This window comes from Watersipora subatra, chromosome 10, assembly GCF_963576615.1.
Source record: "Watersipora subatra chromosome 10, tzWatSuba1.1, whole genome shotgun sequence".
In the NCBI taxonomy this organism is placed as follows: domain Eukaryota; kingdom Metazoa; phylum Bryozoa; class Gymnolaemata; order Cheilostomatida; family Watersiporidae; genus Watersipora; species Watersipora subatra.
This window is the reverse complement of record NC_088717.1, coordinates 27,098,201-27,242,379: the sequence shown is the minus strand read 5'-3', so window position 1 is coordinate 27,242,379 and position 144,179 is coordinate 27,098,201. Positions and strand designations below refer to the sequence as shown.

General features: G+C 36.3%; 1 protein-coding gene and 1 long non-coding RNA gene across 2 annotated transcripts; one reads left to right on the top strand and one right to left on the bottom strand.

Moving 5' to 3' along the window:
- Positions 1-77,129: 77,129 nt before the first annotated feature.
- Positions 77,130-79,754, bottom strand: LOC137405616 (uncharacterized). Its single transcript, XR_010979786.1, has 3 exons — positions 79,644-79,754; positions 79,166-79,304; positions 77,130-77,224 (listed from the first exon to the last, which is right to left on the bottom strand). It is a non-coding gene; the product is annotated as an uncharacterized lncRNA (long non-coding RNA).
- Positions 79,755-81,941: 2,187 nt separating this feature from the next.
- On the top strand, positions 81,942-142,170 carry LOC137406931 (HORMA domain-containing protein 2-like). Its single transcript, XM_068093533.1, has 11 exons — positions 81,942-82,050; positions 96,334-96,484; positions 99,926-100,136; positions 106,524-106,666; positions 115,398-115,515; positions 116,476-116,653; positions 124,821-124,958; positions 130,683-130,820; positions 132,584-132,759; positions 138,551-138,663; positions 142,004-142,170. Exons 1-11 carry the CDS (start codon positions 82,009-82,011, stop codon positions 142,168-142,170), a joined length of 1,575 nt encoding a protein of 524 aa, XP_067949634.1. The 5' UTR covers positions 81,942-82,008.
- Positions 142,171-144,179: the final 2,009 nt, after the last annotated feature.

The following is a 144,179-nucleotide window of genomic DNA, read 5'->3' as shown; positions in this document are numbered from 1 at the left end:
TCGGCTACGTTTAGTACTTCTGCCTAGCGGTTATTTTCGCGATGACGGCATTCTGCATATCTTGTGACAACCTCGAATAATTTTGTAAATAAATGTGATGCATTGGCAATGGTGTTAGCTCAAAGCTCAGGCAATGATTTTAAAAATGTTTTTGAACTCAATTACGTTTAGTATTTACCTTAAACACTAGGCTAGCGACTAGTTTTCAACTTGATGCAGTAGTTATTCTCTCTTGTGATTAAAAATAGAACTAATTATTCACTGAATTTAATAATTCGCGGAATTGACTGTTCGCGAAATCGCCAATTTTTATGACCAACGAATATTTTCATCCTGTAGGGTAACTACCCGCTGGAACGTGAGCTTTTTAAAAGGGCCTCATTCAAACGCATATATCTCTGGACAGGGTTGGTCTACAAAGACAAAATGGCCTCAAATTGTAGCTGATGTTTTAGCCTTTTATGGGTCTTAATTTCATTAAATCGAATTTTTTGACGCAACCACATCATTAAGCACAGCATGTACCACACCCTTCACACATAAAAAATATCCCAAGCACTAGTAATTCTTTATGTTCAGTTAGACAGAGCTGTTTAGCAATTGTATTGCTCTTTTATGAAACCACCTACGAAGGCCTACACACACACCGTCAAAATACATTGCTGAAGCGCAATGTAGATATTTGCTGTGGTTACACACACTGACTACACAAATTGGCCTCAGCTGAGCGAAGGTCATGAGTTTCTTGCTATAGATCTTCTTATAGGGCCTACTAGGGTATTGAAGCATCGTCAGCAGTTGCGATAGCAATAACATACGAAAAACCTTAATTTTATTTATTTGAATGCGATAGCACTCTATTTTTCAACCCTTCTCCTATAATAGCGATTTATTAGAGGTGAAGTTCACATAAAAGGTGGTGTTGTATCTTTTGAATAGCTGGTCAGAAGTTGGGGAATATAAATTCAAAGAATACTCGCAACAAAATTCACGTTATACAGTCATTTGGTATCAAAATGTTCACCGTGTTTTACTCTGCTGCGTTGAACGTTCGAAATATGTAGAAATGTGATTACAAGCTCTTAAAAGCTAAAAAACGAACATTTAATCGCAGCCATCACGAAAACGCCGTAGTTTGGAATCTCTTTATTTCAATGATGTTCTCAAGCATCGTTGTTATTGTTTTGACACGTGATGATCTCACGTGAAATGAAAGGACAATAAAAGGCTCAATAAAAAGCGTCTCATAGGCCTAGCTTATGACAAACACTTCGGGGTTTTACCGAAAAGCCTATATCAAATATAGATGCTCGCTACTTTACAGTTTTGTTTCGGCTTGGTCTAATCATCTAGTTGTAATCTGATCATGTAACCCATACTTTTTGCCAAACAGCGCAAACCATTTCTGCGGCACTTTTCAACTTTCACAGATTACCAACAGGCTCATCATGTGTATCAGAGAATGATATGCACTCCTTCGAAGTAAAGTTAAAAAAGTAAGCAAATTTTTACAGTAAGTTTTGAGATAACAGTGCTCAAAGTGACAGCATTACGATGATGAAATAGGTGCATAATATGAATAGACATGGTTTTATTGAATGCGCAAAGTACATTTTTAAAAATATTTCGACGAATGAGGTTGCATGAAAGTGTGAACAAAAGCCATCGTATTCAAATACGCCTCATTTGAACCCGTTTTGGAAAGGATCATAATCTACAGCGTTTTTGTGATGGCTGCGATTAACTGTTCGTTTTTGAGCTCATAAGAGCTTGTAATCACATTTCCACATATGTTGCACCAACGACACAGCAGAGCACACGGTGAATCTTTTGATGCCAAATAACTGTAATGCGAAATTTGTTGCAAGTCAACCTTTAACCTTTTTATGGGTGAAGCAAATGTCGCCTATATTATGCACTCGCCGTCGGGCAGAGCAACATTAATCCTCTTTGATGCTAGGAATCTGCTAAAATTCCTCTCCAACTTGCGGTATGCTTCTAACTGAATATGCCTTGAGAAGCTGATGAATATCTTTACCAGTTGATATATATATATACAGTCAAACATGGATAACTCGTCCACGGATAGCTCGAACACATGGTTAATTCGAACATTTTCTTTGGTTCGTTCCCACGTAATGATAAATTGCTATAGATAACTCGAACTCAACACTGTTAATTCGAACTGTTTTTTTTGCCCAACGGCTACCGAAATGGTTGTTATCGCTTTAGAAAATCACTTTATTCAAAGCCATAGAGGTAAACTTCATCTTTTCGTAATTCATAAGCGTCGTTATTACCACCATCGGCAAAATATTTTTGTCAACGACTTTTCTAAAGGTTTGGTGAAATTCGATTTATACTGCTATACGATGAATAGCATGGGCTAGCCGGGTCACGCACGCAAGGATTTTCGCCACGCACATACAAAACAAAAATCGCATGTTGTTTCTGTTTTGTATGTGCGTGGCAAAAATCCTTGAGTGGTAGCCCGGCTACCGTGATGAATAGTTTTCCGACGTTGAATCCGTGTTGAATCAACGTCAGAATGTTGAATGTTTAAAACGTCTTAAAAATTGTTGTAATTAAACGTATACATTGTCTGAGCTACAAAAAACTATTCATCGTTTGACCTAAACACAGAATACGTGTGTACATTCAATAAGTATCTATTAAAAAGCGTGAGTGATATAGAATGTACCGTAAAACCTCGTAAAACTTCTAATTGAACTACCTCGGAGTGTTGCTCTTAACGAATCCCAGGTAAAGTAAGGTAATCTTTGTATAAACTTCAAGAAAAAACGGCAAAATTGATCGTGGGTAAAACCCCAAAAGAAAAAAATGTCTTTTCTTTTGAGCATTTCAACAACGATCAAGTTTTGCCAATGTCAATCTGAAAGACGTCCTGGCAATAATATCACCTCAAACAACAAACCAATCTCAAGTGATAGAAAAATCTCTATACTTTTTCATAAAAACGTTTTAAACTTTACATTAGAAGCATTTAATTTGAAACAAGCCATTTGTGCTTTTGATTTATATTATAGTTTGTATATGTACATGTATCTACTAATAAATAAGTAAATATATGGACTTGTGACAGTGCTCTGATAACTTGAACGCTCTGATAATTCGAACACTTTTGCTCGGTCCTGAAGTTCAAGTTATCCATGTTTGCCTGTATATATATATATATGTATATACATGTATACATGTATATATATATATATATAAAATTGTTTCCTCACCCCGGATACCCCGTATGGGTGGTAATTTCTGCTCTAACTCGGGTCTCCTACCAGAGACCTGGGAGTTTGAGGACTTGCCTCAAGATCTTAGGAAGTTTTATATATATAAATATATATAAATATACATTGTATATATATATATGTGTGTGTATATTGTTTGCAATTAACCTGCAATGGTCTTATAGCCTGCGTTGAAGTTTGTTGGAGCTTTCATTTTTTACTTCAATGATTATTTTAAATTTAACATATACAGTCAAACATGGATAACTCGAACTTCAAGGGACCGAGCAAAAGTGTTCGAATTATCAGAGCGTTCAAGTTATCAGAGCACTGTCACAAGTCCATATATTTACTTATTTATTAGTAGATACATATACAAACTATAATATAAATCAAAAGCACAAATGGCTTGTTTCAAATTAAATGCTTCTAATGTAAAGTTTAAAACGTTTTCATGAAAAAGTATAGAGATTTTTCTATCACTTGAGATTGGTTTGTTGTTTGAGGTGATGTTATTGCCAGGACGTTTTTCAGATTGACATTGGCAAAACTTGATCGTTGTTGAAATGCTCAAAAGAAAAGACATTTTTTTCTTTTGGGGTTTTACCCACGATCAATTTTGCCGTTTTTTCTTGAAGTTTATGCAGATTACCTTACTTTACCTGGGATTCGTTAAGAGCAACAATCCGAGGCAGTTCAATTAGAAGTTTTACGAGGTTTTACGGTACATTCTATATCACTCACGCTTTTTTAATAGATACTTATTGAATGTACACACGTATTCTGTGTTTAGGTCAAACGATGAATAGTTTTTTGTAGCTCAGACAACGTATTACAACAATTTTAAGACGTTTTACACATTCAACATTCCGACGTTGATTCAACACGGAATCAACGTCGGAAAACTATTCATCACGGGCTAGCGGGGTCACGCACTCAAGGATTTTTGCCACGCACATACAAAACAATGTGCGATTTTTGTTTTGTATGTGCGTGGCGAAAATCCTTGCGCGCGTGACCCGGCTAGCTCGTGCTATTCATCGTATTGCAGTATAAATCAAATTTCACCAAACTTTCAGAAAAGTCGTTGACAAAAATATTTTGCCGATGGTGGTAATAACGACGCTTATGAATTACGAAAAGATGAAGTTTACCTCTATGGCTTTGAATAAAGTGATTTTCTAAAGCGATAACAATCGTTTCGGTAGCCGTTGGGCAAAAAAACAGTTCGAATTAACAGTATTGAGTTCGAGTTATCTATAGCAATTTATCATTACGTGGGAACGAACCAAAGGAAATGTTCGAATTAACCATGTGTTCGAGCTATCCGTGGACGAGTTATCCATGTTTGACTGTATTTTTATTTCATAACATTATTGAATGTTGCATAAAAGCTCTTTGTACTTATTGATATGTTTGCAGCCAAAACTGGCGTTTTACATGTAATAGAAAATGAGCTATAATTGTTGATCTATCGAAAGCTGAGTTTAGATAGCGGCAACGATGCTATCAAAGAATAGGTAATCATCAGAAATCCATTGATCTACAATTTGGAAAATCGGCGTATCTTTCAGCCCGAGAGTATTTATTAGCTTTGCCAGAAGTATTTATCTTTCTCAGTTCCAAACTGTACCTACACGACTTTGGTGCATTGTAGTCTGGGTTTGGTCGACGTTAGCCCCAGAAAACTATATATCAACATGATCTAGACACTTCAAGCTATAACAACAGCTTATGTGTTTTTTATTGTGTCATTAGTTTAGTTTCTAACATTAGATGAAACTTACACATGTTTTACCGACAAGCTGCCCAGCACATATTTTTTGTTATTTATCTATCAACAAAAAATAGAAATATACTGATTCTCACCAATTTCTGGCTATGCACTTATTGAGAAATGTGTTGCCTATGTGCATGCAAATTTTAGCTGCTGTAAACCTTTTACTTCTAGAGATAAGTTGCCTTTATTGCACTGATGTTGATATATGAAAATCAGTAGAAAACAAAGTAAAAAAAACAGTCAAACAATTTGATCAGCATCTTATTTCTTGTAATCGGTGGAATGGTACAGGCCAAAGCAGCATTTAGGATGCAAATACACCTGACATGACAAACAAACAAAGTTAGTTCTCTTCCTCTCCTGTGGAGTGCTGCACACCTCACAGTTCCGTGCTTCTGACCGATGAGCCACCAGATGAGGTTTGTGAGAGAGTCATTCCATCAGATGTACAGAAGGTCTTCCTGATCTTCTTGCTGGTTCTTCAGCAGCCCCAATGTCAGCGGCAGCCTCACACAGTTGATCAACAAGTCAGTTCTTGAACTGAAGCAAGGTTAGTTTTGCATCTGGATGTGATAGGCAGTAAATGATGTAGCTCTTTGCCTGGGCTACTTCTAAAATCCATGTGAAAACCCTATTCCACCACTTGATGGTTTTGCGTGTATACTGCCCATAGTATGACAGAATTTGGTCCATCTTGTCACAGCCGCCCATAAAACTGTGGTAGTTGGCAACGACAGAAGGCATGATGACAGTTTCTCGACGCCGTTGAACCTCCGTCTGCCCAGCGTGATGAGCAGTTGTTACTAGGGTGCAGTACTTTTTCGCCTTTTTATCTCTCCAAGCGACACATAGGATGGACTTGTCTTCACTGAGGTAGTTTCTGTGCTCTCTGTGCTGCAGCTATAGCGGTTTTTTTTATCTTTACAGAAAAACCAACTCGGCTGACCTTGAGGGTGCCGATGTAATGCATGGAGTGGCTTTTCAAAAAGGTGATCAGTTTCAAAGATGTATAATATCTATCAGCGTAGATATGGTGTCCAGGGCCCATTGTCTTGATAAGATAGTCGAACATTCTAACAGCAGAATTTTTGTGAGCAGAATATTTCAGTTTGTGGCTTGTTATGACCACCCCAACTAAATGTAAACTACATACAAACTTGGGCAATCTTCCAGCACAGCCTCAAACCAAAACATTATAGCCTCAAACAAAATATTAATTAACTAACATCTCTATGGTAACACAAAGCCACTGACAGTGGCCTGCCGGCATTATTGATAAAACATCAAGCCACTGTGAGTGGCTTGCCGGGCTGAATGGGTTAATGCGTATGATAATCGTGAGGAAGAAATAGCTAAAAACGTTATTTTGCGAAGCAAAACAAAGGTCAGCGTGAGATGCAAACATGTTTCCATTGGCTCAATGCAAGCAGATGGTTGTTTCTTTTCGATTAAGCAGAAACACTATAGGCTCCTTTGGCAACTGCTAACAAATCAAAAATGTTTAGAACTGAGCCAGGAAACCTCCCTCCATTTCCACAACATTTTGATTTGATAGGTATGTACGGCGTGTTGCAATTTAAAGGGTTGCCTTATATGCAAATTTTTATGAATTCCCTGATTTCAGGTTTTTTTTTAAGGTCGACGTATATGCAAGATAGGCTTATAGCATGAGGTGACATACGGTAGTTTGAGAAATGATTTTTTGGGCAACTCAGTTCAAGAACTTGTGTTTCATGAAATTCTATTTGACAAACTTACTTGAAATCATTTAAATGAGAATAGAAGTTGAACTAGATAGAACACAAGAACTGCCTGCAATAAATGTGAAAGAGCGGCCATTCGCCTTGTACTAGACCAGAGGTCGACAACCTTTAACACCAAAAGAGCCATTTGAACCTGAGTTCCAAGAAAAAGAAAACCTGGAAGTCGCAAAAACCTTTTGATATCTTCTACAAAGGGGAAAAATGCATTTATTAAAAAACTATGAATACATTTATTAGTGTTTTAACTACCCTTTTGAAGATAGACAGCCAATGTCAACAAATATATAAAAAAAAAGTGTTTTAGTTCTTCGAGGTAAATCCCTAAAAAATTCCTGTGGTTTTAAAAACTCGAAAAATCTTTGCATTAGCATCATATTTGTCGAGCACATGTTCATCATTGTTTCATGACTCAAAATAATATGAAAAATTATTGTTAGTAGCATATATATAACTCTTCATCTGCCTCACAATCATCTGTGAAATACCAAAAAATGAGTCACATCAATTTTTTTCGTGATATCGCTCATTAAATTATTATTATAACGAAGAAAGTAGATAATGATATTTGAAAACGGTTCAAAATGGAAGTAAAATTTCAAGTTTAATGCTCTGTGCAAGAGTAAATTTGATTGGCTTACGCTGTTACTTAGAAATGGCACTCGTAAACAGAGCCATGTAGATTGCCAGTATTCTTGCCGTCAGGGTCTCTGACACGCCCTATACAATGCCAGAATACTGGTCCTCAGGGTTCATAGAGTTAAAAGTAATTTATTTTCCCAAGTTACTTAGAGCAACAGTGTAATAAGGATGAAGCAGTTGTATAAGGATAAAAGAGCAGCAGGATGCTCGCTCCTGTACTAAACAAATGGATGGACCACTAGATGTAAGAAGAAGAAGAAGCAATACATACCCCCGATATCATGGTCAACAAATGCTTTATCCGGGAGTAATCTTCTCCAGAAGAGAATATTGGAGATGAATAAAAGGAGTAGCCTCTTCATGAATTTTTGAGATTTACTACTTGAATGCTGCACTTCATTAAATAGTGTTGCCCAAATAGCCTACAACATTAACTTTTCAATATCTAACAGATGAAAAAGCTTTAGACAAATGTGATACACATTTATTTCCTGCCACCAAATGTTTTACCATTAGGCTAGAAAGTGTTGCCTAAGAAGGTAGAGTTACGATCTGTACGTAACTATTCAATTGTAAAATGATTATGAAAACATAAAAACTATCAATAAAGATTGACAAGAAATTAATCTTTGTCTTAGTAAAACATATTCATAGCTATTTTTAAAACAATTAAGAAGAAATACATAACTTTTCAAAGATGCTCATGTTGAATGTGATGAAAATATCTTACAGATAGACCAAATACTGTGATATTACAAAATGTGCATTTTAGTTAGAATTTATCTCAACAAAATACTAGAAAGTAGTACAATACATAATGAAAACGAATTTAGAAATGGTGCGAACATATGATAAAACATATTTAGAATTAGATAGGAATGCATACTGAAATATATTTATAAATAAATATGAATACATAATAAAACATATTTAGACATTGATACAAATAGATAATGAAACAGGTTTAAAAATGAATTCAAATATATAAAGAAACATATTTAGAAATAGATACAAATACATGCTGAAACATATTTAGAAATAGATATGAATACATACTGAAACATATTTAGAAATAGATATGAATACATACTGAAACATATTTAGAAATAGATATGAATACATACTGAAACATATTTAGAAATAGATATGAATACATACTGAAACATATTTATAAATAGATATGAATACATACTGAAACATATTTATAAATAGATATGAATACATACTGAAACATATTTTGAAATAGATATGAATACATACTGAAACATATTTAAAAATAGACATTAATACATAATGAAAAATTCAGAAATAAAATACCAATACAAAATAAAGCATTTAAAAACAGATACGAATAAGTGATGAAACCTATTTAGAAATAGATGCAAATGCATAATTAAACGAATATTAGAAATAAATACGAATACCTACTAAAAAATATCTAGAAATAGATAAGAATACACAATAAAATAATCAGAAATAAAATACGAATACATACTGAAATATATTTAGAAATAGATACGAATACATACTAAAACATACAGTAGAGGGTATCTGTAAAGCTTTTGCTTCATACAACGTACAAATTTCCAAATAATATAAAGTGTCAAGTTGGTGCAAATTCTCAAATTCAATTTAAACCAGAATCTCGTAGTTAGCCCTAATATATCGATATCTCTCGCCGCGCTTAAAAAAGAAAACGACAAACGTAAAGGCTCTCTCTGTTATATACACTACTGCCTTAGAAATCTAGTTTGACATTAGACATCGCCAAGTGTGTCAACGTAGCACAAAAAATAAGTAGCCACGCCATTATTCATAAATAAATTATTTACCAATAGATTCTAACAGCTGATCTATTGGTCCAGGCGTCTGAGTGTCAATACACCAAGAAGAATGCTACGAAAAGTAGTTTCATCGAAAGCTATCTTTTCTCCTAACCTCGAACCCTGGCGACGAATAGTCAGACAGACACCCCTCCTAATACAAATAGCAAAGCCATATTTTTGTATTAGGCTAATTCTAGACGCATAAAACATTTTGCAATATTTCTCCTCAGCAGAATAGACAGTGCTGTCTACAAAAATGACATGAACCTGACATATAAACTGACATAGAAGGCGTACGGTACCCATAGTTTTTGGAAGGTCTTAGAACGGATTAGGCAACTTTGGTGTACTTTGCTGTTTTACTGTTTTACTTTCAAGACAGACGTATGTGTAACATAAACATTGAATTCATGTTAAATCAGTTTAGCTTACTAAACACACACTTAATGCTAAGTTTTAGTATGCATTTTCAACTATTTTACTGAATTTAAACTTTTAATTACTAAAATCTTATCACCTATTAGTTTCTGGCTTCATTTTCAATATAATTTTAGTGATCTCATTAACTCTTTCGCTACCACAAGCCTATGTATCGGTTTTCACGATAATATAAGCACAGACCGTAAGCCGATGTATCGACTTACCAAAAGGGTTTCACTTTTATTTTCATTACGAAGCTTATGCATTAGCTAGAGTGATCAAATTTTGCCTCCAACGAAAGATCCTTGTTGCCAATCACGTACAACCAATAGGAAATTTTTGGCTCAGCAATTCCATTTTCAATTATTTTTCAAAACACACCAAACCAGATCTTTATCATCATGGCAATAAGAAACACACCGCGTTAGTTCAACGCAACCAAAGTGTGAGAAAAAATTGTGAGAGAGAGATTTACTAAACAATTTTACACTTATCTTGTAAAGAATTTTTTGTCTAATAAGATGTGTTTTATAGTAAAATGATATACTTTTTATTCTCGAGATATTGCTTAAATACTAGTGGTATATCAGTTTTTCAAAAATCTGCTTGAATTAATTTGGGTAGGATAATCGTTCGGTCAGAATTTAAAGCGGTAGCGAAGGAGTTAAAACCTTTTTCAACCTAATTGGGCAAGAAAACTCAAATAATACTGTTTTCGCAATGAAATGGATTTTTGTTAACAGGTAAAAAGAAGTTGTCTGACCACTGACCTTCTGTTTGAAAGGATCACAACTCCAACTTTGCTATTAGTTTTTGGGGAAAAGATTATCGTTTTATACAGGAGAATTGCTGAACTGAGAGAAATCTTTTTCAGGCGCTGGGAAAGTTTTTTCGACGAGTAGCATTTTGGCGTCTTTGTTATTTTGATGTACATAATAAGCACACCGACTGCCAAATTTGAATTCAAATGGGTAAAAAGCTTGTTGAGTTTGTGTGGTGAAATAAAATTCATAAGGTAAGGGGAAAAATTATCATGTTCCAATTCGTAAGGCGAAAAAATCGTATATTATGGTAATCGTATCCTGAGGATTCGCTGTACATGAAAATGTCTCCGCGTTGTTTTCACATTACTGATATCTAGTTAAACGAAACACATTGGCAGATGGCAGTAGTTATAAGGTAGCTCACTTATTGCTGTACTATAAAGCCAAAATCCATCGCCAGATCAAGTTAGACATACAAAAGATAAGATGTGAAAGCATGAAATTATTCAGTTATAGTATCTAAAAAGAGAAAAAAATGTCTTTTGTGCAAAACTACAAAAGAAAACCCAATGTTTATCCACAACTAGCTGTACTACCCGGCGTTGCCCGGGTAATAAAAAAGTCTTTGGTCAGAAAATTGATTTGTATTTAACATATCCCCTACAGGATGAACATATTCGCGGAATTAAGTTTCGCAAAAATTACCTTTTCCATGCATATTCGCAAACCAATTTATTCGTGAATGAACACAATCACTCTCAATTAAGGGTTAACTCTATTGCGGCTAGCAATAGAGTTAACCCTAAACCTTCGCTTTCTTCTCATAAATTTGTATTTTGAAAAGACTGTGTTTAGATAATCCAGATTAAAAAGCACACAATTTCAATGATTATTGTGGATCACAGCTTTTTCAGGTCAATATTTTGCAAATATCGTCAACCTTTTCATGTATTTTGGCAACTTGAAAAAGTTGCTAGAAACTAGTATTTGGTAAAAATTAGCCAAAAGCATTATCGACACTCATTTGGTACTATTATGTGCATCAATTTTTTAGATGGTCAGTTAACCTGTAAATAATGGCCATCAACATGAAACATATCTGAAAGATACATAGTGACGATTATGTTGAGTTAAGTAGCTACAACCACATTTGTATATGCCATAGAAAAGCTGCTTTCACAGACATTATTTTGAGACCTAGACCTTTTCAAGTGTGATGTATTTTTGCGTTATTAGTAATGAAATAAACAAAATATAATTTATACCAACGATTGATGAAGACAAGGATGTCAAAATTGAGCCAAGGAGACACTACGTATTCCAAAGTTCCAGAGCACTCACTCACAAGCTAATCTGATTAACTTCTCCGAGGGGGTAAAGTTGGGTGCAAATATGCAAGGCCAAAGAATTGCGACAGGAAGTTGAATTTGACTAGGCCAACGCTTAAGCGGCTAGCTAATCCACTATTAGCTCTGTATCAATCGGTTACTGCGTTTTGAGCCAGTGAAAAAAAACATATGGGCATGTAAGATCCTAAACCGATGACGTTTTGTCTGGCAGCAATTATCAAAAATTCTTAAATAAGAATACACAAAAACCACAAGGTCATAATTCACATCAACCGCTAACCCAAATTACTGTTTCCATAAAAACTTTCTGATATTTAAAAAAAGTTGATTTTGGCATGTCTTAACACTACAAACATGTTCTGCAGCAGAGAATTTGACAAGGAATGTGTATAGACCACAGGTGTGCTTTAGTGGGAATGCCGAAACAGAGGCTGAGCCGTTGTTGCATTATGAGATTTGTTAGGCTCAGGCTATATTGATGTCTGAGCTCAAGGCAGTACAGGTGGTCTTGGTAATTACGGTGAGTGCATAAAGCTGGATAAAGCGAGTCGGTAAAGCTAGTAGATTAGGTAGTATAAATCAAGTCAAATCAATTAATCGCATTCGGCCCATAATGGGGCATTAGAGCAATATCTTTATTAGGTAACATGAGTAGATAACTCTTAGTTTGGGTTTCTTCCTTCCTATTTTTATTTTTTTATTGTGATTTTTAAGTTTGGATAGGGCAATGTTGTTATTAAAGCGGAGGGTAGGGATTAGGCGGGGACAAAAACTTTTAATAAATATTGAAGGTTCTTAGTATGGTTGCGCAAAAAAAAGAAAAAGAAAAAAAGGGGCTAGCTGTTAAGGGTTCGCACAAAAAGAGTATTTTTTAACATTGGTGTTGATTGCACCTTTAGTGCTTGTGTGGCGTGTATTGTGTAAGTGGGCATTTGAGAAAAAATGGGTTGGTATTGCAAGTTCTTCCCTTCTTATTATGTTTTTTAGATTTTGATCATCCGTCCTCTGACGCTCTGCAAGAGTGGCTCATGACCACTCAGACATGAGGTGAGGTCAGAAACCCTTTCATTTTTTTAAGTTTAAACACCCACCTAAAAGCTTTTCTGTTTACAGACTTGAGGGAGTCTATGTGCTTGGATAAATATGGAGACCAGACAGTGGATGAATATTCAAGAACTGGGCGGCAGATGTTTTAAAAGAAAAGGTTTTTGTTTTGGGTGAGCAACTTCTGAGGGACCTCATGAGCATGTAGAGTGTGGATAAAGATTTGGTTATAGTCTTTTCTATGTGAAGGTTAAAGTTGAGTTTATTGTCTATAATGTCTCTGAGGTATTTAAAGTGATTGACATAAGTTAGTTGTTGGCCTTTTATGAGATTTTTGTGAGAAAAGGGGCTCTCATGACACCTAAAAAAATAAGTTTTCTCACATTTTGTGAGGTTAAATTCCATCTGCTATTTATCAGCCCAGTCTATGAGCATATCAAGATCTGCTTGAAGATTTGCACAGTCACTGGCTGACTCAATCTGGGAATATAGGAGAGCATCACCAGCAAAAAGTCTGAGTCTAGAGGTCTTGATAGCCGCTGGCATATCATTTATAAAAATCAAAAAGAGGAGGACGCCTAAAACAGATCTCTGGGACACACCAAAGGAAACTGGACATGGTTTGGAGTATGTTTCATTTATAAAAATGGTTCGCGAGCGATCCTTCAACCCCCAGGGCTAATACTCCCCCCTAAAAAGCTGATTAGGTTCGGCCCAAAATCACGTTTTAGGGGGTTTTTAGACCATGGGGCACTGTCAGTGAATTTGCTATTTTAGGGGGGGGGGGGGTTTCTATAACCAAGCCAGTAAAAGGGCCCATGCTCATTAAGTTTTTATTCAGCCAAAGTAATATCAAGAAATTGCACCGAAATTCCAGTCTTCATTTTAATGCAGATTGCGGTTGCTTGCTTGCTGACAGGAAAGTAAGGGAAAAGAGACAGTCGACACTGCATCATCTTAGCAACCCTTTAGCAATATACTCAGAATGAATGATATATTTATTTCATTGATATTCATTGTGTTTTCCTTTGTAAATGAAAATGATGGTCTGATAGTTGATGTTTGGAATCAGTTTTATTAACCCTTTTGCAGGCATGGCGACATTTTGTTGTTTTGCGATACAGGCGTTAGTGGGCAGAGCGACTTTTTTATAGAGCGACGGTTTTTATAAGTTGGTTTATGGTTAGCTAATTGTCTTTTTATGTTTAATTTTTTACCCCAGTAAACTACAATATATTAGTCTCTGTTAGTAACAAAAAATGAGCCGTTTGCAGAAGAAAAACGATCGTTTTTTCAATACTAAACAAACAAAAAATCCGAAATAAAAATGTATTTAAAGAAAAATGGGAATTTTGTTTGTAGTTTTTTCTGCTTTATTAATTCATGAACCATATTGGATGTTTATCGGGACGTGGAACCTGGGCGCCCTCTAGGGAACTCCCAGTGTTTAGGGGGTGTATTTTAAATTGACCAACAAGGTGATTGGGGGTACAATATCCAAATTCAAATTGATCAACCAGGTGATTGGGGGGTACAATATCCAAGTCTGGGCCTATCCAGGTAGGTGCTTCTTTCAGAGTATCAGCCCTGGGCTTCAACCAATCCTCGACCCAGGCGATAATTGTTCTATCTAGATTAGTTTGGATAAGTTTGAATAAAATGAATATAAGGCAGTATGAGGAGGATATAAGGAAGTGTAATAAAAGACAGACGCTCTTCTTCATCTTAACATCAATACATGTAATTGTACACATTGAAGTAAATTCTGATCGTTGAGGATAGCCAACTCTCAACTCAAGAGCGAGTCCACGCAAACTTAATGAGTTGATGAACAGACTCGTGGGCGAGTCGATAAACAGACTCGTGGGTGAGCCGATAAACAGACTCGTGGGTGAGCCGATAAACAGACTCGATGGTGAGCCGATAAACAGACTCGATGGCGAGCCGATAAACAGACTCGAGGGCGAGCCGATAAACAGACTCGAGGGCGAGCCGATAAACAGACTCGATGGTGAGCCGATAAGCAGACTCGATGGTGAGCCGATGAACAGACTCGATGGCGAGCCGATAAACAGACTCGTGGGTGAGCCGATAAACAGACTCGGGAGTGAGCCGATAAACAGACTCGATGGTGAGCCGATAAACAGACTCGATGGTGAGCCGATAAACAGACTCGATAGTGAGCCGATAAACAGACTCGATGGCGAGCCGATAAACAGACTCGTGGGTGAGCCGATAAACAGACTCGGGAGTGAGCCGATAAACAGACTCGATGGTGAGCCGATAAACAGACTCGCTGGTGACTTCTCTCAATTGTTACACCCTAGCAAGCCAAGCGCAATAATTCTTGATGTTCGGTCAATAGCATTTATAGTGAAAGCAGCTATGATACGCTGGCTAATATCACAATGCTGAAGGCAGAAACAGTGACAAGAATTTTATACCCTATTTGCTTTTGAAAATCAAACAGAGCTTATTATAAAGAACGCAGTATCTTTATTGGTGTTATATCTCTCAGTACCAAGCAGTAACACACCAGCAATGATAAAACTGACAGGTTATATAGCAATTCCAAGAAAAATCTACAGTTGATTGGCTGCACAGTAATTAGGTCAACCAATTCCACAATAACATATTTCGAATACAAAAACGGTAACATTTGTCCCTAACTAATCACGCAATACGGGTATTAATAATTTTTAGTGTTTGTATAGTAACATACAAATTTTAGAACAATATGGTAATAAATGATTAACATAAAAAAAAACTGCTAGTATAACCCATACATATACACTACATTGGACAAGTGTTAAGCGTGTGCCTTATAAATGACTATTCAAATTTGTCTGAATTGCGACGAACGTAATATAGATCCATTGAGTCAGCAATTTGAAGCTGCCGGATTATAGGCTTGGAAAAGACGTCATCAACTCTCTTACGCATGCTGACTGTCTATAAATACGGGTACACACTGATTTACAGTTCATTCGCTTTTACAAGCATGAAGCACTCGTGCACCTTTTGCGATTTTTCTTGCCACAAGGAGCGTGACCTACAGAGGCACGCTCGTGTACACAGACACCGTTGCTCCTCCTGTGATGAGGTATTCACCACTCAGCCTCTCCTGCATGCGCACGTCTCTGCTGAGCACCGGAGAACACAGTCTACCCAGACTGAATCCCAGAGACCGAGGGCGCGTTCACCTCGTCGCCAACACCATCACCATCACCGAGGGCAACGCTACCAAAGGCCACGGCGGGACCGAAGGCCGTACTGGAGGCCAGCCCGTGATGCTTGCCCTACTCCACGGCATGAAGTGGAGTCCAAGATCGTCCGCCCATCGGTAGACTCCATCGGGGATGATAGTGACCCTCTCGGGCTACTGGACTCACCAGTCAAAATTGACTTCTGAGTGCCAGTAGTCCCACCAACCACCTCGGCCCTTCTCAGGGCCACCATTTCCATTTTAAGGGTTTTGTTCTGCGTCAACAATGGCGGAAACTCAGTGTCGTACTTATCATCCATTTTTTTATTACAACATTTATACAACAAATACCGTTGGTATATTCTATTAAATAATCCGCTAAACTAGTAAATCGAACTAGATTTGTTCGGGTGTTCAAAACTCGAAGAGAAACCTCGAATGAATGCAACTAGAGATCAAAATTATAACACTCTTATTCGTTCCAAATTACTTCACCTGAGAAATGGTTGGTACTACGCCTAAACCAATAGCTGACATGATAAATCCTTAGAACCGTACAACAGCGTTAAAATAGGTTCAATATGCTTGAAAATGTCTGCTGCTCCAAATGCGTAGTTTCGATAGTTTTGATAGCAATAGCAACGATAAAAAACCCTCATGTGGGGGTTTTATATTATTGGTAGTAGTAAGTGGATGAGGCCTTTTTTATTGATTTATAAAAATATTTTGCAAGTTTTTTGAACATTTATTATAATATTCAAACTAAAAACAGAAATTTTGCTTGATCCTGGTTGCGAGTGGCAAAAGTGGTGTCAAAAAACTCTCGTGGCAGGAGGCACAAAAGCGCGATTGTCCGATATCCCGATATCAAAGGCAAAGTTTGTAGTAGTACATGTACGGTGTTAAAAAAACTCTCGTGGCAGGAGGCACAAAAGTGTGATTGTCCGATATCCCGATATCAAAGGCCAGGTTTGTAGTAGTACAGCTAAGCCCATCGCTAGATTGGCATGCGCTATCGACGGTAGGCTTTGGTTGGTTCTCAAATCATGGTGATGATGATGATTATGAACTCTTTATTGACAAAATAAAATATGATATACAACCATGAAACAGAAGCCTCCAAGAACGTTGTGTCCAATGGGACAAGGGTGACATTGGAAAGACTTTTCCAAGATGGACATTGTACAATGTCGGCACTTGTGATGGAAACGTATGTTGCCATCTCCTTTTTTTCTTTATATCATTTGGAGTTGTACTCTCTTTTTCATTTATGTAACCACGCCCCTAAAGGAGGCTGGCCCTTGCTACCTTATTTGCATATTCAGCTGTATTTAAGGCAGAGCCTCGGCTCATTTACGTTGTTCAATATATGCCTTGCATTTGGAACCATACTCTTCTGTTACTTGCGCAATAGCAGAACCACACCGAGCACTTACTTTACTCCAAGACTCAGTCTATGGACTGTGCTTTGGGAGTAAAGCCACAGAAACACTGTCGACCCCGTCGACCTCAGGTCGACCTTGTCGAACTAGTATAGTACCACTCAGGGAGACATTCCTGTTGTAAGGTGGTTGATGTGGACCGGTGGTGTAAGTCGACCTAGTCGCCTCCGCGTGTTGGTCACGGGCAACCCTTACACAGCCCCTGTGAAGAGTGAATGCAGACCGGTAGAGTAAGCCGACCTAGTCGCCTCTACGTGTTGGTCGCAGGATCCAACACACTGGTGGCAGCGGTGGGATTTGACCACGGACTTCTAAGATAACCCTTGTAACCATGCCAAGCAGCCGACGGAGTGCTACCAGAGATCTGGCTGAGGCAGAGTTACACCATGTCGACCAGATTGGTCAACTGACAGAGGCTATTACTAGAGCCTTACAAATACCTAAGAAGGAAGCTAGCTTCAAGCCACCGAAGTTCGATGGGAGTGAAGATGTAGAGTTGTTCATCTCCCAGTTCGAGGAGGTTGCGGAAGCTAATGAGTGGAGTGAGAAGGCCACTCTCCTCCACCTGCGTGAGACATTGAAGGAGGGAGCCAGAAGCTGTAGTCGAGGAGACTCGCCTGCCTCCATCTTCTCGGCTTTACGCACAAAGTACGGGCTCTCCCCGAGAGAGGCTAAGAGTAGGCTCCATCTCAAGAGGGAACCAAAGACGAGCCTCCAAGAACACGCAACAGAAATGGAGCGTCTGGTGAAAATAGCATACGCTGACCTTCCAGACTCCTACCAATCCAGTATGGCCATGGATGCGTTTTCCCTGACCCTGGGAAACACGCCCCTCCAACGCCATCTTTTGGCAATGAAGGCCCAGAGCTTGGAGGAAGCAGTGCAGGCAGGGAATGAGTTCCTGCAAATTCAGCCCACTCTTCCTCGGCCTGGTGCCCGACCCATAATAATGACAGTGGAGGAGGAGGAGGCTACCCCTGCTACAGTCGCCCCCGTTCACTCGGAACCCCCATCAGCCACCCTGAATGACGTCCTGATGGTTATAAAAGGATTAGCGGATGGACTAAGGGAAGGAAATCTGTTGGGACAACGGGGAGTGGAGAAAAGGGGACCGAATTGTTGGGGTTGCGGCCAGACAGGGCACACCCAACGCCGGTGCCCTCAAGTCTCCCAAGGACGATTACCTCAAGCCACGAGGTCGGGAAACGGTTCCCATCCACAGCAGTAGGGGGAAGTACTGACTGTGGATCGAATATACCCCTGCAAGGCCAGTGGCAACGGCCACGACGGACTAGGCGACACAGGCTCCCCCCCTGCTCGCCACCGGTCCCCTTGCATAACCAGTATCAACCCTTACCTGAGTGTGCAGGTCTCCCACCCTCAGAAGCCAAGGAAGAAACGTACGTCTGGCCAAAGCCGTCTCGGCCTTCCAAAAAAGGCCCCCAGAGAATGAGCAAAGCCAGACGAACTCACGGAGACGAATCATGGAAGCCGCATAATAGCAGCTATTTCTTGCCAGGTCGCATCGGAGGTCAGCCCGTCCTGTTTCTCGTGGACACCGGATGCACCTCTAATCTGTTGGGACGACATGTCTTTGAGCGCTTACCCAAGGATGTCAAAAGCCAATTAGAGGTTCGGGAAGACTATGGACGGATGGCAGATGGTACCCGGCTGCAGTTTCACGGACTCATCACTCTCCCAGTCAGAGTCAGGAGTGTCCAGGTTACTGTATCTCTCGTGGTGTGTGCCTTGAAGGAGGACGCCATCCTGGGCATGCCCTTCTTGGTCGACCACCACTGTGAGATGAACTTTCAGCAACCCACGTTGGTGTTAAATGGGCAGAAGTTGACTTGCACTGACCGAGAGGGTCGACCTCTGACAAGTAGAGTTCAAATAATGCGAGCCACAACGCTTCCCCCTCGAACTGAGGTCCTGGTTGCCGGACGTCTCACGTCCTCATCCTATCAACCAGTCGGGTTAATCGAGGGAATAAGAAACGGTTATATGGTGGCCGCCAGCCTACATCAACCCGGTGAGAAGGGGAGAGTGGCCATCCGCTGCATGAATCCCACCGACCATCCAGTCAGCGTGACGGCAGGGACGGTCGTGGGACAATACACTGGAGTCGGGCCGGACGAAATAGGGGTCCCCTGGACAGCGAGAGGAGAGGCCGAGATTTCTAAGGAACCTCCCCCTTCTGCTTCCAGCGTACCTCCCCACATGCTGGACTTGCTCCAACAGGCGGCGCCCCATTGCTCGTCCCCTACCGAGCACCGAAGGATGGAAGACCTTTTGGTCCGCTATGCGGATGTATTCAGCCAAGGAAGCGAGGACGTGGGGCGTACCACCCTGGTACAGCACGAGATCCCCCTCCTTCCAGAGGCGCAACCCATCCGTCAACACCCATATCGAGTAGGACACGAGAAAGAAGCCGAAATCGAGCGACAGGTTTCGGCCCTGGAGAAACAAGGCATGATTGAGCCCGCTCACGGGGCCTGGAGCTCTCCGGTGGTCTTGGTGAGGAAGAAGGACGGGGCGTGGCGATTGTGTGTAGACTATAGAAAACTCAATAGTGTCACTCGCCAGGACGCCTACCCCCTCCCCCGGATTGATGAGAGTTTGGACGCCTTGTCCGGCAGCAGGTTTTTCAGTACCTTGGACATGATGAGCGGATACTGGCAGGTACCCCTCTCCGCCGAGGCCCAGGAACGGTCAGCGTTCGCCACACGCAGTGGGTTATGGAGGTGGAAGGTGCTCCCCTTTGGACTGACCTCCGCCCCGGCTACCTTCCAGCGGCTAATGGAACGCGTCCTCCAAGAGCTACACTGGAAAACCTTGCTGTTGTACCTGGACGACATCATCGTCATGTCGGCAGACTTCTCTAGTCATGTAACTAGGCTGGCAGAGGTGTTGGAGCAATTGAGACAGGCCGGGCTGAAACTAAAGCCCTCTAAATGCAGTCTGTTCCAGACCCAAGTTAAGTACCTGGGCTACATAGTCAGCGACACTGGAGTGGCTACCGACCCTGAGAAGATTCAGGCCATCAGTGGATGGGCAGCACCCCAGGATGTGACGCAGTTAAGGTCATACTTGGGTACCACTGGGTACTATCACCGATACGTACCTGACTACGCCTCGATCGCCAAACCTCTCACCTTGTTGACAAGCGAAGGGGTCCCCTGGAAGTGGGAAGAAGAGGAACAGGAAGCTATCCTTAGGCTCAAGTGGTCACTGACGCACGCTCCAGTACTGGCATATCCCGATCCCTCCTTGCCCTATGTGCTCGATACCGATGCTAGTAACGTAGGGACCGGGGCTGTGCTATCCCAGGTCTAGCAAAGCAAGGAGCGACCTATAGCCTACTATAGCAAGACCCTCTCCTCCGCCGAACGCCACTACTGCGTGACTAGAAGAGAGCTGCTGGCAGTTGTGCTGGCTGTCCGACATTTCCGGCCCTACCTATATGGCAGAGAATTTACGATCCGGACCGATCATGCCTCCTTGGTTTGGTTGCACCGGAGGAAGGAACCCTCTTGCCAGGTGGCCCGGTGGCTGGAGAGCCTGGCCGAGCACAAGTACCGAATTATCCATCGAAAAGGTGTTAAGCACGGTAACGCCGATGGATTGAGTCGACGACAGTGCATCGACTGCCGGCAGTGGGCTGCCATTGAGAAGCGGGATCAGGGGCCAACTAGGTCACAAGTGTGTGACTCTCTAGTAACCCCAGGAACAAATTGGGAAACTACTGTACCGGTGGACCAGGTTCCGGTACAGCCACCAAGAGGTACAGGAACACCCAGTCCCAACGCCCGCCAGTTGGATGAAGACAAATGGCCTCGACTACCCAGCAGCGGACATGCCTCAAGGCCCGGCCTCCCGATTCCCACACCAGCCAGCCCAGTTCCAGTACGGCTGCCAGGCGGTGCGGGGTCACCAGGAGTGTTGGACGACCCTCCCAGAAGGCTTCAAGACCCTCGGTCACGGGTCATCCAGATGGCAGGTGAAACTGGAGTCGTTGAGGGAGCTGGTGAAAGCACGGTCCCAAAGGTCCCAGAACGGTTGACAGTGGTGCAGACTTCGCTAGATGAAGTACGGGCATTACAACAGAGACCCGCTACCGACCTAGGGATAATTTACCAGGCCGTCAGGAACCGGAAGAGAATAGAAGAGGCCGTGCTGCAAGTAGGCAGCCCCGAGCTGCAGCGATTGGCCCGGATGTTCCACCAGCTCCAGCTCGACGAGTCAGGTGTATTGACCCTTCATCTCATTCAGAATGGGCGAGAAAGGGTGGTGGTGGTATGCCCGCAAACGCTGAGACAGGAAATCCTGTGGAAAGCCCACGAACAAACGCACTGCGGTGTGGAGAGGACCCTGAAACGCGTCCAACTGGACTGGTACTGGCCGGGCATGGCTGGAGATATCCGGAGGGCAGTTCTCTCTTGTGAAGTTTGCCAGAGGGCCAAGACGGGAAAAGGCCGGACCTCCGGGAACAGACAACGGCTGTACACCGGGAGGCCATGGCAACGCCTAGCCGTAGACTTGGTGGGACCCCTACCTCAGACCCCTCGAGGAAATAGCTGGGTGTTGGTGCTCACTGACCATTTCACTCGGTGGTCAGATGCCTTAGCCATCCCCGACGCTACAGCCCCAACGGTAGCTCAGGTCTTGGACGAGAGAATATTCAGCTACTTCGGTCTGCCCGAAATTATCCACACCGACCAGGGGAGCCAATTCGAGTCTTCTTTATTCCAAGAGCTATGTGACTTGTGGGGAGTCGACAAATCTAGGACCACTCCGTACCACCCCGAAGGGAATGGTGTGGTTGAAAGAAATAATCGTGTACTGGGTGACTCCCTACGAGCCCTCTTACTGGGCAGAGGACAAGAAGATTGGGATCAGTTACTGCCACAAATCATGCGGACGCTGCGAGGTTTACCGCACTCCGCCACTAAGGAAACACCCAATTACTTGATGTTGGGTCGAGAGCTTCGTCTTCCTGACCAGTTGCTGTATGGAAACAGGCTGGAATCATTTACAAGCATACACGAGTATGTCCAGACTGTTCACGACCGGTTGATGCAAGCCCATACTCTCCTCCGAGATAGACAGAAGGAAATTGTGTCAACCGATGTGAGAGAGCCTCCGCTATTCAATGAGGGTGACCTCGTATGGTTACTAAGCAAGCGGCGGAGAAAAGGGGAAAATCCAAAATTAGCGGCCAAGTATGTGGGACCCTATCGCGTACTAAGGAGTCACGAAAATCATACTTACGAAATAGAAAGGTATGGACAGCGATCCACTCAAGCTGAAGGAAGGTTAAGGCTCTGTCGCCCTAGTCCGGTGCAACAAGGACGAGCCCCAGTTGAAGTCGAGCCTGCCCGACGTCCTAACATGAGAGGTCACCCCCGGAGACGAGTCTCACGAGGAAACAATAATCCGGATGCCGTTATTCTAGAATCACTCCTGCCTAGCCGACTAATGGAGTTACCAATACTCCAATCGCCGGGAAGATTAGAATCACTTCGGTTTCCCGGCGAAGATTCCTTGGTCTCTCCAGGGGAACGCAACCCTAACTCGAGGGCTGACCCCGACCCTGGCTGCGGATTGACGACCGAGGAGGTAAGAACCACGGGAAATATAGGAGCCCAGACTAGTAACACCGGGGCTGGGAACACATCACGGCCCCAACGAATAAGAAAGCCTCCTGCGTATTTAGCCGACTATGATACCAGCGCCGTCCAATCAGGAGAAGCCACCAGAGGTCAAGGTCAGAGGGCGGCCATCTTGGACACCAGAGAGAGCGCGCTCATTGCTTGCTGTCAACTCGAAGCGTATACATCTGCACCTCCTCTAACTATGGAAGTAACGAAAGAGACAGTAAAGAAGGCTTCTCCAATCATCGGAGCCTTGCCGCTATTATCCGAATTGATCATTCCACTGGAGCTGCACCCAGCTCACTCTATACTTTTTATCCCACTGTTTCTAAATTTTCTTTTTACGTCTAACTTTATTTTTTTCAAACAGTTCATAGTCTATATCACTTTCATATGGGAAGCCCAAGTTTGATCTAATGGCTTGACCAAAAATCAGATCATTTGGCGTATATCCTGAAGCCAAAGGTGTAGTCCTATACACAGACAAAGCCACATCTATATCTCGACTTTTTTCCCATAATCCTTTAACAAATTTTTCGGCGCTTTATGCTAAACCATTAGAACAAGGATACTGGGGACTACTAGTAGTTAGAATGAAACCCATTTTCTCTCCAAAGTTTCTAAATTATTTACTAGCATAACAAGTTCTATTATCAGACCTGATAACGTTAGGTATACCAAATCGAGAAAACAGATACTTGAGTACTCGAATTATCTCTCTAGCAGTTTGAGATTCTATATGCAGACATTCTATCCTTTTCGAATAATAGTCTATAGCTATCAGGTAATATTTGTTATCAAACACAAATTTATCCCAACCTATCACCTCCCATGGTTTAGAAAGCATTTCTGCTTCATACATGGGCTGGTGTATGACTTGACTATGCATAATGCAAACATTACATCTATTTATATAATCTGCAATCTCCTTACTATAACCAGGCCACCAAAAATGACTCTGAGCTCGTCTACAACATTTTGTTATGCCTTGATGACCTTCATGACAAATTTTCAAATACTGTGGTCTTAATGACTTAGGAATATACAGCCTAGAGTCATATAACAATATATTATTATAAATACTTAATCTCTCTCTAGATCCATATAAGCCTATCAGTTCTTTACTAAAACCATCCAATTCAGATGGCCAACCAGAATACAAATACTCTATACACTTGAGAGCATCTGAATCTTTACTAACCTCTTCTCTTAGTTTCTCTTCTTTAACATCCCTATGTGCAGAAGTGGAAACTATCGAGTTGACATAAGCTTCTACCTTATTACAAACAGCTTTACTTACCTCATCACAAACAGCACCACTGTTCGGACGGCTAAGCAAATCAGCAATGAACATATCTTTTTCAGGAGTGTGGAAAATATCATAATCGTGTCTCATTAGTTTTAACTTAAAACGTTGTACTCTTACAGGTAGCTTAGACAAATCCTTTTCACCTAAAATCGCAATTAAAGGCTTATGGTCCGCTTTTATTTCAAATTTTCTACTAACTAAATAGTAATCAAACTTTCACATGCCCATGTCGTAGCTAAAGCTTCCTTTTAGACTATGGCATATCTACCTTCAGTTTCAGTCATTTTCCTAGAGGCGTATTCTACAGGTTGCCACGCACCTTCTTCGTTATACTGTAGCAAAACTGTGCCTAGTGCATTTCTACTAGCATCAGCGGAAACTCTATGTTTAGCATTTATCTCGAAAGTACATAATACTGGACTATTAGAAATTTCTTTCTTAACAAATTCAAAAGCTTCTTGTTAGTCAGGAACCTAAAACCATTCCGATTTACTACCCGTTACTCCATAAATCACAGTACATAAACCAGCTAACCTTTTATTAAACTTCATTAAATAATTAACCATTCCGGTAAATCTCCTGGCCTCCTTTTTGCTCCTCGGAGGCTTCATTTCAACTATAGCTTTTATTTTACCTGGGCCTGGTTTAATACCAGAACTGCTAACCAAATGTCCTAAAAACTTCACCTCGGTACATCCAAATTCACATTTTTCTTTCCTCAAAGTCATTCCAGACTTCTCAATTCTATTTAAAACTTTATGTAAACGTTGCTAATGTTCGGTTACAGTTTTCTCGTAAACTAAAATATCATCCATCCAACATACAATTCCGTCTAAACCTTTCAATATCTTTTCCATTTTTCTCTGAAAAAATTCAGGGGCTGAAGATATCCCAAAAGACATTCTCTTAAAGCAAAATCTACCCCATGGGGTTACAAAAGTCATCAATTCCTTGCATTTCTTATCAAGTCTAACTTGCAAAAGTCCAGAGCTAGCATCAATTTTGGAAAACATACCGCCTTTTGCCAATTTACTCAACATATCTGATATCCTAGGTAAAGGATATACTTCCCTCCTAACACATTTATTCAAATTGGTCAAGTCTTCACACATTCTAATCTTACCACCTTGTTTTGGAGCAATGGTAAGACCAGAACACCAATCAGTTGCTTTTTCTATAGGTTTTATAACCTTACTTTCCAACATTTTATCAATTTCTTTTTTAGCTTTTTCATGCAAGCCTGCTGCAATAAGCTTAGGTGCGTACAATTTAACAGGTTCAGCATTCCTATTTAAGTCAATACTGAAAATACCAGGCATTGTTCCTAGTCAGTCGAAAGTCTTAGGAAATTCTTTCAAGGGGTCAAATTCGTTAGCACACAATGCATTAATAACTGCTAACAAATTCAACTTCTTAATCTCGGGCATACCTAAAAGATTTCTTCTAGAACCTTCAAGTATGTAAACAGAAGTTTCAATAGCTCTGTAAGTACTTTTAATAGCTACATCAGCTACTCCTAAAATATTCAATCTATTTCCATCAGCTCCATTCAAAATTTGCTCGGGTTCTTTTAAATTCAAACCAAGCTTTCTACTAGCTTTTTCAGTCAGAGTGGACACATCGGCTCCTGTGTCAAAAGTAAACTCCATATCTTTACCATTTACAGATAAATTTCTGACAAATTTCTCGTCTAGTCAGCTGTTATTGCTAGACTCAGAAAACCTTACTCTAGGAGTAGGACTTCTTCTACCTTCACTACTTCCACTACTTTTGTACCTATCTCTCCTTTGACTCTTAGGTACCTTGCAGTCCTTAATTTTGTGCCCTTTGATAGCACAAAAAAGCATCTTACCTCTGAACAAAGTTTGATTCCATGTCCTTTCACTCTACAACCATAGCATTTATCTGCCCCTGGAGATGCATACCGTCTAGAATTCTTGCTAGATCTATCATCATATCTCCTCGGGGAATACCTGTCTCTACTTCTCCTACGCCTCCTACTTCTCCTAAGTGGTCTTTCTCTAACAGAATCCCTAGATGAACTACTATAGTCTCTAGAGCTTCTATCTTTACTATAGTTTTTATCATATTTACTTGACTTCCTATCCTTACCATACCCTCTAGATTTATATTTATCTCTAGAAGAGACTCTATTCCTTTTTTTCTCATTCTCCAAATCAGAGTCAATTTTAAATCGATTATCCTTGCTCTCTGATTTGTTTTCTACTGCATCTACTTCCAATTTTACATTAAAATTGCCTGCTTTAACGGTTTCCATAACTCTTTCTGAATCTCTAGCTATTTTTTAGCTCTCAAAATACCTGAAAACTTAGTCCAATTCAAGTCATTTTGTTGCATCAGCTGGGATCAAAGAGAAGATTCTCTCAACCCATTAACTGCAATAGCTAAAGCAAATTCTTGTCTCAAAGCATCATGTTCAGTTTCAAAAGTCATTTTTCTACTTAAATCTTCTATGCCTAATAAATAATCATTTTCATTTTCTCCTATAGCCTGACTAGCAGTTACAAATTTCATTGTTTTAACATAAACAGTTTCTTCAGATTCATAAACAGTTTTCAAAAATTTCATGGCTCCCTCGTATGTAGAAGTTGCACTTTTTTGATCAAAACCTAGAGATGTCAAAGCTGCTCTACCTGCCTTACCCACGGCATCCAACAAAGATACTAATTTCATTCTACGTCTAAATACATCAACAGTTTCTTCCTCGCCATCCATTGTAACTTGTTCTTCACCTAATCTCAGTGTGATCATTTCAACGTTTAAATCAAACTCATTTAACCAATTTTTCTATGATCCACCAACATCGTCGCTATTAATTACTAGTTTCGGAAAATCATTAAAATTCAAATTTTTAGCCATATTCAAAATAGCTTAAACTTACTTCCAAACACCCTTCGGAACCTCTAGAACATTGGGTAATCACCACTCACCTTGTATAGTGTCACCCACTTATCACAGAAAATACACCACAAAAAATCACTAACCACTGTATCACCACTATCGATCGCCGATATCACTAGTTATTCACCACTACACCACAATATAATAAAGCATCATTGATCACAATTCTCCCCGAACAATCCTGCCTTACGACGCCATGTTATATTGCTCAGGGGAGCAATTAAGCACTCACCGTGAACTCCAGATCACAAGAGGTCGTCAGCTTGGTCTCCAGTCACTATACATGTATATCGATGGGGGGGTCACGTGTCTCCTAGACGTCTAAGCCATAGCCTAATAGCCGTCTAAGCCATAGCTTTCGGTAGCTATAACTTTTAGTAGTCTATTTAGCCTGTGGTTCTTTATTCCTGAGCGTGTTACAGGATGAATATATAACACATGTGCATGTTGGTGTAAATGTTAAATTGAGTTTGTATAAGTGATATTGTAAGGTTGTGTGGCCTGTGAAAAGCCCAGTTAAAATTGCTATTTGTCTCTTTGGTAATATAAGTGGAATAGGGCTTTTCTCCAGATGATCTGATTCTAGATCCTTTAATAAACCAGTGGAATAGTGTCCTGTAATGAGATGAGTTTTCCATCGGCATTATCGATCATTAACTAGTTGCTTTTGAATAGTGGTTTGGAGGCTAATAGAAATGCAAATAGACATACAAATGCTATACAGGAACAATTACACTGTAGATTGTATTTATACACTCTCAAATATTAACCTTTCATCTTGGCCCGCAAAAAGTGTTTTTTTTTATTTTGTGTTATTTTTAATCAATAAGGAGTTCATCATCGTCATAATATTATATTTCATATTAATATTATTTCAATAAAGATTAACTAAGTAATTTGGTGGCTAAAGAACTTGGGAGCGTTTTTAATAAGTAAAAGCTAGTTCCCATCAGAAAAGTCGGGCGCTCTCGGCATGCGGTATATACTATATACGGTATAGTAGTTTTACTTTCTCATCATATTATATACCCTACATCGCTTTTTCGTTTTACTGATTTAGCCTGTGTTGACAAACAATTGTTTTTTCTTTTTTGCGGAGTTGTCCTTCCGTTAAGCGGGCAAGTAAAACGATCTAACTCGCGCAACTAGCAAAACTTGCCCGCTCGACGAGGGGGGGGGGCAACTCCTCAAAAACAACAGTGTGTCAAGATAAGCTACGTTTTACTGTGTATGCCGAATTAGATCAAACCCACAAACACATTCCTTTCTCATCTCCACGCGACAAGAACTTGGTTGAGAAAAAGTAAATAACGATCATTTATTGAGAATACATAGTGCTGTTATGTGTGGTTGTAGAGAAATTATGTTATGCATAACTAATCCGAATCCACACACAACATCAGTGTTGAATTTGCTTGTCATATTGTTCTATTTTGACTGTTTAGTTTAGCACGTTTGTTTGTTTGGCTCGGTCCATGCGGCTGTGAGTTTCGATAGTCATATGGAGAGTCATGGCAGTCATTATACATGTATGTAGAAGCTTGGTAGTTGAGATAGTGGGGTAGAAGAGGCTCAGCTGATGAAAGAGAATGAGGCCTCTATAGGTAAAGAGAAGAGAGAGGGAGGCTCCAGATGGGGGGAGGGTAATACAGTGCATCACCTTCACTAACGTGTTAATTTTCAACCTTAGATGAGGCCATCCACATGTGCTGGAATGTCTGAAAACCAATTTCAAATATGTCCTTCCTAAAGAATCGGCCTACAGATCGTGACATTGCCAATCACACGCATTATGCGTTCTCTTCCAATTATGTATATTCCATTGTGAGCAGGCCTGGGACAGACAATTGAAAAGAAGAAAAAACAAAATTGGTGAGCATACTTGCATCACTAACGAAAATTGCAGAGTCTAGGTTTGTCTCTTTAAGTACTACATACTGTTGTGGAAGTCAGCACTGACTAGCCACTTGCAAGTGGGTTCTGCGTACAAGTTGTCTTACACCGAATGAGTAATAGCTCTCATGCGCAACTGTAATTGTTTCAAGCACGATGACTGCTGAATGAGTGGTTCTGTATTATTGCGGAGTTGTGGCAATTGCGGCGAGCAAAATAACTGTCATCTGGGACAACTCGGCAAAAACAACAGTTTGTCAAGACAGGCTAAAACAACAGTTTGTCAAGACAGGCTAAAACAACAGTTTGTCAAGACAGGCTAAAACAACAGTTTGTCAAGACAGGCTAAAACAACAGTTTGTCAAGACAGGCTAAAACAACAGTTTGTCAAGACAGGCTAAAACAACAGTTTGTCAAGACAGGCTAAAACAACAGTTTGTCAAGACAGGCTAAAACAACAGTTTGTCAAGACAGGCTAAAACAACAGTTTGTCAAGACAGGCTAAAACAACAGTTTGTCAAGACAGGCTAAAACAACAGTTTGTCAAGACAGGCTAAAACAACAGTTTGTCAAGACAGGCTAAAACAACAGTTTGTCAAGACAGGCTAAAACAACAGTTTGTCAAGACAGGCTAAAACAACAGTTTGTCAAGACAGGCTAAAACAACAGTTTGTCAAGACAGGCTAAAACAACAGTTTGTCAAGACAGGCTAAAACAACAGTTTGTCAAGACAGGCAAAAACAACAGTTTGTCAAGACAGGCAAAAACAACAGTTTGTCAAGACAGGCTAAAACAACAGTTTGTCAAGACAGGCTAAAACAACAGTTTGTCAAGACAGGCTAAAACAACAGTTTGTCAAGACAGGCTAAAACAACAGTTTGTCAAGACAGGCTAAAACAACAGTTTGTCAAGACAGGCTAAAACAACAGTTTGTCAAGACAGGCTAAAACAACAGTTTGTCAAGACAGGCTAAAACAACAGTTTGTCAAGACAGGCTAAAACAACAGTTTGTCAAGACAGGCTAAAACAACAGTTTGTCAAGACAGGCTAAAACAACAGTTTGTCAAGACAGGCTAAAACAACAGTTTGTCAAGACAGGCTAAAACAACAGTTTGTCAAGACAGGCTAAAACAACAGTTTGTCAAGACAGGCTAAAACAACAGTTTGTCAAGACAGGCTAAAACAACAGTTTGTCAAGACAGGCTAAAACAACAGTTTGTCAAGACAGGCTAAAACAACAGTTTGTCAAGACAGGCTAAAACAACAGTTTGTCAAGACAGGCTAAAACATGTTCTATAAGCATGAAAAGACAGAACAATCAGACACAGTTCAATAGAATCAAGCGTAATGCTGATTTGTGTTCACAAATAAATACCAAAACAGTTACTCTTGTGAATGTAAGAATGTCAAGATATATATGTATACACAAAGCTGCACAGAAATAAGTTACCACGCTGTTCTTAATGATTCATGACTCTTCGTAATTCTTAGTCCCTCGTTTTGTCATTCGTTTTGTCATTCGTAGTCTGTATCACTTGCTCTGTGTTCTTTGTTCTCTCCCCTTAACACTGGAGCACCTATGCTTATATAGCAAGGGCTGAGTGTTAATCTCAGGTTTTCCGCGCAAGCTGGCTTTTAAATTACAGGGCTAATCTGAGAATAGCTGAACACCTATAGTAATTAAAGCAGCTCAGCTTAGTAAATCCATCTAACAATCTAACATAATTTGTTGAGATCCTTTGGGTCTAAGACAATGTTGAGGAATAGCTTCCATACAGACAAGCTCAATTAATTATTTTGATTCCAAGTTTATATCAGTTCATTTATGTATTATTGTAGAAGTGGTTGGAGTGTTATAGGCATGATAGATTCCTGTTTAGTGTATGCACTAACAACGGCATCGGACACATCAACAGACGATTCAAGCAGAACTTTTTACACTACGAGACCAACAACGGTCTCACCAGGATGCTCTACATAATCGTGACTCATTTCACACCCTTTCTCTTCAACAGGTACTATGCTCAAATTGAATTTGATTGGTGTTACATTAAAATTTCTATCATTGACTTTTCTATCATTCTGTTAGCAAGCCAACCTATGTTCATCTTAGATATTTTGCACATGTCGAAGGCCTCATGACAACATCGATTTAGACTCGCCTGGTGGAGAGATGATATTGTGTGGCAGTTGCAACGAGGGGTTTCACCGTCGGTGCACCATTGTGAAACGCACAGATTTTGACCATTTCACCGGTGCTGTTGATCATGAATAGCAATGTAGAAGGTGTAATATTTTAGGTTAGGTTTTTATTTACATACTTGATGCAAGATTTACGGTGTGGCATATGGATAAAGGTGTATAAAATTGTTCAATATAGTCATGATGAAGTTTTAAATCTGCTTGTGTCAACTGGCATCGTTTCTGTTTTTTTTACGAGTGAGGTAGTGAATGAGTCCTTGATATCTAAGACAATGTGAATATAACACAGATCTTGTATCAGTTACGCTGGCCTAATATGCATAGTCTATTTCAAAGTAATAGATTTTGCTTACATGCAAACAAAAACACATTTATAGATACTGTCCAGTAAGAAGATTTAGTTGTTAATAATGATATTATAGGTCTGTGGTGCTCACTCAATCTGTTGTTCGGCTCATGAGCCACCACATCTCATCTGCGACACAGTTAAATAGATATTCCATATGACACACCGAAGCATAGATTTATTGAGTGAAGCAGATACCGAGATTAGGCCAAAAGAACAAAAAGTAAGAATTCATTTCTTATGTTAACAAAATACATATAATTTAGACAAGAATAACAGGCTAGTCTGATGTAGAAAATTAGCACATCTATTGACATCTATAGTGGGTGCAGTATGTCATTCTCTTATAGACGAAGATATCGCTATGTCACTCACTTGAACTTTCTATGGCTATTTCTTCCTTATGTTGATATCTTGGCCATGTTTGCATAACATTATCTTCAGACCAACAATCATACTTAAGATCTTTCTAATGAACCACCTTGACCTCTTTGCAAAACTCCCTGCACTGAAAAAATTGATTAAACAAAAAATTAGAGCACCGCAAAAAAGCAAAGTTAGTTTATAGCGTATATAAACCTTTATATTCATATATATATATATATATATATATATATATATATATAAAGCTTTATATACTCATGCTACAGGCAGTACTGTTTCAGCTATTGAAGCCTCATCAGTGCAGGTCAGCGCAGGTCAGCGCAGGTCAGCGCAAGCAAGGGAGACAAGTCCCCTTGCAAATGATAGATTACTTTCTGCCATGAAACAACTGCGTTGCCTCGCAGACTGTATGAAAATCAATGTGTTGACATATATATATATATATATATATACATATATATATATATATATATATGGTTTGCTAACTGACAAGCATGTCCTAGCAAACCAACCAGATATAGTGGTGGTAGACAAGGAGAACAAGAGGGCTACTATAATAGATATAGCAGTACCCAATGACTACAATATAGCCAGCAAAGAAAAAGAAAAGGTAGAGAAATATCTCCCTCTTGGAGAAGAGATTGAAAAATGCTGGAATGAAAGAACAACTGTAATCCCAGTAGTCATTGGGGCACTGGGCGCAATAACACCGGCACATAAAATGTGGCTTGCCCAAATACCAACAACAATCAACTCAGGTGCGTTGCAGAAAAGTGCGCTATTGGGAACAGCTAAGATCTTGAGGCGAGTGCTCAAACTCCCAGGTCTCTGGTAGGAGACCCGAGTTAGAGCAGAATTTACCACCCGTACGGGGTATTCGGGGTGAGGAAACAATTTTTTATATATATATTCCAAAGTAGTGTGTTAAAGCTGCCAAATAGTGCTCAATGAGTCATGTGTAATAGTAATGAAGTTGTTTTTTATCTAAGGTTTTACATGAATAAATTTTATATATATATATATAAAGCTTTATATATATATATATAAAGCTTTATATACTCATGCTACAGGCAGTACTGTTTCAGCTATTGAAGCCTCATCAGTGCAGGTCAGCGCAGGTCAGCGCAAGCAAGGGAGACAAGTCCCCTTGCAAATGATAGATTACTTTCTGCCATGAAACAACTGCGTTGCCTCGCAGACTGTATGAAAATCAATGTGCTGACATATATATAGTATATATATACATATGTATATATATATATATATATAATGTATATATATAATGTGTGTATACATGTTCAAACTTGTAATTAACCACAGTTTCAGAGCGTGCCAGCAGTGAGTAGAGCAGTAAAGCTCTTGTCTTGCTGCTTGACCACATATGTCACCGTGTGTCTCAACTCATATTCTTTTATGTATTTTTGGACATCACTCATATTGCCGAATGTACATACAGTATGCATTGTAATGGAGTAGCCACCATCTTTAAGCTGTAAACAAACAGCATCAGTACTGTAACATAATTTTAGGAAGTAATACCGGTAACTGGTTCCGACTGCTACTAAGAAACATCTAGGCCTACTGCATTATCTACTGACCCAAGCCATCTTGTTCTAAAGTGTGATGCTGACAAGAAAAAAAGGCACAAGGTACAGCTACAGTTGTTTCAAATAAATTGGTAATGTTGTGCACGGTATAAATATAATACACTGTACTCACTTTCATCTAGTAATAATATTATTCCTTACTTTTGGCTAGGCCTGTCGTAATTATCGATTGACTGAGATTTAAAGGTTGACTTGCAACAAAATTCACATTACAGTTATTTGGTATCAAAAGATTCACCATGTCTTACTCTGCTGTGTTGTAGGTGCAAGTTATGTGAAAATGTGATTACAAGCTCTTACAAGCTCAAAAACTAACAGTTAATCACAGCCATCACGAAACCGCCGTAGATTTTGTGAAGTGATCATCAATAATGAGTTACAAATATAGCTAGCCAGATGAACACAGGTACAAATACCTTGACACGAAAATGAAATGTGCTGTGGCCTGTGGTCAATGTTGGGCTCAGCGCAGAAGCTGCCAGTAAAATATTGATAATGGTCCTGCTGCCTGTAGCACTTTATCTAAACTGTCTGTGAGAGACAGACGCCGATATCACCATATACAAAGTATGTAAAGAGTTATTTCACGTTTCCTATACACAACCACACCAAGTAGTTGAACTCCTATAAAATATTTCACCAACCCTCAGTTACATTACCGAGATTGTCTGTTTTGAAACAGCTCCTACGCTCAAAAGACATGGCTGTTATAAAATAGAACTGCAAAAGTAAATTATAAAAAAATATGTTTCTGATTTAAAACAACTCATTGGAAGGAGAGCATAATTTAACTCTGCAACGATTGAAGATTTTAAAAAACAAAAACTCAAATCTCTACAGTTGAATCGATGGAAAATAAGGGTAAATCAGTTCTTCAAAACTACAAATGACCCAGACAGATTATTATACATACTACCAAGTGAGTTTATATGGAAACAAAAGTTACTACTCTCTGGAGATCCAACACTTCTTGGCAAGGTTGTCTCTATAATACTGTAATTTGGCATTGCAGTCTGAAGGCTTCACAGCTATAGGTTGGGCCTTACCTACTCTTCAACATGCTGCTGCCAACAGGAGAATGAATCCGTGCTGCATTTCATATTGAAACGCTCAACATGTGCTCAAAACTTGTGTTAAAATGAGTTGCCTGTGAAACCAGCTAAGATCTGAACAAACTGTGAATGCTGTTATAGAATGAGCTGGTGCGCAGTAGTGCAGAGCACTGCTCTGAACACTGCTGGAGCATCGCTAGTCGGTTGGTCAATCCTAACAAAGCATGTAGGTTTGCAATGATTTGAGTCTTGATGCAAAGCTGCTTGTTAATATTAACTGTACAAAATATGGGCTGGTAGTCAAGTTCTGCAATTATATTGTAATAAAACCATAGCATGAAGTGCTCTGTCAAGACCCTGACAATATCTTAGATAGTGGTGGGAAGAGCCAAACACCCACTATAATTGTAAGCGCTGTAACTATTGATAAAATCGGAACATAGATGATAGTTGGAGATTTGAATAACTAGCAAAAAGAGTCCAGCCCACCCGCGTATATAAATAGAAACTAATAGATAGATGTAGTGACCATATATGGGCATGATAAACATACACAGGTGCTGAGTACATGCATAAAGTAGTAAATGAGCACACGTAGTAACTAATAAGATTATCCACAGCAGAAGCTGTTTTCTGAGCGCTGAATAAAAATTGAAAAGTAAATTTTACTACCGGTAGAACAATGAGTTCCCTTTTAGCAAGTCAAGCTTTATAGGTAAAAACTATAATGTCAAACTATGTAATTAGTCCAATTATTACCACAGCAAGTTCTTGTTCTTTTACGAATAAATAATTGTAAAATCATAAAAACTTTCTATTTCTAACAGGTCAAGAGAAGCTTAAAAAGTTTTGTAGAGATAAACCAATAGTAGGATAAAACAATCATTAAGATTTACAAAGTATCACCCTTTAACACCCAATTTATCCAAATTTCTCAGTAAGTCAAGCAAAACAAATTGGAGTAAAGGTACTCATACACCAGAGTTTCTCCTAATAAAATCCTACAGTACTAAAGTTAAACCGATTACCGGTTAGAAGAGGACGATTTGGTATGACCTTATGAACCCTTGATTTGTTTTTGTAATGCGCTGTTTAAGATATACATTATTACCAACTGCTGTCTGTTATATTTTCTGTGCTGAAACAGTGTCAAAATGTACCGTCAGTACTTTTCTATATTCAAATGTCCATTTGTTTCCCTGACCTTTAAATTATATTGCTTCTATTGAATTTACAGTAACATTTTATTAATATGATTATACGACCTTTGTTTACATATTCTGGTGATTTTATTTGTTTCTTCTGTCAGTCCAAATGTTGTCTCAAAAAATGTTTCTTTCACAGTGATTTTTAGTAAATAACCCTTAAACCAAAACTTACTGTAAGTACTCCATCATATTCTGTGCTTTCTCAGTTTGGCTAGCATCAAAGGAAGTTTTTTCCCATTAAAAGACGTGTACAATATTTGATTCCTTTTAATTGGTGCAGTTTGCTATAAAATGCTCTCATCAATTCAAATGCAGTAACCCACCGTTACCCTAACAATCAAAACCCTGAAGCAGCATTACGTAAACAATCAGATTTTACTAGCTGAACAAACTTGTAACAGTAAACATGTACATTCAGGCTCTTCTCACTTGTTTTGTGATTCTGTCATCTGATCATATGCTGATTCAAGTGATCATACCGATAGTTCGTGATTATATAGAGAGAAATGGTGGAGCTCTTACGATAGCTATTATCATCGTCTCGCTGATTGAGAAGATACTGTAAGTCAGCTAATATCTATTATACTTACAATTAACAATTAAAATGCTACATTTTTACCTGTACCCTGCGCATGAATACACTTAACTGTATTATAGTAAATAGTTTACTTTCTGTAAGTACACAGGCTTGTGCATGATCGGATGTAATTAAACTTATGCAGAGCAGTTAGTTTCTCTTTGCGCACAACACAACAGCTTCACCTAAAGTTATCTCCTCTGGTTGATAACACTAATGATAATGCGTGTGATGTGAGGAGTACAACTCCAGTATTGTCAGAGCAGTGTAATCTTACCATATCTTCTCTATCATAATTCAGGGCTGTATTTATTACTATACCTATAAATGATGACAGCAGTAGTGATAGAGTCTGTTCTTCTCATCTAAAGTAAAATGTACCATAACTAGTTTGTGCTGATTGACAGACAATCATTAATTACTCCACCATTATATTTACAGATTCTTTAACATCCCGGGTACAAAGGCTAAAGCTTATACAGCTCCAAGAAGTAAACCCAAACAGCAAAGAAAAAAGAAATACCTTATCAAAAAGAAAGGTCAGGGTAACTGGAAAGGCTCTGTAATAAAATTCAGACCTCAGATGAAGTTGAAGGAGATAAGACAGTTAAAGTCAGGGGGAGGTAAGTAATAATAATTAGCTGTAGATATTAGTTGTTGTGTCCATGTTGTGATACAACCATCATTTTTGATCTACCAAAGACTTGTTTGTGAGCCCGTCACTAGCTTTTGTAGAAAAAACACATATCTAAGGGGCAAAAGTTCCAAGTTCTAATAATGGTACGGATATCATTGAGTCTGTTATATTTGGATGAATAGCTTGTGAAATAATGAGTTTGAAACTAATAATTAATATTTTTTCTGATGTTATTGAAATGCTCATGAAACAGGAAACATCAATTTATTAGTAAAATGAGTCAAGCTAATTGAACATTATTGTAGTTGTCTGCTTACTAGTAATGACCATATTTAATAATGGAGTTGCCTTCCTATGTAACTGTTAAAAATGTAATTCATGTCTGATACTTTGACAGTTGAATTGAAGGAAGATCAGGCTGACCAAAATCAAGCCATCACGGATAATAACACTGCATCAACCAGTCCAGAAACTAGTACCCGAGACCACATCAACCTTGATCCAGTTACTAACGAAAGCGACAACACGCCCTCTAGCAGTCAAGAAGCTGGTGGCTCCCAGGCATACATTACGTTGGACATGGACATCGGGGATATCGACGTTTTTCCACCAAACACAAGTTTACGAATCAAAACATTGTTCTTTGGTTGTTTCAAACCTAATGCTCGTTAAAAAGTGCTGTTGTACATATATTTTATTTTTGTTTGTTTGCTAATAAATTATATAATTTAACAAAACGCATAATCTCAAAATTAAGCTAACATAGGTTGGAGTTGTTGCGCCAATAAGCCAATAAGCGAGTATCAATACGTATGTTGTCTAGGCTGTGAACCGCTTGTTATATACCTGGCATCTTGCACAGAGCTTGAACAGTTAAATATTTACGAACGCTTAAAATATGCAGAAAACCCTAATCAGTATGATAGCCTACCACTTGTATTTGCTCTGCTGGCTGACAGGTTCAGATAATCTGTGCTGAAGAACTCACTCTTTGCAAATTTTGTTGCGGCTCTTTCAACTCTGTGAAAATTCAAATTCTTTTGACGAATATAAAAATATCCTTATAATACACTGTACAAAACTACATGCATTGTGACATATTAGGCTTATCTAAAAGCGCACTATTACTGTGTTATATATATAGCCTACACATGCATCATGAGTCATAATTCATGACATCATGTACATGTAACTTTTCTGATGTAATAATGTCCGTTGCTGACTTATTGAGGACAAAAATAGAATGCTCTGGAAATGTTCATCAGGAAGTCATTTCATCATGATTTCACAATGCTGGCTTATATAAGATGCTGTCTCTTAGTTGAACATGTCATTTGCAATTGAGCCAATTAATGCAGTGGGGGTAGCAATGGCATCTTCAACAAAACGAACCATTCCCAGAGTTACAATGGAAGCCTCACAAAGTAAACGAAATAGAAATAAATCTACAAGAGACTTCCAAGATGAGTGGACCCTGGAATATGCATTCATTTTTAGGCATGGCAAACCACAATGTCTATTGTGCCAGGAAATGATCTCCGCTAACAAGAAGACGAACATCAAACGGCATCATGCGACGAAGCACAGAGAGTTTACTGCAACATTTCCACTGGGATATTTAGCTAGACATCAAAAGCTAGATAAACTTCAAAAATCACTAACTTTTTCAGAAAGTATGCTAGTTTCTTTCACAGCTACTGATAAATGGCTACAGAAGCTTTTCTACAAGTTTCTAAGATTCTAGCGAAAGCATTGCTTCCCTAATCTCATGTTGAGATTGTAAAAGAATGCATGGTTGAGGCTATAGAAACACTTTTTCCAGATAAGCGTGATGTGATTGGTAAAGTCAAGGCAATACCACTTTCTAGTAAAACTGCCACTGGTAGAATTGAAAGCATTAATGATCATTTCAGAATGACTTTGCTAACCCCTATAGACCAAGCGGATTACTTTTTAATTATAATGGATGTAATTATAATTATTACATCCATTATTATAATAATCTACTGATATAATGGATGTAGCTCAATTAGCAGTCTCTTGTAAGGTATGTAGGCTACTGTGTAACACTAACAACTGGTAATCATTTTTACCATGCATTTGCAAGCTGAAGTCATACAAGTGCATTTTAAAAGACAGTGAAGAGAGAACACAACTCCAACCAGAAAATGTTGCACTTGTTTTATGATATTTGTTTCAAAGTGATTAACCCACACATTTATACTACATGCTTCTTTATGAAGCATCAATATGTTTCTTTATAAAGCATAGTATTATGCTTTAGTCATGTACCCTGTGTTGCAGATTCTTTGATGGTGAAGAAATGAAGGAGGAGCTTCTTACTTTGGTTGGATTAGAAGGAGAAACCACCAGTCAGGCTACCTATGATGCCCTCGTTAAAAGACTTGACAAGATGAAGATACCTCTCCACAAATGCATAACTGCAACAACAGATGGCGCACCAGCCATGGTTGGAAGAGATCAAGGGCTCATAGCTAGATTGAAGAAGGATATGCCATCAATGCTAGCATTCCATTGCATCATCCACCAAACTGTTTTATGCGGAAAACTAAATGATCACTCTCAACAACTAATGTGTAAGGCTATGAAGGTGATCCACAACATCCTCAGATGTCAATCAGCTCTCAGACACAGAAACTTAAGGAGGTTTCTCAAAGAGAGCGATGCCACTTGTGAAGATTTACTAACATACAATAACATTAGATGGCTAAGTAAGGAGAATGCTCTGTCAAGGTTGTGAAGTATTTGTCAGGAGCTAACCTCATTTTTAAATACATGCACAAGCCTGAATGCAAGACAGTTTCAAGAGATGATGAGCTCTTCTAAATATATGAGTGGCCTTCCTTGTTGACATCTGTGGCCATTTGAATGATCGGAACCTCAAGCTTCAAGGGAAGAACAGGACTATCATTAATACACTACCAGCTGTTTAAGCCTTCTCCCATAAGTTGAAATTGTCTCTGGTAGATCTGCAAGGTGATATGCTTCACTTTCCTACTCTAAAAGCATTTGTAGATGACGATGAAGAAACGGTGTCTTGTACAGCTGAGTACACTCACTTTATAGAAAAAGCTGCAACAAGAGTTTAGCAATCGATTTAGTCACTTTGAATCTTTGAAACATATCATACAACTCATAAAAGCACCTCAGAAAGCAAAGCCTAATGGAGAGTGGGTTACTAAGTTGCCATTGAAAAGTGTTAATGCCTCATCTCTGCAACTGAATTTGTGTAACCTAAAAGGTACAGATATAGATGAAATTGAGGAGGGGTTCTACTTGAAAACTTCAACAAAGGCTGAATATCCACAGCTTGCTCAACTAGGAAGGTGGTTGTACACTGTGTTTGCTGCCACATACATGTATTTATGTGACTCAGCATTTTCATACATGAATAATATCAAGAGCAAGTTGAGATCCATTTTGACCCAAGATCACTTGTGTCAGCTCTTGAGAATGGCATGCTGCAGTAGAGAGCCAGACCACCAAGAGATAATAAGCAGCCATAAACAATTCTATAAATCTCACTAAACTTTAAGTTATACAAAGCTGTTTAGGCTTCCTTCAACATTATTCAATGTTATTGTAAAAGTATTTTAATAAATAAATTTAATTACAATACTACTACCAAACTTGTATTATCAGTATGAAATTTTATGCTGATACACATATTATGCGGCTCGCAAAAATCTTGCAACTTTAAAATTTGGCTCTTTGAGAAAAAACTCTGCCCACCCCTGATCTATAATAAATTATGGTGATAAAACCACTATTAGCTCATGAACACTTATAAGATTATAATGAGTTTTATGGTGCCGACAAAACAGTATAAAATTTTGTTTACCAGAACTTCAGCATATTTCAAACCTTGCAGAAAGGAAAACTCAACAAATATGAACTATGGTTGATGAAAGAGAAAGTATTACTATAAAAATGAGAGAATTAAGTACCCTGAAGCACACTGTGCCCTTGTATAATATAATGACTATATCAACTGATAGTAGTTTAATGGTTTCTCTTTAGTTTAGTGGATAAGTTCTTTTTACCTGAAAGACATGGAAAACAAGACTACTATGCAATGTTTTTGGATATTTAGACAATTTCTTGCATTTGGATCTTGAGATGTTATCTTTGCAGAATAAAATTTATTTTCCTGAAACATGTTTTCAAACACAACAATAACAGTCCTTATCTACAAATATATTTTAAGTTGTATCAGTTTCTTACGCATCATTTTCATGATTGTATGAATACAGATGTACTTCATAAAGCTACATTCGTTATATGTTAGTATATAAAATACAAGTGTACCTCATAAAGCTACATTTGTATACAATGGAATTTTTACATAAGATAGACTCTACATAAGCAGTTTCCAAGTTATGAAGCATCTTTTTATTAAAATATTGGCTTGACTTATGAAAGAGGTTTTTAGATGCAAAAATCTTAAAGAATTTTGATATTTTGACCCGTTTGGTTTGTTTATTTAAAAAGTAAAGCAAAAAAATCAAAAAAGAAAAAAATATAAGTTACCATTTCAGTATGTGTGTTCATTCTGAATTTAGTTGTGTGTGTGTGTATGCGCGCGTTCAGTTTCATACATTACATTTTCTCTCAGCTGTCTACTGTTGGCCGGTTCAAGCTCTGTGTTTTTACATAATAACACACAGTTTTTCAGCTCATGCTGATGTAAATAAATCTCTTTGCTCATGTTCCTAAAATGTTCATTCTAAGCAAAACCTCATCTGACTGCTATCCTCTCACTCCCCGTCGTCTTTACTTAGCCATATTTTCCAGGTATGAAAATGATTTAGCTCTGAAGCTCACCAGATCTAGCTCAGAAGCTCACCAGATCTAGCTCTGAAGCTCACCAGATCTAGCTCTGAAGCGCAAAGGAGCTGCCTTTAGCAAAATCATTTTATCTCATCAAAAACAACAAATATAATTACTTGAATCTCCAATAAACCAAGTCATTTTGTGAGTAAGTCTTACTGCTTTTGCTGTCTTAGATTGATATGAACTTTATTATCACCAGTCAATGCTGTTGAAAGTAAATTAGACCATGAGACTACAAATAAAATACAAATCATATTAAATTAAAATAAAATGAAAAGTAAAATTATGTGAATTGGGTGAAAAAGCTTTTTTTGCATAACATTCTTATATGAAAATCTCGCCTTATCATGGATAGGGCGCCTATCATGGATATGGCTGCCTACTTGTGTTTTGTTTTACATACTGGCGTGTAAACTTTAGTTTTATCATGTATTCTTGTTATATTATACAAACTGACAAAATCAGATGTAGTTTTATCATGTATACTTGCAAGATCATGAGGTGTAGCTTAATTCCATAGAACAACCATAAGCTAATAGTAGTTTTATCACCATATTACAGGGCATAAAACACACTGACATTCCTGAGTCAGTTTGTATTTATGTTAAACTAGCAGCCATGTAAGATAAAGGTTTCGTCACCAAGATAAACAACGCTAGCACCAAATCCAACATTGCCATGGCAAAAGAGACACCTCCACCGTATGAGTTATAGAATATATGACTAATTCTGGGTAGAGGAGACAACGACAAGGGTGATTTAGAGTTCTGTCTTCATCTGCTACCAAAATGAACAAGAATGAAAAGGAATGATAAAGTAGGTGAACAGAAAACTAGCTGTTTGAAGTCTACAAACTGAAGAAGGACTATGCATAGAAATAAAGTTCTAATAAAAAGCGATTGAATTGAACTGAAAGTCTGAATAAAGACATGATTTTTGAAACGGCATCAAAAGATTTCATCAGTTTAAAAATTACGCTTGAAGTGAAATTATTGCAAAAATGTGAAGAGCTTTAGCTTGCAATATTGGCGGCAAGATGAGTGAGACTGTTTGCACAAACTCAGAGCGGATGATCTGAACCTGTCAGCCAGCAGAGAAAATACAAGTGGTTGGCTATCATATTTATTAGGTTTTTTGCATATTTAATTTTAAGGGTTCCCTATACACAACCACACCAAGTAGTTGAACTCCTATCAAATATTTCACCAACCCAACCCTCAGTTACATTACAGAGATTGTCTGTTTTGAAACAATTCCTACGCTCAGAATACATGGCTGTTATAAACTTGAACTGCAAAAGTAAATTATAAAGTAAATAAAAACTCAAATCTCTACAGTTGAATCGATGGAAAATAAAGGTAAATCAGTTCTTCAAAACTACAAACGACTCAGACAGATTATTATACATACTACCGAGCGAGTTCATATGGAAACAAAAGTTACCACTCTCAGGAGATGCAACACTTCCTGGCAAGGTTCTCTCAATAATAAGACTGTAAGGCCCAACCTGTAGCGGGCCTCACAGCTATAGATTGGGCCTTATCTACTTTTCAACATGCTGCTGCCAACAGGAGAATGAATCCGTGCTGCATTTTATATTGAAACGCTCAACATGTGCTCAAAACTTGTGTTAAAATGAGTTGCCTGTGAAACCAGCTAAGATCTGAACAAACGGTGAATGCTGTTATAGAATGAGCTGGTGCACAGTAGTGCAGAGAACTGCTCTGAACACTGCTGGAGCATCGCTAGTCGGTTGGTCAATCCTAACAAAGCATATAGGTTTGCAATGATTTGAGTCTTGATGCAAAGCTGCTTGTTAATATTAACTGTACAAAATATGGGCTGGTAGTCAAGTTCTGCAATTATATTGTAATAAAACCATAGCATGAAGTGCTCTGTCGAGACCCTGACAATATCTTAGATAGTGGTGGGAAGAGCCAAACACCCACTATAATTGTAAGCGCTGTAACTATTGGTAAAATCGGAACATAGATGATAGTTGGAGATTTGAATAACTAGCAAAAAGAGTCCAGCCCACCCGCGTATATGAATAGAAACTAATAGATAAATATAGTGACCATATATGGGCATGATAAACATACAAAGGTGCTGAGTACATGCATAAAGTAGTAAATGAGCACACGTAGTAACTAATAAGATTATCCACAGCAGAAGCTGTTTTCTGAGCGCTGAATAGAAATTGAAAAGTAAATTTTACCATTTGTAAAACAATAAGTTCCCTTTTAGCAAGTCAAGCTTTATAGGTAAAAATTATTATGTCAAACTATGTAATTAGTCCGACTATTGCCATAGCAAGTTTTTGTTTTGTTATGAATAAATATTTGTAAAAGAATAAAACCTTTTTATTTCTAAAAGGTCAAGAGAAGCTTAAAGAGTTTTGTAGAGATAAACCAATAGTATGATAAAACAATCATTAAGATTTACTAAGTATCATCCTTTAGCACCCAATTTATCCAAATTTCTGAGTAAGTCAAGCAAAACAAATTGGAGTAAAGGTACTCGTGCAACAGAGTTTCTCCATATAAAATGACGATTTGGTGCGACTTTATGAACCCTTGACTTGTTTATGTAATGCGCTGTTTAAGATATACACTATTACCAACTGATGTCTGTTATATTTTTTGTGCTGACGCAGTGTCAAAATGTATCATAGTACATATATTGTTTTTAAAAATAATTATTTCACAATGATTTTTAGTAATTAATACTAAAATCAAAACTTGCTGGAATTACTCCTGCATATTCTGTGCTTTTTCAGTTTGACTAGCATCAGAGAAATTTTTTGTCCCATTAAAAGACTTCTACAATATTTAATTCCTTCTAATTGGTTCAGTTTGCTACAAAAGGCTCTCATCAATTCAAATGCAGTCACCCATCGTTACCCTAACAATCAAAACCCTGAAGCAGCATTACGTAAACAATCAGATTTTACTTGCTGAACCAACTTGTAACAGTAAACATGTACATTCAGGCTCTTCTCACTTGTTTTGTGATTGTTTCATGTGATCACATGCTGATTCAAGTGATCATACCGATAGTTCGTGGTTATATAGAGAGAAATGGTGGAGCTCTTATGATAGCTATTATCATCGTCCCACTGATTGAGAAGATACTGTAAGTCAGCTAATATCTATTATAATTACAATTAACAATTAAAATAATACATTTTGTACCTGTACCCTGCGTGTGAATACATCTACTTGTGTTATTATAGTAAATAGTTTACTTTTTGTAAGAACACAGGCTTGTGTATGATTGGATATCATTAAACTTATGCAGAGCAGCTAGTTTCTCCTTGCGCACAACACAACTGTTTCACCTAAAGTTATCTTCTCTTCTTGATAACACTAATGATAGTGTGTGTGCTCGCGCGTGTGCGTGTGCGTGTGCGTGTCCGTGTGCGTTTGTGCGTGTGCGTGTGCGTGTGTGTGTGAGATGTGGGAGTACAACTCTAGCATTGTCAATACAGTGTTACAGTAATCTTTACCATATCTTCTCTATCATAATTCAGTGCTGTATCTAATACTATGCCTATTAATGATGGCAGCAGCAGTGATAGAGTCTGTTCTCCTTATCTAAAGTAAAATGTACCATAGCTAGTTAGTGCTGATTGACGGCAATCATTAATTACTCCACCATTATATTTATAGATTCTTTAACATCCCGGGTACAAAGGCTAAAGCTTCTACAGCTCCAAGAAGTAAACCCAAACAGCAAAGAAAAAAGAAATACCTTATCAAAAAGAAAGGTCAGGGGAACTGGAAAGGCTTTGTAATAAAATTCAGACCTCAGATGAAGATGAAAAAGATAAGACAGTTAAAGTCAGGGGGAGGTAAGTAATAATAATTAGCTGTAGATATTATATGTTGTGTCCATGTTGTGATACAACCATCATTTTTGATCTACCAAAAACTTGCTTGTAAACCGACCACTAGGTCATGTAGAATAAACACATATCTAAGAGGCAAAAGTTTCAAGTTCTAATAATGGTACGAATATCATTGAGTCAGTTATATTTGGATGAATAGCTTGTAAAATAATGAGTTTGAAACAAATAATTAATATTGTGCTCTGATGTTATTAAAATGTGCATGAAACAGAAAGCATCAATTTATTAGTAAAATGAGTCAAGCTAATGAAACAATACTGTAGTTGTCTGCTTACTAATAAGAACCATATTTAATAACGGAGTTGCCTCCCTATGTAACTGTTCAGAATGTAATTCATGTCTGATATTTTGAAAGCTGAATTAAAGGAAGATCAGGCTTACCAAAATCAAGCCATCACGGATAATAACACTGCATCAACCAGTCCAGAAACTAGTACCCAAGACCACATCAACCTGGATCCAGTTACTAACGAAAGCGACAACACGCCCTCTAGCAGTCAAGAAGCTGGTGACTCCCAGGCATACGTTACGTTGGACATGGACATCGGGGATATTGACGTTTTCCCACCAAGCAAAAGTTTACAAATCAAAACATTGTTTTTTGGTTGTTTCAAACCTGATGCTCGTTGAAAAGTGCTGTTGTACATATATTTTATTTTCGTTTGTTTGCAAATAGATTATATAATTAAACAAAACATATAATCTCAGAATTAAGCTAACATAGGTTGGAGTTGTTGCGCCAATAAGCCCATACACAAGTATCAATGCGCATGGTGTCTAGGCTGTGAACCGCTTGCTATATATATATGGTATCTTTAAAGTTAAAGCAATGCAAATGATGTCAAGTTACATGGGATTCTCTATTTAAAATTTCTGCTTGTTTGTGTGTCAACCTTTGAAAACATATCACCTTTTTACGCAGATGTATACATAAAAAGCCTGGTTACAGGAGATTATAAACAAATTTAATACTTGCACAGAGCTTGAACAGTTTAATGCTTACAAACCCTTAAAATATGCAGAAAACCTAATCAATATGATTGCCAATAATTTGTATTTGCTATGCTGGCAGGTTCAAATAATCTGCACTGAGTTTGTGCAAACAGATCCACTCGTCTTACGGTCAATATTGCAGGCCAAAGATCTTCACATTTTTACAATAGTTTCACATCAAGCGTAAGTTTTGAACTGTTGAAACCTTTTGCTGCCATTTTAAAAAATCATGTCTTTATTCAGATTTTCAGTTCAATTCAATCGCTTTTATTTAGAACCTTATTTCTATGCATAGTCCTTCATCAGTTTGTATACTTTAAACAGCTGCTTCTCTGTTGACCTACTTTATCACCCCTTTTTCATTCTTGCTCATTTTGGTAGCAGATGAAGACAACTCTAAATTACCCTTGTAGTTGTCTCCTCTACCCAGAAGTAGTCATATATTCTATGACTCACACAGTGGAGATGTCCCTTTTGCCATGGCAATGTTGGATTTGGTGCCAGTGTTGTTTATCTTGGTGACGAAATCTTTATCTTACATGGCTATTAGTTTAATATAATTATGATTAGACCCCGAGACGTCAGTGTGTTTTATACCCTATAATATGGAAATAAAACCACTATTAGCTCATGGATATTTATGAGATTAAAATGAGTTTTATGGTGCTGACAAAACAGTATAAAAATTCTGTTTACTAGAATTTCAGCATATTTCAAACTTTGTAGGAAGGAAAACTTGGCAAAAATGAAGTATGGTTGATGAAAGAGAAAGCATTACTATAAAAATGAGAGAATTAAGCACCCTGAAGCACACTGTGCCCTTGTATAATATAATGATTATATCAACTGATAGTAGTTTATGGTTTATGTTTAGTGGGGAAGTTTTTTTACCTAAAGGACATGGGAAACAAGACTACTATGCAATGTTTCTGGATACTTTGACAAGTTCTTGCGATTGGATCTTGAGATGTTATAGTTACAGAATAAAATTAATTTTTCTCCACTATGTTTTCAAACACAACAATAACAATCATTATCTACAAATATATTTCAAGTTGTATCAGTTTCTTACGCATCATTTTCATGATTGTATGAATACAGATGTACTTCATAAAGCTACATTCGTTATATGCCAGTATATAAAATACAAGTGTACCTCATAAAACTATACATTCATATACAATGGAATCTTTACATAAGATAGACTCTACATAAGAAGTTTCGCAGTTATGAAGCATCTTTTTATTAAAATATTGGCTCGACTTATGAAAGAGGTTTTTAGATGCAAAAATTTGAAAGAATTTTGGTATTTTGACCCGTTTGGTTTGTTTATTTACAAAGCAAAGCGAAAAACCGTAAAAGAAGAAAATAAAAGTTTCCATTTTATTAGGTATGTGTGTTCATTTTGAGTTGTGTGTGTGCTCATGCGCGCGTTCAGTTTCACACATTACACTTTCTCTCAGCTGTCTACTGTTGGCTGGTTCAAGCTCTGTGTTTTTATATGGTAACACAAAGTTTTTCAGCTCATGCTCGTGTAAATAAATCTCTTTGCTCATGTTCTTAAAATATTTATTGTGAGCAGAACCTCCTTTGACTGCTATCCTCTCACTCCCCGTTGTCTTTACTTAGCCTTTTCGAAATGGCCAATGTCAGAGATAAAACAACAAACATGCCATTCGTAGTTTTTATTCGTAGCTTCTCTGTTCTTTCTTCTTTCCATATACACTTTTTATTAATTATGTAGTAATATAATGAATAAAAACTGTAGTTATTCAAGGTTTAAACCATTACATGCATTTATAATTTACATAAATGTTATGTCTGAGTTTATTAGGGGTTTGGGACGAATTAGGGAAATTCTATAGTAAAATGTGTTTCTGTTTATTTCCAGAACTGATTCATTTCGTAAGTAGAGGTTTCACTGTATGCCAGTTTATAAAGCCAAATACAAAAGTATCTCATAATGGTAGAATTGTACTTTCCAGTTTATTAAATATAAAACACAATACACCGGTACAGGCCTATAATCCCTGGTTGCAAGTTGGGGCTGCTAACGTTAGGTGACTAGTTATAAAAACCTGAGAGTTTGGAAAAGTCTACGCCCTTCACAGAAGTTTGGAGCAGCGCCTTAAAGCTCTGGACCTTTTAAGCATCAACAACCCTCAAAGTATTCATAATGGCAATCAATTGTAAGCATCAAAACATACACAAGTATATGTTTTATGGTTCATGGTAGGCAAAACTTTTTCTTTATTCAACGAATGATATGAAACTCGGTACACTACAGATTTCTGTAAAGCACATTGACAGAACAAGAGCTATTACTTCTTTATTACAATAGCTTTTGCTCTGTTAATGTGTCCGTGGCAGAAATATTTCACAACTGATTCTGTATCTATTTCAACATCTTTATATATGGGTAGTATTAGAAGATTATTTAGACAAGCCTGCCCCGTAGCGTTCCTCCTCCATGTTTTGATTGCTTCAATGCAGAAAAGGATTTTTCACCACAGAGACAATATAAAACGCTAATAAATTAGTTGTTAGAATTTCAGTTGTTGGAATTTCCAACAGTTGTTGGAGTTTCCAACAGTTGTTGGAATTTCCAACTTGGAAATTCCAAGTGAACTAGCTTAGACTGCAACATTTAGTACTAAGCCGCCAAAAATCCCTAAAAACTTGGGGGGGGGGAGGTGAGGCGCCCAGCAGCCCCAGGGAATAAGGGCCTGCACATGTACATAGTAAAGCAAGATTTCTGTATAACAACATTATGGAAAAATAAATTTTCTTTGTAATACTAATAATTATTTTACTTTACTATTCTTAATTTGATTTGTATTTTATTTGTTATCGCATAGTTCAATTTACTTTGAAAAGCCTTGACTGGTGATAATAAAGTCAATATCTAAACTAGCAAAAGCCTCAAGACTTTCTTAAAAGATGATGTAGTTTATTGGAGATTCAAGTAGTAATAATATTTGATGCATTTTTTATGAGATAAAATGATTTTGTGAAAGGCAGTTTCTTTGTGCTTTAGAGCTATATCCGTCATTCATTTTTTATCGCTAAAAAATAATTTTTGTGTGCTCTTATAAACAAGTTTTGTTATTCTTTAGCATAATTGTACTGCTGTCCAATTGTAATTTTGTGGCAACTTTTAGCTTCATTGAGGGAGCACATGAAGGTGATACCAGTGAAGTGGTGTTAATTTCTGATAGTTCTAATCTTGACATTGAATGTAGAGAGAGCAAGTTTAGCAATCAGCTATATGAAAATTGCTACCCTGGTTATTGTTATTTGCCCCGCTTAACTGCTTACTAAGCACAACAAGTCAAGGAGTTCTCAGCTTATCATTATAAGAGAGTGTAACTCCTAAAAGAACTTGCCAGATTACATGGTAGGAATTCTACGTAAACTAGTGATCTCACAGAGTTTGCTGAGACATCTGTTTGCAAGTCTTTGCTGTTGCTTATAATAAGATTTGAGTTAATACTCTTTTTCAACAGCTATATGTCTCTCTGACCGCTGCCTAACCTAACTGTAAGTATTACCAAGTTACTCATTTAAGGAAACTGTTTGAAATGTCTCGGGTAACAAACTCCTAACTTTATTAATATGACACTTTTGCTCAGACAACCGTGTTTTCTTTATTGAAAATTTCATCTGTTAACTCGGACTTTGCGCTTCGAATAGCCATGGTATCGCGCATATAGGCCTTCATTGCACTTTCCTTTCTTATCATCTTGTTAAGTTATGATTTAATATAAAAAAAAAACAAACAATAGGACTCGACTGATTTTTTTCATTTTTGTATTTATATTATATAATATATATGTTTCATATACAATTTTATTTATATTGTCTTTACATTGCAGGGCACAATGTCAATACTATCAAATGGCCCAGAGATGTCACAGAGTTTGCTGAGATTACAACATTGTTTGCAAGTCCTTGCTGTTGCTCATAATAAGATTTGAGTTAATACTCTTTTTTAACAATCTTATTTGCTGCTTCTCTCTGACCGCTGCCTAACCTAACTGTAAGTATTACCAAGTTAATCATTTAAGGAAACTGTTTGAAATGTCTCGGGTAACAAACTCCTAACTTTATTAATAGGACATTTTTGCTCAGACAGCCGTGTTTTCTTTATTGACAATCTCATCTGTTAACCCAGACTTTGCGCTAAAAATAGCCATGCTATTGCGCATATAGGCCTTCATTGCACTTTCCTTTTTATCATCTTGTTATGATTTAATATAAAATAAAACAAACAAAAAAGAAACAAGCAATAGGTCTCGACTGATTTTTGTTTTTGTATTTATATTATATATGTTTCATGTACAATTTCATTTATATTGTCTTTACATTGCAGGGCACAATGTCAATACTATCAAATGGTCCAGAGGAAATGTTAAAAATAGATTTTGGGTAACCTGTAACTACAAATTTAGAAGAAAGTTTGAAGGCACCAATTGTGAGTGCTATTTACCTTTTTGGTGTTAGTTGTATCTTGTAACTAACTGGGTTATCGTGTATAATTTGTCGTTGGCAGCCTAATTCAAACTTAAAATGCACTTACAAACAAACTCAGTAGATTTTATCATAAAATATTAGTATTTTTCTATCATCTGCAATTGCTTTTGATGTTTGAGATGATCTGATTGCCAGAATGCTTAAAGATTAAAATCCACAAAATTTGACTGCAGGTAAAATGATCAGAAGGAAAATATACGTGCTAAAATGATGTCACTAGTACCAGGGCTATCTGTCCCTCTTGTTATTGATATCAGCTAATTCATTCAAATTTCACTGTTACACGTCTCAGTTCTTTCTGTCTCTTTACAGAAATGCAACTATAAACTTCATAATCACACTTTTGCTTGAATTTGAGTGTTTCAAGAAACGAACTCATTCAAACTTTTTATACTTTTTATCAAATTCATTATATCTTTTAACTGGGGAGGTCTAAAAATAGAAAAATTACATCAAGTTGATGGCTTAGCTTTATACTGGTAATATATTTATTTGCATCGCTTGCATGGTGTAAGTCCATCTTTAATTAACAGCAATAAAACACAACTTATAAAATTTAGGTAAGCAAAACCTTTTTTTATAACTAAAACTATCCTCTTTTTTAGTGCTTTAGAAAATAAAAACCTGTTGATTACTGAGAAGTACCTCTGACAGTCATAATTTAAGCTGTATAAAATTGAAACTAGTTTAGCTATAAACAGAGATTTTGCTTATCATCATTGTGTAAGTTTTGTTTTATTCCTGTTAACAAGTTAAGCTGCCAAAAACAAATTAACCTAATTAGTTACAAGCTACAAGCAACAATGGAAGGTGAATAACACTCACATTTGGTGCCATCAAACTTTCTTCTAAATTTGTTGTCACAGGTTTCACAAAATATATTTTTAGCGTTTACTCTTGGTCGTGTAATAGTATTGACTTTGCGCTCTGCAACGTAAAGATAATATAAATGTAATTGTATATTACATGCATATAGTATAAACTAACTGTGCTACTCGATGTTGCTTGAGTAATAAAAAAGTCTTTAATCAAATTGTGATTTGTATTTAACAATTAAACAACATTTGCCATTCTAACTTTCAAACTGCATATCATAAGATGGATAGCTTTTGATGGAACAGTAACCTTTTTTATACACACACACATTTCTGTGCACAAATTATTATTATTAATTCAACATATTCAGGATTTTTATTTTGTTTTCTCAGTTTGTATTAACTGTAGCATTACCGAATCATCTTTTATTGTAATCGTAGCAAAACCTACTTAATTTAGGTATTACTAATTATTTCAATTATTTCATATTTACATCTAAACCTTTTTATAGTTGTTTTATTTTTTTAATTTATTTGACCTGCGCAAAACATTTTCCTTATGATATGAAGTTTGAAAGTTACAGTTGTTTGACAAAGTTTGAAAACCTTCAAAGTTGTTTTTATTTTTCCTCTTAATTTTATTCAACTACACAAAACACTACAAAAACAGCTACACAATACTGATGCAAATGTAAAAATTAGATATCGTACTGTCTTTGTCTGATCGAACAGAGAAAGAGAAGGTCGAAGGGACATCGCAACCTCTAGGCGCTTTGCTGAAATAATTAGCAAGTGGTTACGGTATATCAAATATAATAACGCTTTAGGTAAATTTCCTAACCGGGCTTCGTAATGGAGTAATGCTAAAAAGTTAGCTATAGCTGGACAGTTAAACCAACGAATACACATACCACCAACTTTGAGACATATATAAATATAGATAAAAATAAACTTAATTGAGTCCTGCTCTTTGTTTCTTTTTTGTCAGCACATTATTAACAAAGTTAGGAGCTTGTTACCCGAGACATTTAAAACTGTTTTCTTAAAAAAGTAACTTTGTAATACTTACAGTTAGGTTAGGCAGCGGTCAGAGAGAAGCAGCAAATAAGATTGTTAAAAAAGAGTATTAACCCAAATCTTATTATGAGCAACAGCAAGGACTTGCAAACAATGTTGTAATCTCAGCAAACTCTGTGACATCACTAGTTTATTTAGAGCCCCTACCATGTGATCTTGCAAGTTCTTTTAGGAGTTACGCTCTCTTATCATGATTAGCAGGAAACTCCTTGACTTGTTGTGCTTAGTAGGCAGCTGAGCTGGGAAAATAGCATTAACCAGGATAGCGTTCTTCCTGTACCTGATTGCTAAACTTGCTCTCTGCAGGTTCAATGTCAAGATAAAACTATCAGAAATTAACACCATTTCACTGGTATGGCCTTCAAGTGCTCCCTCAATGAAGCTAAAAGTTTCCACAAAATTAAAATTGGACAGCAGTACAATTATGCTAGAGAATAACAAAACCTGTTTATAAAAACACACAGAAACTATTTTTAGTAGTAAAAAATGAATGACGGATATAGCTCTAAAGCACAAAGAAACTGCCTTCCACAAACTCATTTTATCTCATAAAAAATGCATCAAATATTATTATTACTTGAATCTCTTATAAACCACATCAACTTTTGAGAAAGTCTTAAGGCTTTTGCCAGTTTAGATATGGACTTCATTATTACCAGTCAATGTTGTTCAAAGTAAATTGAACTATGAGATAACCAATAAAATACAAATCACATCAAATTAAAAATAGTAAAGTAAAATTAGTATTGCAAAGAAAATCTATTTTTCTATAATAATGCTGCACAAAAATTTTGCTTTACTATGTACATGTGCAGGCTCGTATTCCCTGGAGCGGCTGGGCGGCTCACCGTCCCAACCTTTTAGTGATTTTGGCGGCTTAGTACTAAAAATTGTAGTCTAAGCTCATTCACTTGGAATTTCCAAGTTGGAAATTCATACAACTGTTGGAAATTCCAACAACTAATTTATTAGCGTTCTATATTGTTTCCGTGATGAGAGATCCTTTTCTGCATTGAAGCAAATCACATGTCCACATATTTTGCACCTACAACGCAGCAGAGCAGATCATGGTGAATCGTTTGATACCAAATAACTGTAATGTAAATTTTGTTGCAAGTCAACCTTTAAATGTTTCGAGTGATCATCAATAACGAGTTACAATTAGCTAGCCAGAGGAACATAGGTATGAATACCCTGACACAAAAATTAAATGTTCTGTGGCCTATGGTCAATGTTGGGCTCAGCGCGGAAGCTGCCAGTGTAATACTAACAAGGGTCCTATTGCCTGTAGCACTATATCTAAACTTCCTGTGAGACAAAGACGCCGATATCACCGTATACAAAGTATGTAAAGAGTTACTTCACGCTCCCTATACACAACCACACCAAGTAGTTGAACTCCTATTAAATATTCCACCAACCGAAACCTCAGTTACATTACAGAGATTGTCTGTGTTGAAACAGCTCCTACGCTGAGAAAACATGGCTGTTATAAAATAGAACTGCAAGAATAAATTATAAAAAATATTTTTCTCTGATTTAAAACAACTCATTGGAAGGAGAGCATAATTTAACTCTGCAACTATTGAAGATTTAAAAAATCAAAACTCAAATCTCTACAGTTGAATCGATGGAAAAAAAGAGTAAATCAGTTCTTCAAAACTACAAACGACCCAGACAGATTATTATACATACTACCGAGTGAGTTTGTATGGAAACAAAAGTTACTACTCTCAGGAGATGCAACACTTCCTGGCAAGGTTCTCTCAATAATAAGACTGTAAGGCCCAACCTGTAGCAGGCTTCACAGCTATAGGTTGGGCCTAATCTATTCTTCAACATATTGCTGCTTACAGGAGAATGAATCCATGCTGCATTTTATATTGAAACGCTCAACATGTGCTCAAAACTTGTGTTAAAATGAGTTGCCTGTGCAACCAGCTAAGATCTGAACAAACGGTGAATGCTATTATAGAATGAGTTGGTGCACAGTAATGCAGAGAACTGCTCTGAACACTGCTGGAGCATCGCTAGTCGGTTGGTCAATCCTAACAAAGCATATAGGTTTGCAATGATTTGAATCGTCTTTTCGCAACGCTGCTTGTAATATTAGTTTGAAAAGATACAAGCTGGTAGTGGAGTTCTGCAATTATATTGTGATATAAGCATAGCACGAAGTGCTCTGTCGGGAGTCTGACAATAATATTGTCATATTAACACACATTAACAATTGTTAATATATGTTAATATGACAATAACATTGTCATATTATTTTAGATAGTGGTGGGAAGAGCCAAACACCACCTATAATTGTAAGCGCTGTAGCTATTGATAAAACCGGAACATAGATGATAGTTGGAAATTTGAATAACTAGCAAAAAGAGTCCAGCCCACCCGCGTATATAAATAGAAACTAATAGATAGATGTAGTGACCATATATGGGCATGATAAACATACACAGGTGCTGAGTACATGCATAAAGTAGTAAATGAGCACACGTAGTAACTAATAAGATTATCCACAGCAGAAGCTGTTTTCTGAGCGCTGAATAGAAATTGAAAAGTAAATTTTACTACCGGTAGAACAATGAGTTCCCTTTTAGCAAGTCAAGCTTTATAGGTAAAAACTATAATGTCAAACTATGTAATTAGTCCGATTATTACCACAGAAAGTTCTTGTTCTTTTACGAATAAATAATTGTAAAAGAATAAAAACTTTCTATTTCTAAAAGGTCGAGAGAAGCGTAAAAAGTTTTGTAGAGATAAACCAATAGTAGGATAAAACAATCATTAAGATTTACAGAGTATCATCTTTTAGCACCTAATTTATCCAAATTTCTGAGTAAGTCAAGCAAAACAAATTGGAGTAAAGGTACTCGTGCAACAGAGTTTCTCCATATAAAATGACGATTTGGTGCGACTTTATAAACCCTTGATTTGTTTTTGTAATGCGCTGTTTAAGATATACATTATTACCAACTGATGTCTGTTATATTTTTTGTGATGGCGCAGTGTCAAAATGTATTGTATTACATTTATTGTCTCTAAAAATAATTATTTCACAATTATTTTTAGTAAATAATACTGAAATCAAAACTTGCTGGAATTACTGCTGCATATTCTGTGCTTTCTCAGTTTGACTAGCATCAGAGAAATATTTTTTTCCATTAAAAGACTTCTACAATATTTAATTCCTTCTAATTGGTTCAGTTTGCTACAAAAGGCTCTCATCAATTCAAATGCAGTCACCCATCGTTACCTTAACAATCAAAACCCTGAAGCAGCATTACGTAAACAATCAGATTTTACTTGCTGAACAAACTTGTAACAGTAAATATGTTTACCCTAGGACACTTATATTTCGCTAGTATTTAGTTTCGTGAGTAGCGCACAGAGTAAAATTTCGCTGCAACTTAATTTCGCGGCTCTGATGAGTGCGAAAATATAGTGGTGTGAAAATAAATGCAGTGGAAAAAACAATACATTCCTCAGGTCCAGTTCACTAATGAGAAAAAAATTCAATTTGGGAATAGTTCGTATTTGTAAACCGCAGGTTGAAATGTGTGGGTGAGATCGACAATTTAATTTGATCGCTTGCTGCCATTTGTTTCTTAGACTATCAATGACGTCTAGGTCCCTCCCGCCGTGACTTTCACACTCGAATCCCAAGAAGAAGAAAATAGATAGGTAACAACCAACTTCACAACCAAAACTGTATAACCCTTACGCCGTCATAAACGCATTTATGCGTTTTCTAGGGGCCACTGACATAAACGCAGTTTCTGACTTTCTCAGCAATTGTCTGGTAACCTGATTTTATTATTTGTTGACCACATAACCCACGGTCTTTAAATGTTTTATGAAATTGACTGTGTTGTCTGAAGATTTCTCTATAAAATCAGCCTAAAACAACGAAGCAGTTTTAAACTTTTGTTTGAGAATTTCTAATCTAAAAACGAACATTTTTCTGTGAGTTCATTAACTACCCCGCGCGAGTCATAAAACAGGTAATTAGTTGTTGATGACATAACAGACAATTTAGATTTTCGTGATTATACAGATAATTAAAGTAGAACTTGAAAAAATACTGTATACATATCATGAAGCAATATCGGCAATTTCGGTAAAATGGCTGGCACTAGGCCGGTAACGAATTTGTACGTGATTGGCAGTGAAAGAGATAATGTGGTTGGACCTGATGAGGGTTGATATTGTTTTTGGATAGTAATAAAATTCATCACTGCAATAATTATTTTTCAATTTTACGACTTCACCTACCAGACTTTCATCCTCATCAGTTACAAATTCGGTGACTAAACTGATGTTGCATTGCCATGCTGCTCAGTCGGTGTATTAGCTATAATGAGTTTACCAGAAATTTCCCATTTATCCTAACCACAGACGAAAGTTGCCTGCATTTCTAATATTACGGTTTTATTGTGGATATCAACGAACAAAGCTATTTAACTTCGCATTTTCGCTCGTTCGTTATGATAGTTTAGTTTCGCTCATTAAATTTTCGCGAGAGGATGACACCGCGAAAACGCGAAAGTTAGATGCCGCGAATACATAAGTGTCCTAGGGTATTCAGGCTCTTCTCGTTTGTTTTGTGATTATTTCATGTGATCACATGCTGATTCAAGTGATCATACCGATAGTTCGAGATTATATAGAGAGAAATGGTGGAGCTCTTACGATAGCTATTATCATCGTCCCACTGATTGAGAAGATACTGTAAGTCAGCCAATGTTTATTATAATTACATTTAAAAATTAAAACACTAAATTTTGTACCTGTACCCTGCGTGTGAATACATCTACTTGTGTTATTATAGTAAATAGTTTACTTTTTGTAAGAACACAGGCTTGTGTATGATTAGATATAATTAAACTTATGCAGAGCAGCTAGTTTCTCCTTGCGCACAACACAACAGCTTCACCTAAAGTTATCTTCTCTAGTTGATAACACTAATGATAGTGTGTGTGCGCGCGAGCACGCGCGCGTGTGTGTGAGATGTGGGAGTACAACTCCAGCATTGTCAATACAGTGTTACAGTAATCTTTACCATATCTTTTCTATCATAATTCAGTGCTGTATCTAATACTATGTCTAGTAATGATGGCAGCAGCAGTGATAGAGTCTGTTCTTCTCATCTAAAGTAAAATGTACCATAACTAGTTAGTGCTGATTTACGGCAATCATTAATTACTCCACCATTATATTTATAGATTCTTTAACATCCCGGGTACAAAGGCTAAAGCTTCTACAGCTCCAAGAAGTAAACCCAAACAGCAAAGAAAAAAGAAATACCTTATCAAAAAGAAAGGTCAGGGGAACTGGAAAGGCTTTGTAATAAAATTCAGACCTCAGATGAAGATGAAAAAGATAGGACAGTTAAAGTCAGGGGGAGGTAAGTAATAATAATTAGCTGTAGATATTATATGTTGTGTCCATGTTGTGATACAACCATCATTTTTGATCTACCAAAAATTTGCTTGTGAACCGACCACTAGGTCATGTAGAATAAACACATATCTAAGAGGCAAAAGTTCCAAGTTCTAATAATGGTACGAATATCATTGAGTCTGTTATATTTGGATGAATAGCTTGTAAAATGATGAGTTTGAAACAAATAATTAATGTCATGATCTGATGTTATTAAAATGTGCATGAAACAGAAAACATCAATTTATTATTAACATGAGTCAAGCTAATGAAACAATACTGTAGTTGTCTGCTTACTAATAATGACCATATTTAATAATGGAGTTGCCTTCCTATGTAACTGTTCAGAATGTAATTCATGTCTGATATTTTGACAGCTGAATTGAAGGAAGATCAGGCTGACAAAAATCAAGCCATCATGGATAATAAGACTGCATCAAGCAGTCTAGAAACTAGTACCCGAGACCACATCAACCTTGATCCAGTTACTAACGAAAGCGACAACACGTCCTCTAGCAGTCAAGAAGTTGGTGACTCCCAGGCATACGTTACGTCGGACATGGACATCGGGGATATCCACGTTTTCCCACCAAACAAAAGTTTACAAATCAAAACATTGTTTTTTGGTTGTTTCAAACCTAATGCTCGTTGAAAAGTGCTGTTGTACATATATTTTATTTTTGTTTGTTTGCTAATAGATTATATAATTAAACAAAACATATAATCTCAGAATTAAGCTAACATAGGTTGGAGTTGTTGCTCCAATAAGCCCATACACAAGTATCAATGCGTATGGTGTCTAGGCTGTGAACCGCTTGCTATATTTATATGGTATCTTTAAAGTCAAAGCAATGCAAATGATGTCAAGTTACATGGGATTCTCTATTTAAAATTTCTGCTTGTTTGTGTGTCAACCTTTGAAAACATATTACCTTTTCACGCAGATGTACACATAAAAAGCCTGGTGACAGAAGATTATAAACAAATTTAATATTTGCACAGATCTTGAACAGTTAAATACTTACAAACCCTTAAAATATGCAGAAACCCTAATCAATATGATAGCCAATAATTTGTATTTGCTCTGCTGGCTGACAGGTTCAGATCATCTGCTCTGAGTTTGTGCAAAAGAACTCATTCATCTCACTGCCAATACTGCAGTTAAAAATGTTTCACATTTTTGCAATAGTTTCACTTCGAGTGTATGTTTTGAACTGTTGAAACCTTTTGCTGCCGTTTCAAAAAATCATGTCTTTATTCAAATTTTCAGTTCAATTAAATAGCTTTTTATTAGAACCTTCATCAGTTTGTATGCTTTAAACAGCTGCTTTTCTGTTGACCTACTTTATTACCCTGTTTCATTCTTGTTCATTTTGGAAGCAGATGAAGACAGACCTCTAAATCACCTTTGTAGTTGTCTCCTCTACCCAGAAGTAGTCATATATTCTATGACTCACACGGTGGAGGTATCTCTTTTGCCATGGCAACGTTGGCTTTTGTGCTAGTGTTGTTTATATTGGTGACAAAACCTTTATCTTACATGGCTGCTAGTTTAACATAATTATGAATAGACCCCGAGACGTCAGTGTGTTTTATACCCTATAATAATTATGGTAATAAAACCACTATTAGCTCATGGACACTTATAAGATTAAAATGAGTTTTATGGTGCCGACAAAACAGTATAAAATTTTTGTTTACTAGAATTTCAGCATATTTCAAACTTTGCAGAAAGGAAAACTCGACAAATATGAACTATGGTTGATGAAAGAGAAAGCATTACTATAAAAATGAGAGAATTAAGCACCCTGAAGCACACTGTGCCCTTGTATAATATAATGACTATATCAACTGGTAGTAGTTTATGGTTTATGTTTAGTGGGGAAGTTTTGTTTATCTGAAAGACATGGGAAACAAGACTACTATGCAATGTCTCTGGATACTTTGACAAGTTCTTGCAATTGGATCTTGAGATGTTATAGTTACAGAATGACATTTATTTTTCTCCACTATGTTTTCAAACACAACAATAACAGTCCTTATCTACAAATATATTTTAAGTTGTATCAGTTTCTTACGCATCATTTTCATGATTGTATGAATACAGATGTACTTCATAAAGCCACATTCATTATATATTAGTATATAAAATACAAGTGTACCTCATAAAGCTACATTTATATACAATGGAATCTTTACATAAGATAGACTCTACATAAGCAGTTTCCAAGTTATGAAGCATCTTTTTATTAAAATATTGGCTCGACTTATGAAAGAGGTTTTTAGATGCAAAAATTTGAAAGATATTTGGTATTTTGACCCGTTTGGTTTGTTTATTTAAAAAGCAAAGCAAAAAACCGTAAAAGAAGAGAATAAAAAAGTTTCCATTTCATTAGGTATGTGTGTTCATTCTGAATTTAGTTGTGTGTGTGTATGCGCGCGTTCAGTTTCATACATTACATTTTCTCTCAGCTGTCTACTGTTGGCCGGTTCAAGCTCTGTGTTTTTACATAGTAACACATCGTTTTTCAGCTCATGCTGATGTAAATAAATCTCTTTGCTCATGTTCTTAAAATATTTGTTCTGAGCAGAACCTCCTCTGACTGCTATCCTCTCACTCCCTATCGTCTTTAGTTAGCCTCTTCTGAATGACCAATGTCAGAGATAAAACAACAAACATACCATTCGTAGTTTTTATTCGTAGCTTCTCTGTCCTTTCTTCTTTCTATATACACATTTTATTTATTATGTAGTAATATAATAAATAAAAACTGTAATTAATAATGGTCTAAACTATTACATGCATTTATAATTTACATAAATATTATGTCTGAGTTTATTAAGGGACAAATTAGGGAATTTCTATGATAAAATGTGATTCTATTTATTTCCGGAACTGATTCATTTCATAAGCAAAGGTTTTACTGCATGTCAGTTTATAAAACTAAATACAAAAGTATCTCATAATGGTAGAATTGTATTTTCCAGTTTATTAAATATAAAACACAATACACCGGTACAGGCCTGCATGTATATTGCCTGGTTGCAAGTTGGGGCTGCTAACGTTAGGTGACTAGTTATGAAAACCTGGGGGTTTGTAAGAGTGTATGCCTTTCACAGAAGTTTGGGGCAGTGCCTCGAAGCTCTGAACCTTTTAAGCATCAACAACCCTCAAAGTGTGCATAAAGGCAATCAATTGTAAGCATCAAAATCTACACAAGTATATGTTTTATGGTTCATGGTAGGCAAAACTTTTTCTTTATTCAACGAATGATATGAAACTCATGACACTACAGATTTCTGTAAGGCACATTGACAGAACAAGAGCTATTACTTCTTTATTACAATAGCTCTTGCTCTGTTAATGTGTCCATGGCAGAAATATTTCACAACTGATTCTGTATCTATTTCAACATATGGGTAGTATTTGAAGATTGTTTAGACAAGCCTGCTCGTAGCGCTCCTCCTCCATGTTTTGATTCGCTTCAATGCAGAAAAGGATCTTTCACCACTTTTTCATTAGTTGTTAGAATTTCAAACAGTTGTTGGAATTTCCAACAGTTATTGGAATTTCCAACAGTTGTTGGAATTTCCAACTTGGAAATTCCAAGTGAACTAGCTTAGACTGCAACATTTAGTACTACTGTAAGCCGCCAAAAATCACCAAAAAACTTGGGGCGGTGAGGCGCCCAGCAGCACCAGGGAATAAAGGCCTGCACATGTACATAGTAAAGCAAGATTTCTGTATAACAACATTATGGAAAATTAAATTTTTTTTGTAATACTAATTTTACTTTACTATTTTTAATTTGATTTGTATTTTATTTGTAATCTCATAGTTTAATTTACTTCGAAAATCATTGACTGGTGATAATAAAGCCAATATCTAAACTAGCAAAAGCCTCAAGACTTTCTTAAAAGAAGATGTAGTTTATTGGAGATTCAAGTAATAATAATATTTTGTGCATTTTTTATGAGTTGAAATGATTTTGGGAAAGGCAGTTTCTTTGTGCTTTAGAGCTATATCCGTCATTCGCTTTTTATCGATAAAAAATAAATTCTGTGTCTTTTTATAAACAGGTTTTGTCATCCTCTAGCATAATTTTATTGCTGTCCAATTGTAATTTTGTGGCAACTTTTAGCTTCATTGAGGGAGCACATGAAGGTGATACCAGTGAAGTGGTGTTAATTTCTGATAGCTCTAATCTTGACATTGAATGTAGAGAAAGCAAGTTTAGCAATCAGCTATATGAAAATTGCTACCCTGGTTATTGTTATTTGCCCAGCTTAACTGCTTACTAAGCACAACAAGTCAAGGAGTTCTCAGCTTATCATTATAAGAGAGCGTAACTCCTAAAAGAACTTGCCAGATTACATGGTAGGAATTCTACGTAAACTAGTGATCTCACAGAGTTTGCTGAGACATCTGTTTGCAAGTCTTTGCTGTTGCTTATAATAAAATTTGAGTTAATACTCTTTTTCAACAGCTATATGTCTCTCTGACCGCTGCCTAACCTAACTGTAAATTATTACCAAGTTACTCATTTAAGGAAACTGTTTGAAATGTCTCGGGTAACAAACTCCTAACTTTATTAATATGACACTTTTGCTCAGACAACCGTGTTTTTTTTATTGAAAATTTCATCTGTTAACTCGGACTTTGCGCTTTGAATAGCCATGGTATCGCGCATATAGGCCTTCATTGCACTTTCCTTTCTTATCATCTTGTTAAGTTATGATTTAATATAAAAAAAAACAAACAATAGGACTCGACTGATTTTTTTCATTTTTGTATTTATATTATATAATATATACATGTATGTTTCATATACAATTTTATTTATATTGTCTTTACATTGCAGGGCACAATGTCAATACTATCAAATGGCCCAGAGTTAATGTTAAAAATAGATATTGGGAAACCTGTAACTACAAATTTAGAAGAAAGTTTGAAGGCACCAATTGTGAGTGCTATTTACCTTTTTGGTGTTAGTTGTATCTTGTAACTAACTGGGTTACCATGTATAATTTGTCCTTGGCAGCCTAATTCAAACTTAAAATGCACTTACAAACAAACTCAGTAGATTTCATCATAAAATATTAGTATTTTTCTATCATTTTCAATTGTTTTTGATGTTTGAGGTGATCTGACTGCCAGGATGTTTAAAGAATAAAATCAACACAATTTGACTGCAAGTAAAATGATCAGAAGGAAAATAAGTGCTGAAATGATGTCACTAGTAGCTGGGCTACCAGTCCCTCTTGTTATTGATATCAGCTGATTCATTCAAATTTCACTGTTACACGTCTTTGTTCTTTTAGTCTCTTTACAGAAGTGCAACTATAATCTTCATAATGACACTTTTGCTTGAATTTGAGTCTTCCAAGAAATGATCTCATTCAAACTTTTTATACTATTTATCAAACTCATTATATCTTTTAACTGAGGAGGTCTAAAAATACAAAAATTACATCGAGTTGATGTCTTTGCTTTATATTGATAATATTGTTATTTGCATCACTTGCATGGTGTAATTTCATCTTTAATTAACAGCAATAAAACACAACTTATAAATTTAGGTAAGCAAAACCTTTTTTTATAACTAAAACTATCCTCTTTTTTAGTGCTTTAGAAAATAAAAACCTGTTGATTACTGAGAAGTACCTCTGACAGTCATAATTCAAGCTGTATAAAATTGAAACTAGTTTAGCTATAAACAGAGATTTTGCTTATCATCATTGCCAAGAACAAATTATATAACCTATTTAGTTACAAGCTACGAGTAACAGCGGAGAGGTGAATAACACTCACATTTGGTGCCGTCAAACTTTCTTGTAAATTTGTTGTCACAGATTTCACAAAATCTATTTTTACCATTCACTCTAGATGGTTAGTTAATATTGATGTTGCGGTCTGCAACGTAAAGATAATATAAGTGTAATTGTATATTACATGCATATAGTATAAACTAACTGTGCTACCCGGCGTTGCTCGGGTAATAAAAAAGTCTTTAATCAAATTTTGATTTGTATTTAACATATAACAACATTTGCCATTCTAACTTTCAAACTACATATAATTAGAAAAGTTATGATGGATAGCTTTTGATGGAACAGTAACCTTTTTTATTTACATATATTTCTATGTGCAATTTGTTATTATTAATTCAACATATTCAGGATTTTTATTTTGTTTTCCCAGTTCGTATTAATTGTATCATTATTGAATCATCTTTTATTGTAATTGTAGCAAAACCGACTTACATTAGCAATTATTTGCTAATTATTTCACATTTATATCTAAACCTTTTAATAGTTGTTTTATCTTTTTAATTTATTGGACCCGCACAAAACATTTTTCTCATGACATAAAGTTTGAAAGTTACAGTTGTTTGACAAAGTTTGAAAACCTTCCCTTGTTTTTATTTTTTCTCTCAATTTTACTCAACTACACAAAACACTACAAAAACAACTACCCAATCAACACTGATGCAAATGTAAAGATGAAATATCGTACCGTCTTTGTCTGATCGAACAGAGAAAGAGAATGTCAAAGCTCTCCCTATATATGTCCGCATAAGAAGAATTGGCTTTGACCCCATATATAGTAATTGAACTTTAAAAAAAATAATTTTTTAAGAGGGACACCGTAACAAGTGGGAGCTTTGCTAAAATAATTAGCTTTAGAAAATATGATAACGCTTTAGATCGAAATTTCCTAACCGGGGCTTCATAACGTGTGGAAGTAATGCTAAAATAATAGCTATAGCTGGACAATCAAACCGATGAATACACGTACGACCAACTTTGAGAAATATATATATAAATAAAAATTAAAAAAACTTGCAATGAGTCCTGCTTTTTGTTTCTTTTTGTCAGCATCCTTATTAACAAAGTTAGTAGTTTGTTACCCGAGACATTTAAAACAGTTTCCTTAAAAGCGTAACTTTGTAATACTTACAGTTAGGTTAGGCAGCGGTCAGAGAGAAGCAGCAAATAAGACTTAAAAAAAAGTATTAACTCAAATCTTATTATAAGCAACAGCAAGGACTTGCAAACAAATATGTAATCCTGCAAACTCTGTGACGTCACTAGTTTATGTAGAACTCCTACCATGTGATCTTGCAAGTTCTTTTAGGAGTTACGTTCTCTTATCATGATTAGCGGATAAATTCACAACTCCTTGACTTGTTGGGCTTAGTAGGCAGCTGAGCTGGGCAAATAGCATTAACCAGGGTAGTGGTCTTCTTGTACCTGATTGCTAAACTTGCTCTCTGCAGGTTCAATGTCAAGATCCAAACTATCAGAAATTAACACCACTTCACTGGTATCACCTTCATGTGCTCCCTCAAGGAAGCTAAAAGTTGCCACAAAATTACAATTGAACAGCACTACAATTATGCTAAAGAATAACAAACCCTGTTTATAAAAACACACAGAAATTATTTTCCAGGTATGAAAATGATCTAGCTCTGAAGCTCACCAGATCTAGCTCTGAAGCTCACCAGATCTAGCTCTGAAGCTCACCAGATCTAGCTCTGAAGCTCACCAGATCTAGCTCTGAAGCTCACCAGATCTAGCTCAGAAGCTCACCAGATCTAGCTCTGAAGCTCACCAGATCTAGCTCTGAAGCTCACCAGATCTAGCTCAGAAGCTCACCAGATCTAGCTCTGAAGCGCAAAGGAGCTGCCTTTAGCAAAATCATTTAATCTCATCAAAAACTACAACAAATATAATTACTTGAATCTCCAATAAACCAAGTCATTTTGTGAGCAAGTCTTACTGCTTTTGCTGTCTTAGAATGATATGAACTTTATTATCACCAGTCAATGATGTTGAAAGTAAATTAGACCATGAGACTACAAATAAAATACAACTCATATCAAAATAAAATAAAATTAGAAATAAAATCATGCGAATTGGAAGAAAAAGCTTTTTTTGCATAATATTGTTATATAAAAATCTTGCCTTTTTGTGTATACTTGTATTTTGTTTACATACTGGCATATAAAATTTAGCGTATGTATGCTTGTAATATATTATACAAACTGACAAAATCAGATGTAGTTTTATCATGTATACTTGTAATGTCATGAGATGTAGCTTTATGAAGTACACTTTTATTTATGCAATCGTGGAAATAATGCATAAAAATTAATACTTGAAATATATCTCCAGATAAGAATTGTTACTAATGTGTCTGAAAATATATTGCAGGAAAAACCAATTGTATTGTTTTATGTTTTTTTGTTTGAGCCCTAAAACTCATTTTAATTTCATAGAACATCCATAAGCTAATAGTGCTTTTATCACCATATTACAGGGCATAAAACACACTGACATTCCTGAGTCAAATGAAAGTTCCGTCACCAAGATAAACAACGCTAGCACATAAGCCAACATCGCTATGGCAAAAGAGACAACTCCACTGTATGAGTTATTGAACATATGACTACTTCTGGGTAGAGGAGACAACTACAAGGGTTATTTAGAGGTCTGTCTTCATCTGCTACTAAAATGGACAAGAATGAAAAGGGGTGATAAAGTAGGTCAACAGAAAAGCAGCTGTTTAAAGTTTACAAACTGAAGAAGGACTATGCATAGAAATAAAGTTCTAATAAAAAGCGATTGAACTGAAATCTGAACAAATACATGATTTTTTGAAACGGGTTTCAAAAAATGAAAGGTTTCAATCTCCTGTAACCAGGCTTTTTATGTATACATCTGCGTAAAAAGGGTTATTTAGAGCTCTGTCTTCATCTGCTACCAAAATGAACAAGAATGAAAAGGGGTGATAAAGTAGGTCAACAGAAAACTAGCTGTTTGAAGTTTACAAACTGAAGAAAGACTATGCATAGAAATAAAGTACTAATGAAAAGTTATTGAATTGAACTGAAAACCTGAACAAAGACATGATTTTTTAAAACAACGCCAAAGATTTCATCATTTCAGAACATACGCTTGAAGTGAAACTATTGTAAAAATTTGAAGGCCTGCAATATTGGCGGCAAGATGAGTGAGTCTGTTTGCACAAACTCAGTGCAGATTATCTGAATCTGTCAGCCAGCATAGCAAATACAAATAATTAGCAATCATATTGATTAGGTTTTCTGCATATATTAAGGGTTTGTAAGCATTAAACTGTTCAAGCTCTGTGCATGTGTTAAATTTGTATCTAATCTCCTGTCACCAGGCCTTTGTTGTATATATCCGCGTGGCAGTCTATCAAGTTCACTAAAGTTGACATGCAAGAACATTTTAAATAGGAATCTAATATAGGTTGACATCAGTTGACCTACGATAAATAGCGAGTACTTTGCACAATAGACAGCATATGCATTGACACTTTCAGATGAGCAACAACTCCAACCTATGTTAGCTTAATTTTGAGATTATGTGTTTTGTTTAATTATATAATCTATTTGCAAACAAACAAAAATAAAATATATGTACAACAGCACTTTTCAACGAGCATTAGGTTTGAAACAACCAAAAAACAATGTTTTCATTTGTAAACTTTTGTTTGGTGGGAAAACGTCGATATCCCCGATGTCCATGTCCAACGTAACGTATGCCTGGGAGTCACCAACTTCTTGACTGCTAGAGGACGTGTTGTCGCTTTCGTTAGCAACTGGATCCAGGTTGATGTGGTCTTGGGTACTAGTTTCTGGACTGGTTGATGCAGTCTTATTATCCGTGATGGCTTGATTTTTGTCAGCCTGATCTTCCTTTAATTCAGCTGTCAAAATATCAGACATGAATTAAATATTGACTAGTTACAGAGGAAGGCAACTCCGTTATTAACTATGGTCATTATTAGTAAGCAGACAACTACAGTATTGTTTCATTAGCTTGACTCATGTTAAGAATAAATTGATGTTTCCTGTTTCATGCGAATTTTAATAACATCAGAGCATGACATTAATTATTTGTTTCAAACTCAATATTTTACAAGCTATTCATCCAAATATAACAGACTCAATGATATTCGTACCATTATTAAAACTTGGAAGTTTTGCCCCTTCGATATGTGTTTTTTCTACAAAAGCTAGTGACGGGCTCACAAGCAAGCTTTTGCTAGATTAAAAATGATGGTTGTATCACAACATGGACACAACATCTAATATCTACAGCTAATTATTATTACTTACCTCCTCCTGACTGTAACTGTTCAACCTTTTCCAACTTCATCTGAGGTCTGAATTTTATTACAAAGCCTTTCCAATTACCCTGACCTTTCTTTTTGATAAGGTATTTCTTTTTTCTTTGCTGTTTGGGTTTACTTCTGGAAGCTGTAGAAGCTTTAGCCTTTGTACCCGGGATGTTAAAGAATCTGTAAATATAATGGTGGAGTAATTAATGATTGTCCGTCAATCAGCACTAACTAGTTATGGTACATTTTACTTAAAATAAGAAGAACAGACTCCATTACTGCTGCTGCCATCATTAATAGGCATAGTATTAGATACATCACTAAATTATGATAGAGAAGATATAATAAGATTACACAGCTCTGACAATACTGGAGTTGTACTCCCACATCACACACATCATTAGTGTTATCAACCAGAGGAGATAACTTTAGGTGAAGCTGTTGTGTTGTGCGCAAAGAAATACTAGCTGCTCTGCATAAGTTTAATTATAGCCAATCATACACAAGCCTGTGTTCTTACAGAAAGTAAACTATTTACTATAAAACAGTTAAGTGTATTCACATGCAGGGTACAGGTACAATTTGTATTATTTTAATTGTTAAATGTAATTATAATAGATATTAGTTGACTTACAGTATCTTCTCAATCAGTGGGACGATGATAATAGCTATCGTAAGAGCTCCACCATTTCTCTCTATATAATCACGAACTATCGGTATGACCACTTGAATCAGCATATGATCACATGACAGAATCACAAAACAAACAAGAAGAGCCTGAATAAACATGTTTACTGGTATAAGTTTGTTCAGCAAGTAAAATCTGATTGTTTACGTAATGCTGCTTCAGGGTTTTGATTGTTAGCGTAACGATAGGTGACTGCATTTGAATTGATGAGAGCATTTTGTAGCACGCTGAACTATTTAAAAGGAATTAAATATTGTAGAAGTCTTTTAATGAGAAAAAAAGCTTTCTCTGATGCTAGTCAAACTGAAAGTACAAATATGATCAGTGATTCCAGCATTTTTTGGTTTTCACTGTCACTGTTTGTACTCATGTGTAGATCGAGTTTCTCGGAGATTATTTTAATATAAAACCTTTTTGGGTCGACTTTTGTCTGAGTAATAGTGACAAATTCTATGAAATTTACTGTGACCTTGGAGGATCGTCTGCTATGCACAACAAAGATCACCTGGACCGAGGTTGACCTAGATAAGAAAGCTATTTTCACTGTATTTTAAGGGAGCATGCCGTGTTTCGGATGTTGTTAAAATCCAAATAATGTTATGTGTGCCTGTCAGAATATCAAAGGTAATCATCTTGTTTTTGTTCATTTGTTTTAGGTTAAGCAGACCCATATTTTTTACTTATTCAACTCAATCTAAAACTTACATTATTTTATCAAACTTCAAACATTACATATTTATCATAAAATGTTGGTTATTGCTAACTATAAGCAGTTTTTATAAGCTTTTTAATAGTGCTTGTTTTGGTGTACAGTTCTGGTTGGTTGTCAAGTTTTAATTTTCCAATTATTATGTAATGAGACTTTAAATAATCTGAAGTCAGCGGTGTTTGTAATTTATTGACAATTTATGTAATTGTTGCTGAACTAATTACTACTGCCAAAATTTGCCAAAATTGTTGGCCATGTTCAGTTCAAGTTTCCTTCCTTTCTACTGCCTTAACTCAAGATCAAAACTTTCTGTACTTTTCCACTGCACTTTACCACGCCAGTATAACTGGCACAAGATCTCAAAATTGACCCACTAGGTTTATTTTTGCCTACTTCCTCTGTTTTTCTCTTACTGGGTCTATAAAACCTATCACCTCCATTAGAGCATTCTAAATAATGGTGTTCATGTTGTATATAATTAAGAGTCATCTTCTCTCACACTTTATACATTCGTTTACATTTCATAGTTATCGTACCGTATATGCTTAGCATTTATTTTATCTCTTGTACTTGTGGTTGACTCGTGTGTACTGATAGTTTCCGGTGGGTTAAGCAGTACACGTGATTATATGAAATATTCATACTATATGCTATTATAACATATTTGATATTTAACAATAAAGATATATAGACTAAACATCCAAATACAACAGTTTAAAATTCTCGCATCTTCTACATTTTATTTCTTTATCACAATTTCTAGGCCAGTGATCACTCATCTTACACTTGTTACAAAACTTCCCAGAGCAAAATACATCTATGTGATCTCTCTCGGCCTTATTAATTATGCACCATTACCCCAAACCATCTTACTATCTTTTACTCATTTTTCACCCAATTATTATTCTAATAACATATACAGTATATATAAGCCCCGAGTAACTAAGTTTACTCGGCGACCTAATTTCCTTCGACTGACAGGATCGTAGTCACTACTCATATGTTTACACAGCATTTAGAGAAAACTAATGGGACAAATTTTTAATTATCTCGTTTGAGGCGTTGTAGATACCAACGTAGAATTTGTGAAATATCTTTGTGAAATGATATGCATTCATCATCTCTCGTCTTATTGATTGTATTACACTCATATCTATTTTTAATGTTTATAATAAAAACACCAATTATAAATGCTGCTAGATAACTTTTAAGTTATTTGTGATGACCATAGTTAAACCCCTCAGAAAATTAATTTTGAGGTAAATTATAGTAGTTGATAAAACATAATCAAAAACTGCTAACTAATTTTTAAATAGGTGACTTGTGACTCTCTACCGCACACAAACTTTATTCATGCTGCCTCAAAACTGTTATCTTTCACTATTTGCAGTTTTTCAACTGTTCATTCTTATTACAAATTATATCTGGTGATGGTTAGGAGTGAGCTAATGCTGCTACCTCTTCTTGTGTCATAAGTACCTAACATGTGACTTTTAGTCTAAATAATGTTTTTAACATTTTATCTAAGAAACGTTGTTAGTTCTATTTGTTTTTTTGAAGTAGCGGTATACAGGTAGCTAGATTTACAATTGTATCCCGATGATTATGAGCAAATACAAATTAAAATATATGTCAATAAAACCACGTAGCATTCAGCTTTGATAGCAATAACTGATGTAAATACGAGTGGGAGACAGGCAGTCTCTCGACTATATACATGATTTTGGGCAAGTTTGGCCACATCTTTTTCTTCTGATCATGTTTACCACGATAAAGTTTTGCCGATTTTAATCTTGCAATCTTTTCAAGTTTTTTTTTGCTCAGATAATTAGTGGCAATTTGAATTGTTTGGCTGAAAATAAATTTCAAGAAAACAAAATTTGAAAACTGAATTTCAACATTTATTATGAAAGTCAATGACGTTTCAACACGTCCCATAGCCGAGAGGAAATTAGCAGCCAAAAATTCTCATGAGAGAAGCCAAGAAAGTGCAATTGAGCCGCGCTATATGTCACTATCAAAACAAGGCAGTAGCTTGGTTGATATTTGGTAGTCTGTCTTCCAAGCTTCAGCTCATGATTGAGCAGTTGTTTATAGCAAAATGCAATGTCGCTGCAGATTATGTAAATTTTGGGAACTGATCCTATTTTTTTTTAACACCAAGAACAAAAGTTAACTCCGTTTTTGTGTATGTACCATTGAATGGAGTGAACTTATACTCTCACTCTGGGTAGTAAACTCTGAAACCGCCTTTGATTTGGCTGATCTAATAAGGATTTATTTACAGTGATGAATAGCACTGCTGGTATACAACTGGTGCAGAATTTTTACATGCCACAACTCACTTACACCTCCGCATTTCATCATGTGACTTTTGAAACACATCAGTTGTAATAGTAAGTAACAATATCAAACCAATAATTCTTGATAAAATCAGGTCAGCTGTGACCCATATAGACAATTATTGGCACAAATACAGGCATCAAACCATCAATAGGCTCAGTTTTATCATCAAGCTGTATCAATAAATATAAGTAGGGCAATTGGTCAGGCTGTGCTTTTTTATCTTTTTACAAATCTCAAAAGCGTCGTAATCCTTACTATTGCTACAGCATAAATTAGTAGTTTGACTAACAATGTCTGGTATTAACCATTAAAGAGACTCGTGTTTTTGCCTCATCCACGAATCATGTTCGTTCCATGATATGGCGGATTGGGAGATAAAATGTGAGATGAAGTTTGAAAACACTTATATCCAGAATGTTCAATAAGTTTTAATATATACAAACCTTATTTGTAATGTACAAGCCAAATACTCAGTAAGATGCTATTCAGACTGTACAAGGATGAAGTCTCACACCTAACACACCTAAAATAATAAAACAAAATAATGCAAAGGGGTGAGCTTCTATACTGGTATAGTAATGATGATAATATCGTTTGTGATATGCTTTCTAGTTTTAAAGTTTGGTTTGGATGAAAATTAGATTGTGAGTAGTTTAGTAGCTGTTAGCATTTTAATGTTCTATTCTACCAAAGGTCCGCTCATAGAGAACTACAATAATAACAAAAAGAAAGTATTACAAACAGAAAGTATTACTAACAGAAAGTATACAGAAGTGTTAACTAACAAATGAGACTTAAGATGTACTCACACGCATCTATCTTATCAACATCCCGTTTACTTTAAATTGAAAAAAACAGGGATTTTAAAAAAACAGATTCTGAGAACAGTATAACAATAAACACAAATTCAACATTGTGAAAACGATCCGTTTCTACAGCCACAGTCAAAACTTGTGCACATGTATCTAAGAGTACTGTTTAGCTGACGCTGTCTACATATGTCTAATACTAGTACATCTCACAGTCTCTGAACCTAAGAGGTAACTTGATAGATGGGGAGCTTTATTTGGACACATTGACAGGCTTACTGACAGGCTAGAGTTCTTATGTTGATCATCATAATCATAAGCTGTGTCATATATGGTAGATGCTGGAGCATTTTTTGATGTAGTAATGGTATCTTCTTGAGCCACTGGCAACTGATCGTCAGTGAGTGTGCCATAAGATTTACTACAATAATAACAAAAGAAAGTGTTACTAACAGGAAGTATACAAAAGGGTTAACTAACAAATGAGACTTGAGATGTACTCACACGCATCTTATCAACAATAATGACAAGTAATTCAAAAACTGATCAATAAAATTGATTGAATGAATGATAAAAGATTTAAGGAGACGGTTTTTTAGATTTATAATATTTTACACTTATCAAAAATGTGGCTCGGACAGCTGGGAATAAAAATGCATGGCCTGCTGACATTTTCACAGAGCTTTGGACGTGTAAGCAAGAAACCATTATCATTCATAAGACATCATCATTTATAAATTCTGGTGTGTACAGCCAATTAAAAGCGCAAGTCACAGCCATGGACTATTTTATGCCAATAAACATACCGGTATCATTTCTTGAAGTGAGTTTTTCCTTAAGAAATGGTTCTTTTTACACAGAATGATAAACTGTGTGGGGCAGAGTGATTCTTCTTGGTTTCCTTTCCGTAGGCATGTTCAGCTGCCTTCCTACGGAACCTCCATGTTGGCTCGTTGTTGTGCTGAGTGGCCTTTTTTTCTGGCCACTGCTGAAGGCTGCACTCCCATTTTAGTCCTATAATTATTATGATATTTGTTTTTGTTAATGTGAAATATGTTTTGCGTTATGTCTTACACGATATAAATCTGAAGATACCTCGATTAATCACAAAACTTTATCCAGAATATTCGATGAGGGGTGTCTGACACCAGCCAAACTAGTAGTCCCAAAACTGGGGGGTGAGCCTAATAGTTAGGCGTGTATCAAACAACTATCAATATTGAATACCACGTGAGACATGCTTGTACATTAATGTATAACTGACTGACTTGTTACCTAAACTATGGTAATACTACACCCCCCCCCCCCCCCCCCCGAATCCCCAAAGCTTTATGTTAGATGAATAAAAATGATGAAAGCCTGGGGACATACAATTTGGACTTGCACTGGAGCAGCAACAGAACAGGACCAGTCCAGAATCACTAAATTCTTTATTATACTGGGAATAGACTGGAATTGTTGCTTTTTCTGTTCTGAATCCTGGACAAATACCGGGAATTATTTTCAGCAAAAGACTACTCTTCTGGAACTGGACACAACCTAGCTTGGGCATGGCCCACACAAGAGAGGGACGACCTTCCTCCCTCCTCCATTAAAAGAAGTTAAAATGAAACTGTAGTAGTTAGTTAACAACCGCAGTAATAGCAATAGTGTTATTACTCCTATCTCCTTACTGCTAGCTATATTAAGGTACAACGATAAATAATATTATAGGCACTACAAACACTTTTTTCAAATATTTATTCAGAAATAATGCGATGATTTGTAGTTCCTAAATATTAATATAATAAAAGTTTCAAATTCAAATAATAAAAAACTTTCGTTTTGAAGGAGAAAAAAGTTCACTCACTAGCCTAAAAATTCATCTAATCACCAACAACATACAGTCAAACTGGTAGACGTAGTAGTGACACTGTGATATGAGTAGAATAATTCATATTCATTTAGCCATTACTATTTCCACCGGTGCCGGGTTGCTTGTCACATAGGTAATTATTGAGATTCTGAGTTGCCGTTCCATGATTATATAATTGACCTAGTGACAGACAACTCACACTTGACAAGACAGTATAATAGCAAGTGCATTTCTTTTTCTTAGTCAGTCTATACCGAGATACTGAACAGACTACACCTTAGATAACATTGTACCTTTACTTACTGTTAACGACAACCAGGGACATGTAATTCTATAGTATACTAATCTAATATTATCACTTACCCTAGTTATGTAGAGGGAAGTGTGCAGGAGTGGAGAGTGAGATAGCTAGTTGTGAGCTAGGAGAAGACAGCTTCCAAGAAAGACAGACACTTGGCCACATGAAACCACTACTATTGTAAAAAAGGACATTAACTATATGCAGTAGTGGTCCTCCAAGCTACACAGACACTCGCCACAGAGAGAGACATAGATTCATCAAACTAAATTCATGGCAATGACAAAGGATATAGCTGGGTCGTCCTCTACACATATTACAAGAGGTATGACCATTAGTTAAATAGGAACTGAACATTTGAGTCATATCAACTGATCGACTCTCACTAACCTAGTGACTAGTGTAGTAGAACTAACTAGTGGCAGTACTAACTAGTAGTATCACAACTAGCAGTAGTAAACTTCAGCAATAGTAATAGAACTAGTAGTACAAGTGACTCACTTGTGAAATGTCATGCCCTTTCTTTTAAAAGTTTATTCCTGCGCTTTTTGCAGTTCATGGAGTAGAAACAGCACTGGGCACTTACATCCTTCTGTCTCTCACATAAATTACTAGTAGTAATCTCAGTAGCCTGTTCCTTTGATTTAGCGGTGTATTCGTGATCTTCCATAGCTGTTAAATCTGAAACTACATTATATTTCTTTCTCACATTGAACACAATGAAATTTACTCAAACATTAACTCAACATGGCGCCAGCCGGATTTCCGTACCCGCGAATGACATTGGCCATTGCAGGGGTTCTGAGTTCAATGGTTTCAACCAAAGCCATTGAGTGTAAAAGTTATGCCACCAACAATTTACGGGCGAAATCTTAGTTCCACTTTGCGCAATGGTTTCATTTCATTGTTATAGGCAATGGTATTTGCTAGCCAATAAAAAGCCACGTGAGTAAATATTGGCCAATAAGCTTGCATGACAGACAATATTTGCTAACATATGATACTTCAGTTAACATGATGTAGTATCTTTGACTGCCTTATTGCCTCTGATCAAGCAGAAAGGAGAGCACAAATCCATAAAATCTCTGAGTTGAGGTTTTCACACATATATTTGCAAATAGAATGCATACATACACACACATATTCAAATGCAGTAGAATTGGTTGGGCAAGGGTTTGCAAACAACATATATATATATTCACATCTGCAAGAAAATATAGATGTTTGCTAGCATCACTAGGATGTGTAACACTTGTGCAAGGTTTACAAAACTTGTTAATGATAATACCAAAGGCTGCCCATATAGCTTGCTTAGAGGGACCCATATCTGAGGTAACAGATACCGCATGTAACCCTATGCTCTCAGCATGGCTGATAATGTCCACGATGATCGGCTTGAAAACAGCTCCTCGCACAGAATTACCTGTAAAGTAGTAAGCTACTACCTTTTTCCACCTTGTTACCATCCCTGCAAACATAGAAACATTAATACAGTGAAACTCGGCTAACTCGACCTTCACGGGACCGAGAGGAAGTGTTCGAGTTATCCGAACGTTCAAGTTATGAGAACACTGTCACAAGTGCATGTTTTATTGCATTTATCAGTACATATACAAACTATATATAAATCAAAAACATTGATTGCTTGTTGCAAGTTAAGGGACCTCTCATGTAATGTTTTAACAATTTTTATCAGAAAGTATAAATATTTTCCTTTTATTACTTGAGATTCATTTGTTTGTTTTAGGTGATGTGACTGCCAGGACGGTTTCAGATTAAAAAAGGAAAACCTGATCGCGGTTGAAACTCTCAGAAACAAAAGACATATTTTTCTTTTGAGCGTTTTAACAAAAACCAGTTTTTCTGATTTTTCTTAAAGGTTGACTTGCAACAAAATTCACATTACAGTTATTTGGTATCAAAAGATTCACCATGTCTTACTCTGTTGTGTTGTAGGTGTCAAATACGTGGAAATGTGATTACCAGCTCTTAAAAGCTCAAAAACAAAAAGCCGCCGTAGATTGGAATCTGTTTATTTATCTGACGTAGTCATTCCAGTTTGGTTATAGTCTTGTCACGTGATGTTCTCACGTGAATTGAGCGGCCAATCAAAAGCTTAATGTAAAACTTATCGTAGCACTTGTTTATGACAAACATTTCGGGTTTTACCGAAGACCCCGTATCAAATACAGATGCTCGCTAATTTACAGTTTTGTTTCGGCATTATTCAATCGTCAAATCGTAATCTGATCACGTGACCCTATACTTCGCAAATAATTTTTGCAGCACTTTTCGATTATCACAGGTAACCAACAGGCTCGTCATGATTATCAGACAATGATATGTACTCCTTCAAGCTAAGGTTAAAAAGCTTAATGATTTTGTACGGTAAGTTATAAGATATCAGTTCTAAAAGTGACAGCATTACAATGACGATGAAATTGACGCGTAAGAACAATAGACATGGTTTTATTGAATGCGTGAAGTATATTTGTGAAAATATTTCGACGAATAAGGTTGCATGAAAGCGTAAACAGAAACCATCCTGTAACAACTACGTCCCATTTGAGCCGTTTTGGAAAGCGAACCCAAACTAGGGCGGTCTCGCGTGGCTGCAATTAACTGTTCGTTTTTTAGCTTTTAAGAGCTTGTAATCACATTTCCATATATTTTGCACCTACAACACAACAGAGTAAGACATGGTAAATCTTATGATACCAAAGAACTGTAATGTGAATTTTGTTGCTAGTCAACCTTTAAAGTTTATCTGCAGGTTGCCTGGGTTTTTCATGCTTGCGGAGGGCTATCCCCAAGTGAATGTTTGGTAAAATTTGATTTTTTGCAAACCATTAGAAAAGTCGTTTTAACGAAAATATTTTGCCGATAGTGGTAATAATGACGCCTAAAAACTACTAAAAGTTGTTGTTTATCTCCCTGGCTTGGAATAAAGCGATATTCTAAAGCGATAACAACCGTCTCGGTAGCCGTTGGGCAAAAAAACTGTTCGAGTTAACGAAGTTGAGGTCGAGTTATCTAAAGCAATTTATCATTGCGTGGGAACGGACCAAACAATTCCGTTCGAGTTAACCATGTGTTCGAGATATCCGAGGGAGAGTTATCCGAGTTCATTGTAGTTGTTTAATAAACTTTAGTAAACTAATTAATTTGTAACATATCTAAAATAGCAGGAATAAAAGCGTGATTTCTGACGTTTCAGACTTGAGTTCAACCAAAACGAGTCACCAATTGTGACTTAAATCAAATTCCATATATTGACCTGCGACTTCTGACTTGCAAGCTAGCCTAAACAGCCGAGGTACATACTCTCTATGACTGACTTAAAAAACGATTTGCAACATGATTTCTGTTTACTTGTTTGCATTAATAATTCGAAGACCTAAGATTATACCTGCCAACTTGAAAACAAGCCCATGTGTGGCTTTCCTTTGTGTCCAGGTAAAGTTACATCACCCATGATGCTTCCGCTGCCTCGATCGGACTCTTTAGCTGGAGTAATCTGCAGCTCATCTAGTGTGAGGCAGCAATCTCTATCAAAGAGAGACATTTTCTCAACCTGTGACCACTAAAGCCCTTTAGTCGCACCAATAATATTTCACATTTGAGCCAAAGACAATGTTACAATTTTAAATAGGCATTTTTGATTTAATCAACATGAGTTTTTTAGAGAGCAAAGCACCACATCTTAGTCTGTAATTACGGAACTTTCATATACCCACTCAAACACCCCCTTGAGTACACCATATGAAAATGGAACTCTCTGCATATGTCTTTGGAGTGTTCTAAACTTCTAAGAGAAGGAAGTGGTTGATTCTGCTCAAGCAACATGTTGTAGCCTGTGGAACCACATGCAAATCTTAGTTGCAGACCTTTTTTAATGGTTCCCGGGCTCCATTTAAGTCCTCTTGTAGACTTTCGTCGAAGCACTTCAAGCTGATCCTCATTAAACAACTTACTTACAGCTGACTCCGACTGCTTGAGCTTCTTGCAAAGATCAAAGCATCTCTTTCCTACCTGACACAAAAATAGTAAATTCAGTTTAATATATACCCATTACATCAAACATCAAGTAATACACATCAGTATCGAATATAGTTTATAAAACCTACATAAGTCTTATACCTTAGCATTCTGAGTTTCTACTGAAGAAATCTTTCTCTTCAGGGTGTTTATTATATCCTGGTCATCTTCATTAATGCTAGTTGTACTCATCTCCATTAAAAGTAAAATGAAATAATTTTGTCAATGCAAGCTCAGTATATCTAGGTGCTTTAGTTAAGTTTTGATAAGTGGAAGCAATGATATGCAGCCCCACATATACCCACATATACCTAATCAGAAGGTGGTTATACAAGTGATAAGTTCTGTTAAGTTGTGCATATTAGGATTAGCAAAGTGTGCAAATTAGATGTGAAAGAGGACACACAGAAGAATTATTGATGTAGAGAGGCAATGGTTAAGTCCCATCCAGAAGAATAAATTAAAATCACAGCACTCGTTAAACACATTTCCACTGACTATACTTACTTGCATGATCATCGCAAGCCTGCTAATAGAAAATGTTATAAACACATATTACTCAAAATAATTGTAATTATATGTCAAAGCAAACATGAACAAAACAAATTTGCTTAGGTGCAAAAAATTAGGTTTAGATGAGGCTGGGTGGACTAACAGCCCTTTAAAATATGGTTTTGACTTAGCCTTCCAATAATCAAATTTTTTTAAGGTTTAGATGAGGCTGGGTGAACTAACAGCCCTTAATTTCCACAATAATAACTGAAATTCCAATAGAACAGTTCAATCAAAGTGATATAATAAATATATCACTTTGAGTACAATAAGTGAAACTAAGATGACTGTATATAGTCAAGTGGTCAAATTTTTGCGTTACTAGCTTGGCATAACTTTTACACTCAATGACTCTGGTTTTAACGTACCTCCTGAGTAGAGCATAGAAGAATATTGACAATCATGTAAACATCGTTTTATATAAAGCGTCACTTTCGGTAGCGGCGTACGTTCAAAAAATTTGCATACACTTGCTTCAATGATATACAACCCCACTGGGGGCTATATATCATAGCTTGCATCTAGCTGAATTTTTTTAACACTTTTTGAAGCTTAGAACCAGTGCTAAAAAAATAAATATTGACTGGAGGACTTTTACATGGGTCTAAACTAACAAAGAAGTGTAAATTTTAATAATTTTGGGCCAATTATTAAAAAAATAGTTATTATTCAAGCAACGGATTTTACCAATTACTTGGTATACAATTTTGGAATTGTTTTCAACATTTAGGAGAAGAAAACTTCTAATATATGAGATCACCAACAAATTAAAGAATAGAAAAGTAGAATTGTTGTAGATAAGTAACCCTAGCTATTTCTTGAAGTGGGTTTTTGGAAGGTGAAAGTTAATGTCTCAGTAATATGTTAATAATTGGAGGCGTGGCATTTCCGCCGCCACGGCTAATTAGCTATGACGTCAATGTCTAAACTTTGATACCCAGAGTATCTCTAGCGAGGCACGTTGACACACCAATTATCTATGCAGTTAGTACATTTGTGATATTTTCCAAAGTATACAAGTTATAAAACCAACAGAATTTGCGTTTGGCTTGCATATGTACAACATATTTCTGCATCCTATGTGATTATTTAAATTATATTTCAATATTTTAGTGAAACGTAGCCAAAATGCATTTTTTGGTGCAACGTTCCTCACCCTCCCTTACAATGTTACGCCATTTTCCCGTATTTTGTCTACAGATTGTTTACAGTATTTATTTGGTTCAATTCATTAAATAAAATATAACTCACTTCCAGTAAAATAAACAGATGACTAATTTTTTTAACGAGTTCTTACAAACTGAACGCTAATCGCGATAAGCCTTTGAGCTAGCGTCATCATGGTCATGGACAACGCCTATGTATAAAATGTATACGTACCTAAAACGCCCATGTATAAATTGGCGCGCAACCCGTTGTGTCATTGGTTTTTTTTATATAGTTTTGCATGTAGTTTTTTTTTAATTCAAATTACGTTATTAAAATAAAAGAAGAATTACGATGATGAATTTTAAACGTTTTTTTTTGCAAAATGTGACAAGTTTTGATTTAACGAAACCGCGCATTTGAAACAGCAGACTATATTAAGCGTATCGGCGGCAGCGAACAAGTTGTTTTGCCATTACATGTTTTGCCACGACTTGGTAATTCTAAGAACTCGTTATGTCAGTCACTGCTTTACGCGTGAGATCTCAATCAACTACGGTAAAATATTGCTATAAATATTTTAGTTATTTCATTGTTTCCTAATTGTATGAACTAATTCAAATTACGTGCAGAGCGTGTCAGCATGGAAGATTTTGTCTTGTCAGTCAGCATTAGCTGAGTAGGGAGTAGTCCGACGTGTTGTTACCGAGTCTAGCCATGAAACAAAATAGTTAATTGTTGGGTGGGAAGTACTAGTACGAAAAAGTTTATTTAAATTGTAAGATTATTGCAGGTATTTTTAAGTGGCACATTGTTGCTCATTTGAAAGATTTAAAGTTTCACTTTTCACAAGATACAAAGCTATTATTATATTAGAATTAGATCATTTAGTTCAATTTATCATCAAATATTATGTAATTGAAGATTATGATAATAATGCATCGGTACTATCGTATGTTTTGTATAAACGAGTATATTATTCGTTAGGTTCTGTTTATATGTAGCTTTCAACAGGTTTACGTGGAGTAAACGTTCCGTTTGAGGTTTAATAATAAACTGGTATACTAAACGATAGTATACGTATTCAATCGGCTATATGAAATGTAGACGTACGTGCGTATGACGATAGACACTTACTGTAAATAGTTCAACAAAGGACAATCTCGCCAATCCGATGTGGTATATTTTTTATTATAAATCTATCAACAAATATGGGAGTTCCTGTAGGTGTTTAAATTAGTAGATTTTCTTTGAGACTGCTATTTAATATTGATATTTTGCAACAAAAAATTACCAAGTTTTTATATCATTGAATAGTTATTACAGTATTTTTACAGTTTCGAATGCTAACACTTGGCAGTTTAATTGCTAATAAGTTGTCACTCTCCTTGTGGCTGTCTGTTTTTAGTAATTTGCAAGTACATATATCTTCCTTACTACTGAGCTGCTGCCATAATTAGTACATTATTGGAAAGTTTTGAACCTCAGCTTCAAATTGATCTTAAAGGTTGACTTGCAACAAAATTCACATTACAGTTATTTGGTATCAAAAGATTCACCATGTCTTACTCTGTTGTGTGGTAGGTACAAAATATGTGGGAATACGATTACAAGCTCCTAAAAGCTCAAAAACGAACAGTTAATCGCAACCACACGAGACCGCCGTAGTTTGGATTCTCTTTCCAAAACGGCTCAAATGTGACGTAGTTGTTACAAGATGGTTTCTGTTTACACTTTCATGCAACCTTATTCGTCGAAATATTGTCACAAATATACATCACGCATTCAATAAAACCATGCCTATTGTTCTTACGTGTCTGTTTTATCGTCATTTTAATGCTGTCACTTTTAGCACTGATATCTTATAACTTACCGTAAAAATTCGTTAAATTTTATAACCTTATTTCGAAGGAGTACATATCATGGTCTGATAATCATGACGAGCCTGTTGGTCACCTGTGATAATCGAAAAGTGCTGCAAAAATTATTTGCGAAGTATTGGGTCACATGATCAAATTACGACTTGACGATTAGATCACGCCGAAACAAAACTAAAAGGTAGCGAGCATCTATAATTGATACGGGTCTTCGGTAAAACCCAAAAAGTGTTTGTCATAAACTAGTGCTACGAGAAGTTTTATATTGAGCTTTTTATAGGCCCTTCAATTCACGTGAGAAAATCACGTGACAAGACAATAACCAAACTGTAATGACTACGTCAGATAAATAAACAGATTCCAATCTACAGCGGCTTTTCGTTTTTGAGCTTTTAAGAGCTAGTAATCACATTTCCACATATTTGGCACCTACAACATAACAGAGTAAGACATGGTGAATCTTTTGATACCAAATAACTGTAATTTGAATTTTGTTGCAAGTCAACCTTTAAGTATTATTAGCTTGCTATTGTATAAACATAGTGCCAAATCGTCATTTAACCAGTATCTAAACTAAAAAAATTAATTTGTTCAACTATTTTTTAATTTGTTAATGTCAAAGAATAACATGGCAATGTAATTTAAGATATGGTTTATTACATGGGCCCTGACACATTTAAATTTGTTATAATTTTATTTACTTTTTATTCTAAAATATTTATTTAAAAGCAAAGATAAATTATGAATAATAATTATGTATTTAACTGCTTACAGACACCATAAAAAATTAGTTGATGGAAGCATTCATTTGATCAAGTTGCAGAAAATATATTTCTAATACACATAGACGAGTGAAAAGGTATGCCATGACAATTGTAAATTTCGTTAAGTTCTTATAGTTCTCAAATTTGGTGAAGACTGCAGTTTGGTTGCTATATATCTGCCTTTATTCTACTTGTCAACAAAAGTTAAACTGAAATGAAGAGCTGAGACTTCTCTCTACTTCAAAGATTTGTCATTTATTTAGTTTAGCCAATCAAAATCAGCCAATTTTGATCCCATGATCTAAAATTGCTGCCTGTATTCAGCCATCTAGAGAACAACTTGTGATGAGTGCACTGATCTTCAGACCACAAAGTTTTAACGGATGAGTTTGCTAAACTCTACGGTTGGTATTGTTGGATACATTAAATATAAACAATATCTCAACCATCTACACTTGTAACCCCATACCAATTTTTACCAGCTCCGTCACCAAAGTGTTGCCTAAGATTGCTACAATCTATAAAGAAAACTGCCCGTTCCTTTATTTCCCACAAGACAAGTAATAAATAACACACCGAGTGTATTCGCCAGAATATATATTTTATTAGAAATATATACATGTATATATAAATACATGAAGCCAAGTGTGTGCATACAGTAACATTATGTGGGGAGCCTGCGCTGCTCTCCTGGACGATAGTGTTCTTCTTTTATAGCGATCATTCTTATGTTAGGTTCCACCCCTTTTTTGATCACTGCTCAGGCAACTGACCCGTCTCACTGGTGACTCAGCCTTCTCTGATGGTAGGAAAGCCCGATCCGGTAATGCCAATGACCGTGGAGTTGGTCTCTTTGGTGCTGATCGCGACGCTCTGCTGTAACACATTTATAAATTGTACATAAGTGAAAGTAGGCATGAGGCAAAGGAAAACTAAAACTGTAAAATACCATTGTGGTTTTATATACATATTATATCTACAAGTCAAACCACTTCGGTACTTGGCTTGCTACAACTGATCTAGTTCACCATGACAGCACCTTACAGAAAGCTTTCATCTGGGATCCCCGAATAGCCAATGTCACAGCTCATTTACAGTTCTTCCTGGCTTTAACCTAGACTGTTTGATCTAGATCAATCTAAAATGAGCTTATTTGAAAGTGTTGCAAATGGTAAAGTAACAATTGTTCACTTGATTGATGCTTTTTCAAAAATAGCTGTCAAAACACTTGATAAGCAATTGAATTTGTTGCTTTTAAAAAATATAAGTGGTTCGGCCAGTAGGATTGGACGCCATCACCTTCTCTTCATTTTATTCATCGCTGATCATTTCACGCGGCATATGGACATTATAAACAACGCAACTCTATCGCAACGCCAGATGGTGTTTTTTTGGTCAATAACACACACATTCATTAGAGCTACCAACTTTATCTAGCACAGGTTTCTTCATATCATTTTTGACAATTCGAACTTACTGCAAGAGTTGCATGGGACTTTTGTCTTGTAGGCAATATCTCCTTGTTAATAAATTTTCAATTCACCATTGTCATTTTAAATGTAAATGCCCATTGAATTGAGGCCCGATTGAAAAGTGGCTGTTAAGGAGAATATCCAGATTCTAATGAAATCTCTTTGTAGTTGCGACGTGATGCTTACAAGTTACCATTCTTTATTAAAGCACATAAATTACATAATTTTTTTATTATATATTTCAATACATCAGTCTTGGCTTTCGAATGAGCCTATATTCAATACACACAGAATAATAGAACTATGAAAAATGGGGTGTCAAAAGTACGTCCTGCAAAAAAACCCACTAGGTTCAGGTACTCAAAATGTGGCGTCATAATTCTCATTTAGCCTTAGGTCATCGATCCCTTTCGCTGCTATTGAGGCTGCGTTTTTCTGTGACAATCGGTGCTGTTAAACCCGGAGAGCGCTAATAATAAACTAAGATTCTAGATAATCAACAATGCCCGCGATCGTGCTAACGCCGACCAATACAAACACATGTTCTGGGTTAATTAATTATGCTTCAATACATGTACTGTCGTTGATAAAGGTAATGAAATCACATCGATTAAATTATGACCTGCGGTTGGTTGCGTGGCCCTAGGACTAAATGTCAATCACACTTTCGCGAGATCACGCAATGCTTGAAATTAATTAGTCTCAGTCGTCACCCTTAACATCGCATTAAAAATAAAGAGCTAGTGCATAATATCATCGGGAAAATATAGTATGGTTCTTGGAGTCTGAGGTACTTATAGAAATAATATGTAAATGGAGAACTAATGACACTGATTGCTTTGTCATCTTCATTCGTTCTCTGGAGTTGTCCTACCTTTGTCTGCCACTAGCGTCATTATCGTCACTTTCGTAGTTGATAAATAAGCAGTAAAAGCACACAACAACGAATATGAAAATTGTGACGTCACAATTTTCGAGACTATGCCAGTAAACTTTTTCGCGGTAGAGCTCTGGGGAAATCCTATAAACACCAACCAATGTCTGTCACACCATGGCAAACAATAGCTCATACGAAAGCCAAGACTCTAATGTATTAAATTTACAATAAAAAAATTATGTAATTTATGTGCTTTAAGGGCTATTTTAACTGCTCTCTCTGCACATGTTCTATTTCTCAAACATTTAATGCACTCTAAGAATTGGAGGGTATAAAATCTTGGAATCATTTGACAGCCTGGTAAACTGGAATCCTTGCACTCTTGAAAGGACTGTCAACTCGTTTTCCCCCAAAATGAGCACACCTGGTTTGTGATTGTTTTGATGTCAAACTTGCATCCAGCTAAGCATTAATGAAATTTGTTGCAAACCCAAGCTATCACCAATGCCTTTTGTTTAATATTAAAATACTTGGTTTCCAAAAATGACATGACGTGGTACAGGGTACAAATGCTACTTGTATTTAAGCCCTTGCTACACTTTAGAAATCAATAGCCCCAGGCCATTATACAAGGCACCAGTGCTCAACTTTTTTCCAGTTTATAGCTTGAATGGTGTGAACGTTACAGAAAAAATGGTTTATTTTCCATCTTAATAACACTGAAATTGCTGAATTAGTTCTCTAAACCATTCGTTATTTTTTGAACAATTTTTGTAGTGTCTTCTTTAAAGTGGAAGGCAAATTATCAACAAAATTTATGATGGAAAAAGCTTTTAGAACTTTTTTTTCATTGACAAAGTTGGGAAAATGCACTAAGAAGCAATTTATAGTAATATCAACCAAATTTAGTGATGAGCATCGTGAGCAATGCAGATGCACATCTTTCCTTACTTTTTTGGTCTTACAATACAGATACCATCCTGTTGAAAATTTTACCTTCTCTGTTACCTTTAAGTGCTTGCATCCTTTCCAGCTCCACTTTTTGGGAAATACGTCCTACTGCTGTCACCCTTTTTTGTCATAGATGGTTCAAACGAAGTTGCATTAGACCTCAATAATATATTACATAGTTGATTTTATCATCTTTTCAAGCTTTCAAACAGTTGTGGATACCATTCCATCCAGGAGTTGAGACTCAGTTGTCTTAGCACCATCTATTTGTTCTCGCCTCTAGAAATGAATTAGTAAAATGTGAGGTATGACATCGTGCAACTTATATGAGAGAAGTATTCAAGTGCCTTCATAAAGCGCCATGGAGAATTTCACTCTTGAACATTTTGAATGGCTGTAATATCCAGCAATTATAAAAATCCAGTAACCTCGAAACAAGAGAGTGACCAAAGAATACCTACAAACCACAAGAGAAAATCATAACATTCAGTCACTCAATATAAATTGGGAAAGTGCTGTTGCAAATACACAACAAATATAAAATATGAGCAAAACTATAAGTAGAGTAGAACCTTTACTTATGGAAGTATTTCGTTTTGGAGTCCGTTTCGCCAGTAAAAATGTGTTTGGTAAGTTAAAAAGTTAATTTTACCACAAAAGTTCCTCAATTTGTCTTAAGCCTCCACAAGACTCAGATATAACATCATAAATACATGTGATAATTAAAACTTGTAACAAATGCTTGTTAGAATTGACTTACTACATAATCAATAAAAAAAGTTGACAATGGAAAAAGAAAACCGGAGAAATAGCGAATAACTATGAATGATAAGTTGGTTTGTTGACCGTCGGTGTTGGTCGTCCAGACGAGGCTAAGATAAGACCCAAAAGAAATGGGTGTTGCATTGTTGTCTTGGTGTTGTTTTGCTCAAAATAAGTACATGTATTTATAAAGACGCAAGTAAAAATATTTATATAAACAAAAAAACTGTCATGCAAAAAAAACATTAAATTGCTAGAAACAAAAATTGTCCTCTCTATTCAATATATGACAACTCCAAATTTTATAACAGTTGAAAACAAATCACTGGTCATTTACAGACATTCACTAAATAAAGAAACTGAGTGAGACGCTTCTTAAGTCGTACCTTTGGAAAAGGAATTGACCAAATGACAAAACTAAGAAATGAGCCAAAGTGCAAAATCCTTTTTTAGAAGTATCTTTCATAAGTCAAAGCAGAATTTGTATGAAACAATGTTTTATAACTTGAAGATTTCGTAAATAACTTTTCGTAAGTAGAGGTTCCACTGTATCTAAATTCAACAGAATAGCACCAAAATGTGGTTTATTACTGTCAAATATGTTTAAACGCATTTAAATATTATAGGTAAGTTAATATGTCACAAACAAAACCTTTGCAAAAAAACTAAACTTTATGAATGCTTCCCACATATCTCCATGAATTAGCTACATCCTACAAATTTTAGAGAACTGCTTTTGGAGTGGGAAATGGCATAACCAAAACAATGATCAGCAGCATAACATGCCAATGACCAATTTATATTTGAACAAAACCAGCTGCAAATTAGGTTTATGTGTAAATTGCTTTAGCACAAAATTCCTCCATTACATAAACTGAAAGTATAAAAACTTGCCCGTAAATATTAGCTATTATCAAAAGTCATCATGCTCTGCTTTCATAAAAGAGGATTTTTAATAGGCAGCTTTCAGTAAATTCAGCTCAAAAACTGAGCATTACAGTATAATTATATAGCATTAGAGATGTCACTAGTCAATATTGTGCAAATACAGCAAATCTGTTTGTACACCTTTGAATATGAAAGTATTGATAACAATTTGTATTTGGTTGAAATAGCATAAAATTATTAATGTATTAATGCATCAGTTCTGCGAACTGATTATTGAGTATAATTTTTTTACCACGGTTACCCATCACTAGAGTAAAATAAATAAATGTTAGAGTGTATAAATGAATGTTCGTGTTTGTCGATACACTCCTTTTTTTTAAATATTTACTACAGAACAAGTCTTTTTGTAATGTGACTCCCGAGTAATACTGTTGACTTCCAGTTGTAATTCATGAAAACATGATAGCATGTATGTAGATACAGCAGTTGATATTGAGTGTGAATTCTATACAGTCATACCTCGACATATGAGTGCCTTAGCATGCGAGAAAATCAAGATACAGAGAATGCTCCTATAACGTATACCTCGGATAACCTAAATTCCAGATAACAGAAAAAATTTATATGAAGTTTTTGCTTCGTATTATGTAAAAAATTCCATATAGCGTAAAGTGTCAAGCTGGGCGAGTTTTCGAATTTGATTTGAATGTTTATTTATCTTGCTGCACTTGCGGAAGAAAAAACGATGTGCGCGTATAGCGTTACATCTGTTATATATAACATTCACGACATTCTAGTTTGTTGTAATATATCGTCAAATGCGACGTCAAAACAGAAAGTAGGATAAATGCGCAATCGTTTGAAAATACTTTAATGCAATCAATTGGTGCAGGTGTCTACCAATCTGAATGTCACGAGTTGGAGTATCTTCAAAAATTATTATTTATCCCATCCTTGACCCCTGGATAAAGATAGACGGCGACCAGGTGGAATCACTTTTTATAGTAAAAAGATTTTGTTGTTTTGCTAAATTGTACACTAGAAAAATATTTGTTTTATTTTGCAGAATAGACTTTGCTGTTATGAAAAAATAAGAAAATCAGTGTAAATGAACGTCAAAAATGTGTAGTCCCCATCAACTTGTTGTAAAATCATGGTCTATAAAACCAGTGAGATTGATCATAAAAAGGAGAAAGGTTGTCGATGCAAACCAATAATACTGCAGTTATGGTACAGCCTACAAATTAAAAGATTTAAGTCAAGTTTTCCTTTTTGCATGGCCAAAAGAATGAGTTTGGAAAAATCTTGAAACAGATTAAGCAATTTATATGTATTTTACTGTTCTTATAATGTAGATTCCGTATAACGTAAGCGATCCTGAAACGGATTATTTACGTTGTAGGAGTGCCTAATGTACAAGCAAAATTTCGAGCAAGTCGTCCATTGAGATATGAGAAACCTTAAGGATACGACCGGGTTCTCGATAGCCATGAAATGTCCAGGTATTCGAGAGGCCACTTACAAAAACATCATCGATCACTCTTTCTCATCCCATCAGTTTAAAAAAAGTTTCCATGAGGTCGACTAAAAGTTATACCCTAGGACACTTAAGTATTCGCGGCATCTAACTTTCGCGTTTTCGCGGAGTCATCATCACGCGAAAAATTCATGCGCGAAACTAAACTATCATAACGAACTAGCGAAAATTCGAAATTAAATAGCTATGTTCTACACAGGCCTGTATTCACTGGTTGCAAGTCGGGGGCTAATGTTAGACGACTAGTTATGAACATCTGGGGTGTGGAGAAGGAGGGGGGGGTGCTGTAAGCTCCCAACAGGTTTCTCTTATGTAAGGCCTCAGCCGGGCCTCTCACGTGAAGTTTTAAAAAATTTTATTGGCAAGTATCAACATTTTTCTATTTTTTGAGATTTGCTTTGTTTTAGCTGATGTGACTGACAAAACGTTTTAAAATTAAAACAGGCAAAACTTGTATGCAGTTAAAAAGCTCAGAAAGAAGACATCTTTTTTTTAAGCGTTTTAACAAAGATCATTTTTGCCGATTTTATTTCAAGTTCATTAAGTAGGATATGGGCAAGCAGATGTTTGCTAAAACTTGATATTTTGCAAACCTTTATAAAAGTCGTTAACAAGAATATTTTGCCGCTGATGAAGATAATAATGACGCCTAAGAACTACTAAAAGTTGATGTTTGTATCTATGGCTTCGAATAAAGTGATATTCTACAGCGATAAAAACCTTTCTATAGCCGTTGGACTATGAAATTCCTAAAAAGTTGGGGCGTCTTAGCCGGCCAGCTGTCCAAGGGAATACGGCCCTGTAGTTCATTGATATCCACAACAAAATCGTGATATTAGAAATGCAGATAATTTTGTGTGTGATTGAGCTCATTGGGAAATTTCTAGTAAATTCGTTAATACACCAAATGAGCAGCATGGCAAAGCAAATTAAGATAACAATTTTTTTTGGAAAAGCCAAGACAAACGAAGAAGATGATGATATCAGTTTAGTCACCGAATTTGTAACTGATGAGGATGAAAGTTTGGTAGATGAAGTCATACAATTAAATAATACTTATTGTAGTGATGAATTTTACTGCCAACCAAAACCTATAACAACCCTCACCAGGTCCAACCATGTTATACAGTTCTGGTTGTGATGTTGGTTGTTATCTATTTTCTTTTTTATGAGACATGTACTGTATTTGATTTTTTTTAAATTTGAAATATTGTGAACTCAAAACGTGCCATGGCCATCGCTTGCTATAAATACTTGAGATCTAATATTGGTACTATATCGGTCACGACGGAAAGGACCGAGACGTCATTGATAGTCCAAGAAACAAATGGCAGCAAGCGATCACGTTGAATTATCGATTTCTGCCATACATTTATACCTGCGGGTTACAAATACAAACTAGTCGCAAATATAAAAACTTTTTTTACTAGAGGACCGGACCTGAGGAATCTAATTTATTTGTTCCACTGTATTTATTTTCACATCACTATATTTTCGCACTCTTCAGAGCTGCGAAAATAAGTTGCAGCGAAATTTTACTCTGTGTGCTACTCACGAAACTAAATACTAGCGAAATATAAGTGTCCTAGGGTAGTGATGGCGAGGCCAAAAGCATTGAACCACAAACAGATAATAAGAAATTAGGACACTGGTGAAATTTAAGTTAAGTTTAGCAAAAAATTAAAACTTAGTTTCAAGTGCATGTTTAATGAACTAAATTGATTCAAGTTAAGTTCAAAGTTTATGTTATATTACATAACGTCTCAAAAATTCTAGTGGATCGAATGGGTTGCTGTAAAGTCTCTCACACCGCCGTTACTAAGTCTTTTGAAGGTGAGAACCTCATACAGTGCTGTACATAGTAATGTTACTATTTTATGCAGATCAACCACTAGAGGTGATTGTTTCACTTTATGAGCGTAGGTACTGAATAACTACTGTTAAAAACACATTTTCCCATGGTAATATTTTGTTTTTAGGTGGTTTTTCATAGTATGGAAACTAATTAACTTGTATTTAAATACTTTATACCGGAAATATCGCATTGGCATACGAGCTCAGTCTCGGAGCGCATTAAGCTTGTATTTCAAGGTATGACTGTACTTGGAAATGCTTTATCATTCTTTTTTAACCCTCTAAATATGCAGTCTAGTAAAAAGCCACAATTTTTGGTTTGAGTGAGCTATGGTTTTACCCCCTCTCTGATAGAGCAACCAAAAATCGATTGAGTACAGATACAATATATGAATAAGCTAGTATACCCTACAGGATGAAAATATTCGATAGTTATAAAAATTCACGATTTCGCGAACAGTCAATTCCGCGAATTATTGAATTCCGCAAAAAATTAGTTCTATTTTTAATCACAAGGGAGAATAACTACTGCCTCAAAATTAAAAACTAGCCGCTAGGCATAAATACTAAACGTAGTTGAGTTGCATAACCTTTTTAAAATCATTGCTGGGGCTTTGAGTTAACCCCATTGCTAATGCATCACATTTCTTTACAAAATTATTCAGGGTTGTCACAAGATATGCAGAATGGCTTCATCGCAAAAATAGCCGCTAGGCAGAAGTTCTAAACGTAGCCGAGTTCAAAAACTTTAAAATCATCGCTGAGGCTTCGAGTTTTATTGTCATTGCATCGAACTTCTTTACAAAATTATTCAAGGTTTTCACAAGTTATTCGGCTTGGCTTCGTCATCGCAGAAGTCTCTCCTACAGTCTTTTGACATTGAAATCAACTCCATCAATCTCTAATACCGTAGTTGAGGATGATAATGATTCTGGTCTGGACATTATGGTATGTAGTTGATTTGCAGTGCAGATACGTTTTTCCATAGTTAACTGCGTTAGTTAATTCTTTTTTTTTAAACTGATCGCTTTCATTAAATACTTCAGCTATTGTTTTTGTACTTCCTTAACACTTATTAATACTTTTTCTTTTTTGTGTTTACTGCAGATTGAGAATGAAATATAACCTATTCCGATTACGAAAACTAGAGACAAGTTGTAATATTCATCAAGGCAAGAATATTGGCAGAGAAGCAACCAGTCAGCCTAAACCCTTTCATCAACAACAACTCCTTGATATCGCTGCAGCAAACATGATTATATTATATATTTCATTTCATGTATAAATATATTATAATTTATTACAAACTTGAGTGTACAAATGAAATATTTGAAATACAAATAACATGTTATAAACGATGAATGGAGTAAATATAAACAGATTAGTCCATATGGCGGTTGTCTAGCAATAACATTAAACTGGTACTCTTGATAAGTGAATACTAGTGTGTAATTGTGCTCTCTGACTAGTTATTTTGGTAATAGCAGCTCTATATCGCTGTCACTGTCTTGAGTAGATGTTAAAGGCGATTCTCTCGCTACTACATGGCTGGTAAGGAAGTTATCATGAGAACTCTCCTCGTGGCTTACTATTGCAAAGTTCTGCCGGTTGGCCAAAAATTTGTGCTCATAAAGGCAGTTTTGTTCCTTTTTCTAAAACAGATATATTCTTCTCGTTAGCAGCTGCAGTCACTTCTACTTCAATTTCAAGACTTCCCTGAATGATTGGTGATTTTCTAAGAATGACATCTACCACCCTTGCAGTCATTGTGCCTCCTTCATGATGAAAAATCTCTCTCTCACACTAAAACAAATAACGAAGCGGTAGGGATGGAAAAAATGAATATTGCGTTTTACCAAATAACTAAAGTAAAATTCAACTAATTTAGTGAATGGTTTTGAAAAAAACTCATTACTTACCACAAGTTGTTGGTTCATCAAAGGCCTCCAAATCTATGGATATTCATGAAAACCTCTGAATGCAGCAAAAAATTTACAGCTTAGCACGTTCGACCTGTAGTTGTAAGTTAAATAGAAACCGAAACACGCAATGTGCGCATGCGTAGGGTTAACTCTATTGCTAGACGCAATAGAGTTAACTCTTCATAGAGAGTGATAGTGTTCATCCGCAAACAAACTAATCGGCGAATATGCATGAAACGGCAATTTCCGCGAGATTTAACTCCACGAATAAATTCATCCTGTAGGGTAATATGTCGTGATGCAACTTAATATGACTTTTTTGCAATCCTCGAGCACTTTAGAACCGTCTTAAGGTACAACAAAGTTGCTTTCTGCAAACAATTATTTGCCTTATAATATTGATCTAATTTATTTTACCATCTAATTTATTCCTTTTGAAACAAAAAGACATTACATAAAAAAGCATGTGTCGTCAAAAAAGTTTGTCAAATTGTGGAACTCCTATGGGGCTCATGCAGTTATTAGGGTATCTACTTTACTCATTGTCATTTTTTATCATTCAAAATGGTTTTTTATGTCTGATGTTATTACTTTTGGCAAGTTCCCAGCTAAACATATTAATTAAATAAACTTTGATGAATTTTATTTTGTGGCATAAGGAAGTTACTTAAAGCATAATCTTCTCATTCCATTACTTTTAGTAAAACATTAATCTAAATGCTTTGCAATAGTTTTCTGCTCTACAGCACAAAAATATGTGAGCTACCTTTTGCTACTGCTTTCTTTTCATTGATATTTTTTAACTGAATGCCAATATGTGGAATGCAAGTTTTTTATTGTGCCCACAGGCAGAAGCAAAGTCATTACTAATCATATTGTCGTGATGAGCTAGTTTATTAAAAACTTAATAGACACTTTAGAGGCTTTCAATTAGTAGATTGGTAAGGAAATGTAAATAAACTTGCCTTGTAAATTCATTATCAGGAATAATATGACATATAATCTGCAACTGCAATTTCCAACTCACAGCTCTATATAGTAATATGCTAGGAAGAGACTGTCATCATGTTTATGTTTTTGAACTGAAGTTTTAAATGAATATAATTCAAATCAAGCAGTCTATACTTTATATAGGTCTACGACTAAAACACATCGCATATACAACATTCGGATTGCAGATTGACTGCAAATCAAGCCAAAAAATATGCTTGCCAAGATTCCTGAGGAATCACTTTAGTCAAAAATACATGTCTATAGTATTTGAGCTGAATAGTCTTGCTTTCAAAAATATTCAAACCATAACAAAACAATTTAACAATTTCAATGCATTATTTGTATTAAGCTGTTTTTAACAGGCATGTTGCAAATTTATAACACATCAGAAACTCACTAATTTACTAATTAATTGTCATTGTTACTGATCAGTGCCAATTACCTATAAGTGTGAATGCATGCAGCACCCACTAGCTTTTTTGTTAGTTTGAAGTTGGTCTTATTGGATTGTTCCTTCTCAGCTGTGTTGCACGCTTTCGAGCAACCAGAAAATGCTGGCTTTTCAGCACTTGTTTCAGTTTCGTGCTTCACTACACCAAAGGTGTGAACGATTTACAGTAGGTCAACCAGCACTATTGTGGTTGCCGTACAATTATAATTTTATGTTTAGACTTTGACAGTCTTTGTTGAATTTTTGTGAAACTTAGGGACAACTCTTGTTTATATTACCTTCATGAATTATTACCTATTACTAAGACTACTTCACGATTAAAAAATTGTCAGCGTTTGGGTTTCTCTAAGATATATTTGACTCTGAGTAAACATTTTTGTAATATTATTACTTGAGTTGGTCTCTGTGTTTGCATTCACCATAAATATCTTTGTAAAGGTATATAATGCCTCACCATTTGTTCGTAATTGAGCTCGAAAAATTAATGCTGTAGGCTACTTGGACAACACTATTTAATGAAGTAGACCAATCAAGTACCAAATCTGGACTGTTCATGAAAAAGCTGTTGGCTTTAGGCATCTCCAATATTCTCTTCTGGAGAAAGTTGCTCCCGAGTACAGCCTTTGGTGAGCGTAATGTGGGAGGTATGATTTTTCTATTCGAAGTTATAATAATCAATTAATTTGTCTAACGCAAAATAACGGACTCGCTCTTGGATATTTGTTACAGTGGTTTTTTGTGGTAAAGCTCAACATTTTCCTGCAAAATATTAAGAGTTCTGCTGCCAGGTTTCATGTATATAAAGAATTAGTTAAAAGTTTTTTCTTTGTCGACCCACGACTCTTTATATTATTTGCTTATTCACAAGGCAAAATCTGTTCAATATATTACAGGAAATCTATTCCGTAAATTACTAAGCAATTTTCCATTGCTCTGTAAAATGGCAAGGGTCTTTATGATATTTTGCAGAAGAACTGTGACCATTAATGCTGTTTAAAGATGTGATTGCGTAACAATTTAGTCGATTATAACAGAGAGTATTTATTTTTTTCTATCAGTTGATATGTTGTTTGTTGTTTTATACGATCTCATTGTCAAGATATTTGAAGACTGAAATCGGCAAAAATTGATCGCGGTAACAATGCTAAAAAAAAGATGTGCCCAGACTTGCCCAAAATGATGTGTATAGTGAAAAAGTCTTTCTATCTCTCGTATTCGCATCGGCTATTGCAATAAAAGTCTAGTCCTACGCGGCTCTATTGGCATATATTTTACTTTGCATTTGCTCATGATTGCTAGGATAGAATTGTAAATATTGCTACAGATACATTATTATAAATGTTTCAAACACCTCAAATAAGGGAAATTAAAAATATGTCCTATTAGTTTCCTCTAAATGGTGTGTAAACATCCTAGCACCAACTACAATTTTGCCAGTCTAAGGTAATTAGGTCGTCGAGTTAACATATTTCGTCGCGGCCTTTGTATCAGCGAAGTTCTCAGTTGCTACCCATACCGCAAGCTACAGTAGTTACTAAATAAAATGCCGTAAAACCTCACGCCAATGGCGTGAGGTTTGAAAAATAAAACGCCATGGCGCTCTATTTTTCAACCTCTCTATGGTGGCGATCAATTGGGGGCAGCAATCAAATAGAGACTGACGGTTTATTTTTCAAACGGCTCGTCAAAATTTTCAGAAAATATATTTAGCACTATTACGGGCGAAGCGGATGTCGCCTAAATTCTGCCTTCTTTTTTTCGGTGGACCGTTATTGAACATTTTGAATGCAATAAATCTGCTAACTTACCTCTAACTTGTCAAAAATCTTTTAATAAATGTGCATCGAGAAACTGAGAAATATCTCTACCAGTTGATATTTATTGTTTGCAATTGACCTGCGATGAAATTACAGCCTCTGTCCTTTGCAATTTGTTGAAATTGCCAAATTTCATTTCATTCTCAATTCGAAGACATATTTTAATTTTTATCTATATTTAACATTGTTGAATAAAAGCTCATTGCACTCACTGATATGTTTGCTACAGTTTACATCCAAAACTAGCTTTTTATGTGCAGTATAAGTGGAGTAATGAGCATCCATTGTAAGCCGTGTTAAGATAGCCGCAAGGATGCCATTAAATAACATGCAATAAGTCTGCATATTTATAAGTTATACAACGATAATCTATAAAATGATGCAAATATATATTCATGAACAAGTGAAGTAAACGAACCATACTTATATTACATGCAAAAACAAAAATTTACATAAAAATATACCCATCGTTTGCTCGGATAGCTGCGTTCTGATTGTTGCTGTTGATTGAACTTACATCTAGTTGTCCAATACCTTCCTCAGTATCTTCTGGTCTCAACTCCTCTTCTGCACTGCTGAACTAGTCGATATTAGCGTCCAAACAATTTTTTTGGCACTGCATAACTTTCACGTGCTGCATTTAGCGCCAATGCAACGCATAAAAGTTTGCTTGCGTAACCTTTGGTCCAAAACTTGCAAACCGGTTTTCATATGTATTTCCTTCGAAACCAACTGCATCCCTAAAAAAGACATGTATAATCAACGTTATCTAGTCATTAGTATTTATTAATTTGTAGAAAAAAAGTTACTGGTCACATTTGACTAGTCGATTCAAGTAGGTACTAAACAAATGGTTGTACAAGTTGACCAAAATAGTGAATGCAGGGTTGAAGATAAATTTACCTCCATTTTCCGATCTTCCTCTGCAGCATAACGCTGTTGACGCCTGTCAGCTCTAACCATAAGCTGTCTATCCCAATATTTAACTACCTGATGCTCAGAGAACTCTCAGTCACCTTCGCTGGAACTGAAAGCATTGTTACAATTCTGTTGTTTGTCTATAAAATGTGTCGATGCAGTAATTACGTGAATTAACGATGTCAATTAGTTCAGTAAATAATGATGTCGATGCGCGATCTAGTAATTGAGTAAAATCCCTAACTTCAAGATCACAGACAACGCGTTTTACGAGCGATAACATTTATTATGAGATTTATATAAAAGTTTTGTGCTGATGATTGGCTAAAGAGGAGATGTTATATTTATTGCTCATGAACTCTTTTCACATGTATCACTATACACGTCATGAATAAAACACCTGCTCGAATCTGAGCATTTCAAAAAATGATCTCATTCAATATCTCTGGACAGGGTTAGTCTACAAAAACAAAAATTACATCAATTTGTAGCTGATGTTTTAGCCTTTTATTGGTCTTAATATCGTTTGATCGACTTTTGACGCAATCTCATCTTTAAATGTTGTTCTCCACGGAATAGTTTTCTTGCAAGTGGATTTTAAAAGTTTTCTATAAATTCCGTTCATGTTTACCGATTTTTGATCATTGATATTACATGTGACTAGATTTCGCAGGGTAATCATATCCTGAGGGTGCACTGTATATTTATTCTATTTATATATTTTATATCAAAGTAGTTTTTTGTTTAACTTGTCTGATACATCAACCAATATGAAAAACAGTTTAGAAAAAATGCTGAGGCTGGCAGCATTAATGTCCATTCGCCGAAGAAAAGAAAATATAGGTGACATTAGCATTAAGATAGTTAAATTTATCTTCCCAAAAATCTGATCAGTTAGTCGAAAAATACGGCTCCCTTTATTTGAACGTCACATCTAATTAAACGCCACTGTGAAAAAAGGGTTGAAAAATAGAGCACCATGTTATTCAAATAGAAGTTTCACGGTATGCTATTATGATGAGCTGCTAGCACATTGATCAGATGTAAATCCGTTCAATGTCGGTGTGAGCATTGCTGTTAATGTTGGCTATTGCTGTTAATGGCTTGCTTGGAAGTGATAATTTAAATCAAACAAGTACTGATCCAAAACGTAGCCAATGGCGTTTAATTTGTAACAAAGAATTGCTGTTGTCCAGGGTATCTTATTATGTGTAGAGAGATGTATAGCCTTTGCTTGAATTGCAAAATATTCTACTCATCTCCTAACAAAAAGTGGTTATTTACACTTATAGACGGTTATTCATATTTGCTTGTAATATTTTTTGTGTTATTAGTTTTGTTGTATTTCAGGTCACTCATTGAAAATCTTACGCAAAGAAGAAGATTGTCCTGCGGCATTCAAGATCATCAGCTGGATAAAAGCCTGCTTTGAACCAATATCAAGAAACTGGCTTCGGAATGTCTATCTTGTTATTCGAGATAGCAAAAATGTCAAGACTCTCGAAACATACACTTTCAAGTTTCAGTATGTTACTGATGAGGTGACAGCGGAGATATATCAGTACGAGATTATTTATGTTCTTTGGTATTGTAACCGTGCAATTCTTATTCTCTCAAATGTATTCAATCCACCTTGCATCATTTGTTTCCATAATCGTTCAAAGCTTTGATCGTATCACAGTTCTCAATGGGTTACATACATTATCCCAGGCGGTAGGCCATTTTTGTTCTACTACTACATAAATGCCTCTTTACGTTGAGGCATTGAGTTTTTCATTCATTGTTCAATTATCATTCGGACAACTGTTGCTGCTTTGCTCACAAAATCTTAATCTGGCTTGTAGTCTAAATATGTACTTGTAAATGTAGTTAGTCAGTAGAACTTTACTACAGTAGACTCTCCTACAATCTAAAAAATATGTTCCAAGACCGTCTGCGTTATGGGGAGTTTATGTTATACGAACATTAAGATACATGTAAATTACCTATTCTGTTTCAAGATCTTCCCAAACACACCCTTTTGGCTAGAGATGCCCCGATTCTAATTTCACTAGCCGATTCAGATACCGATTCGATATACCGATTCTTATTGAAAAATAATCCGATTCAGATACCGATTCAGATTCTTTTGTGTTGCATAGATTATTGGTAATTGTATTATGCAAATATAAATATAATGCAAAACAATATAAATATTGATGTATTTATTTGTTTGTATTTATGAAAAAAAGATATACATGTATATATATTCACATACTGACATACCGTGCATCTAATAACAAAACAGTCCATGTTTCTTGAAATATGTCATTAATAATGGTAATTACTGTTAGTGGTACAGCTTTCTCTGTGATAATGAAGTCTCTCTTCTACTGCTGAACGAAATGCTGCGCCTGTACAAGTCTAGAGCAAATAAATGCGTCTTTTAATTACCGTCAGTGATTCAATTATCTCAGTGAGACATCTTTATCTTCTATCGCTATCGATGTAGCCAGTCGTACTGAAGAAGGACTCGCTTGCCACAAACTATGGAGGACAGGCTAAACACCGATAAGCCACTGAGGTTATTTAAGGCGATACAAACGATACATCATATCGTCATGATTAAGAGAGAGATAACTTTATGCATCAATTGCTCAAATTACTTTCGCAATGTTAGTAAATAGAAACATTACACCGCATTGTTGTTTCTCATTATGGTTCTATTGTTCGTGATTGGCTGCAATAAATCATATCGCTGTAATTCAGTAATTGGGAAATACCCGCACTTTGTGATTACGTCCTGACTAAAGCCAAAATATTGCTCAGCTGTGTGGATGTTTATTAGGCTATAGACATGAAATAGATTGTGTGACAGGCCTGTAATTCATTAGGTAAAAGCAAGGAACTCGCAGCTGATGATTTTTTTTTATTAAAGTAGCAGGCTAAAATACAGGTTTCTGCTAAATAGCTGATATGTAAAAAATATCTGAACTTTCCGATTTTTAAAGAAAAGATCGGCCGATACCTATTCAGATACTTAACACCCATATCGGCACCGATACCGATTCCGATATCAAAATCGGGGCAACTCTACTTATGGCCCTGCAAAAAGGAAAACACTAGACATGACTTTTTAATTTAATAACTGCACGGTGACTGTGATATTATTGGTTTGTATCGACAACTTTTTCTTGTCACTGTCACTCGGTTTAGGGTCCATTATTATAGTAATGTTATGTTAATTAAGGGAAGTGCACACTTTCAATGTTAATTTTAAATGTTTCGTTCACTTTTTTATATACAGCTAAATCTTTGCCGCAAAGAAAACATTTGTATATGTCCAAGATAAAGTAAAACAAAGGTATATCTTTGCTACAATAAAAGTGATGTCTGTCCGTCCATCTGTCTGTCCAAAGTCGGGCTTATAGGTTAGGTTAAAGGTTGACTTGCAACAAAATTCACGTTACAGCTATTTGGTATCAAAAGATTCACCATGTCTTACTCTGTTGTGTTGTAGGTGCCAAATATGTGGAAATGTGATTACAAGCTCTTATAAGCTCAAAAACGAAAAGCCGCTGTAGATTAGAATCTCTTTATTTCCCTGACATAGTCATTACATTTGGTTATTGTCTTGTCTCGTGATGTTTCCATGTGAATTGAAAGGCCAATAAAAAGCTCAATAGAAAACTTATCGTAGCACTAGTTTATGACAAACACTTCGGGTTTTACCGAAGACCCCGTATCAAATATAGATGCTCGCTACTCTACAGTTTTGTTTCGGCTTGATCTAATTGTCAAGTCATAATCTCATCATGTGACCTAATACTTCACAAATAATTTCTGCGGCACTTTTCGATTATCACAGGTGACCAACAGGCTTGTCATGATTATCAGACATTGGTATGTACTCCTTCGTGCTAAGGTTAAAAAATTAAATGAATTTTTGTGGTAAGTTATAAGATATCAGTGCTAAAAGTGACAGCATTACAATGACGATAAAACAGACGCGTAAGAACAACAGACATGGTTTTATTGAATGCATGAAGTATATTTGTGAAAATATTTCGACGAATGAGGTTGCATGAAAGTGTAAACAGAAACTATGTTGTAACAACTATGTACCATTTGGGCCGTTTTGGAAAGAGAATCCAAACTACAGCGGTCTTGTGTGGCTGCGATTATCTGTTCGTTTTTTAGCTTTTAAGAGCTTGTAATCACATTCCCACATATTTTGCACCTACAACACAACAGAGTAAGACATGGTGAATCTTTTGATACCAAATAACTGTAATGTGAATTTCGTTGCAAATCAACCTTTAAAGGTTATATAGCTAAAACATTGTTTTCAACTGAACTCCAACATATGACTAGCTAGTGGACCAACACTACAACACCTGCACCAACTGATCGCCTTTGGTTATTTCTGAATAATTGTACAACTACTTATTATCTGCGCTTTATGCTGCACTACAAGGGTACTAGTATATACATGTATAATAGATATATACATTGTTTTCTCTTTCCAGTGCAGTAAGAGAAAATGATATTTTTAAGGCTAACTAGGAGATTCTTGTTATTCAAATCTAATTTGAGAACTATCACTGACTTTATACTACGTTATATGGAATTTTTTACATATTACAAGGCAACAACTTTATATAAATTCTTTACATTAACTGGAATTTACCTAATAGTAGGCTTACTTTACAAGAGTCTGCTGTATTTGATTGTTGTAATAGCCCATTACTAAGTTGTGTATATTAAAAGAGAGTCTGGTAATTTCTTGTATTTTTTTGTATTTAGACTGGGTTGTGTTTAGGGTAGGAGAGAGAGAGTTTTAATAAGTGTAGTTATATCCCACGCTCTATATTCCTGTTAGTTCTGTGTCTATAATAGTCACAATCTATAAACACTCGCTTGACTATAGCCTAGTCCCTAGAGCAAGGATTGAAATGGTCGCAGGTAATGTAAGGCAATACAATGTTCGAGTCTAGCGTCGCAAGTGCTTTACTGTGCGAGATTGCTGCCGAGGTTTCGCAGCCGATATGGGAACCATGTTTTATGGTCGCAGTGCCAGATATATAAAAAAATGTAGTTTTAAGAAGCATGAGCGATACGAGCAAATGTGTCTCTTAGAGTGTCCTGGGATAACAATGTGTTAATTAAATATGAATTTGCCAGTAGCTGAGTATCGAATAAACGCAAATAAATCCACATCGTCTCAAGTTGATGAAGCGTTGAAACTGTCCAAAGGCTGCACGGCTGTGTAAACATGTCATAGTGATGGATTTCAGAAACTCACCTACTTTCTCCCTACGAACTTGACATCAGGATGATAGGGTTGGCCACATTAATCTATCTCGCTACATATCGGTATATATAATAAATCTCTGTGTTTGTCTGTTTGCCGTTCGTCTGTCCAATTAATTATAGTGATGAAGTTTTAACGATAAATCGCCTTCATTGTGGCTTTGAACTCGCAACTATCAAATACTAATTTTACCAACAAGTTCACATAACCACAAGGCTATGCCATTCTTATCACAACCATTGCTTTTACTGTATACTGTATATCCTTTTCGCGATTGCACACACTAAACCTGCACTTTTTATTATTAACTAATACCATGTGCCCTCGGGTTGCAATGCCCCTATTATAAGATTTGTTTGCTTTATTAAGTGGAAAACGATGTTTTTTCGTCCCCGTCATGTGAGGACAAACATTTTTTCGACTTTTTTTCACTATACGTTATCAACAAAATATTCTATCGAATTTTAAATGTTGCTGTCGGTGTGCTGATGATGTCGGAATAACTAAGATGCTGATATGCTAGTCGCCAAAATCCTTCTCCCAATGCCTGTAAGAGATATGATGCTTTCTCGCTCTCTATTTCAGTTCAGCGTTATAAGTTTTGGTGAAAACGAAACCAAAAACAGATAGGTGATAAAATTTTAGCCAATGAGAGAGTTGAAGTTTAGTAAAATACTCACTAAAGCGTCGCTTCAAGTATGTGTTTCATAAGCTAAATTCATTTAAATTAAATTCAACGTTTATGTTATACTTCAGTCTCGAAGGTAAGAACTTCCTACGGTATGTACTGCAAGTAGTAGGCCTACATTGCAATGCTGCCTTTTATTGCAGATCATAACCACTAAATACACTAAAGTTGCTGTAGGTGGGTAACTATAGTTACTTTTGGTTAACATATTATGTTGTTATCAATTTTTAATATGTACAGTAGGTATCTAAAATTTTGATGATTTTTACCAGGGGGCGTTTACATTAGATAATTGCTATGAGTTTCTATACCACTCTATACGACATTTTCGCCTTGCGATCCCAACACTGAAACAAATTGAAAGCATATAATTGTATACCAAATCATTTGTCATTGTATTTGCAGCAAAACAGACTTTATTTAGCCATTACTTGCTAATTATTTTACATTTAAACACCTTTACAGCTGCTCTATTTTTTCTCTTTGTTTATTTAAGCTGCACAAAACACTTTTTTCATGGTATGAAATTTAGAATTTATAGTTGTTTGAAAACTTTTATAGTTGTTTTATTTTATCTCCTAATTTATTTAAACAACACAAAACACTTTTTTTCATATTATAAAGTTTGAAAGTTGGAATAGTAACTGTTGTTATATGTTAAATAAATATAAATTCTCTGAGAAAAGACTTATCACCTGGGCAACGCCGGGCATTCACCTAGTTTTAATATATATATATATATATATACATGTATATGAATGAAAGGTTAACATGCAACAAAATTTACAATACAGTTATTTGATATCAAAAGGTTCACCATGTTTTACTCTGCTGTGTTGTAGGTTTAAAGTATGTGGCAACATTACAATGATAATGAAATAGGACAAATAAGGATAAGGACAATAGACATGGCTTTATGAATGCGTGAAGTTTATTTGTGAAAATATTTCGACGAAAGGTTGCATGAAAGTGTAAACAGAAGCACATCGTGTTCAACTACATCACATTGGAGCCATTTTGAGAGGGATTCCAATCTACGGCGTTTTTGTGATGGCTGGGATTAACTGTTCATTTTGGAGTTTTTAAGAGCTTGTAATCACATTTCCACATATTTTGACAAAGTATGTGGACATGGACAAAGTACTTCAAAGTAAATTTGAGAACTCGTCTAATTTGACACTACGTTATATGAAATCTTTTACGTAGTACGAAGCAAAAACTTCACATAAATTCTTTACGTTATCTGGAATTTACGTTATAAAAAGTATGCGTTATAGGAGCGTTTACTGTATTTATAGTATTTTGGGGAAGTCTCGGCACATCTTTTTTTTAGTACACTACCACTCCTGTGTGCCTTTAAAGACTGGCAGGTGTAATAAGTATGTTCACAATTATTCAATAGTATAGCAAGGCGGTCGCGTGGCTTAAGGGTTAGCGCTCCTCTCTGCTAAATCGGTATTACCAAGTTCAATTCCAGTACGTAGTAGTTTTTTGTTCCTAATGCTAGAAAGTGTGCGTATTTTATTCCTATAACTGAACATATGGCAGACCAACAAGCAAACACTTAGATTTTTTTTATAAATTACTGCATTCGAGTGTCATTCTGTGTCATGATGGTTACTTGTGATTTTGCAAACGTAAAAATTTTGGCGCGATTGAAAAGGGGTTAAAATCATTACTCTAAACAATAAGGCACGATTCTTTTTACATGTCATCAAATGATTGTTTGGAACTGTAGTTGTTTTTTGAGATGTGGTAAAATATGTTTGTATATTTTAGCTAGTCACAAGAAAACTGATCCTTCAGCTAACCTGAATTTTGATGATTCTACTTAAAAGACCATTGAACAACTTACATTAACAGATTGTTTTGGTAGAACATGGTCTGACAGGAACTAACCACCATAAGAAAATTTAGCATTCGTATCTGTCATTCTCTGTTTGCCTAACCATGTAAACCTATTGTAGAAATGAAAGGAAGATATCAGGTATTGAAGGGAATACTTTACAAATGCTGAATAATATTTCAGCAGTAATACAACCGCTTGAAGCACCACCACTGCCATGCATGATTTCACTTGATATTGACTTCTTTCGTTCTTCATCTTCCCGTAAGTCTAGCTAACATTGGTAACTCTATGTTTTGTTCCTCATAGTAGTTTGGTTTATCCTGGTACCGAGTTAGTTGGATCAGTACTCTTTTAATTCAGGATGAGTTGGGTTATCATCAACATAGATGCGTAGTCTTGTGTTTATCAATTATTATCAAGTGTTTAAACACATTCAAATCATTGGCCTTTTTTTCTACCATGTCTGAAGTTTAATTGTTCTTTTTGAAGCTCATTGTTAATTCTGGTATCTTTGAGATAGGCATTGTTGACAAAGTGAAAACCAATTACATGTTAACTTAATTGAATCAGCGTCGCTTTAATCTATAGCCTATATTGTTGATGGAGCGTGCTCTGTTTAATTAGCTGTCAAAGACAACAATAACGGAGCGTTTACACCAGGCCGATTTATCGGAGTCGCTTCCAACTCCAAAAGAGTCGGAGTTGGAACCACTTCTAGCTTGTTTACGATTTGAAATACGTTTTTACAGAGACTACACCGGACCAACTCAAACTCCGATTATACAAAAGGGGTCACTACTTTAACCAATTAAATGCAACATCAATTGGGGTCCTACCACACAAAGTTGTCGTCAGAATAGTCACTTTTAAAATCACTGTCGTCACTTTTAAAATCACTGTCGTCACTTTTAAAATCACTGTCGTCACTTTTAAAATCACTGTCACCTTTTTAAGTTGGTAACCAAAACAACCTCTTTTTTCACATTCGTTATTTTAATACAAATATCCATTCTGGTGGCACTGGGTTGCGTTAAAAACCTGAAACTTGCTCAGTTTGAACTTTTGCTAACCAAAAGCATGGCTCAACCAGCGATCTTCACAAACTTATTAGTGATGTTTGGGAGTGTTGCTGATTACTCCGCGAAAAGTGACAGCCGTCTTAGGTTTTTAGGGCTACATTTCTTGTACTGAAAATAGACCGAGATTGTCTTTCACAATCACTGTCAGTCACAGACTTGGAAACGGATTTGCTGTCAATGTCGTAGCATTTCATTGCTGTTTACTTTAATTATATGGCAGTCTATAAATGCTGGGCCAGATGCTTCAAACACAAACTAGTAAAGTTTTGGTTGAACGTGTTGATTTATGGACAAATAATAAGTTAGTAAAGGTACGGCTACATGTAACAAATTTTTCGTTGGTTCTAACAAAAATCATGAAATGATTGAAACACAGAATTATTCTGCGCTGCTAGAATCGTGCTAGCGAGCACGATTCCAGCAGCTTTTGCAATTAGTATAGTCCAAGAGACGTATAATGACACACAATAAAAGTATAAGTGCAATTCAACATAGTACACACGATGCAACTGCTTAGATTGCGTTATTGTATGTATTTATTGTTTGGACGCTATAGTTACAAATTGTTTATTTTTTAATTATGTTTCCTTTTTAGCAGCAAAAGTTTTGTGGTAGAAAATGTTGCCATCTTTAGCGCAATCAAGTCATGTGCATCGTATTTACTATCGTGAATTTCCGTAATATTTTTCTTGCGTGTGGCATTATGTTCTCGGACTACATATATCTTAAAATTTGCTAGAGTCACGCTCGCTAACCAACAATGGCGCAATTTAAACAGTTACATCGTGTGTTCTATGTTGAATTGCTTTTGTACTTCTATTGTGTGTCGCGAATACATGTCTTGGACTATACTAATTGTTAAAGCTGCTATAGTCGTGCTCGCTAATAATTTGTTTAATCTGTAAAAGCGTTAAAAGCGTTTCGCCGACGAACTCGGTGGGCATGCACAGCTCAAATAATTCTGTGAATTTCGATCGATTAATTCTGCGTTTTTCGTGATTTCGGCCAGAACTCAGAGCCAACGAAAAATTCGTTACCTGTAGCCGTACCTTTAGTAATCCTACTTACACAATCATCGTCACCTACATTGATAAATGGTCATCTCGTCTGTCACTTTTTAAATATTCCTGTCGTCGGGTCGTCAGAATCGTCACAAAACATGGGAGGACCCCCATCAATAGCCATTCCATTTTGACCACTTATCACCAAAAACGGAAAAAGAAGCCTCGTCGTTGATGCTTCTTACAGTCATTCTTATAGTAATTAGTACTAATTTACTACCGTTGCTAGATCAGCTGTTTACACGATAACACTACACTGCTCAATAATGCTTGTACTACTAACCTTTACTATTCCAGCGGCTTGGCTAGATCCGCATACTGTCCTTCAGCCCGTGAAAAATGATCTGGATGCGTATGGTTCCATATATAATATTGTGGTTGCAACTCTGCAATTAACTACTCAGTACTTATAGATTTTAATGCTAGTTTAACTGATCTTTAGGTATAACTGAATACACGCCCATTTTTCTATGCTTACATTTTCTCGCGGTACTGCAATATTGTGAGATATGATTGGTCAATTTCTTGTTGCACTCCGACAATGGCGGCCGTCAAAATCGGACAAACATAGTATGCATCATTTCACCGATCTTGTGTCGGTGACTGAGACAAGGCAGTTTTTACAACTGATTTGCGTTTTACACCAGGCCGATTTTATCGGAGTTGAAGCAACTCCAATAAATTGGCCTGTTGTAGATGCATCTTTACTTGGACAGTAGACACTTCTCCAACATGAATAATTCGTCCCAAAAACATTTACATTATAGGGAGTTTACATTATACAGACGATAAAATACATTTAAATTGCCTAATCCATTCTAAGATCTTTCCAAACTCACCCTTGGCCTTTCAAAAAGGAAAAACCCATACATAACTTTTTAGTTTACTGGAGGTATAGTAATTGTAGCATTATTAGTTTGTATCGATTACCTCTCCTTTTATAACGGTCGCTTGGTTTACGGTCCATAATTCAGTAGTTTTACGATAAGTTAGGGAAACGCCCCCCATCAATGTTAAATTTACATCATTTTTGTATTTGGTTCTAGACACCAAAGTTTATTCTGCATAGAAAAAATAATAAAAAATATTTTACGTTTAGAATAAAGTGAAACAAAAATATATCTTTACTACAATAAGTGCAGTGTCTGTCTGTCTATCCGTCACCAGGGTTAGAGGGTAGGATAAAAGATAGCATTAGACAAAACTCCCAACTCGTGACATTCAGATTGATATACCGGCATTCTAACACTTGTTCATTATCGCACACGGGACGATCTCTCATTGTGAACCAGACTGTCAGGTTACTAGTAATATATATATAATGAAGATGACCCTCTATGTCATTCTCTCTCCAAAGTGCGGCTAGCGAGTAAGCGATATTTTTAAGGCTAACTACAAGGTTGTCGTTATTCAAAGCGAGTTTGAGAACTTGTACCAAATTGACATAGGGCCTATGTAATTTTTATGTAGTATGTTAGTACGAAACAAAAACTTTACATGAGTTTTTTCGCTATGTAAAATTCACGTCATGTGGGGTTTACGTTACAGGAGCGTCTACTATACTGTAGTACAATATATACATATGGGCATATCATATGAGAATTCAAGTTTTGGGCTCTCTTTTCAATGCCCAGAATTGATCAACCATGACTAGGTGAGTGCAGAGCCGTATAGTTTCACAGAGTCCCGCGACTAACAGAAGCGTATACGGGAGCTCGCTCGATTCCAAACAAACAGGCCACGCCTACTATTTTTATATAAGTTATAATGGAGAGGTCGCAACATTAATCAACAAAAACTACTTCCATTAGCAGTCACTTTAAAATTGATTGTTGTATCATGAATCATTTGAAAGAAAACAAAATTTCCTACAAAAAGCTGCTAATAACGTTTTTGTAAAAACGTGAAGTAAATGCAAAAAAGAGCGGTATTGAGCACGAGGTATGAATATTCCATTAGAGATCAGTATGTCGATCGGGTTTGTTTGGAATCAAGCGTTTTTGTTTCCGCCTCTTGGTCACGGGACTCTGTGAAACTATACGACACTGGGTGAGTGTAGGAAGGAGCAGCTCCAGGAATTTTTGCTCTTTAGGTTGTAGGTCAGTTTTGTTAATGCCCACATGTCATGCTCATTTTTAATTGCAATTCAAAATGCCAATTTCTTGTTATTGAAAGATATACAGGTAGCAGGAGTAACGAAAATACTGTAATGTGATAAAAAGCAAACCAATGGATATTTACCTGCCATGCTTTACATTTATAGTAAGAATGGCTTTGTGACATTCATATATGGCTCACTAAAGATTTATGAGTTGCTTTTGCTATCTAGGATTTTCATAATTAGTAGCTTTGGCAAACTTGTGTAATGTGTCAACACTTCTCGGTATTACAATTGTCTTATAATGTATTGACTGGCATTGAAAGTTTTAATCACTGTAATAAACTTTTGAATTGATAATTCTAAAACTCGTTTTGACATCACAGAAATGCATCTAAATTTTTGTAGCCCACTTATAACTAGAAGAATTTCCAATATTACAACAGTCAAGACTGCATGCCTACATCGTCATAGGAATTTTTTGAAACTTGAGCAAATATTTTTCTTGGCATATGATGTAATTTTCAGAATAATACGTTTGAAATTTCTTGAAATATTACAGTTATGCAAGTGAAAGTAATAAAACCAATAGACATTGGAACAACAAAAAATGCTACAAAATATATATGCTGTTTGTGATGATAAACCATACCTGGTGTAAATTAAAGTAAGCCTACGAAATGCCTTGCATATGGTGGCTATGGTCCATTCACTTGTCTCTAATGTAAAGTAATAATGAAAACCTCTTAATTGGTTATTTCTTTTTACCTCTAGTTTTTACACAACATTGTATAATGTGCTTGTCTTAAAGTTATATTTAGGTACTAGAAGTATTTATCTTTTCTTTTTTATTCCGAATGAATTAGAAAGTATAATGTGCGAATACAATGTATTCGCATACAATGTATTCGCATAAGAATATGTAGTCCAACGTATGACGGTTCCAATGTACAGTCATACTTCAACTTACGAGTGCCCAAAGTACGAAAAACTTGATATATGAGCCAGCTTTTAAGCAAGTTTTAGCACTAACATAGAGCCATGTTTGAGATACTAAGTGGCTAAGTATTTGTGGCTAAGTATGTCGGAGGGGTTTTATGAGAACAGCATAACTCAGTATTTTTCAATTGCTCACTGTTTTTAGTGCGCGTTTTTCACCTGCTTTTTAGTGCAGAAATACGTGAATTAAAAGTACTTTGCGTAGACCGAAAGTTAGCGGGTACAATGATTGATTATGCAAAGAAAAAGTGAATGATAAGAATTCATATTAAACGTGAAATAATTGAAAAATATGAGAAAGGTGTACGCGTGATTGAGCTGGCTCGCCAATATGACATAAATGCATTCACAATATGCACAATTATCAAACAGATAATAACAGATAAAAGATAATATTAAGGGCATTAGGCCTGCAAAAGGACTAATCATAGCTTCCAAACGGCATAGCAATCTTTATGACAAGATCCAGAGACTGCTCGTGTTTTAGATAAAAGACAAACAGTTAGCCGGCGACAGCGCAACTGAAACGATACAATGTGAAAAGGCCGGTGCTATAAATCAAGACTATAAAAATAGACATTCAGACAAGTTGGCTAGTGGTCATGCATTCGACCTTTTTGAAGACACATGAGTTTGTTCTTTTGACAACATGTTCAAAGGGTGACACAGGCAAACGTCATCAGATCATCAGATTTCTCTTAAAACGGCTGGCTGATCCAAAGAGAGCGAAACAAAGGAAAAATTAGCTATGTCAGGAAACGAAATTTAAAGCTACGAATGCCAAAGAAATTTTAATTACGTTAAGTTTAAAATTAATTAAGTTAATCAGAATTCCAATTTATCAAAGTCAAATGTTGTAATGAAGGATAACTTTCTTCTCCCTCTTTGGCAAATGCTAGGGTTAGCTGTTATTGTATGTATTTAATTTAACATTTTTATTAATCACAATTTGTTGTATTATTTTTTATTTGTTGCTTTTTAAAATCAAGTGGTAAGTTAGGAAAATTAGAAAAATGATTTTTCTGTTACATCTTGTTACAAGTGTTTTTGTTTGTCTTTTTTAGAGTATAGAAACCAATCAATATATATTTAATTGTTCTATATATAAATAAATTGCACCAACATGCGAGTAAATTGGTATAAGATCTTACTCCCAGAACGCATTAATTAAGCTCATAAGTTGAAGTCTGACTGTATGAAGCAAATCTTGGACCAGATATTATTTGTAAGTCAAGGTGTGACATAAGAAATTATTTGTTTCAAAAAAATTAATTTGGTTCATTCAGCTTGCAAACAACATTAAAGATATGTTTAGCATGTTTTTGCAATTTACATACAGTTAAACCTCGAGTTTTCCGACATACATGTATAACATTAACTTTAAAGGTTGACCTGCAACAAAATTCACATTACAGTTATTTGGTATCAAATGATTCACCATGTCTTACTCTGCTGCGTTGTAAGTACAAAATATGTGGAAATAAGATTACAAGCTCTTAAACGCTAAAAAAACGAACAGTAATCGCCGCCATCACGAAACCGCCGTAGATTGGAATCAATTTATTTCTCTGATGTTGTCAAGCGATTTGGTTATTGTTTTGAAACGGGATGTTATCACATGAAATTAAAGGTCAATAAAAAGGCTCAATATAAAACTTTTTGTAGTACTAGTTTATGACAAACACTTCGGGTTTTACCGAAGAGCCCTTACCAAATATAGGTGCTCGCTAGTTTACAGATTTTATTTGGCTTGGTCTAATGATCTAGTCGTAATCTGATCACGTGACCCATACTTCCTGTCAAACAGCGCGACTAGTTTTGAGTTTCACAAAATAATAGCAAAAGAATCTGATATTTAGAATTTACAGTAATAAATTTATTACAATATATTCTTTCAGTTGTATTTGAGTAGCAACTGTACAGATGAGAACAATCTTTTTGTTTATGAAAAGATTATTGTTAGCTTGTTGTTTCACATTTTCCAATTTACTGCATCCGCATTGTATTGAACTCTGTGCATGCTGTAGTTGTAATCATTTTTACAGTTAGGTGGTTTGGTTCATTCCAATTTTCATTTTGTTTTGAAAACTAGTAGTGTCATCTACGTGGAAATTATTTAATTCAATATGAGATTTATACTTTTGGTCAGTTTAATATTAAAATTTGTAGCTAAAAATATTATTTACAAAATGTCAAATTGGATAAAAGATCTGTTCAGCTGCTAAAGCTTAACTTAATGCAGGTGCAGTTTGTATATATATATATATATTTAGAATATAAATATATATATTACTAAATACTATTTAGTAGCACTAATATATTTAGTAATATATTTAGTAAATACTAATATATGGGTCGCGGTCACAGAAACCATGGTTAAGTCGCAAATCACGAAGTTGAGTTATTCGACTTTAAAGTTGCACTAACTGAATTTATAATTTTGGTAAGAATTTTTGTAACACGTGCTTCTGGACCAATCAAAGAGTGATCTTTCTGAATCTGAAGTCAGTTTAGATAATAAATGTCTTAAAACCTCGGAAAAACCCCTTAAAACCGTTGCTATGCTAAACAGGAAGTACTAAAAAATGGCGTCCGAACAACGTAATCGTTTCTTTTATGCCGATTTGAAGGATAATTCTGACATTTTGGACACTTATAATGAGTACTTTGGTATTCCAACTGATGCTAAAAGCAGTGTAAGTAAAGGGAATGACCATGATATATTCCTAACCATTCATATAAGATTTTTTACAATATTTAATTATAAGAATAATTATTCGATTTTATAAGATTTGATTATAAGAAAAATTATTCGAATTTGCAAGATCAAAGTATAAAGTGACCGATGATGTGCAATATGTTACTGTTATTATTTTTTTTAACATTTTGTTGATCATACTACGGTTGTGCTCAATATCGCGGCACTGCCAAGCCGTTTTTAATATCTGCAAAATTAGGTGATACATTTTCTTATAGATATGCAGCCATTTCTATGACAACCAGCCAAAATCTGTTTAGATTTTTAAATTCAGCATAATTTTTTGATATAAAGACAGAAATCTAGATAAATATCACAACCTCTTAATATTGGTTGCTATGACGTTTTGAAATGTAAACAAAACTGTGCATCGGTTTTCGTTTTTCAGACTTTAACACCAGTTTTCTCGGAACTAGGTTTTCGCACTGATGGTAAACATGCATTCAGTTTATTGACCATAAAATCTGTTGTAATTAAGCTAGAATCAAAATTCTTTTTGAAAAATAATTGTGAGAATTTTCTCCTTCTGTAAATGCAGATAACTCTAAATCTTATAATCCCGACTTAACCATGGTTTCTGTGATCATGACACATATTTACTAAATATATATATATATGTTAAAGTTTAAAGTTTTAATGTAGCATGTATGCATTTTACATAGATAAGATTTAAGTAGGAATTCACACAGTTTGTTGAAACTCGTCTGGATATTTTATGCTTTGAATTTGCTCCAATTTATTTATTGGATATTCTTTATTGATCGTGTAAGTTTGTTTGCATAAATCAGCCAGTTGATGTATTTTGTTGTTTATTTTCTATGTATTTGAGATGCTATAGCCGCATCTAAAGAATCACAGCATATTTATTATTTAGTTTGTAAGATTTATTCTATTTTTTACAAATTGTTTTGTAACAGATGTAAAGACATTGATTGTATGAATGTAATATTACGAAACTAGACTGCCCTGCGATGATTAGCTATTCTACTTGTTTCAGTTGACATCCCTAAGGAGCTGTCGATTCCTGGTTTTGTTTCAATTGATCAACTGAAGCATTTATTTGATGAAAGGCGAATAGCAATAAACCTCGGTGGCGTCAAGTCAGCATTTCATGAGTAAGACATCGTTACAAAATGTAGCAAGTTTAACAGTCATCATTAATGCTAGTAATAGTGCTAATATAAGGTACCTCTTTGAGAACAAAAGCTTTTCCATAAATCATGCAGTCTTCTGAGACATTGGCTGAAAGTGTTGGGCTACCTTGTAGTGAATTGGCAATGCGCCAATTTAAATACCAGCAAGCATTAACAGGTATAAAGTAAATGAAGAAAAATGTAATTTTGAAAAGTAACAGCCTTTTCATTGTTTAAGCCATATTAGAGTTTCAGGGTTTGCCTCTTGGAGCCTGTCACTTTGAATGGTGTATATAAAATCTACCACTATGCAATTTTACCACATTCTATGCAATATTTTGGTCGGAAATGTCATATATAAAAATTTCATATTTTAGTCCAGCAAAGTGTGAAATTAGATTGGGATTAACCTTCACCAAAATTGTAACCTCATGTTTCCTTCTGGCTTCTTAACCTTGGCTTAAATTGGTTTTACCATTATTAATTTCGCAAACATATAGTGGTTCTCAGACTATTGATAACAATGTGCCCCATCAAATAGGGTAGTATTCAATTAGTATTTGCATACGTTCATCTGAGACGTACAAAGTATGTTTGGTGCTAAAATGACAAAATAAAAATTAAAGAATAAATAGTTGTCTACCATCAGTATGTTACTAGTTATACCAGCATTCAGTTCAGTTTTTACTATTATGCTATGGAGAAATCTTGTGGATTCTTTACTGATTTTATTTTAATGAATTATTCAAATTATTAAGTGTAGTATTAATGAAAATTAAAGTATGCAAAGAACAATTTCGAAATATTACAAGGCTGGCGAGCGTTACTTCTTTACATCTGCTAGAACATGTACACAAAATAGCTTTACATTTAATACCTTAAAAAATTATAACTGGACATAACCAATATTTTTTACCAGCTCATTTAATCTGTAACTCCTAGATGCAAGCTTCAAATAAGAACTGCAGAAAGTCGGATAAACATTGATCGTGAAGCGAAGAAGAATGTGGGTGATAGTGAGATTGTTGAGACTCAAGCGGAATCAGAAACACAGCCTACTCAGAGCGCTCTCTCACCTAGCCAGCAATCCACATCTCACAAAAGATCTCATTTAGTCTTGGTGTGTATAACTATCATTAGCGTTGACTATATAGAATTTAGCATTTGAAAGGGCGTTTGGACTAGCTAGGTTTCTCTTACTTCAGCGAGAAATGTTATTCGTTATAATCTTCGAGTACATTCCATAATATGTAACTGATATAAAATAGATGCACGCAACAAATGCAAACTTCATTGTTATTCATATTGATAATAAGTATCTTGTTAGGTAGCTTACTAGACTAACTAAAAAGAGATGATCAAGATACTTTTGAATCGTTAGCAAAAGGCTCAATATAAACTGTCAATAAAATTAGCCTGTTGCCTGTTCCCGTTTGTCTGTTATGATGTATCCTGTAACTACCTGTAAAACCTGTATTTGAACACCAGCTTTATTTGAATGCCAACTTTATTTGAGTGCAACTATGGGAGAAGAGTTAAAAAATAGAGCACTGCCCTTTAATTGAATGCCACTTCTATTTGAATGTCACTTCTATTTGAACGCCACTTCTAATTGACCGATACTATTTGACTTTCTTAATCGCTACGAACCCATAATAATAAGTGATAAGTAGAAAAGTGTCCACAAAGCCGGACTAATAATGGCTCGATTACATCGATACCAATTTGTTTGTTGTTTCTGTTTGTATCGAAGACCATTTTCCAAGTCTTTAAGCTTTTTCATAAAAACTTTGATTGCAGCACCACCGAAATAATTATTAATCGTATCAGGCTAATAGTAGTTCATTTTCTAAATACGGTCTTGATACTTCGATGTATGTAGAAAATGGTTTTTGCATTTACTATGGAAAATTTGCTACTACGTATTTTGAGACTAAAATTTTGAGGCTACTTTGATTACATACAGTTTTTATTTATTTGCGTTCGAAGTTTCTATTCAAAATGGTATTTTCTGGCATAAGTGTTTTTCTAAAAAAAGTTTTGCGTAAATAGTGTTTGGACTCATTTGGAATATTGACTTGCTCAACTGTGCAGAAGATGGGTTGAGATCAGAAGACATTTTGGAAGGTATTGAACAGTCAGAAGAACATGAAATGGTTTCAAACAGAAGCAACAATCAGAACGCAACTGGCCAAGCAAACGATGCTAATATTTTGGTTTTCAAAATGTTAATCTATGTTTTAAAATGTTAATTTTTGTTGCTGCGTGTATTATAATTAGGGTTGGCTTATGTCACTTGTTCTTGAATGTATATTTGTAGCATTTAATTAATGATTGTTATAAAATTTGCAGATTTATGGCATATTATTTGGCAGCATGATTGCGGTAATCTGAATTCAGCTTATGGAATATATCAACGCTTGTAACTCCTGTTCTATTGCACATAAAAAGTCAGTTTTTACTGCAAACTGTAGCAAACATACCAATAAATGCAATGAGCTTTTATGCAACTTCGTTAAATATAGTTATAAAATGAAAATATGCTTCAAATTTACAATGAAATAAAACTTTAAAGTTCTAACAAATTGCGATGCAGACTATAAGATCAACGTAGGTTAATTGTAAGCAATAGATATCAACTGGTAAAAATGTTTATCAGCTTCCTTGTGTATATCTATTTAAAGGTCTACGACGAGCTGGCGGTAAGTTAGCAAATTTCTTGCGTTCACGAAGGTTAATGTTCTACCACATGAAGGAGAGTAAAAAATATAGGCAACATTCGATTTGCCCATGAAAGAGTTAAATTTATCTTTCAGCATTCTGGCGGGGTGTTTAAAAAATACAATTCCACCCTTTATTTAAATGTAACCTCTAATAAAGTGCCACTCCAAGGGAAAGGCTGAAAAATAGAGCGCCATGGCATTCAAATGAAGGTTTTACGGTAATTGTTGTATAAATATAGCACTTACATGTGATTGAAGCGAAGAAGGACCCCGTCTGATTCTCTCCACGCTTATATACTCTCCTTGAGACTACGGCATCCTTGACCTCTCGTAACTACCTGTAACTACCATGACCTTGGACATTAGCGTAGCCCGCGGCCCACCAACCCCATTATACAACATGCCCTTTTTCTTTTTTCCTGTATATGGGCCACTAACCTTCCAGAAATACACTTGAACTCATTCAGTGACTCACCTTGCTGGTGGAGTTCACCTTACTCTTTAATCCTGGTCCATCAACTCATCCGGTGTACCATCGCTCTCGAGCAACCCGGGGCTGCCGTCGTACTTGGCGGCACCACTCTCTTCACTCTCCTGATCCCCTTCCACCTCCTTCACTACGACCATGACCTCTGTCACTAGCACCGTGACCTCTGTCACTATCACCGTGACATCTGTCACCAACAACACTGCCTCCACCACTACTCTCAACTGGCTCGGAACCTGGTGGTTGGGTCAGTAACGACTCTTCAACCTCAGATTCCGTCCCTTCCGTCTTGACCGCGCTCTTCCCAGTGGAGATGGGCCTAACAGGCATCCTGTGGAAGGTCTCCCCCTGGGCCGTAATCGGCCGCTCAGGGGATGGCGCCACAGAGCTGGGAGTTGGTAAATGGCCCAGACCTATTTACCTCGGCCTAACCCTCCTTCGGTGCAAGCCTACTACCCGCAATCCTCCAACTCACTAACTGCTGCCCTGCGCTCAGCAGCCAGTCTGGCCAAGTCCGCCTCAAACTTCCTCCGCACCTCCAACTCCTCACGCTCAATACTAGCGATCTTCCTCTGGCAACCTTCCCTGTCCATCATCCCGTCGCTAGACACTTCTGCTAAAAAAGAGCTTACCTTCCCCATGATGGGTACCAGTACAGCAGCTTTCCTAGCACCGCCACTCACCTCAGCATAACTTCTCACCTTTCTTTGAGGCACTGGTATCTCCTCACTGCCCTTCCTTTTCCCTGCCTCATTACTCCCTGGACCACCTGGACCCCGGCGGGGGCATCCACTGACCGCGTGCCCGGTCTCACCACACCACTGACAGATGGGTACCTTGCAGTCCTTTTGTCAGTGTCCACTTCTCTCGCATCTCCTACAATCATTGCCAGGGCAATTCACCGCCAAGTGATCTCGCTTAACCCTACAGATCATGCACCACAGCTTACCACTACTGCCATATACCACAGGCTTCTTTGCCTCGCTACCATGCTTCCTCTCCACTACTTTCTCCTCACTGCCCTTCTCCGGTCGTCCGTAGCCACTAGCCTCACCACCTGAACTGCTTGCCATCGAGATTGAATAGTTTGGTTGGAATTTCTTTACAACAATCTGCAACATGACAACCATCTTTTAACAACAGTTAGTAGTAAAAACTATCTTCATCTAGCCAAGGTTTACTGACCCGACCGCTCCTTGTGACTGTGCCTTTGGCTATTGCCCCTTCTCTAGTACCCTGTAAAGTTTGGGTATCTCGACTACTCACATCGAGATCTCCACTGGCTAGGCCACTTCCAACCGTTGCACCGGGTGGTTCCCCCGATTCGTCATTTAAACCACCTGTTCTCTCCCCACCTTCACTACGCCTAGGCTGGTTGGCTACCCAGTACTGTGTTTCACCTTCCTCACTATCTTCAAACAACTCACAAAAATCATAGGGATGTTATGGTTAGCACCCTGACTATCGGTGTTAGTATCATTACGGGATCCCAGGAGAAATTGTTATTAAGAGGAAACAGATGTTTTCTATTTCTCCTGATCTCACCTGAACCAACCCATATCCAATAACTCTCTGGTGTACTGTCCCTTCTTACCACCGTACCTGCTGCTCCTGTGTCAGTAGGCGCTTTCACGTAGACGACCTGTCCTGGTTCTAATTCGGGCAATTTTGATACCCAATGCTGGATATCCCAACTACTTTTCAATTTCAACTGCCTTTCTCTACTTCGAACTCCTCGTAATTTACTTCCCCTTTACTGCTCACACCCAAATTCGATTTAACCGCTCTGCCAAACATTAGTTCCCCGGGTGAGTACCCAGTTAACAAAGGGGTTGTTCTATACACTAACAATGCAATGTTTTAACTGCACTTTCTGCCAAACCATTACTCTGTGGATACCGAGGGCTACTAGTAACTACTCTGATGCCGTACAAATCTGCAAAATTTCTGAACTCTTTACTATCATAACAAGGTCCGTTATCTGACCGCAGAATGCTAGGGATACCGAATCTAGCAAACAATTTCTTCATAACAGTTATTACCTCCCTAGATGTTTGAGCGTTGATGGGCAGTGCCTCAATCCACCTGGAATAGTAATCAACTATCAACAAATATAACTCGCCATCCAATACAAACACATCACTACCGAGTACTTCCCAAGGCTTTGTTGGTAACTCATATTCAACCATGGGTTGGTGCTTGACTGTCCCATGGATGACACAGGTATCACATTGCCCTATGAACTCATAGATGTCTACGCTAACTCCTGGCCACCAGAAGTGGCACCTAGCTCTCTGACGACATTTATCAATTCCCTGGTGCCCGACATGACACTTCTCTAAATACAACTTTCTCATCGACTTAGGTACGTATACCCTGTCTCTAAAGAGAAGTAGACCATCCCGTACAGTAAGCCATTCCCTTGCACTATAAAGCTTTAAAAGCTCACTGCCCAACCTTTTGCCACCTCTTGGCCAGCCTTCCATAACAAATTTCAAACATTCAGCAGCCTCCTCATCTTTCAACATCTCTGATCTTAACTCTATCGTTAAACTACGTAAAATTGTCAGTAGTCACACTGCTAACTACAGCAGTATTTACATCTTCACTCCTAACCATTTCACTTTCGCTGTCCAATTTGCCATAAGGTCGGCTCAAAGAGTCTGTCAGATACATTTGCTCTTCAGGTGTATGAAATATCGTGTAGTCATACCTCATTAACCTCATTTTAAACCTCTGAACCCCGACTGGTAAGGCTGACAAGTCCTCACCTAACAGTGAGATAAGTGGCTTATGGTCAGTCTCAACTTCAAACTTTCTGCCTACTAAATAGTAGTCGAACTTCTCACATGCCCATGTAATTACCAATGCCTTCTTCTCTATCATTGCATACCTTTCCTCTGTCTCGGACATTTTCCTCGACGCATATTCCACTGGCTGCCACACATTACCCTCAGTCAGTTGTAGCAATACTGCCCCTACTGCATTTCTACTGGCATCTGCAGACACCCTATGCCTCCTATTCAAATCGAAGGCACACAATACTGGTGCTTTAGATAAAGCTATCTTAACCTTCTCAAAAGCCTGTTCCTGATCTGGACCCCAATACCACTGTGATCTACTCCCTGACACCTTGTAGATAGGCGTGCATAGCTCTGCTAACTCTCTACTGAACTTGCTCAAATAATTTACCATCCCTGTAAATCTCCTAGTCTCTGTTTTATTAACTGGCGGCTTCAAGCCTAGAACTGCCTTTACTTTACATGGGTCTGGTTTAATGCCAGCCGCACTAACCAAATGGCCCAGAAACTTAATTTCATTTTTGCCAAACTCGCCCTTATCCTTCCTTAACGTCATGCCTGAACGCCTGATTTTCCCTAGCACCTCCCTCAATCTTGACCAATGTTCATTTGCGTCTCTTCCATATACTAGGACATCATCCATTAAGCATACTACTCCTTTCATGTCCCCAATAACCTTTTCCATTGCTCTCTGGAAAAATTCAGGAGCCGAGGAGATACCAAATGGCATCCGATGGAACCTATATCTACCCCAAGGGGTGATAAAGGTCGTAAATGCCTTTACCCCGTCTCTACCTGAACTTGCCAAAACCCTGAATTCACATCTAACTTCGAAAACATCGTTCCCTTAGACAATTCACTGAGCAGATCTGAAATCTTAGGCAAAGGGTAACCTCTCGCTTGACAGATCTGTTCGGTCCAGTTAAATCTACACACACACTTATCTTCCCCCCTGCCTTGGGCGCTATAGTTAGCCCTGAGCACCACTCAGTAGGTTCTTCAACCTGCTCAATCACTTTATTTGCCAACATATTATCCAACTCCTGCTTAGTTTGCTCTCTTAAACCTGCTGCTATAGGTCGAGGTGAGTACAGCCTCACTGGTTCTATACCTCCCTTCAACTTAATCTTAAAAATACCTGGCATAGTGCCTAGACCTTTAAAAACTTCCCTGAACTCCTTTACTGGGTCAAACTCGCTGTTGCTCACCGCGTTGCCTACAGACTCACGTACCCTTCTGTTTCCATAAACCTATATATACTTTCCAACTGAACACCATGCTTTACCGATTACTCTTAGTTTACGACCATCTATTCTCGCCAAGACAGTAGATGGCTCCTCCAGCCATAGGTTCAGCCTTTCGGCCATCCCTTCGGTTACAGTCGACACCTCTGCCCAGTGTCAAATGTGAATTCAACGTTCTCCCCATTGACTTTTAAAACCTGCACAATTCTCCTTCCTAGTCAACTGTCATCATATTTATCCCTGGAACCAGAGAATCTAACACTTCTGCCCTTACTATTATCCCGGTACTCTTCATTATACCGGCTCGTCTCGCTTCTCTCCTGATACCTATCCATACTGTTGTCCCTGTACCTACTTGACTTGTCTCTCATCTCGCGGGGGCTTTCTCGGCCCCTGTACCTCTCCCTACTACTATCCGTGCTACCATATCGCTCATAGCTATTATCTCGACTACCTCCTGCTGCTACCTTGTCTGTCATAACCTACATCTCCTCCGTTATCCCTACAATAACGAGATACATGTCCTCGCCTTCCACAAGAAAAACATTTAATAGAGGGACAACTCCTCATCTCATGGCCACTAAGTTTGCAATTGTAGCATACTCTATCTTCACTGCATTCTCTACTATTTGCTCTATTTCTAAAGTTATGCCTCTCCCTGCTATCATCTCTATACTTCCTACTGTCCTTGTCCTCGTTATACTCCCGGCCTCTTGTCCCATACTTATTAGTATCATGCTCCTCACTACCATAATACCTTCTACTACTCCTAGGGCTACCTCTAGGGGAAGATCTACCCAGTGACTCGTAGCTTCTATCTCTACCATTATTCCGGTACTGCGCTCGACTATCGAACTTTGATACTTTTGCTACTTCCATCTTAACCTCACTTTTTAAATCGGTACTTCTACCCTCAGTTCTCAAAAATCTATCTGAGTTGTTGGCCATTTCATGAGCCCTCAATGCCTCATGTAATAACTCCCAAGTAAGATTGGCGTTCTTCATTAAATCTCTGCTTACTTCTCTATCTCTCAACCCATTAACCGCTACTATAAGGGCAAACCTTACCCTATCATTATTATTAGCCACCTCTGCATATCTGCTCAAACTCTCTACCCATTGTAAATATTCTCTATCACTTTCTCCAAATGCCTGCCTAGCCGTAAAAAACTTATGCCCCTTTACGAACATAGTCTCTTGTTTACCATAATAATCCTGCAAAACCTCCACTGCCTCTTCATAAGTAGAATTTGCACCATCTATGTTAAATCCTGCACCCCTCAATACTTCTCTACCGCTGTGCCCAATAGCTCTCACTAACCTAGCTCTACTTCTCATAATAGGCACTCTGTTGCCATCTTCATCTACATCACCTTTCCTCTCGACAGCACTCTTAATGCACAAATTCATCTCTTCTATAAATCGTTCCCACGAGCCATCACCGTGCTCACGGAACACCAGCTTCGGAAAGCCACTCTCCATCTCAACACAATACAATATATTTCTCGCCACAAATCTACTCTACCCCACTCATATAAATTTAATTTAATTCTCACCTCCGAACATTTAATAAATATTTACACCTCACCAACACCGATGCTTCAACGCTACAACACCTCACAACACCACCCTACCTCACGTCACCTCACCTGCACGCCCGTGAAAGGGTCTAATCAACCGTTAAACTTAACCCGTAACCAGAAAAATTATCGCTAATGATAACGCACAAGAAAAAAAATCAGCTTCGTCAACTGCGCCATGTTGTATAAATATAGCACTTACATGTGATTGAAGTGAAGAAGGACCCCGTCTGGTTCTCCCCACGCTTATATACTCTCCTTGAAATTACCGCATCTTTGACCTCTCATAACTACCATGACCTCGGACATTAGCGTAGCCCGCGGCCCACCAACCCGATTATACAACAATAAAATTCTGTTAGTGAGTGAATGAAGGCTAGCATAAACGCTGCAGATAAGCTGAAGAGCATTTGATTGGTTTTTAGTTTCCATTTCTGCTATTGTCCATTTAGTCTGAAGAAGCAGGCAAGGACGGCAAGGACTGCATTGGAGAGCCAGATGCTAAAGTTTCGAAGTTAGATAGGGCAGACAAGTCTGCTGAGGGCAGGGTTGACTTGGAACTCACATGCCCTTGCAAGTTAAATAACGAGGTAGGCTTGGGTAGACACATCTATATATTATAATTGATGATTTAATGAACCTGTGTTGTTTTAAGTCAACAACAGAGGTAGAGTTTATGTGTTTGGTGACTACAGTTACATGTCAGACAATTATATTTCACACTGTAGTTTGAAAATATAGTTATTTATACCTAACTATATTTCGCACTGTTTTGTAAAATATAGTTGAAATAATTTTTAATGGCCTGGTAAGTTTGAGTATGAATGTTAAGACATATCGATGGCAACAATTAGCCCTTACCATTATTGTTATATTGCTGTCTATCAAATTTGTTGAATATGTACTAGTTTTTTACTTTGACCACCGTCATTATCTTGTATTTGTATATAGCTGTTGTCATACTCTTTGTTCATATTGACTTACTCACCTGTTATGTAATTGTTATGTAATAATCCTTTTTACTCTCTTGTCTCACTTATGTAGTAAGTCAGTTGCTGTTTAGCTTTCAAATATACAAGAATAACAGGTTATGGGCCCAGACAGGCAAACAAAGAAGCTGTACATGAGTTTGATACCAGAAAAAGGGTGATCAGCTATTATACTGACTGACCAACGACTGGTGAACCAGGAGTTAAACAATTGATACCATGAACAGTGAAACGAGGACTACTGAACCAGAACATAGATTCTACCTCTCATTCTACAATGGATAGTGATAAATGGACAATAGATAAGTTGGACAGTCAGAACTATCAGACATAGAAGTTCCAGATGAAACACACTTTGCTGCTAAAGGATCTATACGATATCGTGGAGGGTACTGAGAAAGCCCCAGAAGGTTCAGCTGATCAAGTGCTGAAAACTGCTTTTAAATCCAGGTATCGTAAGGCTTTCTCAGTAATTGCTCTATCTGTTAGTACTGAACTTCTCTACTTAATAACAGATACAGAAGCACCTGATGTAGCATGGAAGCGGCTGTAAAATCATTTCGAACGTAAAAATGACAATGGCTGTGTAGGCAATGAATTTACATTTATCACTCATCATAGCAATACGTTTTCATTGCACAGTAGCTCATCCTGGCTAATTGACTCGGGAGCATGTGTCATATGACACCTAACAGGGAAAGTTTTAATAGCTACAAGAAGCTAGAACAGATAGCGATGATCAGCCTAGGTGATGGTCGAACAGTTGAAGCTGTGGGAGTTGGTGTTGTAAAAGTGATGCTAAAGCTCAATCGTAGAGTTCAATGTGCATCTGCATTTTACAATGTACTTCATGTCCCTCAGCTAACAAGCAATTTATTTTCAGTTCGAGCTGCCACTCAGAAAGGCTACATTGTTCAGTTCGGCCATACTCGATGTTGGATTAAGGATGCTAGTGGTCGAGTTAGGGCCATGGGATCACTAGCTAATAAGCTGTTCAGTCTAGACTGTACAAACTGAAACTCAATATGCAAACACTGCTAGCGCAGAGATTTGGCATCAACGTCTAGTACATGTGAATAACACTACTCTAAAAAAACTGAGTAAAGGAAATATAGTCTGTGCTACAAGCTTACCTGCAATAGACATTTCTTTTTGTGAAGGCTGTGCTGAAGGAAAGATGACTCGTAAACCCTTCAAACCTGTGGGAGATATCAAGGCTACCCAGAAGCTGGAACTAGTGCATTCTGACGTTTGTACAATGGAAACAGAATCAATTGGAGGTAGCAAATACTTTGTTACCTTGATAGATGATTTTTCTAGATGCTGTGCTGTGTATTTTCTTAGAAACAAATCTGAGGTACCTGAGAAGTTCAAAGAGTTTGAAGCACATACAACCAACCAATCTGGAAAAACCATTAAAACACTGAGATCAGATAGAGGTGGTGAATACTTGTCTCAAGAATTTACCGACTACATGAAATCTAAAGGTATTCATCATGAACTCACATCAGCTTACTCTCCAGAACAAAATGGTGTTGCTGAGCGAATGAATAGAACTCTGTGTGAAGCAGCACGTTCAATGTTGTGCCATGCTAAATTGCCAAAGCAATACTGGGCTGAGGCCATTTCTACTGCTGCCTACGTTAGAAAGCGGCTTCCTACTTCCTCACACAAGAATGATCTCACACCGCATGAGAAGTGGTATGAACGCAAACCCAACATAGACAATCTAAGGGTGTTTGGATGTATTGCTTATGCTCATGTTCCAGATCAACTGCGACAGAAACTTTATAAGAAGTGCCAGAAGCTAAGGTTTATAAGATACAGCAAACAGTCAAAGGCATACGCCTGCTTGATGAATCGACTGGTAAAGTAACTACTAGGCGAGACGTGGTATTTGATGAAACAAACTTTACAAATACCGTTAAACCATCATGTGACCAATATACAAAGCAGAAATCTATTCTTGTTGAACATTCAGTAAATGAACAGACAACTCCAAACCTATCTGGACAATGCACTGGTGAAGGGCAACAGCGACGCATATCTGCTCGCGAACGTAGACCTGGTTCGCTATGGAATTGATGAGTATGTAAGCCAGGCTCAACACGTCGCTCATCAAGCTGGTCACATAATTGAACCAGAGACATTCTCAGAGGCAAAACAAAACTCTCAACATAAGGAATGGATAGAAGCTGCTAGGTGTGAGTATCAGTCACTGATAGATAATAATACCTGGAATCTTACAGAGTTACCTCAAGGACGTAGTGCTGTTAGATGCAAGTGGGTGTTTAAAGCTAAACATCGAGGTGACGGAACTGCAGAGCGATTCAAAGGTCGTCTAGTGGCTAAGGGTTATTCACAGCAGCATGGAATAGACTATCATGAGACATTCTCACCTGTTGTTGGTTTTGCAACAATTCGTACGCTACTGGCATATGGCCTTAGTCGCAACATGTACATTCATCAAATGGACGTTGTAACTGCTTTTTTGAATGGCAGACTTGATGAAGAAGTCTACATGTCTCAACCAGAAGGTTTTATTAAACCTGGATCTGAACATCTTGTGTGTAAACTCAACAAGTCTATTTATGGACTGAAGGAATCCCCTAGATGCTGAAATCTTGCTCTAGATAGTTTTCTGAAGTCTATAGATTTTTGTCAGTCCACTACTGACCCATGTGTATATGTTAGAGATAGCAATTCAGGCATCAAAACTATAATGGCTGTATACGTTGACGATCTCATTATAATGAGTGATGACGATGCATCATTAATGCAAGTGAAGCATGCTCTCTCAAATCAGTTTAAAATGAAAGACTTAGGACCACTGCACTATTGCTTGGGGGTTAATACTGATCAACACGAATCTTCAATATCTCTAGATCAACAGTACTATCTCCAGCAAGTCATCAATCGCTTTGGTATGCAAGACTCAAACCCGGTATCCACACCTGCAGACATAAATGTTAAACTCATAAAATATGATGGAATCAGTAAGCCTGTAGATTCAAAAAAGTATCAAGCAATGGTTGGCTCACTTTTATATGCTTCAGGTGCAACACGTCCAGATATAGCACAAGCAGTAAGTGAAGTGTCAAAGTACAACTAGTGTCCAACAGAAGCTCATCTTACTGCTGTAAAGCGAATCATACGCTATATCAAAGGAACACTGACAACTAAACTTTGCTACAAGTCAGATGAAGCTAAAGTCATCGGTTATTCCGATGCAAACTGGGCTGGAGACTTAGATAATCGATGTTCTACTTCAGGTAATGTGTTCCTAATGTCAGGTGGAGCTGTAAGCTGGCAAAGCAAACGTCAAAATACTGTAGCCGTCTCAACGGCAGAAGCTGAATACGTCTCGTTATTTCATGCAACACAAGAAGCAATGTGGTTACATAAGTTACTCAATGACATTGATGGCAAGGATGCTCATATGCCTACAACATGCATGGTTGACAATCAAGCAGCAATCGCTATAGCTAAGAACACTGCAACAAAATCCTGAACAAAACATATTGACATAAAATATCACTTTCTGAGAGAAGCTGTTGCAAATGGACACATTCTTATTAAATACTGTCCATCCGCTGATATGACTGCCGATATCTTAATTAAACCCCTATGCAGAGACCGTTTTGTAGTACATCGGCAGAACATGGGGCTAACAGATTAATAAGTGTGCATGTCAAAACTATGTGGGAGTGTTGAATATGTACTAGTTTTTGACTTTGACCACTGTCATTATCTTGTATTTGTATATAGCTGTTGTCATACTCTTTGTTCATATTGACTTACTCACCTGTTATGTAATTGTTATGTAATAATCCTTTTTACTCTCTTGTCTCACTTATGTAGTAAGTCAGTTGCTGTTTAGCTTTCAAATATACAAGAATAACAAAATTGGCTTACTAAAAGTACATGTATTACATTATGGGATCACATTATTGCCTTTTTTTCTTATCTGAGTATTTTATAAAGCCTTATTTCATAACAAAAACAAATCATATTGCAGGTTTAGAGATGGTTTGGTTGTTATCAAACCTATTTTGGTATGCATAACCAAGAAGATTAGGTTTATGTTTCACCGTAGGCCAAATATAATAGACCTTTCATTTATAAGTCATGCTGTGTTGCTATTGCAATATTTCAAAAGTCAACCAAGTGTAATGCTTTTATTACTTTTTATCAACCATGCTTAAATATTATGAAACCAGCATATACAAGCTACCCTATTTTAAATACAGGTAATATTTTAAATCCAAATAATACCTTGAGATACCAGTGTCCTCAATATCCAAGCAAGTTGAAATATGAGGAGAATTCTGAACAAAATTCTGCTTTGAGATATGAGACGAATTTGAGATAAAAACATTCAAGACGGTTCTCGATGGCTGAGTATGCGCAAGGTCACCTATGACAACAACATCGTTTGAATGAAACTGAAAACAAAATTAGAATTAAGTTGGGTGTAGTGTAAGATTATAAAACTCATTTTAACTTTGTTAATAGTATGTTGAGTTTATCTAAGATAAATTTAAAGTTCATGTTATGTTATGTAGTCTCACAAAAATGTAGCATTCCGAATGTATTGCCGTCAAGACTCTCACCGCCATTAGCCGCTACTGTCTGTTTCAAAGGTGAGAACTCTGTACAGGACTGTTCATAATAATGACATCTTTTATTGTAGATCATAACCACTAGATAAGTGTTTGTTATTTTGTGAGCATTGATAGTAAATTTGTGAAAATCTTCTGTTTTTCAGAGGGCCGGAACGGATTAATTTTGTATTGAATTGTTTTATATTGAAAATTTTTATTTGAGATGCAAGTGTATTAACATACTAGCTCGTTCCCGGAGCTCGTTTCTCATAAGCTCGTATCTCAAGGTATTACCATACTTAAAAAATGAAAATACCACCTTTGCATTTATTAACTAATACCCCCTTTTATGAAGGATTCCATATAAGGGGACGGCATTATTGGTATAAAACTAAAAAATGAAGTTTGTATGAGTAGAGGTGCTGCAAAAAATATTTTTGCATTATTCAGCAGGTACTTTGTACGGATCTTGTTCTACGCTGTATGCTGGCTAATAGTTGTTGACTAGATATTTCCAACTGGTTATCATCTCTTACGGTTGTTCCTTTATTCGCTTTATTTTAAATGGTTGTTAAATTTGTTAAATTGAAGGTATCATCTGAGGCATGGTTATGACTACATTATGTCTCAGTTGACTGGTTCATTTTATATTCACATATATCTTTTTATTCAGGGATATTAGCCTCCAAGGCCAGTTGTTTTGTATCAGTGTAAATTGTAGGAGCTAAAGACAATAGCCTGTCACAGATGTAAGGAGATTCAGCATTTGATCTGTTACGGGTTTTCACAACACTTCGATGATTGCTCTGATGTCTATGACAGGCTTGAAAAAAAGTTTCTTTGTTTCAATTGCTCTCCTGTAAGTGTTCAAGTTCTTTTATTATACAGTGCACTCTCAGGCCACAATTTTCATCTGTTCCAAGATTGGCATCATATGGTGAAACAATCATATGTAAGGTTATAGAAACTATAGTAGTTATATAATGCAAACATCCTCTAATAAAAATCGTCAAATTGTTATATAAGTGCTGTACATATTAAAAATTAGTAACGAAATAAGATGTTAATCTTAGTAGCTATAGTTAAATTCGTAGCTATAGTACCTTTATTGTATTTAGTGTATTTTGTGGTTATGATTTGCAATGAAATGTAACATTCTAATGTACCATGTGCAGTACGTACCGGAGGGAGTTCTTACCTTCAAGACAGACATACTTATAACATTAACTTTGAACTCACCTCAAATAAGTTTAGCTTACTAAACACACACAGTTAAGTTTTAGTATGCATTATCTATTATAGTGAATTTCAACTTTTTATCACTTATCAGTTTCTGTCTTTGCTTTCACTATAACTTTTAGTGAACCTGTTTAAAACTTTTTCAACTCGACTCGGCAAGACAGCTCGAACAATGCTGTTTTTTGGTAATGAAGTGGATTTTTGTTAGCAGGTAAGAGAATTTGTTTGACCACTGACCTTCTGTTTGAAGCGATCGCAACTCTAACTTTGCTACTGGTTTTCAGGGAAACTATTACCATTTTGCACTTGAGAATTGCTGAACTGAGAGAAATTGATCATGGGGTCTCTTTCAGGCATTGCAAATATACTTGTGGCGTACAGCATTTCGGTGTCTTTCTTATTTTGACATAGGTAATAAGCTCACTGACTGCCAAATTTGAACTCGGGTGAGAATGTTGTTGAATTCGTATGGTGAAATAAGATTCGTATGGTGAGGTAAAAAAATCATCATGTACCACTGCGTAAGGGGGAAAATTGTATATCAGGGTAATCGTATCCTGAGGGTGCTCTGTATATACTGTTAGTTTTTACCTGGTACGATTAGAGTATACAAGTGTGCCAGCAGGACATGGTGCAACGGGCAGCATGCAAATGCTTAAGTAGTGATACAGGGTGATCATGCTTGCTGATGTTTTATTCAGAAGTTTGATACTGTAACTAATTTTTAATAATGTTTATACTAAAATACTGGTATATACGGTTCTATAAAGGTGGATGTCAACGTCATTTTTAGCAAATCCTTTTTATTTTATTCACAAGAATAATTTTGTTATGATTATCTCATGATGTCTGTGGTCATTTTAAAACAAAAAAATGCACTTGGCAGTAGCTCAGTTAGCAATTGAGATTAAGTAAGGTAAAAGTATGCTTAACAAGTGCCAACATCATGTCTCTAGTTGTAATGCCATTAAACGCATGCATCAAATACACCAGTGCCAAACATATGACTGTGTTACCAGTCTTTAGTCCATGCAAATAGTTGCATGCATTGTTCATCAGTCACAGCTACTAGGTGACTTGCTAAATCTTACTTGAGTTACCTGCATAAAAGTGTGTCATGCATAAACTAGCTCTGAATTGTTTCTATGAGGTAAGAATAATTATTATATACTTATATCAACAGTAATGAAGAAGAGCGCACTTCAGTTACAAAATATAATGTTTAAAACTTCAACGCAATGCAAATTCCCTAAATTGTTAACAATAAGCCTATCAGTAAACTAAAAAAAGGTTGTGCAACAGCAATTAGAGTGTGTATCTCAGCTTAAATTTTTAAAATAGCAGAAACTGAATAATCCTGCCTTTATTATTGTTGTTTCACAGTATCTACAAGAGGTCAACGAATTTAGCATCTCCAACTTCAAGGAGCTATGCCTAGTTCGACAGGTGATGGCAGACATTTTGGAGAATCAACCCATGATCCTGCATAACTCTATACTCACTAGCCATAAATCAGTTAGTGCTCGCCTCATCAGTGAAAAGATATTAACTAAGAACAGGTACTCTTTTCAAAAATGTGTTTCAACAGGCTGATGCACTCTAGAGCATTGTCAAGCAAATGTACTGATAATGTTTGTGTGTATCAAAAGCGTTTGATATATTTGCTTGTCAGGGAGTATATCTCGACATCACATAAAATGTGCATTTAAAGGAAGTACTGTTTACCCTACAGGATGAATTTATTCGCGGAGTTATATTTCGCGAAAATTGTCTTTTCATGCATATTCGCGGATGAATTTATTCGCGGCTGAAAACTGCCGCTCTCTAGGAAAAGTTAACTCTATTGCGGCTAATAATAGTTATTACTACGCATGCGCACACCGAGTGTTCCGGTTTATATTTAGCTTACAACCGCGAGGCGATCATGCTATTCTACGGTAAACAATTTTTGCTGCATCCAGAGGTTTTCACGAATATTCATCGCTTTAGAGGCCTTTGATAAGCCAAAAACTTGTGGTAAGTAATGAGTTTTTACATTTACTAAATTAGTTGAATTTTACTCTGGTTCTTCGGTAAACTGCAATACTACCGTATTTTTTTTCCATCTTTACTGCTTCATTTTTAGTTTTAGTGTGAGAGAGAGATCTTTCATCATACACCGAAGAACAATGATTGCACGGTTGGTAGATGTCATTCTTAGAAGATCACCAATCATTCAGGGAGGTCTGGAAATTGAGGTTGAAGTGACCGCAGCTACTTACGAGAAGAATATATCTGTTTTTGAAAAAGGAACAAAAACGCCTTTACGAGCACAAATCTTTGGCCAACCGGCAGAACTTTGCAATAGTAAGCCACGAGGAGAGTTCTGATGATAACTTCCTTACCAGCCATGTAGTAGCGAGAGAATCGCCTTCAACACCTACCCAAAACATTGACAGCGACAGATTTGCTATTAGTAAAATAACTAGTCAGAAAGCACCATTACACGCTAGTATTCACATATCAAAAGTACCAGTTTAATTTTATTGCTAGACAACCGCCATATAGACTAAACTGTTTATATTTACTCCATTCATCGTTTGTAAAATTTTATTTGTATTTGATATATTTTATTTGTACACTAAAGTTTGTAATAAATTATAATATATCTATACATGAAATAAAATATATAATTTAATCATGTTTGCTACAGCGATATCAAGGAGTTGTTGTCGATGAAGGGGTCTAGGTTGACTGGTTGCCTCTCTGCCGATATTCCTGTCTTGATGAATATTACTACTTGTCTCTAGTTTTCGTATTCGGAGTAGGTTGTTTCATTCTCAATCTGCAGTAAACACAAAAAAGAAAAAATATTAACGAGTGTTAAGGAAGTACAAAAACAATAGCTGAAGTATTTGATGAAAGCGATCAGTTTTTAAACAAAAGAATTAACTAATACAGTTGATAATGGAAAAACGTATCTGCACTGCAAATCAAATACATACCATAATGTCCAGATCAGAATCATGATCGTCCTTGACTTCGGTATTAGAGATTGATGAAGTTGATTCTAATGTGGAAAGACTAGGAGAGCTTTTTTGCTATGCTGAAGCCATGCCAAATAACTTGTAAAAACTTTGAATAATTTTGTAAAGTTTGATGCAATGGCAATAAAGCTCGAAGCCTGGCGATGATTTTAAAGAAGTTTTGGAACTCGGCTACGTTTAGTACTTCTGCCTATGGGCTATTTTCGCGATGACGCCATTCTGCATATCTTGTGACAACCTCGAATAATTTTGTAAATAAATGTGATGCATTGCCAATGGTGTTAGCTCAAAGCTCAGGCAATGATTTTAAAAATGTTTTGAAACTCAATTACGTTTAGTATTTACATTAAAAACTAGGCTAGCGACTAGTTTTCAATTTGATGCAGTAGTTATTCTCTCTTGTGATTAAAAATAGAACTAATTATTCACTGAATTTAATAATTCGCGGATTGACTGTTCGCGAAATCGCGAATTTTTATGACCAACGAATATTTTCATCCTGTAGGGTATATTCCAGTGTTACACGCAAAAGTGTATAAAAATTTGGTATAAAATGTTTTTTCACGTATCCTCATTTGCTTGTGGCTATATTCAAACTGTATATGGCCAAAGTGAGAGAATGGACTGTATTTCAGCTAACATTAAAATATCTACAGCGAATGCTCAACTTAGAACGACAAACAGGTACCCATTTCTTCGAATTCTTATAAATGTTGTGACAAAACAGTTTTGAGTGAAAAATTATTTTCCGATTAGAGTAATACATTATTTTTTACTTATTAACAAACTGTTTATTATTTGGAAGCCTTTTCATTCCATATCTTGGAATTTAGTGAACGGTTTAGAGTGCTATAGCATTGTAAAAAAATCAAAACATTTTGCTACCTAACTGATGAAGTTGCAAAGTAGTCATCTGGCTGCTCTAAAATTTGTGAAACCTCGTTTTGGAAGCATCTGTTTTGTCATACCGACTTTGACTAGATAAGTTGTTAAACATGCCGTATATAAGTTACCTAAGTAGTAAAAATGTCTTAAGACAGAAGATTTATTTGTATTCAACATATAAGAACATTTGCCACTATAACTTTCAAACTACATATCATGAGAAAAGTGTTTTGTGTAGTTGAAATAAAATAAGAGAGAAAATAAAAACAACTTTAAAGGTTTTCAAACTTTGTCAAAGAGATTGTAAATTTCAAACTTCATAACTTGAAAGAAGTGTTTCCTTGAAATAAAGTAGGAGAAAGAATAAAAATAAAAAGGTGTTTAAATGTAAATGTGAAATCATTAGCAAGTAATGGCTAAATATACTCTTGCTACGATAACAATGAAAAATTATTTGGTATACTATATGATTTTAGTTCGTTTCAGTGTTGACTTGCTAAAATTGGCTTAGCCAATTCTCGCTTACCATTCAAACTTTCAAACTACATATCATGAGAAAAGTGTTTTGTGTAGTTGAAATAAAATAAGAGAGAAAATAAAAACAACTTTAAAGGTTTTCAAACTTTGTCAAAGAGATTGTAAATTTCAAACTTCTTAACTTGAAAGAAGTGTTTCCTTGAAATAAATTAGGAGAAAGAATAAAAATAAAAAGGTGTTTAAATGTAAATGTGAAATCATTAGCAAGCAATGGCTAAATATACTCTGTTTTGCTACGATAACAATGAAAAATTATTTGGTATTCTTTATGATTTTAGTTCGTTTCAGTGTTGGCTTGCTAAAATTGGCTTAGCCAATTCTCGCTCGCCAGTGTTGGCATGTGAAAATATTGTAGGCTATAGACGTACATAGAATGGTATAGAAACCCATAATACCTAATGCAATTACCTTTTTGTTTAAAAGCCATCAAAATCGTTATCATTAAAAAATAGTAACAAAACTGTACATGTATTAACTTTAGTAACCATAGGTACCTACGATGACTAGTGCATTTTGTAGTTATGATCTGCAAGATAATATAACGTTACAATGTACTACGTGGAGAGTTCTTACCTTTGAGACAGACATGTAACATAAATGCTGAATCTAACTTTTAAGGTTTACTTGCAACATAATTCATATTACAGTTATCTGGTATTAAAAGATTTACTATGTCTTATTCTGCTGGATTGTAGGCGCAAAATATGTGGAAACGTGATTAAAAGCTCAGAAATAAACAGTTAATCGTAGCCATCACAAAAACGCCGTAGTTTGGAATCTCTTTATTTTGATGACGTATCCAAACATTGTGGTTATTGTTTTGACACGTGATGTTATCAAGTGAAATTAAAGGCCAATGAAAAGCTTAAAGGTCGACTTGCAACAAAATTCACATTACAGTTATTTGGTATCAAAAGATTCACCATGTCTTACTCTGCTGTGTTGTAGGTGCCAAATATGTGGAAATGTGATTACAAGCTCTTAAAAGCTCAAAAACGAAAAGCGGTGGTAGATTGGAATCAGTTTAATTCTCTGACGTTGTCATTATATTTGGTTATTGTTTTTCGTGTGATGTCCTCACGTGATTTGAAAGTCCAATAAAAGGCTCAATTTAAAACTTCTTGTAGCATTAGTTTATGACAAACACTTCAGGTTTTACCGAAGACCCCGTATCAAATATAGATGCTTGCTACTTTACAGTTTTGTTTCAGCTTGGTCTAATCGTCTAGTCGTAATCTGATCATGTGACCCATACTTTGCGGATATTTACTGCAGTATTTTTCTACTATCACAAGTGACCAACAGGCTTGCCATGTTTATCAGACAATGATATGTACTCCTTTGAGCTAAGGTTAAAGAATTAAACGAATTTTTACGGTAGGTTTTGAGATATCAGTGCTGAAAGTGACAGCATTACAATGACGATAAAATAGACACGTAAAAACAATAGACATGGTTTTATTGAATGCGTGAAGTATATCTGTAAAAATATTTCGACGAATGAGGTTGCGTGAAAGTGTAAACAGAAGCCATCTCGTTCAATTAACTCCCATTTGAGCCTTTTTTTTAAAGGGGTTCTAATCTATTTCGTGATGCCGTTTCGTGATGTCTGCGATTAACTGTTCGTTTTTGAGCTTTTAAGAGCTTGTAATCACATGTCCACATATTTTGCACCTACAACACAGCAGAGTAAGACAAGATGAATCTTTTGATATTAAGTAACTGTAATGGAAATTTTGTCGCGATTCAACCTTTAAATGTATTTAGCTTACTAAACACATATTTTAAGGAATTTCTAGTATGTATTTTAGTAAACTTCAAATTTTCAACTAAAAGATTTTTATTTATCCGATTGCAAATCGGTTTTTACCATAACGGATAACGCTGAACTCGCCATGGCAAGCAGCGTATATCTCTTAATAACGTATATAATCAGTGCACAAATTGCCAAACTGTAGTTTCAAGATAAATTATTGTTGATATTGTGTGGCGGAACAAATTAGGTCTTACGAAAAAAAAGACGAAGAAGCATCGTGTTGCATGTACTAAGGCCCAAAATGTTTCGTAACAGGGGCATGGTAACACGTGAGCGCAATGCTAAAATAATTAGCGTGTGCATACACTATACGAGACATGAATTGTCTTTGAACAATATGCCTTATTTAGCTCAGTGTTATGGGTTTTAAACTTGTGGTTGCAATCTTCGTGAGTTCAAAGCTATCATGATGCGGAATTTTTTAGCATTGAGATATTAATAGTTATAGCTGGACTTACACAGACACATAATTATACACACAAACTATGAGAAATATATATATTGTAACGTGAAAACCACCAAGCGATGCGACTGCCCATTGTTGCTCGTGTATAGCACAGCGTACTCCCCTAATTTTTGATTGAAAATCAGCACAGCCTTTTGCATGTTATGGATTTACTAAATACGGTAGTTCAACTTATAGTTAATACCAATAATAATGTTGCGTGATTGGACATAAAATCTGAATACAAAATTTATAAATAATGCATGCTAGAAAGGTATACAATATTTACTACAAGCATAATACTATAATCTTGGATAAATAAATTTAAAGAATAGAATATTTCACACGTGGTTTCCACCACCACAGTGCTTTGCATAAAATTTTTTGAAAGCTGGCATATTAGCTTGTATTAGCATTACACAATTTTGCTTCATGGCTGACAAAGAATTCTTGTGATAGTGCATATGCAGCAAAAAGAATGTCATTTAACGTCCAGCAAACGAATTTTCATTATATTTGCTTATTTGGCATCGCCAGTTTAGAGAACTGGTCACAAAATCAGATAGAACAGATCCTTTTTGTGATAATGTTTCATGACATTTTGTCATTCCTGTTCATTTGCATCATCTTGGTTACTGTAGAAAGAGCGATTCCCTAAAGGTGATGAAGAAATCTATAAAAAAAGCGGCTAAGAATTACTTTGACTCCTTGAAAACATACACTACTTGGCATCAGCCATTGCAGTGTCCTTCTGGTAACAAAGCATAGTTGTTACATACTCCATGTTTCATTGCATTATTGTCACATATTTAGCTTTGAAATATTTCCTTTGTTTACTTTTGCTGACGTGACTCGTTGCAAACTCCTACAGTTACTATGGACAAGAAATTTTCTACTTAGAAATATCGTATTTACTTTAGATTTGTTTTGTTGATTGATATATGCTTTGTAATTAGTTTGTTTTGTGTAGATAAGTTTTTGTGGTTCATGTCATTTTTTTAAGTTTTCAAAGCAAATTTTTGGTTAGATGTTCTCATGTGTTTTACACCAGGAATTAATCATCTACAACAGTTTATTTTTCACTCAGCTCACCCTACATTCAAGTATACGTATTGGAACACTTTTCATCATATGACAGCTGAAATCAAACTGCGGCTGCTCACATCAGCCTTCAAAATCGAATCACAAGTGTTACACCTTAGTTGTGTCACTATATATTATGTCACTACAACGCTTATTTCTGGTTCAGACACAATTCCCAACGAACTGTAAACCGTAGAAGTGTCATTAGATATAGCTTGGAAGTCCTGTGAGACAAACTTTTCATGGAAGGATTTGCAGCGAAAACTACTCTAGGATTTACGTTAACAGCTTTTAAGGTGTCACGATCATGGTCTCTTACTTTTTGGTTACATCAATTATTGTTTCTCGGTAGAACTGACCCATTACTGCATTACCTACGAACTCAAGACAAGGAAGAGCTTTTAATTTATGTTTCTTAGCAAATTATGTGTTTGGTCAAATAATAAATAATTACAATAAAACAACTGCAAGATGTAGCGCGCTCTACACAAAGCTGCAAAGGATACGAGTATTTGGTATTATTCACAATTATTGTATGCGGTTCACGAAGGCTATGTTTGATCTTTCAGTTCTTTATTTTACCATGACTTAAACGTTTGCTGTAAAAGCAGGTTTACTTGTGAGCGGGACCTGCTGGATGGTGTGCAGGTGTTTTTTACAACTTGGTTAATGTTGGCAGAAATACGATTTTGGACAATTTGTTAATTTTAAAAATTTTGCTTTCAAGATTCTACTATTTTGTTGAGATGCAACATTTGATTACAGTTATAACTCAAAGCTGAAGTTCATTTGTTCTCATATATATTTTCAAATCATTTTAGTTGGTTTGTTTTCAATTACTACCAGTTTTTAGATTTCTACATAGAGGCCGTGGGCCAAGGTAGGTTACGTTGCATTTCCGTTGGTACCATTTTCTAGTGGCTATTTTTTGCACTTACTAGATAAATTTGATGGTGTAAAATTCATATCCAATGAGTTGCCATACGTACCATACCCACTAGCAAGAGAATTTTCCCTTTTTAAATTTTAAGGAGTTGTCTCCTTTCACACTGAATTGTAGTCGGCTCTTTACGGAGTGAGTCAGTTTGTCTATTAATTACAAAAGTCAAGGCCAAAGTATCGCCAGCTGTAATTTAATTTTCTTGTCCCGCATGATTGGCTTGAGCTGTGACGTAGTTTGTGTAGCCCACACAAATTGTTCTCAAGAAATTAATTTGATAATAATGCCTTAGCCCACAAGTCAAACACTTAGTCCCTATTTAGAAAGCTGAAAAATAATTTTAAAGAGCCTAAAAAATCTGTTTCTAATGGCGTATGCCTTCAACTTCTCTGCAAGGGCTCTCGGATTCACAGAGCATGCTATCAGAGGCTGACTAACAACAGCAAAATTGAGCTTGTTGGGAAAAAACCCAGTGAGGTGAGTATTTTTTTAGACTTGTTATGGTTTACTAGTCAAACATTCAAGGTGAGATATTGTGACTATTAAATATGAAAGAAATGCTGACATGGTAATCTGTATAAACCAGTAGTGGTGGCTACTGATCGAGATGCTTGTATTCAGTTTGAAAAATAACAATTTTCCAGCCAGGAATAACCATTAGTCTTGCCCTTGTTTATCAAATGGACAAGCATGCATGTATTCAACAAACTGAACAAAATTCAACAATTGAACAAACTGTTGTTCTTGCGAAGTTATCTCCGGTGAGCAAAACTACAGCCGCTGGCACAGCTTGTCACAATATGCACTGCACCTGATGCATCATCTGCACTGAAAGGGAGTTGTTCTCTTCCGTCTATGCGGCTTGGCTGCGATGTTATTTCGGTCGCACCATTAGTAATCATTACGGATTTAGCCCAAAAGTTCATGTAGAAAAAAATAACTTAAAAACGTTTAACCAGGGACCAGTCTCTGCAGTAAACTTTAGCAAAACATAAGAACTTCGGCAGCGACTAAACATGTTATTTGTGCAATCAGTCAGTTTTATTTGTTATTGATTTTACTTATAATTTATTTTATTATTAAGTTCCACTAAAGTTTACCGCAGAGACTGGTCTCTCGTTAAACATTTTTGCGTTATTTTTTTCTACATAAATCTGCAAGAAATTTGTTACGATTACCAATGGAGCGACTGAAATAACATCGCAGCCAAGCTGCATAGACGGAAGAGAACAACTCCCTTTCAGTGCAGTTGATGCATCAGGTGCAGCGAGTATTGTGACAAGCTGTAGTTTTGCTCGCCGGGAATAACTCCGCAAAAACAACAGTTTGTCAAGACAAGCTAGTATTCACTCTAGTTTATTGGTCTAAGTGACAGTGACTTCCCGAGTCAATGTTGACCTAGTATTCATTTAGGCATGCTACTCATGATATTACTTGTCAAGATGAAGATGAGCCACCAAAGAAAATCACAAGATCCAATTCCACTGTCTACTTCCATGCATCAAAACCTACACTTGAACATATATGCATGATTTGTGAAAAGAAAGTATGTTACTACTCACAAAAATCAACTACTCTCAAAGCTGTTCTTCGTGTCGTCAAAACTGTGTCTGCTGGTATGTCCAGCAATCCTGTAAAATTAATTTGAGAAATGATTTCTTCAGTTGCTCTGACTATGATAAGTGAATTATAAGCACTGCCCTGTATTGTTTTGCAGTCCAACTTGTACTGGTATGGTACTAATGATTTGCATCACATCAGACTACAAGCAGCTATGGCCCCCACAACCAATTTAAACTCCTAACGACATGTTCAAGCGTGGTTGTGCGTAAACATTTTAATTTTTGCTAACACTTACATACCTATGGTATCTCGAAACATTTTATGTAAAGGGACAAGCAAACAGCTGTGCCTCTGACTGTAGTTTTTTGATATTTTAGAATAGGTCCCCTCGAAGACAGGTGAGTTGGAACCCTTTTTAGAGGACCAGTTCATATCTATGGCAGACATGATCAAACTACCATAACTGCATAGTCTCTAAGCTATTGAAGATGTGAGGCCATCATTGCAGATGCCATGGCACTTATCCAAGCTCTGTCTGCCAGTGCCATTCTTTCAACATTCCGTCATCTTGCTGACACCTTTCTTGGTGTGCTTATTGCTCATGCTAAGAAGTACAAGGCTGCTTGCGTGTATTTTGTGATCGACAACTATTGCAATGAGTATCAAGGGGAGTGAGTGAAGCAAAAGGTGGTAAGAAACTACAAAGCAATCTTCAAATTAGTAATAAAGCTGTGAAGATATCAAACTTGAAAGCCTCTGTAAAAAGTCTAGAAGCAACAAGGAAGTGATGTTGGCATTCGTTGTTTCACACTGGAAGACTGTAGCTAAGCATGATACCATAATACTCTACACTACAACAACAAGATCAGGCTACCATCCTAGTATTTACCCTTATGGTCAACCCACTACTATAGAGGCGCCTACATTGGCTTGCAATTACAAGGAGGCAGACACGCGTCTCATGCTGCATGCTTGTCATGCTGTTGATGACTTTTCACAGGCGGTAATCGAATCTTTTGACATAGACGTCTTCATCTTGGCACTTGCCCATGGTAAGAATATTAATGGTCGACTCCGTTTTTCTTGTTGGACAGACAGATGAGAAGTGGTTATTAGATATCAGTGCAATGGCTACTAAGCTCGGAGGTAATCTACCAATGTGAAAGGCTCACAGGTTTCCATGGTTTCTTTGGTTGTGATGCCGTTTCATCCTTTGCAGGCAAAGGGAAAAAGAGTCATAAGAAACTCATCAACCCAAATGTCTACTGTCAGCAGGCAATGAAAGGACTCGGAGAATCATTCAAGTTTCGGGGCGACTTTATTTTCTCTATGAGTCTTACACATACAGACTCTATGACCAAGAAGATAGCACCCAGAAAAATGGCGCAGACCCAAGTGTAAAAAATCTAGCTGCCGAGGGAACACATGTGCCGGTATCATGGCAAAGCTGCGCTACACAGAGCTTTGGACATGCGTGCACTAGAATAAAACTGGAGCAGTAGTGTCAAAGTATGCAGATGGTAAAGGCAATGACTAAGAACTCAATATATTGAACAAATAGTTGGGATATGAGATATTTAGAAGTAACCCAGCTTGTTTTGTAAGACTTGATATTAGCATTACTATTATTAATCAACATGCTCATTGTGCTTGCAGTTTTCTTGTTATTTTCTATGATTCATCAGTGTAAGTTGATAAAACATATTTATAGAGTTTTGAATTTTTTTTGTAAAATAAAGCTATTAAAACATGTATATACACAAGTAAGTATATATATATATATACGTACATATTTATGTATGTATATACATGTAGTTTACATGTGCGTGTAACAATCATAGGATATGGAATGTTAAAAAGTAGATAGATGAATTTGAGTTCGCGACTAACATCCTAAATCTCTGCAAAATAAATATAAGAGAAAGTTGCAAACTTGATGCTTCTATGAAAAAAATCTTATTGACAGGGGAGATAAAACCTACAAAAGATTTTTCATCAAATTTCCCACAGAAGTGGGAATGGCAGCGGCGGTAATTCTTCAGTTTCAAATTTACCATACCCAAATTGATTTAAATCACTGCAGAAATTGCCACTGAAAGGGGCTGCCAACGAAACATCATTTCTAGAGCTCTTTTGCTTCCTCGGCCCATAGCCTATTACAACATGGTAATGTTAAGAAAAACTTTAAAATCCGCTTGATATATCGAGATTACAATTTGCTGAATTTCACATCATGGAATGAGAAATATTTACGTAGAGGTAAATGTAAATTGAGATTGTACCTAATGCCTGTAAAACGCATTGTTCGATATCTTTGCTTTAATTAAAGAGTTTAAACCGATGATGCTATGTTACCAAAGGTGTGACATTAGAATTTTGCAAGCAATTAATTAATAGCTACTTCTCATGTTATCTGTCGAAATCAAAATGAGATTTGTATCTTTTAGTCTACCCTCGGCTTAATAGTACATTTCTATGACAACGAAATGAAAGATTTTGCATTCATTATTTTTATAATATTCTATCTAGTTGATCAGAATTGAAAATTTTCCAGTAATAAGCTTAGTTGTCAAAATATTGCAATAACAGCACAATGGAAAATTTTCTGATATGTTCTCTTATCACTCAAACCGAGCGATGAGCAGAACAATTAATTAGCCAATCATTTACATATAATATATGAT

Coding starts and splice junctions, on each gene's coding strand:
- LOC137406931 (XM_068093533.1), top strand. CDS start 82,009: ATGTCAGTCACTGCTTTACGCGTGAGATCTCAATCAACTACG. Junction 96,485..99,925: donor TGGTGAGCGTAATGTGGGAG/GTATGATTTTTC, acceptor GTTGTATTTCAG/GTCACTCATTGAAAATCTTA. Junction 100,137..106,523: donor GTGACAGCGGAGATATATCA/GTACGAGATTAT, acceptor AACCTATTGTAG/AAATGAAAGGAAGATATCAG.